The sequence below is a fragment of the Bos grunniens genome, chromosome 11 (assembly GCF_055505025.1).
Source record: "Bos grunniens cultivar Pamir isolate PY7600 chromosome 11, Bosgru_T2T1.0, whole genome shotgun sequence".
Classification (NCBI taxonomy): Eukaryota; Metazoa; Chordata; class Mammalia; order Artiodactyla; family Bovidae; genus Bos; species Bos grunniens.
This window is the reverse complement of record NC_141175.1, coordinates 105,694,268-105,832,129: the sequence shown is the minus strand read 5'-3', so window position 1 is coordinate 105,832,129 and position 137,862 is coordinate 105,694,268. Positions and strand designations below refer to the sequence as shown.

General features: G+C 45.9%; 3 protein-coding genes across 15 annotated transcripts; all 3 read left to right on the top strand.

The window, feature by feature from the left end:
* Positions 1-17,134: 17,134 nt before the first annotated feature.
* MTLN (mitoregulin) lies at positions 17,135-18,143 on the top strand. The gene is made up of 2 exons (XM_086328286.1): positions 17,135-17,451; positions 18,051-18,143. The coding sequence occupies exon 1, from the start codon at positions 17,144-17,146 to the stop codon at positions 17,312-17,314; it is 171 nt and encodes a 56-aa protein (XP_086184412.1). The 5' UTR covers positions 17,135-17,143; the 3' UTR covers positions 17,315-17,451; positions 18,051-18,143.
* Positions 18,144-22,256: 4,113 nt separating this feature from the next.
* NPHP1 (nephrocystin 1) lies at positions 22,257-86,829 on the top strand. Of its 12 annotated transcripts, none has more exons than XM_086328277.1 (20): positions 22,257-22,340; positions 28,275-28,348; positions 32,097-32,157; positions 33,242-33,366; positions 40,219-40,444; positions 40,771-40,872; positions 43,936-44,036; positions 44,362-44,404; positions 45,515-45,599; positions 47,393-47,487; positions 47,580-47,651; positions 62,697-62,771; positions 65,534-65,644; positions 67,005-67,087; positions 69,294-69,370; positions 70,475-70,574; positions 80,842-80,954; positions 83,106-83,179; positions 84,302-84,346; positions 86,410-86,829. In XM_086328277.1, exons 1-20 carry the CDS (start codon positions 22,272-22,274, stop codon positions 86,680-86,682), a joined length of 2,004 nt encoding a protein of 667 aa, XP_086184403.1. In that variant the 5' UTR covers positions 22,257-22,271; the 3' UTR covers positions 86,683-86,829. The 12 variants fall into 12 exon arrangements, 9 of the variants coding, with proteins under 9 accessions (XP_086184403.1, XP_086184401.1, XP_086184402.1 ...); XM_086328275.1 differs by having other exon boundaries at positions 47,580-47,708; XM_086328276.1 differs by having other exon boundaries at positions 45,512-45,599.
* A 12,785-nt stretch (positions 86,830-99,614) lies between these two features.
* On the top strand, positions 99,615-132,598 carry MALL (mal, T cell differentiation protein like). Of its 2 annotated transcripts, none has more exons than XM_086328283.1 (4): positions 99,615-99,752; positions 122,698-122,865; positions 128,205-128,322; positions 131,054-132,598. In XM_086328283.1, the coding sequence occupies exons 1-4, from the start codon at positions 99,648-99,650 to the stop codon at positions 131,263-131,265; spliced, it is 603 nt and encodes a 200-aa protein (XP_086184409.1). In that variant the 5' UTR covers positions 99,615-99,647; the 3' UTR covers positions 131,266-132,598. The 2 variants fall into 2 exon arrangements, with proteins under 2 accessions (XP_086184409.1, XP_086184411.1); XM_086328285.1 differs by having other exon boundaries at positions 128,200-128,322.
* Positions 132,599-137,862: the final 5,264 nt, after the last annotated feature.

The following is a 137,862-nucleotide window of genomic DNA, read 5'->3' as shown; positions in this document are numbered from 1 at the left end:
TCACCTAGCAAGAGGCACAGTGTTCCTTTGGGCTCATCAGGACTACTCTGTGCTTGGTACTGATGGATGCCAAGGTCCAGGTAGGGTACTGTGGTGGGCAGAATTATCACCCACCCACCCCAAGATTCCAGATCCTAATGCCTAGGACTGCGAATCTGTCACTTTACTCCTCTAAAGCAGGAGTCCCCAACCTTCCAGATCTCATGCCTGATGATCTGAAATGGAGTTGATGTAATAATAATAGAAATGAAGTCGCAATAAATGTGTCCCCACACCATCCCACCACCCCATCTGTGGAAAAGTTGTCTTCCATGAAATTGGTCCCTGGTGCCAAAAAGTTTGAGGACAAATGCTCTAAAAAGACTTCACAGTACTGTTACTAATCAGTTGATCTTAAAACACAGATTGTCCTGGATTATCTAAAGTCACTCAGTGCAATCACAGGAGCCCTTAGAAACAGAGGAGGAACGCAGAACGAGAGGTGAGAGATGGTGGTCCTGGAAGGACTCGGTGTGCCTGATGGGAATGCTGCTGTCCTGAAGATGAAAGGGAGCTACAAGGAACCGAATCTGCCATCAATTTAAATGAGCCTGAATGGGAATTCTCCCCAGAATCTCCAGGAAAGAACACACCAACTTTGTTTCAGTGGCTTGAGACTCAGAGCGTAGAATCCAGCCATGCCTTCCTGGACTTCTGACCACAGACTGCGCTAATACGTCGATGTTCATTTAAGCCCCTGAGTTTGTGGCACTTGGTTACATGCAAGAGAAAATGAATATAGGACCCTAGACTGCTTTTCAATGCCAGAGTCAAATTCTTGCGGTGAGGCTGGCCTGCAGTGAGAAGGGCAGGTGGCCCCAGATCCTTAGTAGGCATGCTGGGCACTGCATTTGCCACCATCCACCTCTTCTGGTTTTCCCCCCCTCAATTCAAGCTTTACACCCTCTGGGAGGCCCTTCCTCAACTTCTCCCAGCAATGGATCACTTCCTCTCTGTGGTCCCATGCTCTTCATGAAAACAGCCATGTGGTACCTCAGTTCTTCTATTTGTATACGTTGTCACACACCACCGGGCCACCAGCACCTGGTGGAGGAGGGACTGGGAACCGTGATGTCTGAATCTCCAGTGCCTGGCACAGAGCAGGCACGTGGCAGGTAAGTGAAATGCAAAAACGGAATTCATAGCAGCTTGTGGCCAGTGGTTCTTGTTTATAGGGTGTCTGCAATAATGAGTTCTTGTCACTGTTTATTGTGTGGATTACCCTAAAACTCTCTACATGTTCTTGAGAAAAGACAGTGATTCTATTTCTATCCAAAATCATGAGTATGGAATGGTTGTTTTATGGTGGGGTCTTTTAAAATGGCTTTTCATCAGTACAGTGTAAATGCGCGCATTGTAAAGCAGAAGAGTGAAAGTGAGCTCTCTCAGTCGTGTCCGACTCTTTGTGACCCCGTGGACCGTAACCTACCAGGCTCTTCTGTCCATGGGATTTTCCAGGCAAGAATACTGGAGTGGGTTGCCATTTCCTTCTCCAGGGGATCTTCCCGACCCAGCAATCGAACCCGGGTCTCCTGCTTTGCGGGCAGACGCTTTACCATCTGAGCCACCAGGGAAGCCCTTTTAAAGTAAAAACAACTCATCAAAGATAACCATGGTTAGTGCATTTCGGCGAGCAGCCTTCTCCGCGTCTCTCTACGTGTGCACACAAACATACATGTATGCGGTTCTGTGTACATGAGGTTATATTCTACCCTGAAGATGCTGTTGATCTTCTATCTACATCCTTCCTACCCAGGAACCCAGAATCAGGCCAGACTTCTACCCTCACTAGAGGAGAATCCTTAATGAGGATTCTCACTAAGAGAATCTATACAGGCTAATCTATACAAGGTGTTTCCTGCCAACAGTTACCAAGGGAAGAATGTAACTTAAGGTAGCTCAACCCATGATCCAGCAATCCCACTGCTGGGCATACACACTGAGGAAACCAGAAGGGAAAGAGACACGTGTACCCCAATGTTCATCGCAGCACTGTTTATAATAGCCAGGACATGGAAGCAACCTAGATGTCCATCAGCAGATGAATGGATAAGAAAGCTGTGGTACATATACACAATGGAGTATTACTCAGCCATTAAAAAGAATACATTTGAATCAGTTCTAATGAGGTGGATGAAACTGGAGCCTATTATACAGAGTGAAGTAAGCCAGAAGGAAAAACATAAATACAGTATACTAACGCATATATATAGAATTTAGAAAGATGGTAACAATAACCCGGTGTACGAGATAGCAAAAGAGACACCGATGTAAAGAACAGTCTTATGGACTCTGTGGGAGAGGGAGAGGGTGGGAAGATTTGGGAGAATGACATTGAAACATGTAAAATATCATGTAAGAAACAAGTTGCCAGTCCAGGTTCGATGCACGATACTGGATGCTTGGGGCTAGTGCACTGGGACGACCCAGAGGGATGGTATGGGGAGGGAGGAGGGAGGAGGTTTCAGGATGGGGAACACATGTATACCTGTGGCGGATTCATTTCGATATTTGGCAAAACTAATACAATTATGTAAAGTTTAAAAATAAAATTAAAAAAAAAAAAAAAGGCATGGGCTGGGCTTCCCTGGTGGTTAAGAACCCGCCTCTCAATGCAGGGGACACTGGTTTGATCCCTGGTCTGGGAAAATCTCACATGCTGCCGAGCAGCTAAGCCCATGTGCCACAACTGCTGAGCCTGTGCTCCGGAGCTCAGGAGTCACAGCTTCAGGAGCCTGCCCACCTGAGATCCCATGCTCCACCGCAAGAGAAGCACCAAAACTGGAGAGAAGCCTCTGCTCGCCACACCTAGAGAAAGCCCACTCTCAGCAATGAAGAACCCCACACACAGCCTGAAAATACTTTTAAAAAAGCTATTGGCTTGAGAGCAAAGACTTTTTCTCTCTCTTCCCTCCCTTTCTATAAGTGTAAATTTTTAAAACTCAAGAAACACATTTTCCTAATGGCCACTGACAACCGTCTTCCAGCCAGCCTTGGGTAAGGATGATGCTGTGGATGGTAGAGCAGAGAGATATATACAGGCATCCAGGTCTCTGAGGACCTTGTGGAGAGACTGCTTTTTGGTACCTCCCTCCTTACAACTGTCTAACTGTTGTAGGAAGGGGGACCCCTTCCAGGGCCCGAAACTGGGCTCTTGTCTAACACTCGGAAATGCATTGTCCGAGGAGACGCATGTGCTGACAAAGCAAGAGATTTTATTGGGAAAGGGCACCTGGGTGGAGGGCAGTAGGGAAAGGGAACCCAGGAGGACTGCTCTGCCGCGTGGCTCGCAGTCTCGGGTTTTATGGTGATGGGATTAGTTTCCGGGTTGTCTTTAGCCAGTTATCTGACTCAGAGTCCTTCCTGGTGGTGCACACCTTGTTCAGCCAAGATGGATGCCAGAGAGGATTCTGGGAGGTGGTCTGACATGTGGTGTCCTCTTTTGAACCTTCCTGAACTCTTCTGGTTGATGGTGGCTTATTAGTCCCGTGTTCCTTACCAGGACCTCCTGTCATAAAACGCATGCAATGGTTACTATGGTGCCTGGCCAGGGTGGGCAGTTTCCATCAGTGTGCCTCCCCTAACATAAGCTTTGCCCTTAGAATGGTGTGTGTGTGTTAGTTGCTCAGTCGTGTCCAACTCTTTGTGACCCATGGACTGTATCCCGCCAGGCTCCTCTGTCCATGGGATTCTCCAGGCAAGAATACTGGAGCGGGTTGCTATTCCCTTCTCCAGGGGATCTTCCTGACCCAGAGGTCGAACGTGGGTCTTTCTCCTGAACTGCAGGCAGATTCTTTACCAACTGGGCCACCAGGGAAGCCCAGGCCCTGAGAATTATGTGAGCTATATCATAGGACTCAGGAGACAAAATGTGGTAGACCTCTATGGCTGATGTGGCGGGGGTTCGGGGGGGAGGCAGTGGAAGCAAGATAGTTAAGGGTGGTAGTATCCTGCAAGGAGTTTGATCTCTTTTGTATACAATTTTAAAAGGATGCATATACCTCTATTTTCTGATAAATGCATAAAGTATTTTCCTGAAAGGATACATCAGGAAACTGTAATCGGTTTGCCTTTGAGCACAAAACTGAAACAACAGGGAAAATAGAAACATGAAGTGAGAAGAACTTTTTTTCCTCTCATTTTACACTTTTCAGTAAGGTTTCATTTTCACTCTATTACTATCACGTGTTTGCACATCATAAAATTCACAAGGATGAGGGATGGAACTTAAGTGGCAATTTTGGATGTTTAATGAAAGAATATTTTCTGTAATGGAAAAGATTAACATTGATGATTATGTCTGAAAATGCCTGTTCCTGGCAGCATCTCTGCTAGTAGGGAGAATATACATTTGCAGGGTAAGAAGGAATTCAGTTTAGAAAGCACTGCTTTTAGAGGCCAGCTGAAACAAAGCATTCACCGTGTTACAGCCTTTTGGAGTACTGAATTGGTTTACCAGAGTGACCATAGAAGTGCCGCAGACTGGGGAGGTGGGGGACTTCAACAATAGAAATTTGTTTTCCCACTGTCCTAGAGGCTAGAACTTCAAGTTCAAGGTGTTGGCAGGTTGGTCTCTTCTGAGGCTTCTCCCTTTGGCTTGTAGATGGCCATCTTCTCCTCCTTGTGTCTTGACATGGGTTCCCGCTCTGCCCGTCCATGCCCAAATTTCCCTCTCTTATAAGAACAATGATTACTTGCAAGCTGTTGATGGAAACCACCCCACCCCACTTCCAGAAATTTCCATTCAACAAATACTTACTGAAAACCTTTTATTTTTCAGACATTGTATGAGAAGCTTGGCAAATATCCGCCCAAAATGATTTCATTTTAACTTAATTACCTTTGTAAAAAACAAAAACAACCCTAACTCTGAAACTTCCCTGGTGGTTTAGTGGTTAAGAATCTGCCTCCAAATGCAGCAGATGTGAGTTCCACCCCAGGTTAGAGAACTAAGATCTCATATGCTGTAGGGCAACTAAGCCTGTGTGCCTCAACTAGAGAGAAGTTCATATGCTGCAAAAGATAATGCGGCAAAAAAATAAACTTCACATTTTGAGGTGCTGGGGGGTTAGCTCTTCAGTACATGAATTTGGAGTGGTGGAGGACATAATTAGGCCCATACAGATGTTGATTACACTTCCCTGGTGGCTCAGTGGTAAAGAATTCGCCTGCCAATGCCCAAGACGTGAGTTCGATCCCTCGGTCAGGAAGACCGCGTGGAGAAGAGAATACCAACCCACTCCTGTATTTTTACCTGGAGAATCCCATGGAAAGAGGAGCCTGGCGGGCTGCAGTCCATGGGATCACAGAGAGTTGGACACAACCAAGCGACCAAGCATGCCGGCACCCCACTTTAGAATTAAGAAAAAAGAAGCTCAGAGAGGAGAATCAAGCTGTCCTAGGTCACACAGCTTGGAAGTGTAGCACCAGGATTACAAACCCAGAGCTACGGGCATTGTGGAATTTCCACTCCACTCACTCTGCTCTGTCCAGAAAGAGCTCCTGGGGACTTTCAGTTGAGAAAATGAAAAAAGTTCATATTTTACCAAAGAAGTCTGCCTAATTCTGCCTAACCAAAGCATCTGCCAATTATCCCCTAGAATCCCATGAGATTTGTAGAAGTATTTTGAACACTGCAAGGCAGCCAGTTAGGACACATGGTTGACAGGTGGTCATGGGTGATAGACAGGTGGTGGTGGTTTAGCTGCTAAGTCGTATCCAACTCTTTGCGACCCCAGGGACTGTAGCCCACCAGGCTTCTCTGTCCTTGGGACTTCCAGGCAAGAATACTGGAGTGGGTTGCCATTTTCTTCTCCAGGGGATCTCCCCGATCAGGGATCCAACCCACGTCTCCTGCATTGGCAGGCGAATTCTTTACTGACTGAGCCACGAGGGACGGTAAGGGGCAAACCTCAAACAGGACTCCCCTGCTGGTCCAGTGGCTGAGACTTTGCACTTCCAATGCAGGGGCTGTGTGTTCGATCCCTGGTCCTGGGAACTAATGTTCCACATGCTATGCAGCCAAAGTGAATAAATACATTGTAAAAGAACAACAACAACAAAAACCCTTCTCAAACGTATTTCTCTGGCAGCACAACCCAACTGCCATCCTGCTGTCTTTGACTCCGTCCACCACCCCCTTCTCACACGCTCTGCTCCAGCCTCGCTGGCTTCCATTCCGTTTCTCCAACACTCCTCAGGGTCTTTGCTCCAGCCACGCCTTCAGCCCAGATGGCTGGTTCCCCCGCACCCAGCTGCCCAGCTCCCTGCCCCTCCAGTGTTTGCTCAGCCCCCACCTTCTCGGGGGCCCTGACTGTCCCACTTGATTCTCCTGCCCACTCCCGTCCTTCTGACCCCTCTCCTCGTCTCTTACTTTCTTGCATTGCCCTTATCACCTTCAACCCTACAATTTCTCATCTCACATTTATTGTTTATTATCTATGCTGTGATGTACTGTCCACAAGGGTAGAAATCTTGATCTTGTCCACAGACAGTTCTCAAAGCATCTGATACAGTATCTGGAAAATAAAAGGTTTTCAGTAAGTGTGTGTTGAATGGAAATTTCTGGAAGTACTGTGGAATGGCTTCCATGAAGACCTTCCAATTAACCACAGAAAAGAGGATGTAGGAGGTTATTCTGTGCTTTCGGTTCCCAGAGGACACAGTTTTCTCAGGGCTCCCTGGCCCCCTCCCCCGTGCCCCGTGGGAACCCACACCTACGTTTGGCATCTTGCCTGTGTTCTCACTGGGGGTGATGGCTTGTTTCCCCCTCCCCTGCCCCTGGCTGAAGGCTCAGGGCCAGAACTCCAATCTGAACTACCTAGGTATTCTTTGAAGCCACATGAGAGTCCAAAAATAGTTCTCAGCCTAAAGTGCTGATCTATTCCAAGTTGAAAATTTTATAAACAAAACTGAGTTATTAAAGCAAAGGATGAAATGAAGCATCACTGTGGATGATTTCACATAAAAGCTGTTTATAGTTCTATTTTGTTGGAGTCATTTCTTCTTTTGTGAAGTCTCTGCTTTTGAAAAAAGCAGTTCTCTAAGGGCTTCCCTGGTGGTCCAGCAGTTAAGACTCTGAGCTTCCACTGCGGGTGGGGTGTGGGTTTAATCTCTGGCCAGGGAACTATGATCCCACATGCCGCATGGCCACAATAAATAAATAAATTGTAAAAAAGAAAAGCAACAAAGAACAACTTCTTTATATTAAAAAAAAAAAGGAGTTCTCGCCTTAGTTTCTTGGTATGAGAAGTGAGCCAAATTGCCAAGTCTAGGAAGCAGTCCCCAGAAGACTGCCATCACTTCCGACATCAATCACAAATTTGGGGCGTTCCCAAGGCCACCAATAATTTGCTGTAAAGACTCACAGAACTCATTGAAAGCTGTTATGCTCATAGCTGAGGTTTATTACAAGGAAGGATACAAATGAAAACCAGCCAAGGGCAGAGTGCATAGGACAGAGTCCATGGAATAGAGTGCTCTGCAACACAGAGCTTCCTTCCAGTCATCTGATCTGCTGGAGTCCTGGACAGTGGCCTCCTGGCTGTGACGCGTGGCAGTGAGCACAGATGACTCAAGAGTTTCCACTGGCCGACAATGGAATGATCTGAACACTAGTGAGGAATACAATGCAATAGATAGAAACATATTATGTGTGTTAAAATCTCTGCGTTTCTAATGATCCTTTTAAAAGATAGCTACAGAATGCTAGGAAACTAAATCGTTATTTGGAAAACTGGTAAACAGAGGGGAAGATGCGAGCACCTGTCTCACCTTTCTCCGTCAAATGATACTCAGAGTAATTAAGAGTGAATGACAGGGACTTCCCTGGTGGTCCAGTGGTTAAGAATCTGCCTGCCGATGCAGGGGATGCAGGTTCAATCCCTGGCCCAGGAAGATCCCACACGCTGTGGAACAGCTAAGCCTGTGTGCCACAGCTGCTGAAGTTCGCGTGCCTAGAAGCCCTGCTCCACAAGAGAAGCCACCGCAATGAGAAGCCCTTGCGCCACAACTAGAGAGAGCCCACATGCGGCAACAAAGACCCACACAACCAAAAATAATTTTTTTTTAAGAGTGGCTGATGGGAAGTTTCTCTTTATTGAAGTATTCCAGCTGAATAATGAAGAACTGTGGAATTAAAATATGACCATTTGCAATCCATGATGAGTCAATGAATTCAGGCAATGATTATCCATGACTTCTAATGTAAAGAGAGAGAGAGAAGAGATGTCTTTTGCATCCTTATAGGAGAACATACCCCTGCCTATGGCATACTCTTGCCCCAAACTGGAACCTAATATGATCAAAACTCTAGATCAAACGATCAGTTTTGAGGACTACAGGCATAGTTCGATACTGCAGGTTTGGTTCCAGACCCCTCAATAAAGTGAATATTGCAACAAAGCAAGTCACATGAATTTTTTGGTTTCTCAGTTATGTTTATACTGTAGTCTATTAAGTGTGCAATAGCACTATTTCTTTAAAAAATGTACATACCTTCATTTTAAAATGTGATATTGCTAAAAAAAAATACCAACCATCATCTGTCAATGCAGGGTTGCCACAAACCTTCAACTTGTAAAAAATGCAATTTCTGCAAAGCAAAATAAAGCAAAATACAATAAAACACATTATGCCTGCATAAAGAACTAAGGAATGTGTTTAATGACAGCAAAGGGATGTGACTAATAAAATTCTGATTTTATTAATATTTCTGTATTAATATCAGGATATTTCCATAAATCACCTGATTTCTTTAACAAATACAATGGAAAAAGAAATTTGAACTGACTATATATTTAGTAATATAAAGGCATTATTAAATTTTTAGATGTGACAATGGTGTTTAGATTATTTTTCAGAGTCCTTATACCAAAATGTTGATGGATAAAGTAACAGGAGGTCTGAGATTGCGTTAAACTGATCTAGGCTGATGGCAAGCAAGTAGGCATATGCTAAGCTTCCAAGGTGGCGCAGTGGTAAAGAATCTGCCTGCCGATGCAGTAGACGTGAGTTCAATCCCTGGGTCAGGGAGATCCCCTGGAGAAGAGAATACCAACCCACTCCAGTATTCTTGCCTGAAAAATGCCAGGGACAGAGGAGTCTGGTGGGTGACTGAGCAAAATATAATACATATATATACAATATAATATATATATTATTTGTTCTATGCTAACAAATATAATTTACAGAATGAGTACATATAACTCATTCTGGAAGTGAGTTTGGAAATTATATTTGGAAATACATATTTGTTAGAATATACTGAAAATTTTTTGAAAATTATATTTGTTAGAATACATTTATTACAGGAAATTAAATGTATTCACCTATCATGTAGCAGCACCTGCTGCTGCTGTTCAATCCCTAAGCTGTATCTGACTCTTTTCGACCCCATAGACTGTAGTCCACCAGGCTCCTCTGTCCATGGGATTCTCCAGGCAAGAATACTGGAGTGGGTTGCCATTTCCTCCAGGGGATCTTCTCAATCCAGGGATTGAACACGTGTCTTCTGCATTGGCAGGTGGGCTACAGAATCACCAGGGAAGCCCCATTTATGGGGGACATAGGAACAAATTACGTATAAGCATAAAAATACATATTGGAATAAGATAAAATCTGGGAAGACACTGTTACCGAAGGGCTTGTTCACATAGTTTTTGAATGGATGATAGATGGTAGTATTTGAATTCCAATGAATCTCTCTGAGAGAGGGATTGGTATCGTAATTTGATTTTAATATGTCAAATTTTAATATGTCACTTTGCTTCTGGCCATAGTTTGTTTCAGGCAGACTTCCCACTGAGAATAACTAGAAAATCCTGGCAAAAAAAATTTTTTTAAATCTAAGGCAGCAAGGAGCCGCAGGGAACCTCAGGGAGCCAGCATCCTGGAAAAAAGGAACCTAGAGAGTGAGCTTGAACTTGGCTTGACTTCTCCTTTCAAGGCATTTGCCAGTTGGCAAGTGGGGACTGACAGGCTGAGCCAAGAGCAGCAGATGAGATGCTGAGATGCTGAAGGGAGAGCTGGTGATGTGTCAGAGCTGGGAGGACAAACACTCGGGGGCTTCCCAGGTGGCGCTGGTGGTAAAGAACCCGCCTGCCAATGCAGGAGACGTAAGAGACAAGGGTTTGATCCCTGGATTGGGAAGATCGCCTGGAGCAGGGCATGGCAACCCACTCCAGTATTCTTGCCTGGAGAATCCCATGGACAGAGGGCCTGGCAGACTACAGTCCATGGGGTCACAAAGAGTCGGACACGACTGAGGCGACTAAGAACATGTGCACCAACAAACACTCGGGTTCAGGACCAAACGAAGAACACCTCAGGCTTTCAGGATGGACCCTAAAGGTATACAGTCTATAACCAAGTATGAAGTAGAAGTAGATCCACCTTTATAAGGACTGAAGCCTACCTTCTAATTCACTCAGTCCCTAATGGGACACAGTTATGTTAGTCTCTAGTAAGTCAAAGATGAATGTCGTAAGGTCTAGGGAAAATATCAAAAGTAAAAGAATGCATAATTAATGAACTAATAAAGACGGAAAAGGGAATAATAAGTTCTGCCCTGGAAGCAAGATAAATTCTCTCTGGATTACGATATTGTCCAAAGATTCAAATTATCAAGAATTTCTTTTAGGGAATTCCCTGGTGGTGCAGGGGTTAGGACTCAGTGCTTTCATTGCCAGGAGTCCTGGTTCAATCCGTAGTAGGGAACTATGATCCTGTAAGCTGTGTGGTACTGCCAGAACAAGACAAAAGACAAGTCACAGATCCAAGAAACTATGAACACAAGATGGATCAATACAAACAAAAACTCACTTAAAAACCGCACATCAAATTACCAAAACTTAAAGGAGAAAATGCTAAAATTGGCCAGAAGAAAGGTATAAATTCATGCTACCATGAAAGACACAAAAGCAAAGCTTATGATTGACTTCTCAGCCCGAAGAAAAGGTAATGATACCTTCAAAGCAACAAAGAAAAATAACCGATAACCTAGAATTCTATACCCTGAAAATTATCCTTCCAAAGCAAAAGTGAAATAAGGATAATTAGGCAAATTACAATGGAGAAATTTCTTTAGCAGCAGACTTGCTACAGAATATATTAAGTGGATTTTTTAGGTAGAAGGAAAATAATTCTACATGGAAGCACAGAGACATGAGGAGGTATGAAGAGCAATAAAAAGCAACTTATTCACCCAATAAACATGTGGGTGAATCTTAATGATTATTGGCTGTGTAAAACAACAATAATAACTGTTTGTAGGATTAAAATATATACAGAGAATTTACATAAAAGTAACCAGGACTATGAACAAAGCTAGTGGAGGTGATGGAATTCCAGCTGAGCTATTTCAAACCTGAAAGATGATGCTGTGAAAATGCTGCACTCAATATGCCAGCAAATTCGGAAAACTCAGCAGTGGCCACAGGACTGGAAAAGGTCAGTTTTCATTCCAATCCCAAAGAAAGGCAATGCCAAAGAATGCTCAAACTACTGCACAATTGCAGTCATCTCACACGCTAGTAAAGTAATGCTCAAAATTCTCCAAGCCAGGCTTCAGCAATATGTGAACCGTGAACTTCCAGATGTTCAAGATGGTTTTAGAAAAGGCAGAGGAACCAGAGATCAAATTGCCAATATCCACTGGATCATGGAAAAAGCAAGAGAGTTCTAGAAAAATATCTATTTCTGCTTTAATGACTATGCCAAAGCCTTTGACTGTGTGGATCACAATAAACTGTGGAAAATTCTGAAAGAGATGGGAATGCCAGACCACCTGACCTGCCTCTTGAGAAACTTACATACAGTCAGGAAGCAACAGAACTGGACATGGAACAACAGACTGGTTCCAAATAGGAAAAGGAGTACTTCAAGGCTGTATATTGTCACCCTGCTTATTTAACTTATATGCAGAGTACATCATGAGAAACGCTGGGCTGGAAGAACCACAAGCTGGAATCAAGATTGCCGGGAGAAGTATCAATAACCTCAGATATGCAGATGACACCACCCTTATGGCAGAAAGTGAAGAGGAACTAAAAAGCCTCTTGATGAAAGTGAAAGAGGAGAGCGGAAAAAAAAGCTCAACATTCAGAAAACTAAGATCATGGCATCTGGTCCCATCACTTCATGGGAAATAGATGGGGAAACAGTGGAAACAGTGTCAGACTTTATTTTTTTGGGCTCCAAAATCACTGCAGATGGTGATTGCAGCCATGAAATTAAAAGACGCTTACTCCTTGGAAGGAAAGTTATGACCAACCTAGACAGCACATTAAAAAGCATAGACATTACTTTGCCAACAAAGGTCTGTCTAGTCAAGGCTATGGTTTTTCCAGTGGTCATGTATGGACTGTGAAGAAAGCTGAGCACCAAAGAATTGATGCTTTTGAACTGTGGTATTGAAGAAGACTCTTGAGAGTCCCTTGGACTGCAAAGAGATCCAACCAGTCTATTCTAAAGGAGATCAGTCCTTGGTGTTCTTTAGAAGGACTGATGCTAAAGCTGAAACTCCAATACTTTGGCCATCTCATGTGAAGAGTTGAATCATTGGAAAAGACTCTGATGCTGGGAGGGATTGGGGGCAGGAGGAGAAGGGGACGACAGAGGATGAGATTGCTGGATGGCATCACCGACTCAATGGACAAGAGTTTGGGTGAACTCCGGGAGTTGGTGGTGGACAGGGAGGCCTGGCGTGCTGCAATTCATGGGGTCGCAAAGTGTCGGACATGACTGAGCGACTGAACTGAACTGAACTGAACCAGGGCACAAAGCGACCCAGTTATAAAGTGGGGAAATGACACTTCTCCAAGAAGACATACTAGGGACAAGTAAACACATGAAAAGATATTCAACATCACTCATCATTAGGAAAAAGCAATTTGAAAATCACAGTGACACACCACTTCACACGGGGCTTCCCTGGTGGCTCTGTTGATAAAGAATCTGCCTGCAGTGCAGGAGCACGGCAGCTACATTCCATGGGGTCGGAAGAGTCAGGCACAACTTAGCAACTAAACCACTACTTCACATGAGAATGTTTGTGATAAAACAAAATTTAAAAAAATAGCAAAGAACAAAGTTGGAGGACTCATACTTCTGATTACTAAACTTACTACAAAACCACAGTAATGAAACAGTGTGGTGCTGGCATAAGAACAGACACATAGATCAATGGAATAGAATAGACGGCCTAGAAATAAACCCTAACATATACCATCAATTGATTTTCAGCAAGGATGGCAAGGCCATTCAGTGGGGAAAAGACAAGTCTCCTCAACAGATGATGTTGGGACAACTGAACATCCACATGAATGAGGTTGAAACTTTACCTTATACAATATACAAAAAGTAACTCGAAAATGAATCAAAGACCTGAATGTAAGAGCTAAAACTATACAATTCTTAGAGGAAAACATAGGGAAACACTTTCACGACATGGGATTTGCAATGATTTCTTGGTATGATACCGAACGCACAGGTAACGACAAAAAGAGTTGTAGAGGAAACCAATTCTATTTGCATACATACATTAAATGAACTTACAACAAATGTAAGTCTAATACTGTAAATGGCAATATCTTTTGCTTGGCAAGCACTTTGAAATGCAAACTCAACAGTGGTAGTTAATGTATCATTCAAAAGACACTCTTGTAATCCTTTAACTCATTACACTTGACTATTCAGCCTGTAAATCCCCAGTAATCATCACCTCAAAGCCAGTTGACCATTATCAAGTCTACTAAAATGCCCCACTGAAACAATGTACCCAGGAGAAAAATACAAAATCTCAAGTCAGGGGCACACTAGCTTTTTAAGAGGGATTTAAATCTTATACCTCTGAACTCCTTCCCATCAGCTCTATTCATCCTTCTGGCCCGAGTTACCTCCTGCTAAAACAAGAGGATGTGGGGACTTCCCTACTGGTCCAGCGGCTAAGACTCTGCATTCCCAATGCAGGGAGCCTGGTCAGGGAACTAAACCCCACATGCTGTAACTGAGATTCCACATGCCTCAATGAAGACCAAGGATCCCACGTGCCACACTAAAACCCTGCACGGCCAAATAAAAAAAAATAAATATTTTTTAAAATGAAAATAAAACAAGGGCAATTTTCTATGGTTTCTGCCAGGTCTATGTGTCTAAGGTTCTCCCATATTCAAGGCTCCCGTGTACATGATCTGGCTTATTTTTAACCCAAGGGCCACTGAGGGATGAGACATGGATTCCACGTGAAGTTCAAACTGCAGTATCAGCAGTGGTGCAAGTACAGCACGTCAGGCTGCCAAAACTGGCTTTTAAACATGCCTCAGAGCTATTGAATGGTACCAAACTCCTCAGTTTACAACTGAGAAAACGAAGATTCAGGGAAATTAAGTTTTTTCTTTGGATTATCCTACTTATCTATTCCACTTAAGATTTAGTTCAGTCACCCACAAATAAGCCTCTTGTAACCACTCCCCGCCTGTCACTCAACACCAAATGTTCACTGAGTGTCTGTTACTGTGCAAACCTCAGAGGCTAAAAAATCCACTGGCAATGACAGAGACCCAGGCTTGATCCCTGGGTCAGGAAGATCTCCTGGAGAAGAGAATGACTACCCACTCCAGTATACTTGCCTGAAGAATCCCATGGATGGAGGAGCCTGGCGGGCTACAGCCTATGGGTCACACAGAGTCAGACATGAATGAGCAACTAACAGCATGTACCAGCCATTATTGTAGGCACTTGGGACTCATCAATATACAACTGAAACAAACAAACAAAACAAAAAGAAAATCCACCCTCAAGTAGCTTACATAGAAGCAGGGGAGCTGGAGATAAACAGTTTTTGTATTCGATAAGTATTGGGTTGGCCAAAATGTTTGTTTGGATTTTTGGTAACATATTATGGAAACCCTGGATGAATTTTTTTGCCAGCCCAATAAATTCTACAGCATGTGGAGGGCGGTAAGGATGGAGTAGGGGAACAAAGCAGGAAAACAGAGCAGAAGTACCAGAGAGCGGGGATTTGCTGGGCTTGTGACTTTTAAATAGGTCCCACTGAGAAAGTGGCAGTTGACAAAACCTAAAGGCGGTGAAGGAGTCAGTCCTGAAGGTGTCTAGGGGGAAAGTATACCAAGCAGGAAGACTGCACCTGGAAACGTTCTCAGGCAGCACCCTGCCTAGTGAGCTCAGTAAACAATGAGCATACGTCTGCTTGAATTACGGTTTTCTCAGACCCTTGCACTGCAAGGAGATCAAAGCAGTCAATCAGAAAGGAAATCAACCCTGAATACCCATTGGAAGGACTGATGCTGGAGCTGCAGTTCCAATACTTTGGCCACCTGATGTGAAGAGCTGACTCACAGGAAAAGACCCTGATGCTGGGAAAGACTGAGGGCAGGAGGAGAAGGGGACGGCAGAAGACGAGATGGTTACTGACTGACTCAGTGGACGTGAGTTTGAGCAAGCTCTGGGAAACAGGGAAGGACACCGGAGTGCTGCAGTCCACGGGGTCCCAGAGCGTTGGACACAACCAGCGACTGAACAACAAAGCCGCCTATGTGATTAGCGTGACTGAAGAACCAGGTTTTGAATTTTTTAAAACAATTTAGGGACTTTCCTGGTGGTCCAGGGGCTAAGATTCCAAACTCCCAGGGCAGGGAACCCAAGTCTGATACCTGGTCAGGGAACTAGATCGCACACGATGCAATTAAGAGCTCAAATGCCACACCTAAAACCTCACAGGTGAAAGTGAAAGTCACTCAGTGGTGTCTGACTCTTTGCAACCCATGGACTATACAGTCCACGTAATTCTCCAGGCCAGAGACCCTGCCAATGCAGAGCAGGGCCTCCTGCATTGCAGGCAGATTCTTTACCAGCTGAGCTGCCAGGAAAGGCCAAAGGCTCCCATGCCACACCTGAAAAGATCTTGTGTGCTGCAAGCAAGACTTGCTGCAGCCAAATAAAATAAATCTATAAAAACAATTTAATGAATTTTAATATAAAAACCAATATTCAACTCAGTCATTGCAGAAATTTTTACACGTATTTGGAACGATGTGGGTATATGAATCTAACTTTTCAACTAACTTCTACATATTCTAGAAACTGATCAAATATCTGCACCAAAAATTTACTGTTCAAATTGAGATGTTCGGTTAATTATAACATCTACACCAGATTTCATAGACTTTCAATATAAAAAAGAATTTAAAAACTTCATAATAACTTCCTCTATGTAAACTAAGGGAGAAGGCAATGGCACCCCACTCCAGTACTCTTGCCTGGAAAATCCCATGGACGGAAGAGCCTGGTAGGCTGCAGTCCATGGGGTCGCTAAGAGTCAGACACGACTGAGCGACTTCACTTTCACTTTCCACTTTCATGCATTGGAGAAGGAAATGGCAACCCACTCCAGTGTTCTTGCCTGGAGAATCCCAGGGACGGGGGAGCCTGGTGGTCTGCCGTCTATGGGGTTGCACAGAGTCGGACACGACTGAAGCGACGCAGCAACAAATGTAAACTAAATAAAATACATTATTAACAACAATTTCATCTGTTTGCATTTTTAATAAGTTACCGGAAAATTAAAAAAAAAATTTTTTTTTTTCAGAAAATTTAAAGTCACATATTTGGTTCACATTCTACTGCTTCGAGAAAATATAAAGAGGTTGAACTGCCCATGGGCTTAGAAAGAGGCACCACTGAAGTTAGGTAATAATGCAAGGAAATATCTGATGAACGCCAAACAACATTGGCAGTAAGGGCTCTGAGGAGGGAAAGATGGGGATGTAGGCGAGCCAAGCAAGTCTTCAACAGGTGGTGGTGGTTTAGTCGCTATGTCTCTGTCTGACTCTTGCGACTCCATGGACTGTAGCCCACCAGGCTCCTCTGTCAGTGGGCTTTCCCAGGCAAGAATACTTGCCATTTCCTTCTCCAGGGGATCTTGCTGACCCCGGGATCGAACTCGGGTCTCTTGCATTGCAGGCGTATTCTCTACCAACCCGCGAGATTCAAGAGAGGCGCCGCAGGATGTGCCCCGCCCCTGAACGCGTTGGGTCGTTTGACCCCGCCGCCCCGCCGTAGCCGCGCTGCACGCCCTGGGTTCGCGATGGCGGACGTGTCCGAGAGGACGCTGCAGTTGTCTGTACTGGTGGCATTCGCCTCCGGAGTGCTCGTGGGCTGGCAGGCAAACCGGCTGCGGCGGCGCTATCTGGACTGGAGGAAGAAGAGGCTGCAAGATAAGCTAGCGGCGACGCAGAAGAAGCTGGATCTGGCCTGAGATCCCCGCCCTGTTGGTCCCCGCCGACTCCCGCGCGACCACCTCGAGGGCATCTACCCTGTCCCGTGCGGGGCCTCGGCCATAGCTAGGCCCGTCTCACGCCCTGCGCCCGCAGTGCCAGGCTTGTCTTGGAGTTGGTGAGCAGTATTTATAGCAGCGCTTTAAGGGGAGATTTTGGGGATAGACCAATATCTTGCGGCAAGAGGGTTTCAAGAGCCCCAGAAAGAGGAGAAAGTTCTGTTTTCCGTGGTAACGCACACTTTCGTTCCATAGTTTAGTTCCCTGCGCGTGTTTAACGGGACTGCCTTAACCACGTGCAAAGTCATTGCACCTTGACAACATTAAGCTTCAAAATGGAAAACACTCGAAAGAATAGAAAGAAAGAAGACGGACCGTGGAGGTGTTCTTACCATCCTTTTCTCTCCCTGATCAGTTTATATTTAAAAATATCTTTGATAGCATCATAGTACATCTTTGCATTCATGCTTTGTCATCTCCAGTCTAAATTCTTAGCTTTTTGGCAGGCTGGGAAAGTGGAAAGAACAGTGGCTTGTAAGTCAGGAGCTTTGAACCTAGTCTTGGCTTTTTCATTAGAGCTCTGTAAACTTTCAGGGTCTCAGTTTTCTTATCTGTAACACCAGATCTTGTTGGTCATGGTTTAACTAAACAGTAAAAATAATTGGAAGTTATCCATTACGTATTTCTAATTTTTATTTTTCTTTTATGTTTCCAACAGCTCACTGAAGATGGATATGGAGAACTGGAGAGAAATAATTCTCCTTGCACTTTATGAATCAATTTTATTTTTAAAATAAAAAATGTAAACGTATTTGAACCTTTTATTAAAAGGGAAAGGAGTATCAGTATCCTTGCATAAAGAGAGCTGGAGCCTCAAAACTGATAATTACTGTTTTTGATCACATACCTTGTTTTCTAAGGAATCTGTGCTAGTTCGTTGGTACAACTGCAAAGCAAAGTTGGTCTAGGAACCATTACCAGTCCCTTTGCTCAGCAGATTTGCTGGAGCCATTCTGGAAACCAAACAATTGTGTAAAAATACCTGAGGTTAGGGAATATATGTAAGACCTTTACGCTTCTGAGGGTGACAGCATACTCCAAGCACAAAGTATAAATTTTTATTGACAGAAATTTCTTTTGTATCGTTAACAGAACATACATGTAAAGGAGAAAACTCATTGAATAGAGCTTAGTGATAAATCCCAAATACAGTTGACCCTTGAACAACATGGGTTTGAATTGCAGAGATCCACTTACATGTAGATTTCTTTTTCAATAAATCTACATGTAAGTGAACCACTATCCATGGTTGGTTGAGTCCATGCATGTGGAAACATGGACAGCAATGATCAACTATGCCACTTGAGCATCCTTAGATTTTGGTGTCCGTGGCAACTCCTGGAAGCAGTCCTCCAATGGTACCAAGGGACAGCTGTGTCTAAAAATCAGGAGTGAGTGACCAGGTCCCTGTGTGCCAAGTTGCTTCAGTCATGTCTGACTCTTTGGGACCCCATGGATTGCAGCCCACCAGGCTCCTCCATCCATGGGATTTTCCAGGCAAGAGTACTGGAGTGGGGTGCCATTGCCTTCTCCGTGTTAGCCACTAGTTCTTCACTATGAGTGTCTCTCAAGCTGTTAAATTCTTTTTCATCTTTTTAAAAGTGAGCTCAGATCATTGGCGTAGGGGGAAGAGTTTGGGAATTGCATTTATAGGAATGACCCCCACGTGGGGAAATGTTATTACAAACCTCCATAAGAGATGTAAAAATGTAAAATTTTAACAGTTTCAGAGACTCGTAGTGGACTAGTTCTCCACTACAAGCCTCTCCCAAAGCTGTTAAATTCTTTTTCAGTAGCTCCTATGAGGAAGCCATACAAGGTCGATGTTCACTGTAACACTGTTACTCTTGGTTTTCATAAGGGCATTAAGGGATAACAATGGAGAAGCAATGACTAGCATTAAAGTGACTGCTGAGGGTTACAAGTAAAACAATGTAAGTTAAAAAAGAACATAGCTGAGTAATCGCATTCCTTACAGCATGGTGAATACTGAAGTGGTATTTCTCAAACTTGAATATGTGCATAAAGCCATGGAGTATTATTACAGTACACATTCTGATCTTGTAGTTCTGGGCTGAGGCCTGAGAAGAGGCATTTCTAACAGACTTACAGGTGGTGATGATGCCAATCCGAGACTCATAGGAAATGTTTGTCACTCTGAATAGGGTACAAAAGTGTATAAAATCTGTCATCTTTCCAGTGGAGGTAAACAAGAGTAATAAACTTTTTTTCATCCTTCCTCATTCCCCATACATGTACACATATATAAGCTGTTTATTTGTTTATTTTTACCAACATAGAACTGTACCATCTCAAAGGACCTGGCTTTTCAAGAGCCTTGTAGATGTAAGTGGAGAAGGTGATGGCACCCTACTCCAGTACTCTTGCCTGGAAAAATCCCATGGATGGAGGAGCCTGGTAGGCTGCAGTCCATGGGGTCGCTAAGAGTCGGACATGACTGAGCGACTTCACTTTCCACTTTCATGCATTGGAGAAGGAAATGGCAACCCACTCCAGTGTTCTTGCCTGGAGAATCCCAGGGACGGGGGAGCCTGGTGGGCTGCTGTCTCGAGTCGCACAGAGTCGGACACGACTGAAGCGACTTAGCAGAAGCAGAAATGACTCTGTAATTTTTCATTTTAAATATGGAGCTCCCTATAAAATAGAAAGTTGTCCTAATTTATTTAGAGACATATACGTAAAATAAATAAGGATTTCCTAAATGACAGATTGTTTTTAGTGCAGTTTTTTTTCTTTCTTACCTCTTACAAGATCATTAGAAGTACTGATTTGTCAGTCCATCTGAAAATACTTTATAACACTACCTCAGTTGTTGGATTTTTAATGGAAAAACTGGCTATTTAAGTGAATTTTAAGTATCAGGAGCCATCATGAAGAAGTTAATTAAAAATAAAGACAGGAGCTATAAATAAAGCAGAGCAACAGTAGGATAGTTGAGTCTACTAGAGTATGCCATACAATGAAATGTCAGAGAGCAATGAGGGAACAACCTACATGATGATACAGATGCATTGCACAAACAGGTTGAGTGAAAGAATCCATTATTCGTTCAAAAGGAAGACAAATTTTTACAGTTAGAAGTTGGGGTAGAGTTTACTTTTAGTGTAGGAGTGGAGGTGGACGAGGACTAGAAAAAAGGGAAGACTATTAGGATGTTGGATACCATCAGTATCCAAAACTGCTTGATGTTACATGGAGCTGTGTTCAACGTGAACATTAAGTGAGGTGGTTCTTGTCACTTTTCTGTTGAAGAAAGAACGCAAATAGCATGGCTCTTGGCCTGTGGGATTAACTTGTAAACCTGTATCAATGTGGTTCACCTTTTAAAAAGTGAGCTTCCATGTAGTGGGAAAAGTGAGCTTCCATGTAGTGGGAAGAGTTTGGGAATTGGATTTATAGGAATGAGTCCCACTTGGGGAAATGTTATTACAACCTCCCTGAGAGATGTAAAATGCAGCGCATAATCACGGTTTATAGACTTCCTGTAGAATGAACATCCCTAGACCATAGAACTCAGGATGCAAAAACTGCAATTAAGTGATACTCCAGCAATATCCCAAATAGCAAAGAATTAAATACTGCCTTTGTGAAGTGAGAGTATGCAGCAGCACGTATCCCGTATAAGCCATGTAAGAAAACTGTACAGTTCATTTAAGATTAAGAAGCTTCAAGTACCCTGGTGGCTCAGACAGCACAGAGTCCGCCTGCAATGCAGGAGGCCTGGGTTTGATCCCTGGGTGGGTAAGATCTGGAGAAGGGAATGGCAACTCTCCGGTATTCTTGCTTAGAGAATTTCATGGACAGAGAGGAGCCATGGGATCGCAAGAGTCCGACGCGACTGACTGATCGACTAACACAAGATTAGTTTAGCAAAACTGGTGCGTGCAGGCTCAGTCGCTTCAGTCGTAACCGACTCCGACCCTATGGACTGTAGCCCGCCAGGCTCCTCTGTCCAATGGATTCTCTAGGAAAGAATACTGGAGTGGGTTGCCGTACCCTCGTCCAGGAGATCTTCCCCACCCTGCTGGCTTCTGCATTGCCGGCGTTTTTTTTTTTTTTTTTAATGGCATTTTAAAATATTTTATTAATTTCTGCTTTATCTTTATTATTTCCTACTACTACTTTGTTTTTTCAATTTCATTTTATTTTTAAACTTTACAATATTGTATTAGTTTTGCCAAATATCGAAATGAATCCGCCACAGGTATACCCGCGTTCCCCATCCTGAACCCTCCTCCCTCCTCCCTCCCCTACCCTCCCTCTGGGTCGTCCCAGTGCACCAGCCCCAAGCATCCAGTACCATGCATCGAACCTGGACTGGCGACTCGTTTCACACATGATATTATACATGTTTCAATGCTATTCTCCCAAATCTCCCCACCCTCTCCCTCTCCCACAGAGTCCATAAGACTGTTCTATACATCGGTGTCTCTTTTGCTGTCTCGTACACAGGGTTATTGTTACCATCTTTCTAAATTCCATATATATGCGTTGGCGTGTTCTTTACCGCTGAGCCACTGGGGACTCCGAGCAACCCTGCAGGAATGTGGTATACTGAGTATTATGGGACTTGTAGTTTCGGACGTAGCGGCAAATTCTACCCCACCTCCACCCTAATCCTTTGGGACCGGCCAGGAAAAAATGACTTGCTGGGCAGTGAACCTGAGAAGCGAGCTCCGGCCCTGCGGGTTGAAGGAGCCGCTTCCTTAAGAAAGGACCAACCCCACACTCCTCCAGAATCAGCTTCCCAGCGGGCTGCAGGGCGCCGAGGCGGACGCGTAGTGATGGCGTCACGTCCCGGTGCAGCCGCCATGGTTTCCCTGGCGACCGGTGTGCTCTCCGCGCCTAGGCGACGGAGATGCTGGCGAGGCGGCAGCGCGACCCACTCCAGTCCTTGCAGCGCCGCAATCAGGAGCTGAAGCAACAGGTACCGTCTGGTGAGAGACCTGGGCTCTAGTGGCGGGCGAGCTCTGGGGCGCACCCTAACTCTGAGAGTCAACCCCAACGCAACCTTTCCAAGTTGTAACCTCCCCCACCCGCAACGTCCCGGGACCAAACCCTGATTCTACCCGCTCAACCCAACCCTGGGGAAGCTAGAAAATGGGGTCCTCGACTAAGTGCTGTCCTCCTCTCCCTCCACCCCACCTAACAGCTCCATCTGCAACCTAACAACTTTTCTATCCCATCTCACCTCCAAATCTAAACGAATAATAATTCCAACCATCTCTGCACTCAACATCACTTTCCTCCATTCTCCATGCTTCCTTGCCTTTATCTCTCATCCAGTGGAGGCTCTTGGGTGTTTTTACTTCCCATGAAGCCAAGCCAAATATGCATCAAGGAATAATATATAAGAAAAATATTCAGTTCAGTTCAGTCCGACTCTTTGCGACCCCATGAATCGCAGCACGCCAGGCCTCCCTGTCCATCACCAGCTCCCGGAGTTCACTCAGACTCACGTCCATTGAGTCAGTGATGCCATCCAGCCATCTCATCCTCTGTCGTCCCCTTCTCCTCCTGCCCCCAATCCCTCCCAGCATCAGAGTCTTTTCCAATGAGTCAACTCTTCACATGAGGTGGCCAAAGTACTGGAGTTTCAGCTTTAGCATCATTCCTTCCAAAGGAATCCCAGGCCTGATCTCCTTCAGAATGGACTGGTTGGATCTCCTTGCAGTCCAAGGGACTCTCAAGAGTCTTCTCCAACACCACAGTTCAAAAGCATCAATTCTTTGGCGCTCAGCTTTCTTCATAGACCAGCTCTCACATCCATACATGACCACTGGAAAAGCCATAGCCTTGACTAGACGGACCTTTGTTGGCAAAGTAGTGTCTCTGCTTTTGAATATGCTATCTAGGTTGGTCATAACTTTCCTTCCAAGAAGTAAGCGTCTTTTAATTTCATGGCTGCAGTCACCATCTGCAGTGATTTTGGAGCCCCCCAAAATAAAGTCTGACACTGTTTCCACTGTTTCCCCAACTATTTCCCATGAAGTGATGGGACCAGATGCCATGATCTTCGTTTTCTGAATGTTGAGCTTTAAGCCAACTTTTTCACTCTCCTCTTTCACTTTCATCAAGAGGCTTTTTAGTTCCTCTTCACTTTCTGCCATAAGGGTGGTGTCATCTGCATATCTGAGGTTATTGATACTTCTCCTGGCAATCTTGACTCCAGCTTGTGCTTCTTCCAGTCCAGCATTTCTCATGATGTACTCTGCATATAAGTTAAATAAGCAAGGTGACAATATACAGCCTTGACGTACTCCTTTTCCTATTTGGAACCAGTTTGTTGTTCCATGTCCAGTTCTAACTGTTGCTTCCTGACCTGCATACAGGTTTCTCAAGAGGCAATTCAGGTGGTCTGGTATTCCCATCTCTTTCAGAATTTTCCACAGTTTATTGTGACCCACACTGTCAAAGGCTTTGGCATAGTCAATAAAGCAGACATAGGTGTTTTTCTGGAACTCTCTTGCTTTTTCAGTGATTCAGCGGATGTTGGCAATTTGATCTCTGGTTCCTCTGCCTTTTCTAAAACCAGCTTGAACATCTGGAAGTTCACGGTTCACGTATTGCTGAAGCCTGGCTTGGAGAATTTTGAGCATTACTTTACTAGCGTGTGAGATGAGTGCAATTGTGCGGTAGTTTGAACATTGTTTGGCATTGCCTTTCTTTGGGATTGGAATGAAAACTGACCTTTTCCAGTCCTGCAGCCACTGCTGAGTTTTCCAAATTTGCTGGCATATTGAGTGCAGCAGTTTCACAGCATCATCTTCCAGGATTTGAAATAGCTCAACTGGAATTCCATCACCTCCACTAGCTTTGTTCGTAGTGATGCCTTCTAAGGCCCACTTGACTTCACATTCCAGGATGTCTGGCTCTAGCTGAGTGATCACACCATTGTGATGATCTTGGTCGTGAAGATCAAAGCCTTCCTCAGCGATCAATGCAAAGAAATAGAGGAAAACAACAGAATGGGAAAGACTAGACATCTCTTCAAGAAAATTAGAGATACCAAAGGAACATTTCATGCAAAGATGGGCTCAATAAAGGACAGAAATGGTATGGACCTAACAGAAGCAGAAGATATTAAGAAGAGGTGGCAGGAATACACAGAAGAAAAATGTTAAGACCTGACAAATGAGCAAAGGACATGAACTGAAGAAGAAATACTGGTCACATAAACATGAGAAAAGTTGACTTCTAAGATGAGCAATTGCAAAGGAAATAAGATACCACAAACACTTAAAAAATCTTGATGCTGAGTACTGGGGAGGCTGTGATGAAACAGGCACTTTTACTGCTCCAGGGTATAAGGCACAGCATTTCTGGAAAGCACCTTGACAAGATGTAGAAGATATTTATGCTCCTAGGCTGTGTAATTGCATTTCCAGGAGGAAGCACAAGCTGGAATCAAGATTTCTGGGAGAAATATCCATAATCTCAGATATGCAGATGACACCACCCTTATGGCAGACAGTGAAGAAGAACTAAAGAGCCTCTTGATAAAAGTGAAAGAGGAGAGTGAAAACGTTGGCTTAAAGCTCAACATTCAGAAAACTAAGATCATGGCATCCGGTCCCATCACTTCATGGCAGATAGATGGGGGAACAGTGGAAACAGTGGCTGACTTTATTTTTCTGGGCTCCAAAATCACTGCAGATGGTGACTGCAAGCCATGAAATTAAAAGACGCCTACTCCTTGGAAGGAAAGTTATGACCAACCTAGACAGCATATTAAAAAGCATAGACATTACTTTGCCAACAAAGGTCTGTCTAATCAAGGCTATGGTTTTTCCAGTGATCACGTATGGATGTGAGAGTTGGACTGTGAAGAAAGCTGAGCACCGAAGAATTGATGCTTTTGAACTGTGGTGTTGGAGAAGACTCTTGAGAGTCCCTTAGACTGCAAGGAGATCCAACCAGTCCATCCTAAAGGAGATCAGTCCCGGGTGTTCATTGGAAGGACTGATGTTGAAGCTGAATCTCCAATACTTTGGCTACCTGATGCGAAGAGCTGAGTCATTTAAAAGACCCTGATGCTGGGAAAGATTGAGAGCAGGAGGAGAAGGGGATGACAGAGGATGATATGGTTGGATGGCATCATCGACTTGCTGGACATAGGTTTGGGTGGACTCCGGGAGTTGGTGATGCACAAGGAGGCCTGGCGTGCTGCAGTTCATGGGATCCCAAAGAGTCAGACATGACTGAGCGACTGAAGTGATCTGTTAATATTACCAAGTATTATTTCCATTAAATAAAATGATTTTATAATCTTTAGCAGACAAAAGACGGAGAAGGCAGTGGCACCCCACTCCAGTACTCTTGCCTGGAAAATCCCATGGACGGAGGAGCCTGGTGGGCTGCAGTCCATGGGGTCGCTGAGGGTCAGACATGACTGCGTGACTTCACTTTCACTTTTCACTTTCATGCATTGGAGTAGGAAATGGCAAACCACTCCAGTGTTCTTGCCTTGAGAATCCCAGGGACAGGGGAGCCTGGTGGGCTGCCGTCTATGGGGTCGCACAGAGTCGGACACGACTGAAGCAACTTAGCAGCAGCAGCAGCAGACAAAGGATGTACTGAATGTTCATATTTTATCCAGTTTTGGACTTGCATTTAAAAAGTGCAAAAGATTGGGTGGATAAATATTTCTTAAGGAACTCTATTGGAATTATAGTGGTACAACAAAATAGAATACTTTTCTGGTGGAAATAAAAATAAAAGCTGATGAGACACTGACTTAAGCTGAGCTTTGGCCAGATGCTTTATATTGTATTGAATTTTAAATTTAGTGGGATATTAACAGAACCAGGAAAAGTTGTAGAAGGAAGCCACAACAATTGTTACTGATACAAAGATGAAACAAAACAATCACCAGGGTTATTGAAGCTGGAACCCAGTTGGCTCCTGAGCCTTTTGATACCCTGTGTGTCTGGGAAGGGCTCTGTGATATTGTGGGGTCCTTCTTCCCTGACCCCATAAAGGATGTGCTGCTGCTCATGCTCAGTTGTGTCTGACTTTTCGGGACCCCATGGACTGTAGCCCACCAGGCTCCTCTGTCCGTGGAATTCTCCAGGCAAGAGTACTAGAGTGTTTTGCCATTTCCTTCTCCAGAGGATCTTCCCAACCCAGGGATCGAATCCATGTCTCCTACATTGGCAGGCAGATTCTTTACTGTCTGAGCCACCAGGGAAGCCTCCACAGAGGACACGTGAAGCAAAAAATGGCACAGACTTCCACCCTGTTGTCCATGGGACAAGTTACGAAGGACCCGTCTGGGTTATGCCTGTGATGACTGACTGTCACTATGTGTGTAAATGGTGTAAATAACAGATGCAGAATGGCAAGAGTAGAGAATTTTTATTTTTGTCAGTCACTTTATCTTTTCCACATCTATAGAACCCAAAAGATGTATGTGCCTCTTTTGTGGGTATGTTGGCAAAGTTACAGGTAGTATTTGGAAATTGCTAAGTCACAGTATAAGATATAAGAATGAGGATAAGAGAGAAAAAAACTTTTGGTTTATTCATACAGGGAGTATTACTCAGCAATAAGAAAGAATAAACTGACGATACACACAGCAGTGTATATGGAAGTATACTTCTGATATGGAAGTATCTCAGAAACATGCTGTGTGAAATGATCACACAAAAGAGTACATTCTGGGAACTTTCTGGAGTAATAGTAATTTTCTGTAGGTTGGTAGGGGTTTGGATTACATGTCACTTGCCAGAACTTAGCAAATACAGTCTTAAGATGAAATGTGTATTTCATTGTATGTAAAACTCACACCAAATACTGAAGTCTAGTTAGTGATACCCATGACGTATTGTTTAAGGGAAAATATACTGATGATTGTAATTTTCTTTGTAATATGTAAAAAATTAGATGGGTTGATGAATAGATGGATCAAAAAAGTATAGTAAAATACTAATGGTCGAATCCAGGTGGTGGGTGTATGGATGTTCACTGTACGATTCTTTCAGCTTTACTGTGTGTTTCAAAGTGTTCATTATAAAATATTTGCGGAAAAATTACAATTTTATGTCCTAAGGTTATATGTGAAGAGGAACTAAAAAGCCTCTTGATGAAAGTGAAAGTGGAGAGTGAAAAAGTTGGCTTAAAGCTCAACATTCAGAAAACGATGATCATGGTATACGGTCCCATCACTTCATGGGAAATAGATGGGGAAACAGTGGAAACAGTGTCAGACTTTATTTTTTTGGGCTCCAAAATCACTGCAGATGGTGACTGCAGCCATGAAATTAAAAAATGCTTACTCCTTGGAAGGAAAGTTATGACCAACCTAGATAGCATATTCAAAAGCAGAGACATTACTTTGCCAACAAAGGTCCGTCTAGTAAATGCTATGGTTTTTCCTGTGGTCATTTATGGATGTGAGAGTTGGACTGTGAAGAAGGCTGAGTGCCGAAGAATTGATGCTTTTGAACTGTGGTGTTCAGAAGACTCTTGAGAGTCCCTTGGACTGCAAGGAGATCCAACCAGTCCATTCTGAAGGAGATCAGCCCTGGGATTCCTTTGGAAGGAATGATGCTAAAGCTGAAACTCCAGTACTTTGGCCACCTCATGTGAAGAGTTGACTCATTGGAAAAGACTCTGATGCTGGGAGGGATTGGGGGCAGGAGGAGAAGGGGACGACAGAGGATGAGATGGCTGGATGGCATCACTGACTCGATGGCTGTGAGTCTGAGTGAACTCCGGGAGCTGGTGATGGACAGGGAGGCCTGGCGTGCTGCAATTCATGGGGTCGCAAAGAGTCGGGCACAACTGAGCGACTGAACTGAACTGGAGGTTATATGGTATTTAACAATGTGATATTTTAGACAGTCTCCATTTATTGTAGGTCGATGGGTTGCTTTTTGAGAGTCGACTGAAAGGAGCTCTAGAAGCAGGTAAAAGGAGAGATATGTACCAAAGGTAAAGTATACTAAGTTATGTAAGCTTTGTAGAGGCTGTACTTAGATTTCAATGAGCAGTATTTACAGCATAGAAATTGAGGCACTATATTTTTTAAATTAATACAATTTCTGAAAAGACAGTAATAATAGGAAATAATATTGAGGTAAAAATGAATGAAATTTTTCAAAAGTATTTTGGAATATTTCTTACAGTTATCTATGTCAACCAAGCCTAAATATTGGAATAAGGTTAAATAGAGGATGACAAATGTTAAAAAGAAGTATCTTACATTTATTTTGTACTTTTGTACATACCAGACAGTGTGGTCCGCATTCTAAGAATTTTTTCTTAATTAACTTTCATAATAACATCTGAAAGTTGCTGAAAGTTAGTGAGCTACTCATTAATATAGATGAGAAAATTAAGGTTTACAGTGATTAATTAATATGTCTAATATTACTCAGCTGTAAAACATCAAAGTGGGAAGGCAATAAAAATGTTTTAAAGCCAACAAGAAATGCATAATTTATTTATTGAAGTACAGTTGATTCATTAATATGATGTGTTAGTTTCTGGCCTAAGGCAGTGATTCAGTTATAAATATATATATATTCTTTTCAACTCTTTTCCGTTATAGTTTATCACAGGATATTGGATAGAGTTCCCTGTGCTGCACCATAGGACCTTGTTTATCCATCTGCTATCTAATAGCTTTCGTCTGCTAATCCCACAGTCCCAATCCGCCCTCTCCTCCCCTCCCCGCTCTTGGCAGCCGCCAGTCTGCTGTCTTCGTTTGTGATTCTGCCTCTGTTTCCTAGAGAGGTTTATTTGTGTCATATTTTAGATTTTACACGTAAGTGATACCACATCAGGCAGTGTTTGTCTTTCTCTTTCTGACTTACCTCAGTTACTGTGATAATCCAGGGCCGTACATGTTGCTGCAAATGGCCTTCTTTTATTCTTTTGAGCGGCTGAGTCGTATTTCGTTATATTAACACGCGTGTGCCGCACCTGCTGTATCCAGTCACCTTTTAATGGATGTTTAGGTTGTGTCCACGTCTTGGCTGTTGCAGACAGTGCCGCTGTGAGCATGCGGTGTATCTTTCCGAGTTCGAGTTCTCTTCAGATGCATACCCAGGAGTAGGATTGCTGGATCAATAGGCCAGCTCTACTTTTAGTTTTTTTGAGGAACCTCCATACTGTTTTCCTCCGTGGCTTCACCAATGTATATTCCTACCAACAGTGTCGGAGGCTCCGCCTTTGCCCCACACCCTCTCCCGCGTTTGTTTTCTTACAGACTTTTTGATGATGCCCATTCCGACCCGTGTGAGGTGATACCTCATTGTATTTTTGATTTGCATTTCTCTAGTAATTAGCCATGTTGAGCATCTTTTCACGTGCCTGCTGGCGATCTGTGTGTCGTTTTTGGAGGAATGTCTGCTTATGTCTTCTGCCCAGTTTTTGACTGAGTGGTTGTGGTTTTGTTGCAGTTGTTGTTGTTGAGTTGTGTGAGCTGTGTGTATATTTTGGAAATTAAGCCCTTTTGGTCGCATTGTTTGCAAATATTTTCTCCCAGTTCATATGTTATCTTTTCACTTTGTTTATGGTTTCCTTTGCTGTGCAAAAGCTTATAAGTTTGATTGGGTTCCATTTGTTTATTTTCGCTTTTATTTTCTATTGCCTTGGTGTTATTAGACTGACCTAAGAAAACATTGGTATGGTTTATGTCAGAGAATGTTTTGCCTGTATTCTTTTCTAGGAGTTTTATGGTGTCGTGTCATATTTAAGTCTTTAAGCCATTTTGAGTTTATGTCTGTGTTTGGTGTGAGGGTGAGTTCCAACTTCATTGATTTACATGTGCTGTCCAGCTTTCCCAGCACCACTTGCTGAAGAGACTGTCTTTTCTTCATTGTATATTCTTGCCTTCTTTGTCAAAGGTTAAGTGACTTCAGGTGTGTGGGTTTATGTCTCGGTTCTCTATTCTGTTGCACTGATCTCTGCCTGTTTTTGTGCCAGTACCATGCTGTTTTGATTATTGTAGTTTTGTACTATTGTCTGAAATCTGGAAGGGCTATGCCTCTATCTTTGTTCTTTTTCCTCAGGGTTGCTTTGGCAATTGTGATTCTGTATAAATTTTAAGATTATTGGTTCTAGTTCTGTGAAAAATACCATGGGTAATTTGATAGGGATTACATGAAATCTGTAGATTGCTTTGGATAGTATGGCCACTTTAATAATAATAATCCTTCCAATTCAAGAACCTGGAATTTCCAGGTGGCTCAGTGGTAAAGAATCCACCTGCCAGTGCAGGAGTCACAGGAGACGCAGATTCCATCCTTGGGTCAGGAAGGTCCCCTGGAAGAAGAAATGGCAACCCACTCCGGTGTTTTTGCTGAAAAAATCTCATGGGTCCTGGCAGGCTACAGTCCATGGGGTTGCAAAGAGTTGGGCATAACTGAGCAGCCAAGCGTGTACACACTCCAAGAACATGGATCATCTTCCCATTTCTCTGAATTATCTTTAGTTTCCTTTATCATTGTTTTATAGTTCTCGGCATATGTCTTTCACCTCCTTAGTCATTTATTCCTAAGTATTTTATTTTTTTAATTTTATTGAAGTATAGTTGATTTACACTGTTGTGTTCATTTCTTCTCACAGCAAAGTGACTCAGTGTCACACACACACACACACACACACACTCTTTTTCACATTCTTTTCTGTTACAGTCTGCCACTGGGCATTGACTGCAGCTCTCTCTGCTGTACAGTAGAACCTTATTGTTCATCCATCCTATGTATAATAGTTTGCCAAACCCCCAGTCCTTCCCTCCCCTCATCCCTTGTCAGCCACAAGTCTGTTTTCTATATCTGTGAGTCTGTTTCTGTATCATAGATATGTTGACTTGTATTGTAGATTACACAGAGTATTTTATTTTATTTTTTGATGCAATTTTTAAAGGAATTATTATTTTTACTTTCTGATATTTCATTTTTAGGATAAAGAAATGCAACCAATTTCTGCCTGTGAATCTTGTATCCTGCTACTTTGCTGAATTTATCAGTTATAGTAGTTTTTGTGTGGAGTCTTTAGGGTTTTCTATATATAGTATCATGTAATTTGCATACTCTTCTCTTCCAAGTTGAATACCTTTTATTTCTTTTTATTACCTGATTGCTATGACTAGGACTTCCAGTACTATGTTGGAGTGGTGAGAGTGGGCATCCTTGTCTTGTTCCAGATTTTAGCAGGATGGCTTTCAGCTTTTCAGCGTTGAGTATTATATTGGCTATGGGTTTGTCATAAGTAGCTTTTATTATGTTGAGATGTGTTCCCTCTACACCTGCTTTGGTAAACATTTTTATAATGAATGGATGTTGAATTTTATCAAATGCTTTTTCTGCATTTGTTGAGATGATCACATAGTTTTTGTCTCTTCTTTCTTTGATGAGGCGTATCATATTGTCTTCTGGGCTGAATCGTGGGTTTATGGAATTTTAGAGCTATGGAAGCAGTTAAAAGTCCAGTGCTTTCCTTGTTTTAGAATTAGGAGACTGAAGCCCAGAGTCACTTGTCTTCTGAGTTTTGATTATCTGAGGATCATCCAAGCTAATGAGTGGAAAGACACTTACATATGAGTTTTTAAACATCATTCATACAATAGAAATTTCCTTGCCTGCTTAAAGATTGAACATATGATTTTATAAAATAGCTTTTTTGGTTATGACAATTAAAAAATCAACATTTTTCTTTCTTTTTGAAAATTTAGATGTATCCAGTTAAAACAGGCAATAGATGAAAATAAAAATGCTCTTCAAAAATTAAAAAAAGTAAGTATTATAGTTGATCACATTATTTTTTAAAAAAATATCTGTTTTTACCTGAATATTTTATTACGTGGGAGTTCCTACCCCTAGAGTGGGTAGGTTCCTGGGTTCATATAAGTGTTGAAGTGTGAACCAGGGCCCCAAATACTGATAAAAGTTCAGCTGTGATGAACTCACCCAGCACTGAGGACTCAGAAGAACTTGGAAGAAGCTCTTTTTATTATTGCATTGTGTAAGTTTTATGTTTTACAGTTTAAATTTGTTTTCATTTTAATCACACTGTGGGGAAGTAGATTATCTGGCCCAGAGGGTACGAGGTAGAGAAGCTTCCTGAATCACAGCAGCTGTTCTGAGATCGGTGACTCTGCAGAAATGGGGGGAACTAGAAATTTCTCTTGGCAATTCCATCAGGATCTCCTCTTTTAATATGAGCCTGAACTTGAGCAAAGTGTTCAGGGCCAGAGACTCAGAGAACATGTAGGGTGGGAGGCGTGTAGAGGTGGTCGCCCTGCCAGTGTGTGAGTCTCCTCTACTCAGACAGCACTTAGGGTGGAAGCTGCGCAGGAGTCGTCGCCTTGCCTGTGAGTGAGTCTCCTTTACTGCATTGGAGACAGGTGGTTTCTAAGCATCTCTTCCGAATTTCTCCAGTGATGAAACACTGTAATTCAGGAGACTGACCGACCCTAAATTGGAAAACCTAACTACTGGGGCTTGCAAAGGTGAAGCAGTTTTCCCAGTGTCTCACTGCCAGGAGGCGACTGAGCCTGGACTTGGCACCTGTCCTTTTAACTCCAAAGCCAGTCCTCCGTCTGGAACTGTCCCTTACTGGCTGTAGAGGGTCTGCAATACCTAGCAACAAAACAAAACAAAAATAATTGGAGGCATAACTTTATTATGCCATTTGATTCACGTTCCAGCATAATCTACATTTCTTTTAAACTTCTTTATCTAAGATAGGCATAGTCTCATATTGATATTTGCTTTGTCTTATATCACTTATTGAAGTTTTTTTTTTCTATTACAATAAATGTAATAAAAACGGAATTTTTTTTTTTTTTTAGTGAAGTAGACTTATATTCTCTCATAGGCTGATGAACCTGCACCTGTGGGAAATTATTATCAGAAGAAAGAAGAGGAGCACAATCTTTTGGATAAGCTTACCCACCAACTGCAGGAGCTTGCTGTGTCCATAAGCAGAGAAAATGTCACTGAGTATGAGCCCTTTCTTTCTTTCTTCCTTTCAAATATTATATCACCAACAGTTTAAATGTTTTATTCTATTAATTTGCATATAGATAAAACTGTAACAGTATCATCTGTCAACAGTTACTTATTGTATATAGAAGAAAGTGTGAACTTCCAGGAGACATGTAAAGCAGTAGAAGCCATAATCTCTCAAGTAATTCATAAGCTAGTTGGGGGAGCAAAACAGAGATGTGAAAAGCTCAATCAACAGACGTTAGAAAGTAAGGGTCATGCCTTTAATGTCAGGGTTAATGTGTAGAAACAAAATTATCTGAATTATCTATTTGCTTATTTCCTTCTTTTATAAATATTCTTTTAAAAATGGAAGCAGAAACATGCATTCTTTTCCTGATGGAGTGTATGTTAGTAATAGGCTTTGTAAAGTGGAAAGAAAACTTGACGGTATAAACAAACTCAATTCATAGGGAGATAAAAAGGGAAAAGTCAACTATTTAGACTCTTCAAATGCTGTTCCCATACTTTTACACTGTATTCTGTGGGAAAAAACACTAAAGAATATATTATTAGAAGGTTTCTAGAATTTCCATTGATGTCCAGTGCTGAGAATGACTAAGTGGCTGGCATTGGACTTAACCTTCCTACCAAAAAAACGCTGCGGAATCTGGACAAAATGTACAAAATGGCTGTCTGAACTCACTGAACATCCGCTGAGCAGTGCTGATATCCTTAATACAGAGAGACGCAAGAGGTGACTCCTGTATTCACCCAGACCCTCTCCCTGGCGATAGTTTACGGGCTGTGTGTAATGCAGGAAGGTAGATCCCAGACAGGAAGCAGCAGTCTCTCTGGGTTCCAGAGATCAAATTCTGGAGTTGCTGGGACCTAGTGGTCCAGTGGTTAAGACTTTACCTTCCAGTGCAGGAAGCTGAGATCCCACATGCCTTGGGCCCAAAACATAAAACATAAACAATATTGTAACAGTTTCAATAAAAACTTTAAAAATGATCCCCATAAAAAAAGAAAAGGTCTTAAAAGTTCTGGAGTTGCTGAGGCTCCTGGGACATGTAGGGAGAGGGAAAAGACTTGCAGAGAGACAACTCCAGAAATCTGAGGGGACTCCTGGGCTACACAGAGCTTGAATCCAGAAGGCCTGGCAGAAAGCACCTGCTGGGAGACTGAGAGCTTAAAAGATTCTGGAGGTCACAGAATCCTAGAAAAATGTAGGGGTTTATACAACCCAGCTAGAGTAGAGAGACCTTGGTGAGTGTTGCATGCATCTGGCTAGAGAGCACGTAAGACCCATGTGTAGGAGTGAGGAGTACAGAGTACACCCTAATATTCAAAACTGATCATGGAATACAGACAAAACTGAAGGAAATCTTTCCCAACCAAACCTAAAACCAGACCTTAACAGGAAAAAGACAACAGGACAAAATTAACTACTCATTAAAGGATGACAGCATAATCCAGAGTCTCTAATTATGTTGTCCACAATGTGCAGTAATTATTAAAAATAATGACTAGAAATGCAAAAAAAAGTAGGGGAAAATAAATAATAGATAATTAAGCAGTGACAGTCAATAAAAACAGACCCAGATCCAAACTAGGTAGTAGAGTAGTCTGACTAGGATTTTTAAACAATATGATTAATATGTTAAAGAAAATAGAAGAAAAGATGGATGAAATGGGGGGAAAAAAGAATATTTTAAGAGAATTCAAGTGTAGAAAATAATCAAATGAACATTCTACAACTGTAAAATATAATACCTGATAGAATAATGGCTGAGAGCTTTCTAAGTCTGATTCAATATATAGCTTCAAAAAGGTAGAAAATGTCTTATAATAAAGAGAAAAAATAATCAGTGGAAACCTAGGTGACCTAGATGTGAAAATTAGCACATCAGAACTATCAAAGAACTATGTTCAGTGTGTTAAGGAATTTGTTGGAGAGATAGGCAGATTGGTTGATGAGAGAGGATCTTAAGGAGAGAAATGAAAACTAATACAGACCAACATGGAAACTCTGAACCTAAAAAACACAGTATATAATTTTTTTTTAACTTGGTGGTTTGACAGATAGCTAGATACAGTAGAGGAAAAGATTAGCAAACCCAAACACTGAGCAATGAAAAACTCTCAAACTCGTGCACAAAAAGGAAAAAAGAATGGGAAGAACGGAACACAGGAATGGTTAAGGACATGGCCAAAAGCTGCAACCCATGTGCAGCTGAAGTTCCAGAAGGCGCGGGGAGAGAGGATGGGGCACAGGAAATCTGTAAATAAAATTTTAGTTGAGAATTTTTTTTAAATTATTGATTCAGTGATCCAAGAACCTCAGACAACCCCAAACAATAAATATATAGAAAGTACACATAGGTGTGTCAGTGAAACTGCTGAAAAGTAAACATAATGGAAAATCATAAAAGCAGCCAGGGGAATAAACATGTACAGGCAAACAATTCAAATTAAAGTTGACATCTTGTGAGGAAAAAATACAGGTCAGAGGATAATGCAGGGATATCATAAAAGAATTGAAAGGAAAAAAAAATCTGTCAACCCAGAATTCTGTGTAGAGCAAAAATATCTTTTAGAAATTAAAGTGGAATGAAGACATTTTCAGACAAACAAAAGCTGAGGAAATCTGTCAGACAAGAACTGAGGAATTTGCTATAGGAAGTCCTTCAGGCTAGAAGGAAATAATCCCATGTGAAAACTTGGATCGGCAAAAAGGAGTGAAAAGCCCTGGTATGTGGGTAAACAGAAAAGACTATTTTTCTTCTCTAAATGTCTTTTTAAAAAACACTTGATTGTGTAAAGCAAAATGTAAATTTGAGAATTGATAATATACAGTCAGTTTTCATTATTTGCAGTAGTTATACCCCACAAAATTGCTGCAGACCCTGAATAGTGAATACTGCCCTGTAGCTTCTAGGAGAAGGTAGGTTCCTATGAAGCAGTGAACAAAATGTTTTTTGTCAACTGAGTAATATACGTCCTTGTTTTTTGTGTGTTTTGGTGTAAAGATACCTTATTTAATATATATTATTGATTCATTAATATTGAACTCAGCGAACAGCCCTGTAATTTATGCCTGAAGAAATCTAATAATAACACACTAATTTTCTCCATTAGGCACATCACAGCTTTCTTCTGCTTGGGACCACTACATAGCATTTCAGCACTGTGTTTGGGGGCCATTTAAGATAGCATAAATGGGTTGCAAGTAAAAGATTGGAAAAAGATATTCCATGCTTACCCTAACCAAAACAAAGGTGATGCAGGTACAGTAATATCAGGTGAAATAGACTTTAAGGTCAAAACTAATTTAATAGATTAAGACATTTTATAGTAATAAAAGGACCGATTCACTAGGAAGAAATTACCCTTAATGTGTAGGTTCCTAATAGCTGCTTTACAACATAGAAAGCAAAAATTGCCAGCACTACAGGGAAGCTGACAATATAATCCACAAACCTTAACCCCCTAATTAAAAATGTATTTGTAGAACACTGTATCCCACTAGGTAATACATGTCTCTTCCAAGTGCATATACAACATTAACCAAAATGAATCATAATGGACCATAAAGCAATTGTCAACAAATGTCAAAGGATTGAAATCATGCAGCAATTTTGGTGACTTGGAATTACATTAAAACTCAATGACAATCCAAAACTAATACAATGGTGAATGTCAATTATATCTCAGTTAAAGAAAAAAAAACTCAAATGACAGAGAAATAAATAAAAATCTCCAAATGTTTGCAAATTAAATCACATACTTCTGGGACTTCCCTGGTAGCTCAGTGGTTAAGAATCTGCCGTGCAACACAGGGGATGTGGGATTAATTCCTGGTCAGGGAACTAAGGTTTCATATGTAACTACTGAGCTCCAGAGCCCATGTGCCTCAACAAAAGGTCCTGTGTAGCATGACAAAGTATTCCATGTGCCTAAACTAAGACCCAGTACAGCCAAATAAATAGATAATTTAAAAAGAATCACATACTTCTATATAACCTAAAGATCAAAGAAAATATTACAGTGGACAGCTAAATATTTTGAATGATAATCAAAATGCAGTTGTGGGCTGCCGCTAGAGCAGCGCTTAGAGGGGAATTCATGGCTCTCAGTGCAACAGTTAGAAAAGAAGAAAAGTTGAAAATCATCTACTAGAACTTCACTGCAAACCCCGGAAAGCGGAAGCTGCAGCCCGGCTGCACCGTGGTCTGCGGAGCTGCTGCTTCCCAGGTCTGGGTCGGCTGAGTCACGGCCCGGCCCGGCCTTTATTTAAAAAAAAAAAAAAAAAAAAAAAAGAAAATCATCTACTAAAGTTTCCAACTGAAGAAGCCAGAAAAAGAACAGCAAATGAAACCCAAGGAAAATAGAAATAAGGAAATACTAAAAATAAGAGAGAAAACTGGATAATAAACTGACATATAGTAGATAAAATCAATAAGTGAAAAGTTAGTTCTTTAGAAAAAGTAATTAAATGAGTAAATTCCTAGCAAGACTGATCAAGAAAAGAGAAAGAGGGAAAACACTAGCAAAAAACAAGGATGAAAACTCACCACTCAGAGCCGACAGAAATTTGAAAGATACTGTGAAGATGCTATGAAAAACTTTATGCCGATAAATTTGAAAATACAGATGAAATAAGTTCCTTGAAAAATAAAATATACTCAAATTGACAGAAGATGAATAGAAAATCTTAATAATCCTACCGAAATGTCTACTAAAGAAGTTGAATGTATAATTAAAACCCTTTCCACAGAATAAATCCTCAGGTTGTTTCACTGACACAAACTTCTGCAATGATTGAGTAAGACGTAGCACAAGTATTATGAAATCTTTCCAGAGACTAGAAAAAGAAACATTTCCAAATCATTTTATGAGCATTATGAAAAGTGAAAGTGTCAGTCGCTCAGTTGTGTCCAACTCTTTGTGACCCCTTGGACAGTAGCCCGTCAGGCTTCTCTGTCCATGGGATTTCCCAGGCAAGAATACTGGAGTGGGGTGCCATTTCCTTCTCCAGGGGATCTTCCCGACCCAGGGATTGAACCCTGGTCTCCCGCATTGCAGGCAGACGCTTTAACCTCTGAGCCACCAGGGAAGCCCACATCACGACTAAGTGGGATTCATTCTAGAATGCAAGGTTAATTCAGTGTTTACTTTTACTCATTTGGCTGTGCCGGGGCTTATTACGGCACTCAGGGAGCTCTGATCTTCCCTGTGGTGTGCTCTTAGTGCAGCATGTGATATCTATTAATAGTTCCCCCAACTGGGATCAAACCTCAGCACCCTGCATTGGGAACATCAGGCAAGTCCCTGCAAGATTAGATTAACATTGAAAAAATCAGTAATTGAAATTTACTGTATTAGCATAATAAAAAAGAGTCATTTGGCTAGTTTTATGGTTAGCACTGTCTATTTGCTTCAAAGTATTGTTAGTCACTCTCCTGTCCATTGTGTCCGTCTTGTCCAGACTCTTTGAGACCCCACGAACTGTATCCCACCAGGCTTCTCTGTCCATGGAATTCTCCAGGCAAGAATACTGGAGTGGTTGCCATGCCCTCCTCCAAGGGATCTTCCTGACCCAGGGATTGAACCCAAGTCTCCTATGTCTCCTGTACTGGCAAGCGGGTGGGTTCTTTACCACTGGTGCCACCTGGGAAACCCTGTCCTTTTCTACTTCGCCCAAAACTCTGTCTCCAGGATTCCGTTTGGCACGGATACACAGAGAAGCTGAGCTTCAGGCTTCCTTAGTTTATACTATTTCATGCCTCACTTTTAATAACCATCTTTGTGTTTAGCCTTTCTTTCAGTCTCCATGGAGCGTGATCATCTTTCTCAGAGCAGGTCAGATCACACCCTTCCCTGCCTTCATTTTTAGGGAGCACCTTCAAGATAAAGCTCACATGGGCTGCATTTTGCTCATCTCTTTTCCACCTCATCTCTTGCTCATTTCTCCCAGACCTCTTCCTACCATTCATGAGCTACCTGAGGTTCCCTCTTTTCCAGCCTTCTTCCTCCACTCTTTTCCCTACCTCTTTACCCACCCCGCCCTTTACCTGATTAATTTCAGCTCATCCATCAAGTCCTAATTCTGAGCCTTTCCTGATCTCCACCCGTGCAGTCTTGGTTGGGTGCCCATCTTGTGTATTTCCTTAGCACGCTGTGTTTACCTCTACTGCAGTATCTGTTGAACTATCTTGTAAGTATCCATCTGCTAGATTGCCTCATTGTTCTCCTGGAGGACAGAGGATTGTCTGATTTACCTTTGTTTCTACTGTGTCTGACATGGAAACTGACAGGTGACGTCATGAGTATCATCACTGCCAACTTTTGTTGAGAACTTGCTGTGGTCAGACACCGTTGTAAACACTTGGCAAGTCTGTAACTCCTCTAGTCTTCATGAGGACCTTATGAAGCAGGTTCTGTTATTATCTCTACTTCACCAATGAGAAATGGAGAATCTAAAAGAAATGTACCTAAGACCAATCAGCGAAGAGGAGACAGAACCAGAACTTCATCTCAGAATCCATGCTCTAACCACTGTGCAATAACGCTCAAGCAGCATTTGCTGAATGGATGAATCCAGGACTTAAATTCAAGTCTCCTGGCCTCAAGACCAGCACTTGCTCCACCATGTCAATACATTCCTCAGATATTTTAACTCCTTCATTACTCTCAGGTCACGTATTCTTCGCTAGATGGTAAAACTGTTAGTTGTACTTGCCCTTTATTTATTTTTTTAATTTGCCTGTTATAGATATGGGCCAGTTCTGCTGTATGTAGAAGTTATACCTGATCTGTTCTTCTGCGTTACTTCTAGTGATCCTCATCAATTATTTTCTGCAGAACTGGGGCACTTGCTGAAAGAGAGGAAGAGGAGGACTCTGCTGAAGAAGATGAGGAAGAAGACGACGACGAAGAAGAAAGTGAAGAAAGTGGGGGTGAGGACGAAGAAACAGAAGAGGAAGAGGAAGAGAAACAGGAAGGTGAATCTCAGCCAGAGGCCACGAGTGGAGAATACATTGCTCTTGGAGATTTTACGGCTCAGCAAGTGGGAGACCTAACATTTAAAGTAAGCAGAAACAAACCGGAAGCAAACCTAAGGATAAATTTGCATACCTAACAGAGCAAGAAGGCTACCTGTACATCTGGATTACAGAGTCCTGATACTCACTTTTTAAAGACTCAGTCTGTTTAAATAAAATAGGTGATAATTACCATTTACAAGCAGTAGTCGTAAAATTCTGTTATCAAAGTTACCTGCTAGTAAAATGGTAAGGAGAAAAAAAAGAGTAGATGTTCCTCTGGTTTTGAAAATACAAATAGTTTTAATGTTGATAATTCTGAGCTTAGGGGTAAATTCTAATTAAAACATTTTTACTTTTATTTTGCCTTAAGAAAGGGGAAATTCTCTGTATAATCAAAAAAAACTCTGATGGTTGGTGGATGGCTAAGAACACCAAAGGAAACGAAGGCCTTATTCCTAAAACCTACTTGGAGGTTAGTCTTTTTTGTTTATTCTTTCCTTTTTCTCCTTTAAGACTTTTTTTTTTTTCATTTATAACAAAACACTAAGTTGTATTCTTTGATCAATTGGCTAGTAAATGACTTAAGATATACAATTTGCTTCAATTTTAGAGGATTAGAGCATGAGAAAAATTTGGGGCTTCCCTGGTGACTCAGTGGTAAAAGAATCTGCCTGCCAATGCAGAAGACACGGGTTTGATCCTTGGGTTGGGAAGATTCCTTAAAGAAGGAAATGGCAACTCACTCCAGTGTCCTTGCCTGGGAAACCCCATGGACAGAGGAGCCTGGCGGGCTACAGTCCATGGGGTCACCAAGAGTCGGACATGACTTAGTGACTAAACAGTGATTATAGTGTTCTGCTCTCATGCAGGTGAGCTCTAGAATGTCGTCGCACGGTGAAGATGCTCTGTGGGTTCGTGTTGATCATAAAAATTAATAGACATTTATTTTTTGTTGTGAAAGAAAACTGCAGTTAACTTTGTCTTACCTTCCACAAATACATGATCCTTTACTAAGACGTGAACATAGTATATAAGCATGTTGATTGCCCAGTTCTTTCATATTTCATAATATGGCATGGTCATTTGCTGTCCAGTATATATAGATCAGTGCTGTTCAGTAGAAGTATAATGCAAACCACAAATGTAATTTAAAATTTTCTAGTAACCACGCTGAGACATCTTGTTTTTCCTCATACCACTTCTGACACTAGCTGTGTGAGGGGTTTTTTTGACACCAAATACATGTTGTTTTTCACACTGTTTCTTTGAAGCCGACCAGGTGTCCAACAGTGCAGTTCAATTCTAGCACTAACTCCTGGACTTAGCATAGACCCCACAAGATAAGGGCGCAGTCCCGCAAGACTGCCCCACTTTGGGGACTTCCCTGGTGGTCCAGCGGTTAAGAGTCAGCCTACCAATGCAGGGGATGCAGGTTCAAGCTAAGCCTCAACTTATATTTCAGTTATATATAACTTATATGTAAAGTATACCACAACTACTTAACCCACACTCATGAACCTGAAAACCGAACTTACTGAGTGTCCGTACTCTGCAACGAGAGAACCCACCAGTGAGAAGCCCACACACTGCAAGTAGAGATTAACCCCCGCTCACAATGAAGATACAGCACAGCCAAAATTCAGTCAATCAATGAATCAAGCAGTAAATAAAATTTAAAAAGCAATTTTAAAATTGCTTGGACAGAGGAGCCTGGCAGCCTCCTTCATGAGGTCGCAAAGAGTTAGACGCAACTGAGCAAAGCAGCAGCAGCAATCCATACCTAGAAGTGACATTCATGGGAGCTTGGGTTAACTTCCATTACGAGCTAAAGATCTCTGAAATCGTGTCCCAAATAAGGTAGACGCACATTTCTCTTGCGTGTGGAGAAAGTGTGGAGATGGGCAGTCAAGGCATGGCAAGGCCCTACCTCATATTTTACTTGGGGCTTCCCTGGTGGCCTAGTGGTAAAGAATCCCCCTGCCAATGCAGGAGACACAGGTTCGATCCCTGGGTCGGGAAGACTCCCTGGAGAAGGAAATGGCCACTCACTCTGTCCATGGGATTTTCTTACCTGGAAAATCCCATGGACAGAGGAGCTGGGTGGGCTACAGTCCATAGCGTAGCAAAACACTCTTGACATGACAGCGATTAAACAACAGCAAAAGCAATATTTTACTCTGTGGTTAGGTGCCATCAGCTCTCCCTAGGGTTGTCATCTCTTTAGGTTGGCAGCTATATCTTTTAACAATTCCAAGCAGAGAGAGAAGAAAAGTGAGGAAGAAGTCGAAAGGCAAGAGCTGCAGTCTTGTATAGAAGGTTTCCTGGAAGTTACACAAAAAGCTTCCAATTATATCTCCTGGACCAGCATTCAGTTTCTTGACAACACCTAGCTGTGAGGAGGGCTTGGAAAATGTAGTTTTCTTAGGTTGCGTGCGTGCTCAGTTATGTCCGAATCTTTGCAACTCCATGGACTGTAACTTATCAAGCTCCCCATCTGTGGGCTTTCCCAAGGCAAGGATACTGGAGTGGGTTGCCATTTCCTTCTCCAGGGGATCTTGCCTACCCAGGGATCGAACCCACGTCTCCCCTGCATTGGCAGGAGGATTCTTTACCACTGAGCCACCTGGGAAGCCCCTTTTAGCTTGATTCATTGCTATAATCAGGGACTCTTGGAAAAGAAGAACCTGCGTTGTGATCAGTTTGCACACAACCTTGTCCCATTATTCCCCTTAAATAAATTCCTAGATGCTCATTGCTGCTGAAAGGCATGAGCCTTGGTATTTTGGTCGAGTTTGCCATTTTGCAAATTAGGAGAGTTATTCTTACTTGGACTCCCGTGCCCAGCAGCTGAGAATGTTTGTCTGTCTGCACACTTGCCACTGATGGTTGGCACCAGTCTTTTGCCAAAGTGATGACCAAAAAAAGAGGGGCTCATTGTTGTTTTTTGCTTGCATTTATTGTATTGCTAGTGAGGTTGAGTGTCATTTCATTTGCTTTATTTATTTCTATTTCTATTTATTCTTTGAAAATTGCCTTTTTAACTCATTTTTCAAAGGGGTTTTTGAAAACTGTATTGCTATGGAAGAGTTTTTGTATTATCTTAATAATAAGGATATTAAGCCTTGGAAACTTGAGGCAGATATTGTCTTTGTTGACTTTCAACCAGATTTACTTTTAGGTAGTTAAATCTGTCAGTGTTCCATTTATGAGTTTTGGTTTTGCTATCATGAGTGGAAAGGATTCCCCCATCTCAAGATTATTTTCTTCTAACACTTCTGTAGTTCTTTTATTTATATCTTTTCTTCTTTTTTTACATTTGAGTCAGTTCCATCTGGCACTTATGTTGATTAAACTTGTTCTCTACCTTTATCCTTGTACTTTTTTTGAATAATGACATCGTTATTTGAGCTTTTATCCACTGATTTTTGATATGTCTGTCATATACTAAACCCCTACCTACACTCACATCTTTCTGAAAGTACATTTATTGGTTGATTTTCCCATTAGGTAAAAGGCACTTCATATTATTTTTCAGCCCTATAATAAAGAAGGAGGTCAAGAATCCGGTGAAGAAGGCAGTGAAGAAGATACAGAGGTAGGGGATGGAACAGTGGACGGAGCCGAAGTCAAGCAAAGGTAAGTTGGTGCGAGGGGACCTAAAAGTAGGTTCAGGAAATGTTGTATTTGTTCATCTTTACTGTTATAAATACTGGAAGAATTTCTTGAAATGGAGACAACTTATGGTCTGGGGGCTTTTCTCATCACCATCTGCTTAAAGGTCATCACAGCTTTACCTTTGTGGTTGCTTTTAGCAGGTGACATTATTCTTAGTTTCATGTAGGCAGTGTTAGATTGTCAGAAGGTACAATGATGTACCCTGTTCTTTGATTAATGAAGTTCTCTGATTGAGTGAACACGCATAAACTTGCCGAGCACTCACCTAGCTACCCTGTCTCCCTAGAACTGATTCTCACTGGAGTGCTGTACGGAAGGCCATCTCAGAGGTTGGTATCTCCTGTCTTATTAATAATGGGGCTTTCCTGTGGCTCAGTGGTAATCTGCCTGCAATGTAGGAGACATGTGTTCTATCCCTGGGTTGGGATGATCCTCTGGAGAAGGGCATGGCAACCCACTCCAGTATTCTTGCCTGGAGAATCCCGTGGATGGAGGAGCCTGGTGGGCTACAGTCCATAGGGTGATAAAGAGTCAGACACAACCGAGCGACTAACACTTGCCCTTTTCACTTCATCTTATTAATAATGTCTCATTTTGTTACCTAATAGTTCTGATTAGAGTTCAGATTCAAAACAACTTTAAATGAAAGCATTGGGTCTTAAGCGGGTACAGGGCCTGGAATGCACAGGACATTAAAACGTACCTCTGGTTTAGTAAGTCTGTACTCCGAGTCACATTTCCCATTAGGTCTTTTCTGTTCAGAAGAGTAGATTTGAGGGCTTGGAAATGTCTCACTTTGAGTCTGCTTGAATTTTCTGTCATTTGGGTAAAGACAATTGTTAAATTTTAGTTTTGTAACATGTAAAAATTCCAAAAAGCTCAAAAAAGTAAGAAACTACCCATAATCCTATCATTTAAAAAGTTACATAATGAAATGAAACTCCACTCCTTCCGTAAGTAATCACCACTAACCGTTTAGTAAATGCATCCTTTGTGGGATTTTTACCTCATTTATTGTTTATGGACATGGGTGCACGTGCACGTCTGTGTATGTTACACACACACATGCAAAGCCATTCAGTCTTCAGTGCACGTCGGTTCATGGTGTCAGCTCATCTGTGACATGGCACACTCCCTGGTGGGGCAGGACAGGCCGTTTTGACAGGGACCACACAGAAGCAGCCGGTCTAAAGTGCAGAGCTCGGTGCCTGGAGAGCTGCATGGGGCTTGGGAAAGGCCATCCTTGGGAAAGGCCAGGTATCAGCGATAGCATCTTCTCATAATTGGGGGCTAAACTGCTGTATTCTTCCATTAAAGTCTGGACATTTGTATTTTTGTTTGGGGAGTTGTAGTTGCTATAGTGATAAAGAGAGTATTCTAGAGGTGAGAAAACCTGAACAAAAGCAAGCAAGTTAATTTTGTTTTACTCTCTTCAGCAGATAAACACCGTCGACGTGCTGACCGCGATGGGAGCGATTCCTGCCGGGTTCAGGCCTTCCACGCTCTTCCAGCTCCTGGAGGAAGGTACCAGGTGCCCATCAGCCAGCATAGACTTTCAGTGAAGCCGTCATGGTTTACATCTAACTTTGCTGGCACAGCCAGAGAAGGTTGTTGATAAAGATGTTGGATCTCACGTCTCTTGGACGCTCATCTTGCCCCTCGTCTTGCCTGTGACAGGAGGAGGGAGCCCTGATCCTGTCAGACGCCAAGCCCACTTTCATTTATTTCGGGAGCAGGGCTCTCGGCTTCCACCCCTTTCCTGTGCTGCTGTCCCCTGCCCCGCCGGCTGGTTGCCTCATAGTAGTCCTAGCACCAGCCCCGCTCAGCCCTGTCACACGCCAGCTGAGGCCTCCCTTTCTCTGCTTTTCTTCACATCAAGACTTTTCCCAAGAGTTCTCTCTCCTCACTGTTTCTGTTTTCTTATTCGTTCTTGGATTGCCCTGTACTTGGCACCATTTGTTCATAAGCTCATTTTATTTTATTTTTAATATTTATTCATTTATTTGGCTGTACCATGTCTTAGTTGCAGCATACAGGATCTTTGATCTTCATTACAACATGCAAGATCTTTTTCGTTTCGACACGTGAGACGTTCAAGTAGCAGCATGCAGGGTCTAGTTCCCTGACCAGGGATTGAATGCAGACTCCCCGCATCGGGAGTTTGGAGTCTTAGCTCATTTTAAAGAGCAGCGATTTTGGAGAGAGGCTCACCTGGATTCTCTGAGTTGTTATCTATGTAGGGACTGCTTTGAGGCTCCTCTGTTGGGAGGCTCTTCTCAGCAACCCCTAAACACCCACCTCCTTCTCATGCTTCTGTCTCAGGATAAAACGCCACCTTCCCAGAGACACCTTCCTTGTAGGTTCTCCCGCTCTCGTCCATGTCAGCACCCTTTATAGGTCTAAGTCAGCTTATAATTATTTTATTTAGTCTTTTGTCTCCTTATTTTTCTTAATTATTTTCGCCCACTGAGCTGTAAGCTCATGGGGGCAGGGGATGTATTTCTCTGATTCTTGTTTGTGTTTCCAGTTCCTAGCAGATTTGTTGTTGTTGTTTGGCTACTAAGTCATGTCTGACTCTTTGCAACCCCCTGGACTACAGCATGCCAAGGCTCTCCTGTCCTTCACTATCTCCTGGAATTTGCTCAGATTTATTTCCATTGAGTCGGTGGGTAATGCTATCCAACCATCTCATCCTCTGTCACTCCCTCCTCTTGCCTTCAATCTTTCCCAGCATCAGGGTCTTTTTCAGTGAATCAGCTCTTCGTGTCAGTTGGCCAATGTACTGGGGATTCAGCTTCAGCATCAGTTCTTCCAATGAATATTCAGGGTTGATTTCCTTTAGGATGGACTGGTTTGATCTCCTTGCTGTTAAGGGACTCTCTGTGGAATAGATTTTGTAATAAGTATTCATGACTAAATTATGGAAAAACAGCATTAAAATACTTTTATGTAAAGAAGTAAAATTAATGATGATACACTTTTTCTAGAATGTCCAAAAAGTGGTTACATATTTTCTGCATTTTACAAAAATATTTGAATGGGTCATCTTCATTAGGGGGCATGTTACCAGCCTGAGAGTCTTTAAGGTCTTTCCTAAAGCTGCTTAAGATCAGCTCTTATGTGCTTCCATCTTTTCGTTTCCTCCTGTTGTTCTTATCTCTGTTGGTATGTCTGTCTTAGGAAGCAAGTTTCTAGCAAACAGTATGCATGGTATTTTCGACGTCTGTTTCCTAAGTGTGAACCGTAACATCATGGATTTGGGGTTTTGAATTTCGTTCATTCTTTGTAAGAATATAAAGGAAAAATTATTTTTGCAGGGAATCAATTCCGAGCAAGTTACTTCTTACAGCCAGAGCTCACACCTTCCCAACTGGCCTTCAGAGATCTGATGTGGGATGCAAAAACCGGCTCTGTAAGTATGGTTACTCTTTAAGGTGCTCAGAAAGTGAATTTGTCTCATAAGTCATACAAGCAGACCTTCCTCGTAACTGATTGTTCTTGCAGATCAGGTCAAGACCGAGCCGTGTCTCCTTGATTCTGACTCTCTGGAGCTGCAAGATGATTCCTCTTCCAGGGGTGAGCATCCAAGTTCTGAGCAGACACGTGCGCCTCTGTCTGTTTGACGGCAGTGAGGTGAGCTTGCTGGGGAGTCCAACTAGTTCCCGCCACATGCATTTTTTTAATTTAATTTTTTTTAAACACCAAAAACATTTTGTAGTGGAATATAGCTGATTAACAATGTTGTGATGGTTTCAGATGAACAGAGAAAGGACTCAGCCATGCATATACATGTACCCATTCTCCTCCAAACCCCCCTCCCTCCCAACCACCTATTAAACGCATGCTGCATAGGATCTGTCTGTCTCTTTCTCTCTCTCTCAATCTCTCTGTGTGTGTATAAGTATCTAGATAAAATAATGTATTGTGTTAGTGTTAGTCGCTCAGCTGTGTCTAACTCTTTGCGACTTCAGGGACTGTAGCCTGCCAGGCTCCTCTGTCCTTGGGATTTCCCAGGCAAGAATATTAGAGTGGGTTGCCATTGCTTTCTCCAGGGGATCTTCCCAACTCAGGAATCAGACCCAGGTCTCCTGCACTGTAGGTGGATTCTTTATCATCTGAGCTACCGGGGAAGCCCCAGATATTGTATGGTAGCATGCAAACAGCAAGGGTTCTGATGATACAGGTTTATTAACTCCAGACTCTCTCACTGGCTAAATGTATGACATTTATATATCACAGTTAGCTCGCGTGAGCCATAGGTTTTTCGCTTACAAAAAGGTACTGATGCCTGCCTCCTAGTACTATGTACACTTCAGGTTTTGAGTATAGAGTATTGCGTTTTAAAACGCTGATTCATTTATGGCTGTGCTGGGCCTTCGTTGCTGCGTGGGCTTTCTCTAGCTGTGGGAGCGGGGGCTGCTCTCCAGCTGCGGTGCGCAGGCTTCTCCTTGCAGCGGCTTCTCCTGTTGCAGAGCGTGGGCTCTAGAGCCCAAGGGCTCCGTGGTTGTGGCCCTCTGGCTCAGCTGCTCTGCAGCACGTAGAGTCTTCCTGCAGCAGGGATCAAAGTTGTGTCCCCTGTAGTGGCAGGTGGATTCTTAACCACTGGACCAGCAGGGAGGGCGAGCATTGCGTTTCTGACAGGTGTACACACCTGTGTAACCGACATTCCCGTCAACCTGCGGGGCACGGCCATCACCTGGCAGAGTTGCCTTGCGTCCTTTTCCACCCCTTCCTCTCTCATTCCTAAGAGAGTATTTTCCACCCACTACCAACCAAAGAATTTGAATGACTCTTAGTTAATTGATTTGTTTAGGAGATACAGCTAAAACAGTGCTGAGATGGAAATTTATGACTGAATATACTAGGCAAGAAGAAAGATTTTAAATCAGTGATCTAAGCTGGAACTCAAGAGTCTAGAAAAGAAGAGTGAGTGAAACCTGAAGAAAGTAGAATGGAGGAGCTAGTAAAGAGAAGAAACGAATGAAATAGAAAGCAAAAGAGAAAGTCAGAAAAGGCAAAGTTTATTCTTTAACAAGATTAATAAAATTGAGAGATGCCTAGTGAGACTGATCAAGACGTTTTAGAAAGAGAGACTTCCCTGGTGGGCCATTGGTTAAGGCTTCACCTTCCAATGTGGGGGGGCAGAGGTTTGATCTCTAGTTGGGGAGCCAGGATCCCACATGCCTTAGTGGGGCCAAAAATAAGTAAAATAATTTTAAAAAATAAATTTTAAAAAGAGAGAAAGAAAGAAAACAAATGATTGTTGCCAAAACTCAGCCTCTGTTCACTAGTGCCCAACAGAAACATGGAGACAGAGTTTTGGGTGAAGTAGAAAAGAGTAGCTTTTATTGCTTTGCAAGGCAAAGGGCTCCACAGCTGGTGAAGGCCCTCAGAACTGTGTGTCCCACCCTGGAGGTGAGGTGGTGAGGAGGGGCAGTGAGAAGTCTTACAGTGTTAAAGGAGCACGGCGTGGCCAGCTCATGGGCTGCAGCCCGCCAGACCCTTCTGTCCATGGGATTCTCCAGGCAAGAACACTGAAGCAGGTTGCCATGCCCTCCTCCAGGGGATCTTACCCACCCAGGGATCAGACCCATGTCCCTTGTGTCTCCTGCATTGGCAAGTGGGTTCTTTACCACCAGTGCTACCTGGGAAGCCTGAAAGAAGAGAAGGGCGATATTATAAATAATTTCAGGGCAATAGATTTGATAAAATCACTAAACAGAGGAATTCTTCAAAAACCACGACTTAATGAAACTGGCCTAAGAAGAACTAGAACAATTTGAATAACCCCTGTTAAAGATATTAAACCTGAAATGAAAGCTGTTCCAGTTGAGGAAGCTCCAGAACCCAGATGGTTTCACTGGTGGTTTCCGCTGAACATTTAAGGAAGAAATAATACCACTAGTACACAAACCCTTCCAGAGAACAGATGAAGAGGGAATGCTTCCCGTCGTGTTTCAGGAGGCCAGGAAAAACATGCTACCAAAATAAGACAGCACATTACAAAAGAGAAAAATTACAAGACCAGTACTCCTCACGAATATAATGAACTAAAATCCTAAACAAAATGTGAGTGAATTGAACCTGATTGATGATTATCCAGCTCAAATCTATACTACTGTTAACTTACCTGCTCCTCTGTTGACATTGGTTAGCACTGTTAGCACGCAGCTCTCCCTTGAAGTACAGGCGCATGTGTGTCCTCAGTCATGTGAGACTCTTAGCGACCCCAAGGACTGTACCTGCCAGGCTTTTCTGTCCATGGGATTTTCCAGGCAAGAATACTGGAATGGCTCCCCTACTCCAGGGGAGCTCCCCAGCCCAGGGATCGAACATGTGTCTCTTGCACCTCCTGCAATGGCAGGAGGATTCCTAACCACTGCACCACCTGGGAACATAAAAAAGGACAATGTATCATGATTAATTGGGATTATTCCAGGAATTCAAAGGTACCCTCCTGTGTAGCCAAGAATAGATCATTGTAATTTGCCATATTAACATAACTAAAGAAGAAAAAAAAATGTGATCATTCAATAGACGCGGAAAAAGCATTTGACAAACATTAACACCCATTTACGATTCTTTAAAAAGTTCTCATCAAATTAAGAACAGAAGGGAACTTCACGTTGGTAAAGGGCAACAATTCAGTTCAGTTGCTCAGTTGTGTCCGACTCTTTGCGACCCCATGGACTGCAGCACACCAGGCCTCCCTTTTCATCACCAATTCCCAGAGCTTCCTCAAACTCATGTCCATTGAGTCAGTGGTGCCATCCAACCATCTTATCCTCTGTCGTCCCCTTATCCTCCCACCTTCAATCTTTCCCAGCATCAAGGTCTTTTCAAATGACTCAGTTCTTCACATCAGGTGGCCAAAGTATTGGAGTTTCAGCTTCAACATCACTCCTGTCAATGAATATTCAGGACTGATTTCCTTTAGAATGGACTGGTTGGATCTCCTTGCAGTCCAAGGGACTCTCAAGAGTCTTCTCCAACACCACAGTTCAAAAGCATCAATTCTTTGGCACTAAGCCTTCTTTATAATCCAAATCTCACATCCATACATGACTACTGGAAAAACCATAACCTTGACTAGACGGACCTTTGTTGGCAAAGTAATGTCTCTGCTTTTTAATATGCTGTCTAGCTTTGTCATAGCTTTTATTCGAAGGAGCAAGGGTCTTTTAATTTCATAGCTACAGTCACCATCTGCAGTGATTTTGGAGCCCAAGAAAATAAGGTGTCTCATGTTTCCACTGTTTCCCAATCTACTGGCCATGAAGTGATGGGACCAGATGCCATGATCTTCGTTTTCTGAATGTTGAGCTTTAAGCCAACTTTTTCACTGTCCTCTTTAACTTTCATCAAGATGTTCTTTAGTTCTTCTTCATTTTCTGCCATAAGAGTGGTGTCATCTGCGTATCTGAGGTTATTGATATTTCTCCTGGTAGTCTTGATTCCAGCTTGTGCTTCTTCCAGTCCAGCGTTTCTCATGATGTACTCTGCATGTAAGTTAAATAAGCAGGGTGACAATATACAGCATTTCCAAATACAGATTTGGAACCAGTCTGTTGTTCTATGTCCAGTTCTAACTGTTGCTTTTTGACCTGCATACAGATTTTTCAGGAGGCAGGTCAGGTGGTCTGGTATTCCCATCTCTTTAAGAATTTTCCACAGTTTGTTGTCCACACAATCACAGGCTTTGACATAGTCAATAAAGCAGAAGTAAATATTTTTCTGGAACTCTCTTGCTTTTTCCATGATCCAACAGATGTTGGCAATTTGATTTCTGGCTCCTCTGCCTTTTCTAAATCCAGCTTGAATACGTGGAAATTCACGGTTCATGTCCTGTTGAAGCCTGGCTTGGAGAATTTTGAGCATTACTTTGCTAGCGTGTGAAATGAGTGCAATTGTGTGATAGTTTGAACATTCTTTGGCATTGCCTTTCTTTGGGATTGGAATGAAAACTGACCTTTTCCAGTCCTGCAGCCACTGCTGAGTTTTCCAAATGTGTTGGCATATTGAGTGCAACACTTTCACAGCATCATCTTTTAGATTTGAAATAGCTCAACTGGAATTCCATCTCCTCCACTAGCTTTGTTTACAGTGATGCTTCCTAAGGCCACTTAACATTGCATTCCAGGATGTCTGGTTCTAGTTGAGTGATCACACCATTATGGTTATCTGGGTCATAAAGATTTTTTTTTTATAGTTCTCCTGTGTATTCTTGCCACCTCTTCTTAATATCTTCTGCTTCTGTTAGGTCCATACCATTTCTGACCTTTATTGAGCCCATCTTTGCATGAAATGTTCCCTTGTTATCTCTAATTTTCTTGAAGAGATCTCTAGTCTTTCCCATTCTATTGTTTTCCTCTATTGCTTTGCATTGATCACTGAGGAAGGCTTTCTCATCTCTCTTTGCTATTCTTTGGAACTTTGCATTCAAATGGGTGTATCTTTCCTTTTCTCCTTTGTATTTCATTTCTTTTCTTTTCTCAGCTATTTGTAATGCCTCCTGAGACAACCATTTTGCCTTTTTGCATTTCTTCTTCTTGGGGATGGTCTTGATCCCTGCCTCCTGTACAGTGTCACGAACCTCATTCCATAGTTCTTCAGTCACTCTGTCTATCAGATCTAATCCCTTGAATCTGTCACTTCCACTGTATAATCATAAGGGATTTGATTTAGGTCATACCTGAATGGCCTAGTGGTTTTTCCTACTTTCTTCAATTTAATTCTGAATTTGGCAATAAGGAGTTCATGATATAAGCCGCAGTCAGCTCCTGGTCTTGTTTTTGCTGACTGTATAGAGCTTCTCCATCTTCAGCTGCAAAGAATATAATCAATCTGATTTCGGTGTTGACCACCTGGTGATGTCCATGTGTAGAGATTTTTCTTGTGTTGTTGGAAGAGGGTGTTTGCTATGACCAGTGCGTTCTCTTGGCAAAACTCTATTAGCCTTTGCCCTGCTTCATTCTGTTCTCTAAGGCCAAATTTGCCTGTTACTCCAGGTGTTTCTTGACTTCCTACTTTTGCATTCCAGTCCCCTATAATGAAAAGGATATCTTGTTTGGGTGTTAGTTCTAAAAGGTCTTGTAGGTCTTCATAGAACTGTTCAACTTCAGTTTCTTCAGCGTTACTGGTTGGGGCATAGACTTGGATTACTGTGATATTGAATGGTTTGCCTTGGAAACGAACAAATATCATTCTGTTATTTTTGAGATTGCATCCAAGTACTGCATTTTGGACTCTTTTCTTGACTATGGGGACTACTCCATTTCTTCTAAGGGATTCTTGCCCACAGTAGTAGATATAAAGGTCATGCGAGTTGAAGGGCAACAAGAGAAAACTAAAGCAAAGCTAGTATCATCATACTTAATGTAAAGTACTGAACACTATCCACTACGGTCAGTAACGATTCAAAGATACCCAAGAAATAAGAAGATAGCTTAGGTTTTTTTTTTTTTTTTTTAATTGACAAAAGACTTGAGCAGGCACTTAAAAAAAGAAAATATGACAGGCCAACAGGCATATAAAAAGATACTGAGCACATAATGAGTCATCTGTGAAATGCAAATGAAAACCAGAGTGAAAGAGATCCAACTATAGACTAAAAGACCACCCTAAACATAATAATACAGGCAGGTTAAAAGTTGAAGAGTAGAGAAAGATACACCATTCAAAAGATATTAATATCAGACAAAGTATACTTCGGAACAAGGAACATTATTGGGAATAAAGGGGTACATTACACGATAGGATGGACCATTCAGCAAGAAGATGTAACAGTCCTCAATGTGTATACACCCAGCATCAGAGCATCAGAGCTTCAAAAGACATGCAGTAGAAATGGATCGAACTGAAGGGAGAAATGGGCAAAGCCATACTTATAATTACAGACTTTAATACTTCTCTCTACAATACTGTAGAACAGAGAAAAGATTAGTAAGATTATGAAAGAACAGAATAACACCGTGAACAAACTGGATCTAATTAACATTTGTAAAACACTTCACCCCCCACTTGCATTCTTTTTAGTGAATGTGGAACATTCACCAAAACAGTTGGTCCTGAACAGATTTTGAAATCGTGCAGTGTAGGGTTTTGATCACATGGAATTGAATTAGAAACCAAAACCAGAAAGAGAACAGGAAAAAAATCCTTGGAAATTATGCAACTGATTTCTAAATAATCAATGAGTTAAGAAAAGCATTGCTTAGAGGGAAGTTTGTCACACTAGAAAAGAATTCTCACTTCCATAATCTAAACTCTCGAGGGGGTGAGGCTTGCCATGAGATCTGAGGGGTGAATAGACCATAAGGAGACGGCAGTGTGTTCCTGACTGAACAGGAGCACAGGCAGGGCCTTGAGAGGAAAGGTGTGGGGAGGGGCACGGGCGTGGCTGAGCAGAGGAAGTGCAGGGTGGGGCGAGGTGGGGCACGCTGTGTAAGAGCTTATTGTAAGCCGCAAGCTTTTGTCTTTGTCCTAAAAACAGGAAAGAGAGTGACATGACTTAGATGTACATCTGAGGGTGATTTCTGGCTACCCACTGGAGATGGATTGGAGGGGTGGTCAGAGGGACCCCAGTAGACCATTTGGAAGCTGTGTCACGATGTGGTGGTCAAAAGGCAGCAAGTGTCCACGCCTCCAAGAAAATGAAATCTGAAATCTGGAGCCATTCCGCCTGGAATTAAACCCAGGCTCCACCAGCTGAATGTGGGATGCCGACCAAATGACCCTACCTTGCTCTCTCTGGTGTACCTTCCTTAGGGTCAATGTGAAGACTAGGTAAGTTAGTATAAGTAAAGCACTTAAAGCTAGACATCCTGGAGCGTGAAGTTAAGTGCTAAGCTAGTGGAAGGTGATGAAATTCCAGCTGAGCCATTTCAAATCCTAAAAGATGATGCTGTTAAAGTGTTGCACTCAGTATGCCAGCACATTTGGAAAACTCAGCAGTGGCCACAGGACTGGAAAAGGTCAGTTTTCATTCCATTCCCAAAGAAGGGCAACGCTGAAGAATGTTCAGACTACCGCAGAATTGTGCTCATTTCATGTGCTAGCAAGGTTATGCTCAAAGTCCTTCAAGGTAGGCTTCAGCAGTACATGAATCAAGAACTTCCAGATGTACAAGCTGGACTTAGAGAAGGCAGAGGAACCACAGATCAAATTTCCAACATTCATTGGATCATAGAGAAAGCAAGGGAATTCCAGAAAAACATCTGCTTCATTGACTATGCTAAAGCCTTTGATTGTGTGGATCACAACAAACTGTGGAAAATTGTTAAAGAGATGGGAGTACCAGACCACCTTACCTCTCCTGAGAATCCTGTGTGCGGTCAACAAGCAACAGTTAGAACCAGACATGGAACAGCAGACTGGTTCCAAATTGGGAAAGGAGTATGTCCAGGTTGTATATTGTCACCCTGCTTATTTAACTTATATGCAGAGTACATCATGAGAAAGGCTGGGCTGGTCGACTAACAGGTTGGAATCAAGATTGCCAGGAGAAATATCAACAACCTCAGATATACACATGATACCACTCTAAAGGTAGAAAGTGAAGAGGAGCTAAAGAACTCTTGATGGAGGTGAAAGAGGAGGGTGAAAAAGCTGGCTTAAAACTCAGCATTTAAACAACTAAGATCATGGCATCTGGTCCCCTCATTTCATGGCAAGTAGAAGGAGAAAAAGTGGAAGCAGTGGCAGATCTCATTTTCTTGGGCTCCAAAATCACTGCAGACAGTGACTGCAGTCATGAAATTAAGACGCTTGCTCCTTGGAAGAAAGCCTATGACAAACCTAGATAGCATATTGAAAAACAGAGGCATCACTTTGCTGATAAAGGTCTGTTTAGTCAAAGCTATGGTTTTTCCAGTAGTCGTGTATGGATGTGAGAGTTGGACTATAAAGAAAGCTGAGCACCAAAGAACTGATGCTTTTGAACTGTGGTGTTGGAGAAGACTGTTGAGAGTCCCTTGGACTGCAAGGAGATCCAACCAGTCCATCCTAAAGGACATCAGTCCTGGGTGTTCATTGGAGGGACTGATGCTGAGGCTCCAATACTTTGGCCACCTAGTGCAAAGAGCCGACTCATTGGAAAAAACGTGATGCTGGGAAAGATTGAAGGCAAAAGAAGGGGACGGCAGAGGATGAGATGGTTAGATAGCATCACCGACTCGATGGACATGAATCTGAGCAAACTCTGGGAGATAGTGATGGACAGGGAAGGCTGGCGTGCTGCAGACCATGGGGTCGCAAAGAGTGACTGAACAACACAACAACAAAGCACTTACACCAATCCACGCAACATCGTGAGATCACCAGAGGAGGGAGATGACAGCGACTTGATGAGAGACGTGGAGACGAGGGCTGTGGCTTGAGGGACATTCAGGAGGCTTGGTGGGTCATGGGCTGAGTGTGGGGCGTGTGGGAGCATGGGGCGTCAGGCGTGAAGCTGGATCTCTGACTCCCACGTCTGGGTGGATGGCGGGGACCTGCCCTGAGGCAGAGAGCACTGATAGCAGCCCAGGTGTGGAGGAGTTCTTGGGTTTATCTTGGTCCCCGCTGAGTATACTTATTTTAAAAAAAATAACTTTTAAATTTTGTGTTGGGGTATAGCCAATTAACACACAATGCTGTGAATAGTTTTAGGTGAACAGCGAAAGGACTCAGCCATACACAGACATGCGTCCATTCTCCCCCAGACCCCCTTCCCATCCGGGCTGCCGTATGACACTGAGCAGAGCTCCCTGTGCTGTACAGCAGGTCCTTGTCGGTGACCCATTCTAAACACAGCAGTGTGCACACGTCCATTCCAAGCTCCCTAACTATCCCCTCCCCCGCCCTTCCCCCCAGCAGCCATAGCTCGTTCTCGAAGTCTGTGGGTCTGTTTCTGTTTTGTAAGTTCATTTGTGTGAGTCTTTTCAGATCCCACATAGGATGGATGGCATACAACGTTTCTCCTCCTGTCTGACTCACTTCACTCAGTGTGACACTCTGTAGGTCCTTCGTGCTGTGGCAAATGGCATTATTTCACTCTTTTATGATGGTTGAGTAATATTCTGTTTTCTATATGTATCACATCTTCTTTATCCATTCCTCTGTTGGTGGGGCTTTCCCTGTGGCTCACCGGTAAATAATCTGCCCGCAATACAGGAAATGCAGGAGGACTGGGTTCAATCCCTGGGTTGGGAAGATCCCCTGGAGGAGGGCATGGCCACCCACTCCAGTATTCTTGCCAGGAAATCCCATGGACAGAGGAGCCTGGTGGGCCCCAGTCCACGGGGCTGCAGAGTCAGACACAAGCACACACACCGCAGCTAAGAGTATACCTCTCTCTCACAGCACGAGGGAACCGCACAAAACCACTGCCATGAGGAACCACTAGGTGGCACCAGTGTTCAAGAAGAGATGAACCGCCTTCTACCATCTGGTTCCATACTTTTTGCTCTCTCGCTGTTCTTATACATGACAACATAAAATAAAGATTGGAATTTTATTTTGACTAATATATCAAAATCATAGAAGTTATTTTATATAAAAATAATAGAGGTTAGTTTATGAAGCAAATTTATGTCAAATTTTCCAAATCATGGAGTTATAGAACGTATTTAATAGTTACATGCTCATTCTATTTATTTGGGCTTCCCTGGCAGCTGGTAAAGAATTTGCCTCCAATGTGGGAGACCCAGATTTGATCCCTGAGTTGGGAAGATCCCCTGGGGAAGGGAATGGCTACTCACTTCAGTATTCTTGCCTGGAGAATCTATTTACTTAAGAATACTTTAGTAAATTTAAGCCAAATCACAAACAGAAAGCATTATTACTAAAACTGATTAATAAGACACTGCTTCCAATAATGACTGAATAAGCTCCTCTTCAAATCACTAACGCAGTGGTAACAGCTGTAAATTTTGGGCAATATACAAAAAGCCACTCCCTCAAGTCCCTGACAAGCATCCCAAAGCAGGTGGATCCTGGAGGGAAATCTTACCTCTGGAGTCTGCTGTTTTATTTTTTCCCTTCCTTCCCTCTATTTTTCATTCCTCTATTTTCTTTTTTCTGTCTTCCTGTGTGTTACTTAAAACATTTTTTTAAGAACTCCATTCTGAAGTGCCTGCCGTGTTATTGAGTGGCTCTCTTTGTACAGCTTTTTCAGTAGTTGAAATACTGAAAATAAAATAAGTAGGTATTATTTTATACATGCATAACTTTCCCCCAGTCTGCTTGTCAACATCCCAGTTCAAGTGATCAGTAGAAACTTTAATCCTCTCACTGCTTTGTAATTATCTTAAGAATTTCCTCTGCATACATTGAGAACCACATCACACAGTGTGATAATTTTGCCTCAACCATTAAGCTTTTCTCCAGTTACAGAGAGCAGGGGCTACTCTAGTTGCCGTGTGTGGGCTTCTCATCACAGTGGCTTCTCATTGCAGAGCACAGACTCTCGGCTGCGGGGGCCTCAGCAGTTTCCGCACGTGGGCTCAGTAGTCTCAGCCCCCGGCCTCTAAAGCTCGGGCTTGGTAGTTGTGACACATGGGCTTAGTCACTCCAGGGCATGTGGGATCTTCCGGGATCAGGGATTGAACCCACGTCTCCTGCATCGGCAGGCAGATTCTTTACTACTGAGCCACTAGGGAAGCCCTACCCTTGTTTTTACTCTTTCCATTGTTCTTTCTTCCTTCCTTCCTGATATTCAGAGATTTCTTCTTTTATCGTGTTCTTTTCTATTTAGAGAACTTCCTTTAACCATTCTTTTAGGGTAGGTCTGCTGGCTATAGATTCTCTTAGTTTTTCTTTATCTGAGAGTGCCTGCTTTCCCTTTATTCATGGTGGATATTTTCACTAGATATAGAACTCTGGGTTGGCAGTTCTTTTCTTTAAGCACTTAAAAAATATTGTTCCGCTTCACTGGAATTGGTTTTACCCTAGGGGTGAATCTAGGTGGTTCCTCTCTCACTGCTTTAAGGATATTGTGTTTATTTTTAGAAGTTTGTATACTTTGTCATGGGTTTCTTGGATTTTATGTTGTTTAGGGTTTTTTCAGCTTCTTAAACTGTAGGCTTATGTCTTTTGCCAGATTTGGGGATTTTTCAGCCATTATTTTCTCAAATACTTTTCCAACTCTAAACTCCCTTCCCTTCTGGGACTCAGATAGCATGAACATTAGATCTTTTGTTATAATCTCATAGGTTCCTGAGGCTGTGACCATCATCTTTCCATCTATTCAGTTGTTCAGACTGTGTAGTTTCTGTTTGCCTGTCTTCAAGCTCACTGATTCTTTTCTCTCTTTTCTGTTCTGTGGTTGAGTCTATTCAGTGACTTGTGTAGGTGTGTGTATGTGTCTGTTTTCAAACTTGGGGTTCTCTGGTGGCTCAGATGGTTAAGAATCTACCTGCAATACAGGAGAGCCAGGTTGAATCCCTGGGTCAGGAAGATCCCCTGGAGAAGGAAATGGCAACGCAGTCCAGTATTCTTGTCTGGGAAATCCCGTGGACGGAGGAGCCTGGCTGGCTGAGTGACTAACACCTTCACTTTCATTGTATTTTTCAGTTCTAGAATTTCCATTAGGGTCCTGTTTCTTTTTCTTTTTTTGTTAAAATTTCCTTATTTCTTTCTTGAAACCCCATATTTCTTTCTGTTTTTTTTTTTTTAATTTATTTTAAGCATCTCCATAGTTGTTTATTGAAGCATTTTTAGATGACTGCTTTAAAATGCTTTTCAAATAATTCCAACATCAGTCATCTTCGTGTTGGGATCTTTTTTTTTTTTAACTTTTAACTTTATATTGGAATACAGCTGATTAACCATGTTGTGATGGTTTCAGGTGGACAGCAGAGGGACTCAGCCATACATACACAGGTATCCATTCTCCCCCAAACGCCCCTCCCATGCAGGCTGCCGCAAGACATTGAGCAGAGTTAGTGTTGTTATCTTTTGATTCTTTTCTCACTTAAGTTGCGATTTTCCTGGTATTTGGTATAATGAATGATTTTTTCTTTAAAAATGGTATCCTAGACATCTGAGAGCTGGGAGTCTGGATCTTGATAAGCTTTGCTCCTACTGTGGCACACACATTGGCGCCGTTCCTGCCAGGCGAGAGCGAGCCCGCCTCCTGGCCTCTGCACACACCTCTGGGGAAAGGCGTGTCTCCTTGCACTGGGACCCTGATGAGGCTCAGGCTCCTCTGTAGGCCCCCAGTGACAGCACTTGCCGTGTCATTCCTTAGGGCCTATGGTCCCTAGCCAGCCCACGTTCCTTTCCCCACTCTGGACATTACAAGACGATAAAAATAAGGTTTCCGAATTTCATTATATTAAATTTTCCATCAAAAAGAGAACTGTGAACAAATAATGAACTCTATGCTATGCATGTTAACATATTTAGAGAAAAATTTACTTATGTCTGCAAGTTTGTCGTGTATCAAAAAATAAGATGAACTGATGGATGGCTAGATGGGATATGTGATAAAGCAAGTGAAGTAAAATGTTGATGGCAGAATCTAGGTGATAAGCTTAGGGTGTGCTGTAAGTTTCTTTTAACTTGTCTGGTATATTTGACACATTTTATAATCAACCATCGTTGTATGTTTCATCCTTAAAGAGTGATGGAAAAGCCTTAAGAACTCAGTAAGAAATAATACATCAACAAACTATATACCTATTTTGCCAATAATAAGAGAAATAGAAAACAAATCTAAATCTCACATTTAGACTCTTATCTTTGAACATTATAATCTTCCAATTTGCTTATTCTTTTTCATTTTACATGTATTTTACACTACAATCTGACTTTTATTGAAATTAGCAATATTTGTTAAATTAGGAACTATTTCAAATGTATAAAAACATGCAGAAAAAAAAATAATAGCCATCCATGGCCTTGTCACCTGGTTCTTTTGAAGCCTCTCAGTTTGCAGTATGTAAATTTCTAGGCTTCCTACTTAGCTGTAGATTATTCTCATAAATCTAAAATCACTCTGTATTTCTATATTCCTCCTTAACACACCAAGATACTCACATGTAACTCCCCACTGCCCCCATCTTGTTATCATTGCACATAAAATGCTCCTGGGGGCCATATTTCTTGAAAGGTCAGTTATACCTAAGATTTCTCCTAATTTTCTGGTTAATCTCTCTCAGATATTAAGTATTTCACTTAGTACAGTTTATTATTAGTGCAGAAATCTGAGTCTGAATTCACTTGCCAGCTCTTTTGTTGTTTTATAAGTGCTATAACACTTGGCTTTGTTAATCACTGTTCCCCTACCCCCGAGCACACTTCTTACCCTCCTCCTCAGCTTTTACTTTGCGGTGCTCATCAGCGCCAGGCAGATTTGTTCACTTTTTGTGAGTCTGTTTGGTTATTCTCTTGCCAATTCCATGAACAAGGGATATTTGTCTGTTGTGTTCACTGCTGTGTATTTCCAGTGCCTAGAACAGTACTGGTTTACAAAAATATCTCAATTGTATGTTACATGAACAAACAAATGGGTATTTCAGAGGGATAATGAAGTGCCCAAGGATTATAGCGAAGCTTGGAGCAGACAGGGGACCGCTCACAAGGCTGCTTATATATGTTTATGTATAAGGATATGTTTGAAATAGCACTATTAACGTAATGAGGCGTGTAGAGGATCAGTATGATTTACTGTTGGCTTAGTTCATTCAGCTGTTAAAGAATCTGCCTGCAATGCAGGAGACCCCGGTTCAATTCCTGGGTCGGGAGGATCCGCTGGAGAACGGATAGGCTACCCACTCTAGTATTCTCGGGCCTCCCTGGTGGCTCAGATGGTGAAGAAGCTGCCTGCAGTGAGGGAGACCTGGGTTTGATCCCTGGGTTGGGAAGATCCCCTGGAGAAGGGAACGGCTACCCTCTCCAGTATTCTGGCCTGGAGAATTCCGTGGACTGTATGGTCCATGGGGTCGCAAAGAGTCAGACGTGACTGAGCGACTTTCACTTTCACTTTAGTTTGTTCCTCAAGGGCTTCCCTGGTGGCTCAGACAGTAAAGAATCCGCCTGCAATATAGGAGACGTGGGTTCCATCCCTGGGTCAGGAAGATCCCCTGGAGAAGGAAACGGTAACCCACTCCAGTGTTCTTGCCTGAAGAATCCCATGGATAGAGGAGCCTCCTGGGCTACAGTCCATGGGGTTGCGAAGAGTCAGACATGACTGAGTGACTAACACAAGTTTGCTCCTCAGGGAAGCCCTGCCAGGCTCACCTTCTCCCATCCTTCTCCCCTGTTTCCCTCCATTGGGCCCCTGCCCCACCCAGTCACCCAGCTCTTCAGCCCAACATATTCCTTTTCGTGAAGATGCGGGATGGTCTCAGCGATGGGACACTTAGGGCACAGCCCATGGGGCCACACTTCAGCTTGCCGGTTACCCAAGGCCCCGTGGACCCACCCACACCCCATCCCATTCCAAGAGCATTCACATGTTCCCTTTTGTTAATCATTTTAAAAGTTATGTATGTAGTTGATGTAAAAAGAAAAAAAAGAAATACAGAACCGCCCAAAGAAGAAAGATACCCTCTTTCCCTCTGATCCGCTGTTCACTGTTTGGAGCATGGAGGTGCTGATGTTCCAACAGTGATTCCAAATGGGAAAATCTCATTTCAGGTTCTGAGCAACATTCACACAGTCAGGGCCACGTGGCAACCTAAGAAGCCCAAAACATGGACCTTTTCTCCCCAGGTAAGGCATCTGCTGAGTGAATTGAGTGAAACATGAGTTTATTTTACCCATTAAGTATTATGCAATTAGTTTCTAAGGTAAGATTATCAAAATGTATTTGGTAATACACTTTGGTGTATTTGGTGTTGCTGGAGAAGACTCTTAAGAGTCCCTTGTTCAGCAAGGAGATCAAACCAGTCAATCCTAAAGGAAATCAACCCTGAATATTCACTGGAAGGACTGATGCTGAAATTGAAGCTCTAGTGCTTTAGCCACCTGATGCAAAGAGCTGACTCTTTGGAAAAGACCCTGATGCTGAGGGCAGGAGGAAAAGGAGGTGACAGAGGATAAGATGGTTGCATGGCATCACTGACTTAATGGACATGAGTTTGAGCAAACTCCGGGAGATAGTGAAGGACAGGGAAGCCTGGCGTGCTGCCTTTCATGGGGTTGCAAAGAGTAGGACACAACTGAGTGACTGAACAGGAACAACAAATTCCTGAAATAACGTATTTTTATCTAACACAGACTATATGGTGCCAGGTTTGAACCTTTACATTATTTAATGTTCTCTGAGAACTTTAATAAAAATCACTCGTTTCTGCTTCACCAAAGTTACCATGCCTATGAATCATCTCATTCAATGAATCACAAGGTTCAATTTTAGAAAGTTCTGTCTGATGGAAAATGAAAACAAAAAGAGAAACCTTAAAAGAGACTCTTAGCATCTCTTAAGAAGTGGTGTTTTTTTTTTTGTTTTTTTTTTAATGCGGTCTCCAGCTGTGCTCAGGAGAGCTGTGCTTTCTTCAGATAAACTCATGGGTGACAGCTAGGGAACCGATCATCCCTTGACATCCAGGGACTGTCAAGATTGAGACAAACAAAGACAGGAATGAGGTTAAGTGGCTTCAAGCCACTGAGTCAGTGTCGTATAGATGCCGGGGAGATGAAGATGTCTTTCCTTTAATAACATTACTTGTCTATAGTTCTGTTTACTTTTTCCACCTCCAGTTTCATTGCCTCCTTCCCACGGTTCACTCCCTTGTGTCACTGACCCCAGGAACCCTTCATTAAACTTTTCCTGTTGCATCAAGAGATCTCACAGCAAGGTAGAGGCTCACCATGTGGGCACAGCACGGGGAGGAGCCCGGCCACCTCGCCTGTGGGCTGCACAGGTCCACACTTGTCCACAGCACCACCCCTCCAAGTCCAGTGTGATCTTTTTTTTTTTAATGTGAACCATTTTTAAAGTCTTTATTGAATTTGTGACAACATTGCTTCTGTTTTTTGTTTTGTTTTCCCATCGAGAGGTACGTGGATCTGAGCTCCCCGACCAAGGATTAAACCCACACCCCCTGCATGGGAAGGTGAAGTCTTAACCCTCTGGGCCACCAGAGAAGTCCTCCAGTTTGGTCTTTTAAGCATCCTCTGCTTTCATTTTGGCCCAACAACTTTTCTAATGTTCTCCTGGATATAAAGATGAACTGATGGAAGGGATAACTAGTACGTATAGGCTCCTTTGTGAGTGAAATTAACCGTCCATCCTTTAGGTGTGAGGCATGCTTCCTAGATGCTGTGGGAGCGTCTGTGTTGGTGCAGAAGAGGCAGACATGTGTACAGCACCGATATCCTCTGTGTGTGGAGCTCTGACCGCGTGCTGGGCACCGAGGCAGCCGCTAGGGTGTCTTCTCACTGAATCCTGAGAGTCACTCCGTGCAGTGGGTGCTATTGGCAGCTGTGACGTAGGCAGAGTGTAATTGTTGCGGGGCTCCTGGTACTGTGGAACATAGAGAAACAGGTTTTATAGAAGAGAAACTGATCTTGAAGGGTGTGTGGGATTTTATAGGCAAGGAAGAGGGATGTTGTGGTGCAGGAAGAGTGAGAGGAAAGGAAAATTTCCAAGGCCTGCCTCAGGGAAGCTGGGCAAGTGTGTATGCAGGTTATAATTTTAGTCCTGTCTGCAAAGGACAGTGGTTAATATAAATATCTCATCAGGAACTTGCCTGGTGGTCCAGTGGTTAGAACTCCAAGCTTCCACTGCAAGGTTTGACCCCTGGTCGGGGGTCTAAGATCCCGTGTGCCATGCAGTATCCCCCCTGCCCTCCAAAAATCTTATCCTATATCAAACTATGTTTGTAATACCTCCGAAGACCTTGGTACAGTGCTTGTTTTGCATTAGCTTCCTCTCTAAGCAAAGAGTAAGTGAACGTAAAGGTAGTTTTCTTTAGCACAAAAATTACATTTTAAAATTTCACACCATTGGTATAGATGAGTCCAATCCATCTGCTTTTTGTTTCCTTTAAAAGACCTTGACGACTTGGCTGATGGTCCAGTGGTTGAGACTTGACCTTACAATGTGGGGGCTGTGGGTTCACTCCCTGGTCGGGGAGTTAGGATCCCACAGGTCTCACAACCAGAAAAGCAAAACATGAAACAGAAGCTATATCGTGACAAAATCAATAAAGACTTTAGAAGTGGTCTACATATTTTAAAAATCTTAAAAAAGACCTTTATTATGATGCAGATGATACAGCTGAACTGTCCTGCCATTTTAAAAGCGTTTATTGTATTGAAGTGTAGTTGATTTACAGCATGTACTCGTCACTGCTGTACAACAAAGCGATTAGGTTACCGTGTATATTCGGTCTTTCTCGTACCCTTTCCCATTATGGTCTGTCACAGGGCAGTGACTATTGCTCCCTGCCCAACAGCGGGACCTCGCTGTTTTTCCTCCCTCTGTTCTCCGTGCTTCTTAGTAACCTCCGTTTTCTGCCTTGTTTCAGGTTACTGGCATCTTGCCCTGCCTGCTTGATGGCGACTGTTTCATCAGATCCAACTCTTCCTCTCCAGATCTTGGAATATTATTTGAACTTGGAATTTCTTATATTCGCAATGTATGTCAGTTGAAAGATAAAGCTTTCTGATTATCAGTTAAAAGGGAAGTTTTTTTCTAAATGTCTGTTCTTAGTAACAATAATTGAGATTTTTCTGTGTAATAGAATATTAACCTCTTGAGGAATGGGAATGGCAGTGATTCTAATTTTTTTTTTTTTTATGATGCTGCTTTTTTCAGCAGCGTTTAAAGCAAATCTTTTTCTTTGTATTTATAGCTGGAATGAACTCCAGTGCTTTATAAGAATGAAGATTTGAAAAAGATGGGACTTTACAGAAAGTGATAGATGTATAGTGGCTTTCCAGCACAGAGTGGTACCTCTGTCCTTGAGGGTCAGTGTGCCCTTAACCTTGTAAATGGGGGTTCTAATAAAGGGACCTGGCAGAGTGGTCATTTTTATTCAGGGAACATCAGAAACTTGGATTAACTTACATCATATAAACTCTTGAATCAGCGGATGTGGGTCTGTGGTAATATATGTTTCCATATTTAATAACCGCTTCCCGGGTGTGGTGTGTGTGCTTGGCTTCATGGTAACCCAGAGAGCCGGCTGTTAAATCCCATTAATGGAGTTATGCTGGCCTTCCATTTCTTTTTTTAAAACTTCCTCCTTCATCGTTGATTTCTGGCTGCGCTGGGGCTCCGGTGCTGCGGGCAGGCTTCCTGCAGTCGTGGCGGGCGGGTCTCTCACTGCGGCGGCGCCTCTTGTTGCGGAGCGCGGGCTCAGCGTGGGGGCGCACGGGCTCAGTTGCTCCGTGGCACATAGAATCTTCCCGGAGCAGGGATCAAACCCATGTCCCCCACGTTGGCAGACGGGTTCTCACTGCGCCACCAGGGAAGTCCTGCCCTTGCATTCCTTTAAGGCGCATTCATCCGTGCGTGTTGCTGTGTAGGACAGGAGCGAGGAGCAGGACCCCCAGGTGAATGCACTGGCCTCTGACGATTGACGGGGGCTGGGGGTGAAGCTCTGAGCAGGGCGCCCCTTCAGTGACTTAAGTGACTCATTCCATTTCTCACTGAGACCCAAAGCCTCCTGCTTGCACGTAGCATTGATGTGACCTGGGATCACTTCCCAGCATATTTATATCACTCAAAAAACAACAGCAGCGGTAGTCCTAGCATCAGGCTTAGGGTTTTTTCAGGAGCGACTTAACAAGGTCAGATTTTCACTTGACATCCTGCCTTTACCATCTGCCCTGCAAGTCCAGTAGGCCTCCCCTGGCTTTCACTTTGTTTTCTTGTGAAGAACTTTTTCGTTCTAAAGGCAAATACTTGTTTTATTCCTTTTATAAGAACTTGGTATATGCTGATAGATTTGACTGATTCAGACACGAAGGTTCACACCCAGTTTTATTTTCTAGTCCACTGGGGAAAGAGGAGAGTTGAGCTGTGGCTGGGTGTTTCTGAAACTTTTTGATGCCACTGGAATTCCTATTCCAGCAAAGTAAGTTGGGTTTATATATTCCCTCCAAGTGGGTAATTTTGTGGAAATTCATTTTTTAGAATCTAGACACCTCAGGTTTCCAGAGGTTTCACATTTCAGTAACTTGAGGGGAGAGGGCTTTTTAATGTTCTTTGGGGGCTTCCCTGGTGGCTTAAATGGTAAAGAATCTACCTGCAATGAAGGAGACGCAGATTCAATCCCTGGACTGGGAAGATCCACTGGAGGAGGGCATGGCTACCCGCTCCAGTATTCTTGCCTGGGAGATCTCCTGAAGGAGGAGCCTGGCGGGCTGCGGTCCATGGTGCTGCAAAAGAGTCAAACACGACTGAGCAAACTAAGACTTTCAGTTTCACGTTAATACTCTGTTAAGGTAGTATATGAAAACAGCATACGCGATCTCATCCTAGTGGGGAGACGCGACACAGGTCGCAAAGTATTTTAAACGATGTTTGCACCAGTTGTCTGCTGAGAATATTCTTTCAGTAACTTCCTGTGGTGTTAGCACACTTCATAGTGCCGGGACAGAGCCTGTGTGTTCATGTGCTCAGTCCACTTCAGTCCTGTCCGACTCCACGACCCCATGGGCTATGGCCCACCAGGGTCCTCTGTCCAGGGAGTTCTCCAGGCAGGAACACTGGAGTGGGTTACCATGCCCTCCTCCAGGGCCTCTTCCTGACTGAGGGTTTGAACCCAAGTCTCCTTCATTGCAGGTGAATTCTTTACCACTGAGCCACCAGGGAAGCCCAAAATAGAGCCTAATTCTCACCAAAGAGTGGGAAAGCTAGGTCAATGGTCCCCGTAGCAGCAGCCACTGTAAACAAATTTAAAATTTAAGACCAAAAGCAAATGTTTGTAATGTATTTCCAATATATCCAGTATCTAACAGTCACAAGATTATTATCTTTAATATAAGAAGAGCTCTCAAAAACTAAGAAGAGAATCCGAATTTGAAAGTGGGTGCACACACAAATCTAAGTTTCGGATATAAACAAGAAACTCACAGAAGGGATGCAGAGGGGCAGTCAGTAGGATGATGATGGAGACCCTAGGTTTGGAATGATAGAATTCAGGGCCATAGCCTGGGCTCTGTTTGTGTAACTGTCAATGGGTTCTGTAATGTCTCCAAGCCTCAATTTCCCCCAGCTTTAAAATGGGATTATAATAGTTCCTATCCCCAGGGTTTAATTCCGATAATGCTGCCCCCTTCCTCCTCTACTGACACCACGGGTGGGCATGACCTTACCACAGAACAGAGGTGAAAGTCCTCCTGATGGCACTCTGGTGGGAGGGGCGGGCACCTATCACCCCTCAGCCCTAACCCAATACCGCCTGTAGATGTAGAAGCCCAGGCTCCTTGTGGGTTTTTTGTTTTTCTGTTTTTAATAATGTTCACGGTTTTTAGTTGTGCTTACTAGGAGGGAAAAGTGTGTCTATCCAATCTTTCTTAAAGTCCTAAACTATTTTTTAAAATGAGACGGAGGCCTGTGTATTGATGCAGAGACATCTCCAGCGTGTGTTCTAAGCTGAAACCGGCAAGGTGCAGGGCCACGAGCGTGCTAATGCCCCTTCTTTGCACAGAGTGCTGTGCTCGTGTGCCTGTGGAAACTGTTCCTGGAGGTCATCTCTGGGGAGCAGAGTTGGGGAGGCCATGCCACGGGTTAAAGAGGCAACTTTAGAAGGAAATGTGTGTGTCAGTTTGAGATTTATTGTGTGTATGAACTTGTTTCAAAATAATTTGTACAGAAAAAAGATAGGACAGGGGGCTTACCAAACTAGGTGGGAAAGGACAAGGAGGGAGTTTTCGGGTTTTTATTGATCATTTCTATGTCATTTGAAGTTTTTACAACAATCTACATGTTACTTTTGCATTTTAAAAGTAGTATAAATTCATGATAGCTTTATTTCCAATGATGATTCAAAACTTTTGAAAAAGACATTTAAATGGCACAAGTCATTAAAGTCTCAAAATGACATCAGTTAATCTTTCTCACTTTAATGTGGAAAATGTATTTTCTATTGTTCACAGTTAAGAAGGAGACTCAGTTTACTGAGAGGATAACCCTAGGGAAGGATAACAACTTTCACTCTCATTTACCAGTGAATGAGGCATGAATAAAATGTCTGTGAACGTGCTTGTGCTAAAATCATGTTCCGCTGCTGGCTCCACTGTGGGTGTCACGTGCACACTGGTGCTTTTCTTTTGTAGGACTTACAAGCTCTTCTTGAACGGAGGCACCCCTTATGAAAAAGGTGTTGAAGTGGACCCTTCAGTATCCAGAAGAGGTACCACTTTCTTTCTGTTGCTTTCTTCCCTTTCCTTAAAGATTAAACAAGCAGAAGATGCACCAAAGAAGACAGCTATAGTCTAAAAAGCCTAACACTTTTCACCTGGATTCACATTTTTAAAAGCATGTCATTTGATATTAAAATCTTAATCATTTTCATCTAAGTGAATATTTCCTTGGTGGCACATGTGAGACTTTAACATAGGCAATTAGGAAGCGTAAGGGCTCTGTATTGGCTCCTTTTCATTGAGCACAGGGCCTCAGAACTGACAGAACAGGCCAATTCAGTGCTTTCCTATTGCTTGGTCACTGGCATACATGCCAGGCTGCCCTCTAGAAACACTGAGCATCTTTCGATGTGTCCATTGACCAGGCGCTGTGCTAGATAATGGGAACATGGAGAGTCAGGCAAATATTTATGGCACTTGCCTCTTGGATTTAGAGCCTGACAGATCTAAAACTCCCCTCTGGCTCCTCAGACAGCCGTCTCCTTGTTTCATGATTTAGGACACGCAGCAATGCCAGCCCCACCATCTTGGAACAGGAAGGTCCTGGGGTCTGGGATACGGTTAGTTCCACTTGAAGTCAGGGATGCTTTTTAAACTCCCCTTCCGTCTAATCTAGCAGCAATCATGCTGTCTAAGAATCTGCCGGAGTGGCAGCTCCTGGGGTGGGTCAGTTGGGAACCTTTGAGGGTCTTTGAAAATGAAAGTGAAAGTCGCTCAGTCATTTCCCACTCTTTGCAACCCCATGGACTATACAGTCCATGGAATTCTCCAGGTCAGGATACTGGAGAGGGTAGCTGTTCCCTTCTCCAGGGGATCTTCCCCACCCAGAGATCAAACCCAGGTCTCCCACATTGCAGGCAGATTCTTTACCAGCTGAGCTATCAGGTAAGACCTCTGAAGGTCTTTAGGGCAGATGGTACTTGATTAGTTCATTTAGGGTGTATGGGCAGCTGCTGCCTTTCATACAATTCAGCACCCCTGGTGCTGAAGAAACTTTGTCTTATTTTTATTATAAAATTTTATGTAAAATACTGTTGTATCACGTTCACTGCCTAAGCACTAAGTTTTGATATTTACTTTTTCTTTTTTGAAAGCACATGGTAGTGTTTTCCATCAGTTGATGACAATGAGGAGGCAGCCTCAACTTCTAGTGAAACTGAGGTCTTTGAACAGAAGATCCAGGAGCACACTAAGGTTAGTACCCTAAGGCTTGTACCCGCCGTTACCTGTCTGGCCAACTTGGGCTCAGTCAGCATTTATGGCCCGTCTCTGCTTCCAGCTTCTCTTCCTGCTCAGTCACCATTTGTTAGTTTGGTTTTTTTTTTCCCTCACTGATTCTTCAGCCAAGGATCAGTAGGGAAATGGAATAATGATACATTTCAGATTAACTTACTCTTCAGTTTACCAGTTGGTACAAATGACAGATGTGGTCAAAAGTAGTATAGCCGCTTTTGACTAAGCAGGGCTTATCATCCGTGATCTTTCCCTTAGGGAACTTTGGGGAGCTTTTTTTAAAAAATCATCATGAATTTCTTTTTTTTTTTTTTTGGCCACAGCACATGGCTTGTGGGATCGTAGTTCCCAGACCAGGGATTGAACTCGCAGCCTCAGCAGTGAGAGCTCAGAGTCCTCATGACTGGATTGCCAGGAAATTCCCTGGGGAGCTTTTTAAAATGTCAGGTTTGTTGAGGTATAATTTACACACAAGTAAAATTTACCCCTTTTACTTTAAGTTCTTTGAGTTTTGACAAGTGTATACAGTCATGTAGCTACCACACAGTCGAGATAAAGAATATTTCTGTCACTCTGAAGATGATCTCATGCCCCTTTGTAATCAAATCTCTGGCTCTGGTCTCAGGCAACAGTTGGTCCGTTTTCTTCTCCCAGTTCTACCGTTTCCAGAATGGTCTCCAAATGGAGTCACACGGTGTACAGCCTTTCGCATCTGGCTTCCTTCATTTAGCGTAACATAACTGAGATGTATCCATGAAATTGCGTGTGTCAGTGCATGCCTGCGTGCATGCTCAGTCGCTAAGTCGTGTCTGACTCTTTGTGACCCCATGGACTGTAGCCCGCCCGGCTCCTCTGTCCATGGGATTTTCCAGGCGAGAATACTGGAGTGGGCTGCCACTGCCTTCTCCAAGGGATCTTCCCAACCTAGGGATCAAACCCAAGGCTGCTGCGTCTCCTGCACTGACAGGAGGATTCTTTACCACTGAGCCACCTGGGAAGCCCCATATGTTAGTGGCTTGTTCCTTTTTGTTCTAACTAGTATTCCATTTGGTGGATATACACCATATGTGTTTATTTATTCACCAGTTCAGAGACATTTGAGTTGTTTCTAGGTTTGGGCAATCATGAATAAAGCTACTCTAAATATTTGCATAGCAGTTTTTTGTGTGTGTGTGGACTTATATCTTCCTTTCTTGTGAGATTACTGGATCATCTGGCCTTTGCTTAACTTTATAAGAAATTGCCAAACTGTTTTGGCAATTTGGCCAGGCTGTTCTATATTCTCTCCAGTAACATATGAGAGTTCCAGTTACTCCAGTATTCTTGACAGCATTTGATATGATCGATTTTTTCCTGTTTTGCCCGTTTTAGTAAGTGATTAGTGGTATCTCATGGTGGTTCTAGTTTTCGTCTTCTTCCAGGAGCTTCTACATGGGAGGCATCCCGGGTGTATCCATGTCCGACTCAGGACTCTCTTAGACAAGCCATTGACCATCTTTCTCAGGGTCTCAAGGTCTGTGTCTTTAAAATGGACATAATAATATCAAGCCCATCAAGCTCTAATGAGGTTTAAGGAAATGAGAATATATATAGCATTTGCCTAGTATTTATGTGCATGCTTCACAGTAATACACAATAAGTATCACAGTAATTATTACTATTATCATATGTGTGCATGTGTACTCAGTGGATCAGTCACTCTTTGTGACCCTGTGAACTGTATAGCCCGCCAGGCTCCTCTGTCCATGGGATTTCCCAAGCAAGAATACTGGGGTGGGCTGCCACTGCCTTCTCCAGGGGATCTTCCTGAGCCAGGAATCGAACCCGAGTCTCCTGCATTGCTTTACTGTGTGAGCCACCAGGGAAGCCCTGGTATTGTCATATGTGTAAGTAAATGTAAATGTCATATGTGTAGATAAATGTAAATATAATAGCAGATAGCAGTGCTGTCATAAAGTTTGTTCAAGTGAGGATGTGCTATGTAGCTGGTAAGATCAGAGAAATTCAAATCGGGCTTTGAAGTTTGGAAGGAGGTGCCATGCGACGATGTGGGGCTGTGTAGAACACATGGCACAGGAGGTGGATGGGAGCGCACGGCTTACGAACAGGCGGAGGCGGCGGGGCAGCCCTGCCGGGACGCTGACTGCTGGCGGATGCTCAGGCTCAGGGAGACTTGGAGCACTCTGTGAGTGGTTGCTTTCCTCAGTTGGGATCATGCTCCCAGTTTAAATATCCCTGGCTCTTATCACTAGTACTGAAATGTGTTTTATAATGATAGTGTTAACAGTTCAATCTTTCAACAGCCATTAATTGTGTACTCGTGGGTAGTATTCACTCTTGGCTGCCCCCGCCCTGCCCACCACCCCGGATGTCCATGGAGCCTATAAACTCCCCCTTTCTGGCCAGTCTTTTCTTGGACAATTTATATTTTTCCAGATAAAAAAAGAAGCAGCAGCACAGGAGCGGTCTTTGTAAAAGGAAAGCTAGAATCCTGTTCAGCCTCATTCTTCCTACTTCTTCAACCACCTGCTGCTTCTCTGGTTGATAAGCTTTCCAGAGTCTAAAGCACTTCCAAGCATATCTTTCAAGTACAGCTTTTAATAGTGTTTCTTTGGCTTCAAATACTGGCTTGGAGATATGCTTTACAATCTAGAGATCAATCTGACTGGGTGAGCAGTGGTCAGATCGCCGGGCCCATTCTCCCAAAGCCGCAAATGTTCTTCTGTGTACTGGGTTCTCAAAGAAGGGCCCCCAGCCCTCAGCCCCGACCTCAGGAATAGAGGCCCTTGTTGGTTACAGCACATAGTAGGCACCCGAAAAATGTTTGTGAAGTGATTTCAAGGTAGAGCTCTTCCTGCCGGTGTAAAAGCTCTGCCCTGCCACCTGTGATCCCTGGCCTCCCTCGTCTCGTCTCTGCGTGCACGCAACTCTCCTCCCAGAGCCCAGAGAGAGCCCTGAGGGCCATCGTGAAATTGGGCTCCACTCTGAGGATCCACGGGACACCAAGGGATCAGAGAGACCGAGGGAACACTTCATGCAAAGACGGGCTCAATAAAGGACAGAAATGGTATGGACCTAACAGAGCAGAAGATATTAAGAAGAGGTGGCAAGAATACACAGAACTATACAAAAAAGATCTTCTCGACCCAGATAATCACAATGGTGTGATCACTCACCTAGAGCCAGACATCCTGGAATGTGAAGTCAAGTGGGCCTTACGAAGCATCACTACAAACAAAGATAGTAGAGGTGATGGAATTCCAGTTGAGCTATTTCAAATCCTGAAAGATGATGCTGTGAAAGTGCTGCACTCAACATGCCAGCAAATTTGGAAAACTCAGCAGTGGCCACAGGACTGGCAAAGGTCAGTTTTCATTCCAATCCCAAAGACAGGCAATGCCAAAGAATGCTCAAACTACAACACAATTGCACTCATCTCACATGCTAGTAAAGTAATGCTCAAAATTCTCCAAGCCAGGCTTCAGCGGTACGTGAACCGTGAACTTCCAGATGTTCAAGCTGGTTTTAGAAAAGGCAGAAAAATGGGAGATCAAATTGCCAACATCCGCTGGATCATCAAAAAAGCAAAAGAGTTTCAGAAAAACATCTATTTCTGCTTCATTGACTATGCCAAAGCCTTGGATTGTGTGGATCATGATAAACTGTGGAAAATTCTGAAAGAAATGGGAATATCAGACCCCCTGACCTGCCTCTTGAGCAACCTGTAGCTCAGGAAGCAACAGTTAGAACTGGACATGGAACAACAGACTGGTTCCAAATAGGAAAAGGAGTACATCAAGGCTGTATATTGTCACCCTACTTATTTAACTTATATGCAGAGTACATCATGAGAAATGCTGGGCTGGAGGAAGCTGGAGGAAGCTTAAGCTGGAATCAAGATTGCTGGGAGAAATACCATTAACCTCAGATATGCAGATGATACCACCCTTATGGCAGAAAGCAAAGAAGAACTAAAGAGCCTCTTGATGAAGGTGAAAGAGAAGAGTGAAAAAGTTGGCTTAAAACTCAACATCCAGAAAACAAAGATCATGGCATCTGGTCCTATCACTTCATGGCAAATAGATGGAGAAACAATGGAAACAATGTCAGACTTTACTTTTTTGGGCTCCAAAATTACTGCAGATGATGACTGCAGCCATGAAATTAAAAGATGCTTACTCCTTGGAAGGAAAGTTATGACCAACCTAGACAGCATATTAAAAAGCAGAGACATTACTTTGCCAACAAAGGTCTGTCTAGTCAAGGCTATGGTTTTTCCAGTGGTCATGTATGGATGTGAGAGCTGGACTATAAAGAAGACTGAGCACCGAAGAATTGATGCTTTTGAACTGTGGTGTTGGAGAAGACTCTTGAGAGTCCCTTGGACTACAAGGAGATCCAACGAGTCCATCCTAAAGGAAATCAGTCCTGAATGTTCATTGGAAGGACTGATGCTGAAGCTGAAATCCAATACTTTGGCCATCTGATGTGAAGAGCTGACTCATTTGAAAAGACCCTGATGCTGGGAAAGATTGAGGGCAGGAGGAGAAGGGGATGACAGAGGATGAGATGGTTGGATGGCATCACCAGCTCAATGGACATGAGTTTAAGTAAACTCCGGGAGTTGGTGATGGACAGGGAGGGCTGGTGTGCTGTGGTTCATGGGGTCACAAAGAGTCGGACACGACTGACTGACTGACTTGCAGGATCCAGAAATGTGCACTCCTTGTAGTGTCCACTGTGGGCCTTGGGACCTACCAGTAGGACTGTGGCCTCAGGCAGGCTGTCCCAGAGACAGGCTGTGGGCACGGAGAAGCCAGACGCCCGGGCCTTGCTGCAGAGCCGTGGGCTATGGTGCAAGGGCAGTGCTGTGGGTTCAAGGTGAGAGACTGGGTTCAGGTGCGCCCTGGAGGAGGACCTTGAAGTGGGGCTAACTGTGCTCAGGCTCCTCTCCCTGACCTGCCTCTCATAGTGGGTGGAAAAAGAAGGCATTAATGCTACCGATGGGGCTTCCCCAGTGGTTCAGCAGTGAAGAATCCGCCTGCCATGCAGGAGATACTGGAGATTTGGATTCTATCCCTAGGTCGGGAAGATACCCTGGAGGAGGGCATGGCAACCCGCTCCAGTATTCTTGCCTGGAAAATTCCATAAACAGAGGAACCTGACGGAGTCCATGGGTTTGCAAAGAGTCAAACATGACTGAGCGTGCACACACACACACACACACACACACACACACAATTCTACCAGCCTCCTTCTCTGCTCCAAAAGTCTACCCCACCTCTGTCCGCACTGCCCAGTATTTAAGAACTTCATCTTTTGAGACTTCCCTGGCAGTCCTGTGGTTAAGACACCACACTTCCACTGCAGGAGGCACAGGTTTGATCTTTGGTCAGGGAACTAGTCCCACATGCTGCAAAAACAAAAACAAAAACCCCTTCATCTTTGTTTAGCCAAATTTCTCTGCCTGAAACAGAAAGGACAGGGGCTCTTTTTTGTCACGCCAAGCCATACACCAGTGTGGGCAGAGCCGAGGGCAGGAAGCCCAGTTGCAATCTGTATCAGTGCCCAGTTTCCCCAGCATCCTTCTGGCCAGCTTCATCCTGCCCTCTCATAAGCCAGCCGCGTGCCCTGTGTCAGGAGCAGGTGGATTAGTGTGGACTCGTCTTCTTTTTATTTATGTATTTTTGGCTGCACTGGCTCTTCGTTGCTGCACACAGGCTTTCTCTTCTCTAGTTGCAGTGCATGGGCTTCTCATTGCTATGGCTTTTCTTGTTGAAGAGCAAGGGCTCTGGAGTGTGGGCTCAACAGATGTGGTTCCCGGGCTCTAGAGCACAGGCTCAGTAGTGGCGTCCAGGCTTAGTTGCCCCACTGCACTTGGGATCCTCCCAGAACCCACGTCACCTGCATTGGCAGGCGGATTCTTCACCACTGAGCCGCCGGAGAAGCCCTGGGCTCGTTTTCTTGACCAGAGAAGTGGCCTGGATCTCCTTTTACAGAGACAACTGTGATTGTGTGCGCCCTCAGCTGAGACAAAACAGGGAGCAAACGGATCCTTGCCTTTCACCAAGACTTGGTTTTCTGATTCTGGAGCTGTTTTTTGATGGGATGTAACTTGATGCAATTTGACCAAATGCATGCTTTTTCTCTCTCTCTCTGCTTTATGACTTTTAATTTTTTTAATTATTTTTTAAATTTTTTTTTACAGTAAGTCCTTCTTGGTTATCCATTTTAAACATAGCCATGTATACGTGTCAACTCCTAAACCAAAGGCATGTTTTTAAACTCCTGATGAGGGAAAGCCCTAAATTTAGACCCAGGCTCCCAGTGCAAACCCTGGTCTATGGGAGTAGACTATATGCCTGGGTATAAATTTGCTATAAATTTATTTTCCTTTGCCTTTTGATGTATCTCATCTTTTTTTCTCCTTTACTTCCATTGTATTGTTGCTAAAAATAAAGGAAATAGTAGTGTTACTTGTGTGTGTTAGTTGCTCAGTCGTGTCCAACTATTTGCAACCCAATGGACTGTAGCCCGCCAGGCTCCTCAGTCCATGGGCTTCTCCAGGCAAGAATACTGGAGTGGGTTGCCATTCCCTGCTCCAGCAGATCTTCCTGACGCAGGGATCGAACCCAGGTCTCCTGCATTGCAGGCAGGTTCTTTACCATCTGAGCCCCCAGGGAAGCACCAGAAGTTACTTGCCTGGGGCCTGTTATCATGTTTATTGTACTTCTGCTGGTCTGTCTGTGAGGTCAGAAAGGTATATCTTTACTTCTTCAGCTTAGAGCTTTCTGGCCATCTTGGGTTTGGGAAAATCAAAAAATTTCCCTAAAGGAAACTCTGATAAAGAGCCAGCAGCATTGCTTTGTGTTATGGTGAGGTGCCAGAAGGAAAGGAGTGCCCACACAGTGGGCGCTGAAGGCCTCTCCTACAGGCTGGCCACAGCGCTTGCCAGATGGAGCAGGTTGGTCTGGGAGAGAAGGGGAGGGGAGAATGGAAGGAAGGTTCCACCCCTTCCCCTCGCAGAATTAATGGCTGTTTTTCAGCGTGAGACGAGTTTGGGCATGCATCTGAAACACTGCCCACATGAGCCGCAGAGCAGAGGGTGGGGGGTAGGACAAGCCTTGGGAATCACAGCGTGAAAACAGGAAGGCCTGTGGTGGCATCAAGGCAGCTGCCATGTTCCTCTGCAGCCAGTCCTTGAAATCTAGGTCAGGTATATACAAGATCAGAATTTTAGCAGGGTTGGAAAAAGATGATTTCTGACTCTGTGTACCAAATGTGGTATATGAATTTAAGTGTGGTAAGAGAATCTATCTTGTACTTTTGACATTTCTAGAAATGCAAGAGTTATAGAGTGGTCAAGGTTTCTTATCTAAATTATGTGAAACTCCCCGTGGGGGTCACATTCATTCTGTTCTCTTCCAGCTGGCTGGAAGGCTGGGTGTTACCTGTGTGATTAACTTTGCCTTCTAAAATTCTCATCCTAGAAATTAGAATAAAGGATTAATTTCTGAAATTAAGATCTGCTCTGTAACGTGAGGTGGTTTTTCTTAGCTCAAAGACGTCTTCCCCTTTGATGAGAGCACACTGTTTGCCAGATTTTTGAGGTTCTTCATGCTTAGTGACAGAGTTCATGTGTTTCTAAAAATAACCCTCAGAAAATGTATGTCTAGAATGATTGAGGATGTTTTCCCGAGTGTCTGCTAAGGTTAACTCCAGTGCTCAATGTCCCCACTGAGTGCCTAGCGTGCACCAGGTGTCTGGCTTTTAGATCATTCCTCCGGCTGTGTCATGTCTTGCTGCAGCATGCAGCATCTTCATTGTCATTTGGGATCTCTGTGGACTCTCCAGTTGTGGCACAGGCTTCAATAATTGTGGCATGTAGGCTTAGTTGCTCCTCGGCATGTGGGGGTCTTAGTTCCCCAACCAGGGATTGAACCCACATTCCCTACATTGCAAGACAGACTCTCAATCACTGGACCACCAGAGAAGCCCCAGGCTTCAGGTTTAATATCCACATAGCTGTGAATTTTCCAGTTTTCCTTCTGCTGTTGATTTCTAGCTTCATTCCATTGCGATCAGAAAAGATACTTTGGGGGAAAAAAAGAAAGCATGCTTTATATAATTTGTCTTTTAAATTGTTAGGACTTGTTTTGTGCCCAGCATATGGCTATCTTGGAGAATGTTCCTTGATCACTTGAGAAAAATGTATATTCTGCTACTGAGCATGTTCTGCGTATGTCTGTCGGTTACAGTTGGTCTACCGCGTAGTTCAGGTTCCCTTTCCTTACTGATCTGTCTGGTTGTCCTCCAGGCAGGAGAAGCTTGGTGGGCTGCAGTCCCCAAGGTCTCACAGAGTCAGACGCGACTGCAGTGACGCAGCACTGTGTGCTGGCTGTTCTGCCCCTTATTGGAGGTGGAGTACTGAGGTCTCCTCTATGACTGTGGACATATGGTTCAGACGGTAAAGCGTCTGCCTGCAATGCAGGAGACCCGGGTTCAATTCCTGGGTCCGGAAGATCCCCTGGAGGAGGCAATGGCAACCCACTCCAGCACTCTTGCCTGGAAAATCCCATGGACGGAGGAGCCTGATAGGCTACAGTCCATGGGGTCACAGAGTCGGACAGGACTGAGCGATTTCACTTTCATTTTCACTTTCTTTCTATGACTGTAGATCTTTTTCTCTCTTCACTTCTGTCAGTGTTCACTTCCTATATCTAGGAGCTCTGATGTTTATTGTATATGTTTATAATTGTTATGTTTTCTTAATGAATGGGCCCTCTTATCATTACATAACATCTTTAGTCTGTTTTATCTGATATCAGTATATCTGAGCAGTATATCTTCTTTCTTTGTTTACTATTTGCATGGAGTATCTTTAACTATCCTTTTATTTACAACCGATGAATGTCCTTACATCTAAAGTGGGTCTCTTGTAGGTAGAATACAGTTGGATCCTGCTTTTAAAAAAATCTGTTCTGCCAATCTATGTCTTTGGACTGAGGGGTCTAACCCACTTACATTTAAGGTAACTGCTAATGGGGAAGGTCTGTATTTTGTCATCCATTTTCTGTACATCTTTTTTTTCCTTGCCCCTCATTTCCTCCCTTACTCCCACCTTTTGTTTTTAATTGACTTTTTCACCGCGATCCATTTTGATTCCCTTTTCATTACCTTTTGTGTATAGATTTTTTTTCTTTGTGGTTACCATGAAAATTACATACAACATCCTAAAGTTCTTACGGTCTATTTTAAACTGATATCAATTTACCTTCAATATTGAAAGTTTCTTGTTCTCGAACACTTACTATGCACCAGGCATTCCCTTAAGCTTTCCACATTTACCTCATTTTAATCTTTTTAGTAACCTGAAATGCAGGTATGACTATCTGTATTCTACAAATGAAGAAACCAAAACTCAAGGATAAAATTAACTCCAGAGCACATAGCTTGGAAGTAGCTAAGTCAGAATTCAGTCTGATCTGTCACACCCTCCCATGTTCCACCCAGCACTGTAAAAAGCTTGAACTCATGTTTCCTCTGCATTCATCACATCGCGTGGGGGTGGCAACATGGCTTTGTTAAAACTTGCAGCTGACTAGTCCCGTTCTTTGTAACTGATGACTTTTATTTTTTATTTGACATTTGACATGGATGTATATGCAAACGTGGAACAGAAAGTGTAACTCAAAGTTGTGACTTGAAAGTATATACATAAAAATAAAAGATTTTTGAAGTTTAACATGGCCAACTTATAGTTAATGTTATAGTTAACTTATATAACATTAACTTATACTTACCATTAAGGAAATTTTCCTTAACATTCTTTTCAATAATTAAGCAAAACTCAGAACTCTTCATTAGAGTGGTGAGTATACATTTAAAAAGCACAATCAGTTCAGTTCAGTCATGCCCAGTCGCTCAGTCATGTCCGAGTCTCTGTGACCCCATGGACTGCAGTACACCCGGCTTCCCTGTCCATCACCAACTCTGAGACCCTGCTCAAATTCATGTCCATCGACCTGGTGATGCCTCCAACCATCTCATCCTCTGTCTTCCCCTTCTCCTGCCTTCAACCTTTCCCAGCATCAGGGTCTTTTCCAGTGAGTCAGTTCTTTGCGTCAGGTGGCCAAAGTATTGGCGCTCCAGCTTCAGCACCATAGGTTGGATCATAGGGGATTGTTTAATGAATACATTGAACAATGTGTTCTTTCTTCTTTAATAGTCTACTACCAGAAACATTAATCGGAAGCATGTGCTGCGTTCATTTGCTGATATTCTATCGCCAGATTCTTGGAGACGTTCTCCTGAAAGACAGGATGAGCCTGAACAGTGCAGGTGAGACGTCTCTGTAGTCCCCTTACTTGTAACAGTGCCATGCTCTGAGTACATGTGGCCTCTGCCGGCCTGTGTCTTCTGCTTCTCATGGTGACAGCTGGAGTGAAGTATTCAGAAGAGCATCAGTGGCTCCCACTGGCTTCATATGCAAAGTCTTGTGCTCAGCGTGCGTCCTATGAGTTCAGTGTGGGTTCTGTTCTTTACCATATGCACTTTTCACATCTTAAATTCTGGAGACTTGAGATCCAAATTTCATATATAATCATATCTTTCCCTTAATGTCTTTAATAATGTTTTTACTGTGTGTTTGGTATACATATCTGCTTTTTGGGAAGAGAACAAATTACCCCCAGATGACTGGTTTTAATGCAAGAAGTTTAAACATCAGTAAAATTGGTGAGACCAAGTGAGAGGTATTCAGGGGTTCTACATTGCAACTTTTTCATCAGCTTGAAACTTTTCCCCAGTAAAATGTTAAAAAGTAACTTTAAAAAAATCAGTGAGTTGTCACACATGATTGTTCTTGGCCAGAGATTGGCGTGTGTTGTAAGAATTGCCTCTACAAAAGTTTCGTTTTATTGGATATTCTTTATTGAGTGGGTACTACACGCCAGGGCCCTGCCACGAATGAGACAGGCACTGTCATCCTTATCCTGGTGGAGCCACAAACTTGAAACACAAAATTATGTGAATAATCCTTTTTAACCTTAAATGTTTTGAAGGGAAATACACAACAAGAGCGTACACTAGGAAAACCTGAATTAATGTGAAGGATGAAGGAAGGCTTTTCCAAGCAAGGAATATGTAAGACTAGACCTGAGACAGGAGTGAGACATAAGGGGCGATGGGTGGGCTTGGATCCCTTCTGGCCAGAAGGACCAGCATGTCTGAAGACCCAAGGCCAGAAGGTGCTGAGTGCACTGGAGGAGTTGAAGTTGAAAGCAGGCAGTGTGCCCGGAATAGAGTAAGGAGAGAGAACCCCAGGGTGGCGTAGCGCTCGTGGACAAACGAAGCTCGCGCTTAGACACGAGCTCTCTCCCGGGGACGCACTACCTGGGTGGGCAAGGAGAAATGGACCTCAGAGGAGCACCAGCCTTCCTCAGGAGTAACTGTAACTCTGGAGAAGCACCAGCCTTCCTCAGGAATAACTGTGACTCTAGAGGAGCACCAGCATTCCTCAGGAGTAACTGTGACTCTAGAGGAGCACCAGCCTTCCTCAGGAGTAACTGTGACTCTAGAGGAGCACCGGCCTTCCTCAGGAGTAACTGCAACTCTGAAGGAGGCACAGTTTAAGCCTTTCAGTCATCACATGCCTTTGAATTTGTTTCGGTGCCTCTAGAAAAACTTCCTGAATGACATGACGCCTTAAAGAGGATACGGCTTATTAGGTTTTTATAGGTAAGAAGGCTACTCAGAATTGTTGACTTTATTTGGATCTGAGCATCCAAATAAGCCTGGTAAGACCTAGAGGAAGGGTTTTTCTCAACTGAGAACGCAGGACCGTAGAAGCCGCTGCCTTGCCATTGTGGAGTGCCCTTCCTGGTGTGCGTCTTGGCACGCACCCTTGTTGACTGTGAAATGTGAGTATTCTCCTGCATAGCATGTAGGCACATGGCCATCTCCCGAGTCCTTTCAGCGTCACCACCACCGTCTGTTGGCCCCAGGCTGAGGTCCTTCCCGATCAGCGGGGAACTAGAGCCAGGCCTGACCTGCCCGCCCTCTGCCGCCTTTACTTTGGTGCCTCCTGGTTCCCGCTCAGCCTTCCGAGAGCATGGGTGCCTTGTAATTGGAAGACTCCTCTTACCACACCACACTTCAGTCATGAGGAGGGAAGGGAGGTAGGAAAAAAACACAGAAAGAAAAATCAGAATTTTCCGGTCTTACTCTGTTCAGAGCCATCTTACTCCCATCCTGAAGGCTCTACTTGATACCAGACTCATTTCAGAACCCCAGGGGTGTGGATGTGGAGACAGGTGGGGATGGGGGGGTCAGGTTCCAGCCCCCTAAGAGGTTGAAGTGGGTAGAGTGTGTCATCAGCAAATCATCTGGCACAGTAATTTCAATCTGAATGAATATTTGTATTCATTCTATTGCCATAAGTTACGTTGGATGAAGCTTATATAAAATCCTTCCTGTTCTTTTGATTTTCAGACTTAATTAGTAATCCAGTGCTGGCCACCTTCCCCAAGCTCTTGGAGGAGTCGGACATAATGGATGCACTCAGGGTGGGTAGTGTGCGTCATGATGGAGGCCTGCTGGGCCCCAGAAGGTCTTCATTTCATACTTTCGTGGAGCTAATTGAACTCTGGGTGTTTTATTTCTTTAAAGAAGCTTTTCTGAAACCTTGTGCATAGATTAGAAATATTTACTTGCAAATGAAAGTGAAAGTGTTAGTCACTCAGCCGTGTCTGACTCTTTGCGACCCCGTGGACTGTAGCCCGCCAGGCTCCTCTGTCCATGGAATTCTCCAGGCAAGAATACTGGAATGGGTAGCCATTCCCTTCTCCAGGGGATCTTTCTGACCCAGGGATCGAACCCTGGTCTCCTGCATTGCAGGGGATTCTTTACTGTCTGAGCCACCAGGGAAGCCTGCACTTCATTCTGTCTCTCCCTGACCATTTCCTCACCTCAGCAGATACAATTGTACAGAAGTATGGTATTTGGCAGAGTTTTCTGTTTTCATGACTGTCTTACCTTAAAAGCTTAATGATATCTTACTGTTCAAGTGCTGTGTTGGTGCAGTTTGTATGGATATGTTAGTGTTTCACTGATTCTGTTCTTAGTTTTTTTTTAATTTTATGTATTTATTATTTTTGGTTGGGCGGGGTGCTTGCATGGGCTTTTCTCTGGTTACAGTGAGCAGGGGCTCTTCTCTAACTGCAGAATTCTCTAGTACCTGAGCTTCTCATGGCAGTGGCTTCTCTTGCTGCAGAGCACAGGCCCTGGTGTGCATGGGTTTCCATAGCTGTGCTCCTGGGCTCTAGAGCACAGGCTCAGTAGATGTGGTGCACAGGCGTAGTTGATCCATGGCATGTGGCATCCTCCCGGAACAGGGATTGAACCCGTGTCTCCTGCACTCCTGTGTTGGCGGGCGTGCTGTTTATCACGGAGCCACCAGGGAAACGTGTTAGCTCAGTTCTGACTTGTGGCTTGTGAAGGGTCGCTTGCTGACACATCCCGCCGGCTCCGTCTGGTTCTGGGTCCTTAGACTTGATGCCTAATAGAGACCCACTTGCTCCGTGAGCCACTCCTATACCTCGTGTTGAACCCTGATGGAAGCTTACTTAGAGACGTGGCAAAGACTTGCGAATACTCAGGTTAATCTAGTGTTTCTGTTTGCTTTTTAGAGTTCCTGGGCTGAGAAAGAGAGTACATTAAAAAGATCAGAGAAGGTAACGTGACGGTCCGCCCCGAACTCCACAGTTCTGTGCTCAGCATTCGCTACACGTCCTAATCACACGTCTTCTTTAGCTGGAGTAGCCACACTCATAATCCCTGTTGACAGTTCAACCATGTTATTATGGTTCCAAAGACTCCTTCCAAGAAGGGCATGGGTGATCGATTCTAAGCATTTAAAAAAATACTTGATCAACACAGTCATTTCAGACACATTTTTTTTTTCCTTTCAATTTTTAGTGTCTTTATCTTCTCCCATGTTCCTTGGGGAGATTTTTTTTTTCTGTTTCTTTTTTATTTTTTAAATTATGAAAGTATGATAACACATTTACTGGAAACTTGGAAATATAGAGCAAAGTTACATACAATTTCACTGTATATTACAGTTATTTTTTTAAGTAGACAAATTAAGATTTTTAGTTGGTGTTTCAATATCAAGCTCTCAAAAATTAACAGAATGAATATGCAGGAAAGTAGAAGGATATAGTAGACCTGAAAAACACCATTAACCAGTTCAACATAATTAAGTATATATAGTTTTCCCAGAACAGTAGGCTACAAGTTCTACTCAGCTTCCCATAGACTATAGGAGACACTGGAACATATCCAGAGACACAAAACAAGTACAAAAATGTCATGGTCTAAAGGTACTGAAATCATACAGACTCTGTTCTCTTGTGTTTCTAACTGTGGAATTATGTTAGAAATCAATACCAAAAATCTTTGAAAATAACCCACGTATCAAGTGCAACGTGACATTTACCGAGTCAGACCACTGAGTTTTATTGAACTGAGGGGAAGTTTCTAAGCCAAAATGTTCCAGCTACCTATCAAATTTCTCTCATTAAAAAAAAAAAAAAAAATCCCTAGCTCTCAAAGTCCATATCAGGCCCAGAGAAGTAAGAGTTAAATTGGCATAAGCTGCACCTCACATTGCGAGCACGCGTGACTGCATCCGTGGCCCAGCGCGTGTCGTTGCCAAGCAGACTCGCAGCGATCAGTGTGCAGCGGCTGACTCCTCTAGTCCAAGACTGACAAACTTTTTTGGTAAAGGGCCAGAGAGTAAATATTTTTGGCTTTGCAGGCCACATGCTCTGTGTCTCAGATACCCAGCTCTGCCTTTGTAATGCAAGGCAGCTACAGGCGGTATAAACACCTGAGTAGGGCCGGTTCTGTGAGACTATTTACAAAAAGAGATGGAGGTGGCTGCATGGGGCCCACGGCCCATGCTTTTTGGACTTTATCTCAGGGAACATGGGAGAACAAAGAAAGGCACTAAAAATTGAAAGGAAAAAAAAGGTGTATATATTGTATCCTTATTTGAGCTTCCATTCGACCCAAATTGGCAGGTTTAATGCTGTTCTCGGTCAGTAGTGGACAGGTGCTGGGCCTCAGGCCTGTAGAAGTGGCCTCTCCAGCTCCCCCTGGAGGGGTCGTATCTCAGTGCACCCCGCCTGCACCCCTGCAATGCCCACCTGAGCTGTGGAGCTGGGCTGCCTGCCCTTGGGATGTCACCTGGCTCCTGTTCTGGGGGAGGTGGGCTTGACAGCACCTCTTTTACTCCTTGGGCTCTTTCTCTGGATTTCAGGCAGGGCCCTTGCTGTCCTCCTGTAACACCTTGAGCTAATTCAGTGATCCAGCTGGCTGCGCACTGTCTTCTTAGTTCCATTTACCTGGACCCGCACCCTTGTCCCCAGAATTAGACTCCAGTGCCCCAGTCTCCTTGATGGAATGCGTGAGATCCTCAGTGTAGCTCAGTGGGCACCCTGGCTTCAAGGAGTCCCTCTTAGACTCTCAGAGAGAACCTCTGAGGAGGTTCTATCAGGTTCAGCGGGGAGCTGATAGAACACCTCGTTTGTCCCCGAGGTGACTCCTGCTGTGTCCACGTCCTGACTGAACAGCTGGTTCAGAGCCCATTACCTGCCAGGCATCCCTGGCCCCTCCATCCCACCCCCTCCCTCGACGGCTTCTAGTTCGCAGAGTCCCTGGAATGTGGCGCTTGAGAAGTAACGCTGTCTGGGTCCGCTCGCAGTGACTGTTGTTGCGGGTGTTTTCCCAGGGAGACAGGGAGCTCCTGAAGGCGGTGTTCCTGCTGGTTTACCACGACTGCGCGCTCCCCCTGCTGCACTCTGCACTCCTGCCCCCATCTAGATGGGCAGAGGAGGAGACTGAGGCTGCCCGGTGGAAGGGCATCGCCGACTTCCTCAAACAAAACCAGGAAAATGAGGGCGCCCTCCAGGTTCTGCTGTCGCCAGAGGGGGTCCACGAACCTTTCGACATTTCCGAGCAGACCTATGACTTCTTGGGTGAAAGAAGAAAGAACGTAGCCTGACAGCAGTGGCCTTTGACCCTCAGCTCCCCGCTGAACTTAACCGGAACTAACGTCCCATCACTTTTCCGTACAGCCACATTCTATAGGAAACATTTATCTGATAATTTGAATATGTGTCAGTACAGTAAAACAAATTTTTATAAGTAATATTGTATACGTTTAAAGACAATTTTTTTTTTCAAAAAACAACTGCTGCATTTCTTTTAAAATTGAGTATAGTTGAGTACAATGTATTGAGGATGAGATTGTCAGATAGCATCAGTGACTGAATGGACATGAGTCTGAGCAAACTCTGGGGGACAGTGACAGACAGGGAAGCCTGGCATGCTGCCATCCGTGGGATCATAAAGCGTCGAACACGACTTAGTGGTGGAACAACAGCAGCGTGGGTGATGTGAAATATGAGAGCTTCAGGTATACAACGCAGTGGTTAACAGTTTTTAAAACTTATGTTCTATTTAAAGCTTTATACAATACTGGCTATATTCCCTGTGTTGTACAAGATTTGCTTGCACTGTTTACTTTATACTTAATAGCTTTATCTCTTAATCCCCTACGCCTATCTTTCCCATCCCCATTTTCCTCTCCCCACAGGTAACACGTTTGTTCTCTGTGTCTGCTTCTTTTTTTAAATGGAAGTACAATTGATTTCAATGTTGCATTAATTTCTCCTGTAGAGCAAAGTGACTCGGTTACACATACATATATACATTCTTTTTTAATATTCTTTCCCCTTACAGTTTATCACAGGATATTGGATATAGCTCCTTGTGCTATATTGTAGGACCTGTTGTCCATCCATTCTATATGTAATTTGTTGTTATTTACTCACTAAGTCATGTCTGACTTTTTGCGACCCCACAAACTGAAACTCCAATACTTTGGCCACCTCGTGTGAAGAGTTGACTCATTGGAAAACAGCCTGATGCTGGGAGGGATTGGGGGCAGGAGGAGAAGGGGACGACAGAGGATGAGATGGCTGGATGGCATCACCAACTCGATGGACAAGAGTTTGAGTGAACTCCGGGAGTTGGTGATGGACGGGGAGGCCTGGCGTGCTGCGGTTCATGGGGTCGAGAAGAGTTGGACACGACTGAGCGACTGAACTGAACTGAAGTGACAGACTGTAGCCCACCAGGCTCCTCCGTCCATGGGACTCTCCAGGCAAGAATACTGGAGTGGTTGCCATTAGCCCCCCAGGCTCCTCTGTCCATGGGACTCTCCAGGCAAGAACACTGGAGTGGTTGCCATTAGCCCCCCAGGCTCCTCTGTCCATGGGACTCTCCAGGCAAGAATACTGGAGTGGTTGCCATTAGCCCACCAGGCTCCTCCGTCCATGGTACTCTCCAGGCAAGAACACTGGAGTGGTTGCCATTTCCTTCTCCAGGGGATCTTCCTGACCCAGGGATTGAACCTGCATCTCCTGCATTGGCAGGCAGGTTCTTTACCACTGAGCCAGCAGGGAAGCCCTTCTATATGTAACACCAACTAACATTTAAGTTGACTATATCTATACATTTGTATAAAAGCAAGATTGTATCAAAAGTCAAATTTATGACTATTCAAGAAAGTGAAAATACAACCCACAGAATAGGAGAAGATATTTACAAATAATATATCTGATAAGTGTCTAGAATCCAGAATGGGGATTCCCCGGTGGCTCAGTGATAAAAGAATCCACCTGCAATGCAGGAGACCCCTGAATTGGGAAGATCCCCCGGAGGAGGGCATGGCAACTCACTCTAGTATTCTTGCTTTAAAAATCCCACGGACAGAGGAGCCTGGAAGGCTGCAGTCCACAGAGTTGCAGAGTTGGACACGACAGAAGTGACTGAGCACGCACACACGCATGATTTTTGCTAATAAAATTTATGTTGTGAAATGAAGAGGAAATCAGGATAATATATTTGAGAAAGCTGTGTTATTGATCACTCACTCCAGTCTAACATTTGAACATGCTCTCTCTTTTGCTCAGTTTCTCAGACATGTCTGACTCTTTTCCGACCCTCTGGTCTGTAACCCACCAGGCACCTCTGTTTACGAGATTTTTCAGTCAAGAATACTGGAGTGGGTTGCCATTTCCTTCTCCAGGGGATCTTCCCCACCCAGGGATCAAACCTGAATCTCCTGCATTGGCAGGCGGATTCTTTACCCCTGAGCCACCTGGGAAGCCATAAAAACAAAATCCAGTTTTCCTTTTTCAAGCCCGTATAATTAGCGCTCATTAAAGAACAAACAAACAAAAACACTTCCAGGCTCTGGACAGTGTGTTGACCTACCTCTGTGTCAAAGAACAAAGATTTTGTTGCCTTTCAAACAATCCTGTGACTGCTTTTGAGTCGTCCCAAGCCTTTCGTGTTAATGGTAATAGTTCAGCTAGCATTTGTTGGGCGCCTGCTGTGGCGTCCTCTTTTACGAGGTTACCGCTCACAGGTGCTGTAGGAGGCCAGCACTGGGTTTTCCAGTGTCATCAATACTGCTGCTGAAGACACAGGCCAAGCACACTTGGTAATGTGCCTAAGGTCAGAGGTAGTAAGTGGCACAGCTAATACGCTGCATAGAGACATCAAGTATGACTTTCTACAACCGAAGACGTTCCCCTCCTCAGTGGAGACATTTAAAAATTGTACATGCTGTGGCGGATTCATTTCGATATTTGGCAAAACTAATACAATTATGTAAAGTTTAAAAATAAAATAAAATAAAAATTGTACATGAAATATAACATGAGAAGTCTGTTGGATGAAAAATACAATCAAATCAGAGTTTAATCTAAATTATCAGAGTGCTGACTGAGGAACTTGTCTTGAAACGTACTGCCTTAAAGGAGGCATTTACTTTTTTTATTTTATTTTATTTGGCTGCACCACGCAACATGTGAGACCTTAGTTCCCTGGCCAGGGATCGAACTCAGGTCCCCTGCATCGGTCTTAACCACTGAACCACCAGGGCAGTGTTCTAGGAGGGGGTTACTTTTAGAGCTCCATTGTATGACGAAACTCCAGGGCTACATCTCACTTCAGTTCAGTTGCTCAGTCGTGTCCGACTCTTTGTGACCCCATGGACTGCAGCATGCCAGGCCTCCCCATCCATCACCAACTGCTGGAGTCTACCTAAACCCAAGTCCATGGAGTTGGTGATACCATCCAACCATCTCATCCTCTGTCGTCCCCTTCTCCTCCCACCTTCAGTCTTTCCCAGCATCAGGGTCTTTTCCAATGAGTCAGTTCTTCCCATCAGGTGGCCAAAGTACTGGAGCTTCAGCTTCAGCATCAGTCCTTCCAATGAATATTCAGGGTTGGTTTCCTTTACAATTGACCTGTTTGATCTACTTGCAGTCCAAGGGACTCTCAAGAGTGTTCTCCAACACCACAGTTCCAAAGCATCAATTCAACTTTCTTTATGGTCCAACTCTCACATCCATACGTGACTAGCTTTGACTGCTAAGTCACGGCAGTCATGTCTGACTCTGTGTGACCCCATAGACGGCAGCCCACCAGGCTCCTCTGTCCCTGGGATTCTCCAGGCAAGAATACTGGAGTGGGTTGCCATTTCCTTCTCCAATGCATGAAAAGTGAAAACTGAAAGTGAAGTTGGGCAGTTGTGTCCGACTCTTCTCGACCCCATGGACTGCAGCCTACCAGGCTCCTCCGTCCATGGGATTTTCCAGGCAAGAGTACTGGAGTGGGTGCCATTGCCTTCTCCACTTTGACTAGACGGACCTTTGTTGGGAAAGTAATGTCTCTGCTTTTTAATATGTCTAGATTGGTCATAGCTTTTCTTCCGGGAGCAAGGGTCTTTTCATTTCATGGCTGCAGTCACCATCTGCAGTGATTTCGGAAGCTAACATCTCAGTTAGCTTCTGCTAAACCCTTAAGGGAAACAATCTGGGCCTTCATCTCAGACGTTCACGTGTGAAAGGGGCACAGATGTCACGAGAATGTGGCCTTGGAAAAGAGATTTCACTATGTCTCCACCCCCCAACCCCACCCTGGTGTGTGGGAAGCAGCGTGTCCAGGCACCACTCATCTGTCTAACATAACAAGCTGCCTCTCCAGTTCCCTAGGCTATGCCTGCCCCGCTCTGAGACTATGACCCTCCCCAGCTCCTGTGACAAGAAGGGGCTCCCACCTTTGCAAATGGAGGTGGTGTACAGAGTTTTCCCATCCTTTCGGGTCGTCTCAGCTTAGGCCCCTGTTGTATTATATGCAAGAACATGAAACCCCGTCACTCCCCACCATGGAGGTCATTTTTCTATAGAATCTTTCATTCCTAATGGCCACATTTTCATCTTTCTAATCATTTAGGTTATTCTTAGCATCCAGTCAAAGGTGGGGCGTTTTATGAAAGAAATGATGGCCGGTGAATTCCTTTCAATGAATGCACAGCATAGAGAGAGGGAGCTTTCTTTAGAGGGTGTTTTCACAAACTGTCTTCTGTATTCATTTGAAATGTGTCATGACTGACGAATGTAGCCAACTTTAGTGTTTCTGACACATAAGAAAAACAGAGGAGAGCAAACAGTTTCAGTAAGGCTTGGGCCCAGAAGCGAGACTCAAAGGAGGTCAGCCTGCACGGAGGTGCCGGTTCCGCAGGGGCGAGGGCGGCTGTGCCAGCGAAAGACAAGTTCTCGCTTCAGTCGGCGGAGGATTTTTTTAAAAAAGAGAACAAAACAATGAAACCTCTCTGGCTTTTCACTGCCACTTTTTAGCTTCCAAAACAGGAAGAGGTTGTCAAGGAGCCAAAAACATCCTGGAAGCCAACCCTGGGGCAGGGGGTTGTGTCCAGGAGTGTGACTCGGCAACAAAGCGACTTAACTGTGAACCCAGATTGGGGAACGGTGGAGGGACACCCAGTGCCGGGTGCCCCTGTGAGGGGAGTCCCCACGTCAGAACCGTTGTGGGGGAGCAGGGCTCTGAACTGTAAATGATGCGACCCACCGCCCCCACCTCCAGCCTCATACGGTAGGTGGAGCGTCACATCCAACGGGTCTGCTGGAGGTGGTGGGAAATACTGCAATTCCCTCGCCTGGGCTGCACGGTGATGGGTGGGGCACCTCAGAGCAGGTACCACCTCAGTCCCAGTGGATTTTGTGGTCTAAGATGGAGGCCAGGACACCCCACAAGGGGCTGGATGAAATGCGTTACCCACATACAAATGGAGTGGCTTTGACTTGCCAGTGCAGTCAGCATCTGGGTAGCCCCGAGGGAACCGGGGGCGCTGGAGGTGCCAGCTGCCAGCCCAGGGCTTTGTCAGTTCACAGTGCTACAGGACATCCCTCACCGTGGACTCGCTCACTTCCTCTGGTATGAAGCATTCCAAGTTGGGAGGTTTATTCGGGGCATGGAGGTGACTAGAGCTGGCTGTCACCTAGCTGCTTTGTGTTCTGTTTCTTCAAAGTAGAGAATCCAAGGCAGAACCCTACTGACTCAAGACACCTCGTGTCTGAGGTTTACAATCTTCCGTTTGCTCATTTGTTCATTCATTCATTCACTCCGTGTTTGCTGAGCAGCTACTAGCTGCCTGCAATGCAGGAGACCTGGGTTCGATCCCTGGGTCTGGAAGATCCCCTAGAGAAGAGACTGGCAACCCACTCGAGTATTCTTGCCTGGAGAATCCCATGGACAGAGGAGCCTGGGGGTCTGCAGTGCATGGGTTGCAGAGAGTCGGACGTGACTGAAATGACTCAGCACACACTACCATCCAGGCACAGCATTTGGCTTTGAGGATGTGGTGGGAGCAGCCCCCACTGGGATCCCTGTCCTGACTTGACGATGCAGTGTGGAAGTGATCGTGTGTGAGAAGTGAAGAAGGGCACAGGCTGCCAGAGGGCCTCCCTCCGTGTCTTTCTGTTGTTCCGGACGCATCCAAATCCCAACGGTCCTGTAGCTGGGGTATTAAGAGCCCTGCAACAGGCACTAAGTAAGGGTCAGCATAGGTGATCCTTCTAAACTTAGTCTCGCTCTCCAAACACCACCATCCCATGTTGGGGACCACCATCTGCTCAGTTTGAATGAAACCCTCGCTCTGTGAACTCCCACCATTCGCTGTCTGAAATTCAGGAATACGTGGATTAAATAACATGTGGCTCCTTCAGGAGCCAGGCTTGCTGGCTGAAATTCTCTGATTGTTGTTGTTTGCGTCACTAAGTCGTATCTGACCCTGCAACCCCGTGGACTGCAGCAGCACATCAGGCTTCCCTGTCCTTCACTCTCTCCCTGAGTTTGCTCAGACTCATTTCCGTTGAGTTGGTGATGCCATCCAGACATCTCATCCTCTGAAATTCTGATATTTGAAGGCAATAGTTGAGTAATCATTCAGATTTGGACGGGGAGGAGTGGGAGAAGTGATAAATGAACGGTGAGTGAAGGGCGGTGCTGTGTCGGGTAGGACAACGGAAGCCTCGGATTTTACGCCTCGGCGGCTGACGCTGAATGAGAGCACGTTGGGGTGTAGGCAGTGTGCGAGGTGGGGGTCAGAAATCACGGGGGAAGACAGTTTGAACTCGGGACTTCGGAAACACAGCTAACGTGCAGTCCATTTCTCATGCTCTGGAGACAGACTGAACCTTAATCTCATTTGCGCCTGACTTTGCCAACGAAGATTAACTTTGCAGAACTTTGTCCTTTTGAAGAGGCCACTTGGGGCAATAACAAAAAGGACTCAAGGCTTTCTGAGCTCTTCACCGGGCAGAGCTCTCTGGGTGACCCCAAAATTGTCCCATGAGTCTATCCTCTTCCTGCCAGCTGCCCTCTGACCTTGAAGAATTCTGTGCCTGCCCAGATTGCAAGGGCACTGGGAACCAGATGGCCCCAGACACAGCATTAACCACAGCCTCCTCCCAAGCCTGGTCCTTTGGGCATGTGTATTCTAACTCCCTCATTTGAAGGTTGAAGTGACCTTGATTGGTTGAGAGAGTAATTGCAATGCACCTGTGTCTGAGTGAACAGGCCAGAGCCTGTGGGACATGAGTGTCCCTGTAGCAGTTTCACTTCCAGAAATCCAGAGCCTAGAGCTATGTGCGTGGGAGGTGTGCTGAGTGAGGTTAAGAAAAAAGCCAACAGTGTGACAGCAACAGGCAGGGTTGACAAACGGAGACGATCTAGGTCCTTTGTAGCGTTGTTTAGCCACTGGATCAAGCCTCACCTGAAGCCAACATTTCCTCAACTTCTCACCTACCCAAGGTAATATGTCTCCTTGGTTGTTAAAACCAATTGGGATAGGTTATTCTAACATTTGTAGTAGGAGGAATGGGTACAATGTCTGTTCGTTCCCCGAGCATCTCTGGCTTTCTCCTGACCTGCCCCTTATCTGTTGGGTAACCAATAAATCTTTTCTGAAAAATGTATAAGGTAACTTACTCACAAGGAGTCAGTTAAGGAAGAAGAGACAAAAAAGAGAGAGAGAAGCAGTAGTCTTCAAAGTCTTTCTGACCAAGAGGGTAGAGTCAGTCATTTGAAAGCCTTTATTGAGTGCTTACTTTGTGCCCAGAAATATTCAATATGAATAAAGTCACAGCTGCTCTGAAGCTAACATCTTAGGAAGGGGCAGGATGGGGGACAAGCAATAGGCAAACGAATCAATAAACAAAAATATGAGGGAGTGGGACTTCCCTGGTTGTCCAGGGGCTAAGACTCTGAGCCCCCAGTGCAGGCGGCTCGGGTTCTATCCCTGATCAGGGAACTAGATTCTCCATGCTGCAACGATGCAGCCAAATAAATAAAGACATAAATTTTAAAAAAATTTTTGAGTAAGTGCTATGCAGAGAATCAAAACAGGTTGGTGGAGCTTGGGTTCTGGTCAAATAGAGATGGGTATTTCAGCATTTTCTTCCCACTGAATGTGACAGAAGTCCTAGACACAATGCAAGGAACAGTTTTCTAAGGACTCTGAAAATAAGTAGAAGTGGGAACATTTGGGAAGGAAAACAGAACTCCAAATACTACCAAACTAGTGGTAGGTAGTATCCCCTTTTTTTCCCCCTGTAGTATCTCCAGGCCTGGGCTCAGAGCAACATGAAGTCCAGAATGTGCGTGGGATACAGACAAAACACATCTCCAAAAAAGTGCTCCATTTCTGGGCTGAGGACTGGGAAAGAGAGCCTGTACTGGTTATACGGGGGCTTCCCTGTGGCTCATCGGTGAAGAATCTGCTTGCAGTGCAAGAGACCCAGGTTCGATCCCTGAGTCAGGAAGATCCCCTGGAGAAGGAAATGGAAACCCACTCCAGTATTCTTGCCTGGGAAATTCCATGGGCAGAGAAGCCGTGGGGTCGCAAAGAGTCAGACGTGACTTAGCCACTAAACCACCACCACCACTGGTCAGAGTATAGAAAACCTCTGTTTATTTATATTTTTTTCCCTGTTCTCTTCTGCCCTCAAGCCTAGGCAGTCTAGTGACTGTTGGGCAGTGGCAGCCAGACAGGTGTCTAAACTTTGAGGAGGAGAGCCCTTCTCTCTGACCAAAGGGACCGTGGTCCTAATAGCATGGTGGCAAATCCCTCTTTCTCTCACTCTCGATTTCTCTCTGTATAAATATATCTTATTGCATTTTGGCCTGCATTGCAGGCAAATTGTTAATGAGCTGAGCAACCAGGGAAGCATAGCTGCCCCTAAACAACACAGCAGAGGACTTTATAACTGAGCAGCCCGGTCCCAGACTGATCCCAGGTCCAAGACTAGCACACACACCAAATGGATCTGAAAAGCGCTGCACAACTTTAAAAGATGAGCTGACATTGTTCAGGAGATTTCATACCAGAGAAGGTAGGCAGGAACTTGCAGCCTGCATCTAATCAGGCCCGTTGCTGCTAAAACAAACAAAACAATATATTTAAAATTAATTAATTTTTGGCTGCACTGGGTCTTCATTGACGCGCACAGGCTTTTTCTAGTTGCGGCGAGTGGGGGCTGTTCTCCAGTTGCAGTGCGAGAGCTGCTCACTGTGGCGTCTTTTCTCCTTGAGGAGCGCAGGCTCAGAAGTTGTGACACATGAACTTAGCCACCCTGTGGCATGTGGGATCTTCCCATTCCAGGGATCAAACCCACGTCCCCTGCATTGGCAGGTGGATTCTTAAGCACTGGACCACCAGGGAAGTCCCAACATTTGCTACAGGATTTAAAGAAGCCCCGTAATCCTATAGCGTAATATTCAAATTTTCCAGGATACAATCCACAGTGACTTGATATTTGAAGACCTAGGAAAATCTCAATATCTTTCAAAGGGAAGCAACAAAAAGGAAGAGACAACAACTCTGAGATGACACAGTCGAATTGAGACACTGAAGTAGCTACTTACAATCGTGCACCAAGAAGTCAGAGCAAAACCCCAAAATGAACAGATGGATAGACAGTCTCATTGGAGAACCATTTGATACGAAAAGAACCAAACTGAAGTTTTAGAAATAAAAAATAGAACCAAAGTGAAAAAATCAATTTGGATGGGCTCAACCACAGAATGGAGATGATAAAAAAAAAAAAATTCAGTAAACTTATAGTTCAATGGATCAATATAAATCAGTATAGATAGATCAATACAAATTGTCCAATTGAACAAAAGAAAGGAAATAGACTGAAAAAATAAACAGATCTTTAAGTATCTGTGGGACAATTCCAAAAGGTCTAACATTCTCATCACCAGAGTCTCGGTAGAAGGACAGAAAGAGTGTGCTGCAGAAAAAAAAATTTTTTTGAAGAAATAAGGAAAACTTTTAAAATTTGGTAAAGACTTAAGAGTTATGGATTAAGGAAGGTTGCTGTTAAGTCGCTTCAGTCATGTCCGACTCTGTGCAACCCCAAAGACAGCAGCCCACCAGGCTCCCCCGTCCCTGGGATTCTCCAGGCAGGAACACTGGAGTGGGTTGCCATTTCCTTCTCCAATGCATGAAAGTGAAAAGTGAAAGGGAAGTCGCTCAGTCGTGTCCAACCCTCAGCAACCCCATGGACTGCAGCCTACCAGGCTCCTCTGTCCATGGGATTTTCCAGGCAAGAGTACTGGAGTGGGGTGCCATTGCCTTCTCCGTTAAGGAAGGTTAGTGAACACCGAAACAAGATAAACTCAGAGAAAGCCATGCCCAGCCACAACAGAATCAAAGCATAAAATGAAAGACAAAGGAAAAACAGTCTTGAAAGCAACCAAAGGAAAACAGTGCTTTCAATATAGGGAACAACAGTTTGAATTACTGAGAATTTTGCATCAGAAACCAGAAGTCAGAAGGTGGTAGAACATATTTTAAGTGCCGAAAGAAAACATGAATCTGACGCCCCAGAATTCCATACTCTACAATAATACTGTTCAGGAAGAAAGATGCAATCAAGGCATTTTCAGATGAAGGAAAACTAAGGGAATTTATTGTTAGCAGACTTGCTCTGAAAGAAATGCTATTAATAAATAAAATTCTTTGGGCAGAAGGGGAAAGACACCAGAGGAAAGCTTGGGACATCTGGAATGAAGGACAGCAGCAGAAATGGTAAATATCTGCTGCTGCTAAGTCGCTTCAGTCGTGTCCGACTCTGTGCGACCCCATAGACGGCAGCCCACCAGGCTCCCCCGTCCCTGGGATTCTCCAGGCAAGAACACTGGAGTGGGTTGCCATTTCCTTCTCCAGTGCATGAAAGTGAAAAGTGAAAGTGAAGTCGCTCAGTCGTGTTTGACCCTCAGTGACCCCATGGATTCCAGGCTCCTCCATCCATGGGATTTTTCAGGCAAGAGTACTGGAGTGGGGTGCCATTCCCTTCTCCGGGTAAATATCTAGGTAAACATAATAATTTTTTTCTCTTAAAATATGTATGATGGTTGAAAGCAAAAATCATAACGTTATCTGATGTGATTTTCAACATATGCATCTATAATACATATAATCCCAGGGAGTATGCCATACTTTGTTGCATATAATAAAACATGACTTGGCTAAATATAAAATGTTTGTGGGTGGTGGTTTAGTTGCTAAGTCGTGTTCAACTCCTTGAAACCACATGGACTGTAGCCTGCCAGGTTCCTCTGTCCATGGGGATTCTCCAGGCAAGAATACTGGAGTGGGTTGCCATTTCCTTCTCCAGGGGATCTTCCCGACCCCAGGCTCTAACCTTCGTCTCCCTCATTGGCAGGCAGATTCTGTACCACTGAGCCACCTGGAAAGCACTACAGAATATTTAAAATATGCCATTTTTTTTTTACAACTTTACATTGTCACATCTTCACTTCTTAACATACGAATTGTGTCAGAAGGTAGAAGTGGCTCAAGCTCTGTCAATCTCTCAGGAGCTCCAGCCTCAGATATTAGCTTCACTTTGCAGATGTGAAATGAGCCGGAGAAAGATTCTTATCCTGCTTGCCTTCCCTGAGCTGTTCCCATGAACACTGCATTGTCGGTGGCCAAGTACAAGGTATCCTACGGCTCAAGACAGTGGCCACGGTGAGTTACAGCAGTCGGGAGAGGTGGCAAGAGGTGGGAGTCCTAGGCAGCACCTGCGTGCTGCGTCCATCCTGCAGAAGAGCTGGGGCTGGAAGGCCGGTGGGACCAGAGCCTCACTCCCCTCGCCAGATCCCGCAGGCCTGGAGGAGGGCACAGCCAGGCTGGTTCGACGTTTGCTCCATGAACACTTTGCCTGTCTTTGCTGTGCCTTTGCTGTAGGCTCATTCGTCCATCTCCCTTGTTCCCTGGCTCTTTCCCAGCTCTCCCCACAGAAGGGGAGGTGGCAGGAGGCAGGCCCCGGCAGGCACTGTCCTTGCTCAGGAACTGGCCTTTCGTGGTGGACGCCTCCTGACCCAGCACGCAGGGTGGCCTTCTTGCAACCCCTCCACTCCAGTGGGAAGGAACCCCCACCCCAACCCGGAGCATCCCCATCGGACTCTGGGGTGCTAGGCCACTCTCCAGGGTGGCCGAGAGGAAGGCAGGCAAAGGGCCCACATCTCCAGGCCCTGTCTTTAGCGGGAAAGGAGCCTCTTGGCTGCTGGGTCACAGCCCTGGAGGCAGGCAGGCAGGCAGAAGACAGGAAGGATCTGACCTGGCTCCAAGCCCGGCTCCCAGGCACCAGCCCAGTGAGGGGGCCGGGACAGGGAGGGGAGGAGGGCTCTGGTGCCCACTGGGGTAGATTCATCCCAGAGACAGAGACCTCCATCTGCTGGGTGAGAACACTAGGAGAGACTGACGGTGACAAAGAGTGCAGACAGAGAAGGAAGTGTCGCATTGCCAGGGCCGGGCAGGAGCCCGACCGGCGTGGGGTCCTCAAGGATGAGCAGCGGTAAGCAGAGCAAGCTGTGACCTTGACTTGACAGGGCACAATCTGGGTCTCCTTGCTTGGAAAAGAAGCAAAGCAGCCACGAGTCGGGCTGTAGCTCCCAGAGGTGTCTGAACTTTTCGTGGTTCCTAGGAGGTCCTCAGGGCTTCCCTGGTGGCTCAGACAATAAAGAATCTGCCTACAATGCGGGAGACCTGGTTCGATCCCTGGGTTGGGAAGATCTCCTGGAGGAGGGCATGGTAACCCACTGCAGTATACTTGCCTGGGAAATTCCATGGACAGAGGAGCCTGGCGGGCTAGATCCGTGGGGTCGCAGAGTCGGACAGGACTGAGCACAGCGCACAGTAGGCCCTCAGTAAACAGTCCTTGTCACAGGGGCAGCTCAGTCCTGTCCTGGGCACCAGGTGGAAGCAGCTACTGCAGCTGGCCTCCCCTGGAATAGCATGCCTGGGATTCAGAACTTCCTTGGAGGAAAAAGTCTAGGAAGAGGCTCCTGCTCGCCTTCCTGAGCGGCTCTGCCACAGCTGGTGGAAGGCCTGTCTGATACACAAACCGCATTTCACTGAGCATTCTCTTGGCTGAAGCCAGTGGAAGGACCTGCTTGGCTGGAACTTTTTTTTTTTTTCCCTTCCAGGCGACGTCTGATGGGTGTGTCGGGCAGGAGGTGATATTTGAAGGGCTGCGGGCACGGGCTGCCAAGCCAGGGCGCCAGGCAGAGGGTGAGAGCATGGCCTCCCGGGACCCGCCCGCCACCAGCCATGCTCCCCCTGACGTGCCCTCCGGGGTCTCGCTGTTTCTCACCATCCCCTACGCCTTCTTCTTGCCCGAGCTGGTGAGTGCAGCCACGGGGTCCACTGCACAGAGTGTGGCCGGGTGAGGGGTGGGAGGGAGCAAGGAGGGGCTGGCCTGGAGCTGGAAGCAGGCCCCTGGGGAAGGAGCACCGGGTCCAGAGCTGCCGTGGCCTCTGGTCTCCTGTGGAGCTCAGGGCCCGGGGTTCCCTAGTCCCTCCCAGAGCGCCTCTGGGCTTCTGCAGAGTGAGTGGGTCTCCTCCTCCCAAAACGAAACCAGCTGGGGTAGTGGGCAGGCCACCTGGTGATCGGAGGCCTGGAGGAATCGCTAAAGCGTCCTGGATCCTCAAGAGGATGTTAGGAATGGACTTCTATTTTGTGGTCTCTTTCCTCCAACTACCTGCCTTCTGTACTTTCTTAAAGTTCAAATCAGGGAGGCGCACTCTGTCTTTCCTGCTGAGAGTAACCCTTCCAGTATTTTCCTAATTGATCCTGAACTTTGACTTGCGTGGACTCCCCAGGGGAGGTTGCTTATGACAACATGGGCCATAAAACAGTGAGACACTTGGGTGCTCTCTGCGACCTCTCACTGCCTTCCTTTCCTTCACTGTTTTTATGGCTGAATTGGCCCCACGCCTGCCGAGTGCAGAGGGGACATCAGAACCTGAGTCCACTCTGAGCCGGTTGTCACCACGTCCTTTTCACTGACGGGGACACGAGCCTGGTGAGCGACTTAGGGCAGAGTTTATTTCGGTCTTTGAACACCTTCTGAAATATCTAGCTTGTGGCAGGTATTTTCTCTTTCTTTTTTTAAAGTTTATTTAAGAATAATTGCTTTACAGTATTGTGTTGGTTTCTACCAAACATCAACACGAATCAGTCACAGGTTTACCCATGTCCCTTCTCACGTGAACATCCTTCCCACCTGCCTCTGCATCCTACCCCGTAGGTTGTTACTGATTTGAGCTCCCATTGGCTGTCTACTTTACATGTGGTAATGTATGTTGCCATGTTACTCTCTCCATACCTCTGTGGTGCTGCTCTGAGTTGGCAGCACTGGCCTCAGACAGGGAGGAAAAGACAAAGCGTGGTTCCAGCGTCCAACTGGGCGGGAAGGTCCTCTCATCCTGTCGTCTGCCCAGAAGGCCAGCCTGATTGAGCACCTTTTGACATAAACTGGCTAAAGGATGCCCATTGGTGGCAATAAGAAAGGGAAGCCAGGCGGGGTGGGTCCGGCGTTTGGGTGGCTCCAGCTGAAACCCCAGCCAAGAATAGGTTTCTGCCAGGCCTGGCTGTACAAGGGAGGGCGTCCCACCAGACTAATGCATCTTTGTGCTCCCGAGAGTTCTCTGGACCAGGTGTGCCCCTCGCCTTGGAACAACCACAAGAATGGCTGTGGTGGGGCTGGACTCCCCCACTTATTTGGAGCATGTGTTCCATGTCAGCCGCACCAGCCACTGGTGACAGGACCACTACCCTGCAGGTTCCCCATCTGCCCAGGAAGGCCCCTGAGCGCTTCCACGATACAGTCAGCCGATGTGTGGGGGGGTGGCCACTGCTGGGCCGGGTACAAGCAAGAAGAGGCCACCCAACCTTGTCAAGGCAGGGAGGAGCCCCAGCCTATCCCCTGGGAGGCAACTTTGCAGTTAGACCTCAAAGGACAGGCTGAATCTCCAGGTTGGGGGGCAGGAGGGGGAAGGGTCTGGACTCCAGGAGAGGCCAGCTGGCAGAAGGCTGGAGGGTTGGGATTTCCAGAGTAAGGAATGCAGGGCCATCTGGTCAGTCACCCCCAGGATACTGGGCTCCTCAGATGGAATTTCTGGGGAGAGAAAAGTGCATGATTGTGCTGGGCTCTAGGGCTTTAGGTATCTCATGGGGTGGGGGACTGTCACTTAGCATTTCATTCATTTATTTTTCTTTTGAAATAATTTTAGATTTATAGCAACGCTGGCAATAATAGTACGAGTGCTCCCAGGTACTCCCTACGCAGCTTCCCTTCAGGACCACATCTTACATAGTACAACTGTCAAAATCAGGGAATTAGCATCAATATTAGACTATCAATTGTTCAGACTGTCCTGAACTCCCCACAGATGTCTTCCTCCTGATCCAGGATCCAGCTCAGAATTCCGAGTGGCATTTGGTGGCCATAATTCCTTCATCTACTCTTTTTTTTTTTAATTAAGTAGATTTAATTTTAACTTGATTTTCTGATTACATTTCATTTAAAAAAAAAAAAACTTTTTATTTTGTATTGGGGTATAGCCATATACAAGCTATAAGGGACTCAGCCTTACGCGTACATGTATCCATTCTCCCCCAAGCCCCCTTGCCACCCAGGCTGCCATATAACGCTGAGCAGAGCTGCGTGTGCTAAAGAATAGGTCCTTGTGGTTGTTGTTTTTAACATAGCCATGTGTACATGACCATTTCAGTACTTTTTTTTTTAAGATTTTTTTTTTTGATGTGGAGCATTTTTAAAGTCTTTATTGAATTTGTTACAATATTGCTTCTGTTCTATGTTTTGGCTTTTTGGCCACGAGTCATGTGGAATCAATCTCCCTGGGATTGAACCTGCACCCCCTGCATTGGAAGGTGAAGTCTTAACCACTGGACCACCAGGAGAGTCCATCATCTACTTTAATCTGGGCCAATTCCCACCATCTTTGTCTTGAGTATTTTGAAGAATACTGATCAATTATTGTGTACCATCTCGCTCCATTCAGCCTTGTCTGATGTTTCCTCATCACAAATTTAGTTTTAATTCTCAAGGAATCCTTATTCATTATTGAACACTTAGAAGATTACAGAAAGAAATATAATCCATATATATGCATGTATGCAGGCGTCCTCAGTCATGTCTGACTCTTTGTGACCCCATGGACTGTAGCTGACCAGACTCTTCTGTCCATGGAATTCTCCAGGCAAGAATACTGGAGTGGGTTGCTATGCCCTCCTCCAGGGGATCTTCCCAACCCAGGGATTGAACCCACGTTTCCCACATTGCTAGTTGGATACTTTACCATCCGAGCTACCAGGGAAGTCCAAGAATACTGGAGTGGGTACCCTCCTTCAGGGGATCTTCCTGAACCAGGGTCTCCTGCATTGCAGGCAGATTCTTTACCAGCTGAGCTACCAGGGAAGCCCATTTATACACATATGTGTGTGTTCAATGGATTTATTCTGTACATGCTCTTTTGCATCTGCTTGCTCCTTAAATGAGTGCTTCTAGAATCCCAGGGGCGGGGGAGCCTGGTGGGCTGCCGTCTATGGGGTCGCACAGAGTTGGACATGACTGAAGCGACTTAGCAGCAGCAGCAGCAGCATGGAATGTAAGACCAAGCCTGCATCCTATCTGGGGCGTGGATGGAGACGTAAACAGGAGGGGAGAATTCCAGTTGGTGATTGATGCTGTTCTGTTTTGTTTGGGTCATGCCAAGCAGCTCGAAGTATCTTAGTTCCCCGACCAGGGATCGAACCTGAGCCCCCCTGTAGTGGAAGCTTGGAATCTTAACCACTGGATGATCAGGAAAGTCCTTGGTGGTTGATTCTGATCGCCATGAGCAGATGTGCTGGGCTAGAGAGGAGAGAGCAGGGCCAGCCTCGCAGAAGTTCCTCTGTCCTGGGCCTCCTGAGTATGCTGACCACTTCTACCCACAGAGCTGACCCCTGAGCCCCAGGCCCTGGGGGTCCCAGATTCTCAGTCTGTGGACCTAAGGCATCACAGACAGGCATGTGCTTTTCTAAGGCAGAGAGCAGATTTTTCCAGAGAGTGGATTCTAAAACTGGGAGCTCAGGACAGCAAAAAGGGGCAGAGAAGGCAAAATTCGTGACGTGGACTCGCAGGTGGTCCATAATGGGGTGGCCAGAGTGTACACTTGTGGTGACCGCAGGCGTACTTCCATCCAGCCACTGTTCCCCAAGACAGCGAGGGCCTTCCCATGGAGCGAGGGGCCAAAACCTCCAGGCGTGCAGAATTCAACAAGGGGCCTTGAGTCCTCGCACCACCTCTGTTGCCAAGAATCTCGGGCTCTTTTGTATCAGTGATGGCGACAGACTGGGACAGCATGGACGCAGGGGGTCTGCGTGTTCCCGGCTAGCTCTGCTCCCCGAAGACTGCTCTTACAGATCTTTGCCCAGATAAGTTTATTTTAGAGTCTTTCACACTAAAATGCACGTTTTAAAACTTCTGTCATGATTATAGATTAATAGGCAGATGCAAAGACATTTCAGAGAGGTCTCCCACACAGTAGTCACAGCTTTCATAATAACTCTCTACTATTTAATACAATATCGACCAGGTAACTAATGTTCGTAGGCTATGTCTATATTCCATGCCATTTTCTCACGTGTAGATTGATGTAATCACTACCATCAAGACACAGAACCATTCCATCACCGTGAAGACCTCCCTCCTGCTTCTGTTTTAAATTTTGTTGGCCACGCTGGGTGGCATGCAGGATCTTAGTTACCTGCCCGGGGATTGAACCCGTGCCCCCTGAAGTGGAAGCGTGGAGTCTTAACCACTGGGCCAACAGGGAAACCCTTGCTTCCATATTATGGTCACCCTACCTTATCCTCTCTCACCACCCTTCCTCACCCTTGGAAACCACTAATTCCGTCTTTGTAATTTTCTTATTTCAAGAAAGTCACAGAAGCGAATAGCATCATACAGTACCTGGTCTTTAACGATTAGCTTCTTCCACTCACCATAATGCCTGCATGAATGCTTCAGTTGCCCAGTTGTGTCCAGCCCTTTGTGACCCCATAGACAGCAGCCCACCAGGCTCCCCCATCCCTGGGATTCTCCAGGCAAGAACACTGGAGTGGGTTGCCATTTCCTTCTCCAGTGCATGAAAGTGAAAAGTGAAAGTGAAGCTGCTCAGTCGTGTTTGACTCTTCATGACCCCATAGACTGCAGCCCACCAGGCTCCTCCGTCCATGGGATTTTCCAGGCAAGAGTACTGGAGTGGGGTGCCATTGCCTTCTCCGTAATGCCTCTGAGGTCCATCCAAATCAGGTGCATTTCAGTAGTGTGTCCCTTTTCATCGCCGTGTAATATTCCACAGTGTGGCTTTACCACAGTTTGTTTAACCACTGATACAGTAAGAAACATTTTGGTCTTTTGCGATTTTTAGCTATTCTGATAAAGCTCCTGTGAGCGTTCACATATAGGCTTTTGGGTGGATGTAATTTTCACTTTTCTGGGTAAATGCCAGAGTGAGTATGATTTCTGTAAGTGTCTGCTTCATTTTTTATTAAGAAATGGACAATCTGTTTTCCAGAGTGGCTGGACCATTTTACATTTCCACAGGCAACGGATGAGCCTTTAGAGAGTTTAATGTTTAAGTTTGCATTTTGTTTGGTTTACAGTTGAATTCAGATTTCTCATCTGAAAACAGTATTAATTTCAAAACCTAAGTTCCAAGCTTGAGGAGGCTTTGAATCCGTGCATTTTAAGGTGAGAGCAGACGTTGTTTATTTCCTCTCTCCATCTCTCTGTTAGCATGGGAGTCTTCTGGTGCCAGCGCTGGGTGGGCAGGGGCCCAGGTGACTCACAGTCTCGCTGCCTGGCTCTTGAGAGCAAACACTGTGCGGGTGTCCGGCCTGGGGCAGGGAGCACGTGGCCCCCTGAGGCCCTGGCTGCTCTAAGCTGGCTCATCGGCTTTTTTTTAACAAGATGAAAGCGTGAACAGCGACTACAACTGAGGGAGAGTTTTAGGAAGTCGTTCAACCTTTTCAGTAGTTCACTTATTAATGAGATACTTGACTAATTATAAAGAAACAGCTGAGAAGGTTTCTAGAGTCAGCTGATTAAAAGGAAAGATGAACACTCTGTTCGGTGTTCAATGTTTTCAGCTTTTTAACTTGCCTGCACAACGGTCAGAAGGAAATATTCTGACACCCCCACCCCCTCTCCCAACCCACACTCCCCCACCCGCTCCCCCAGAAGCTCGTTCCAGAACCTTCCAGCTGGGAAGCTCACATTGCTTCCCACATCCCCAGTTTCACCTGCAGTTCAGCCGGTTTCTTTTTCTGCTCTGTCTGTATGTAAATGGGCTTCCCTGGTGGCTCACTCAGTGGTCGAGAATCCACCTGCCATGCAGGAGATGCGGTTGGATCCCTGGGTTGGGAAGAACCCTGGAGGAGGAAATGGCAACCCACTCCAGTATTCTTGCTTGGGAAATCCCAAGGACAGAGGAGCCTGGAGGGCTACAGTTCGTGGGGTCACAAAGAGCTGGACACGACAGAGCACACACGTAAGGCAAGGCTGTATGTGAAAGCGCTGTTTGGGAACTTTCTGGACCCTGGAGCCATCTGTCAACTGCGTGGGGCAGAGAGAGAGGGAGGCAGGGCTCCGCTCAGGCCTGGCTCAGGACAAGCAGGTTCCTTCCTCTTTGTTGCAAAACTTCTTTAGAAGCTGAGTTTTCCAAAAGGAAAAGTCGTACCTCTTGCTCCCTTCTGCCCCGCTTTCAGTTCTCTATGCTTCTGGGAAGCAGCAAAGCAAACTCAGTTTGCCCCAGCTTTTCTTCATTGTCGGGGCATCTGTCCTTCCCTTCATTCCATGCCTGGTCCCTGGCCTCGCCCCCTCTGACCTCGCCCAGCCCCTGCAGGACCAGGGGACCAAAGGCCTCCATGGCCAGGGTACCACTGAGACACAACAAAATGATGCCCATGGAGGCCCTGGGAAGCTGCAGCAGGAAGAGAGAACAGGGAGGGAAAAGTGTGAGGCTGGGGGAGAGCGAGGCTCCCGAGAAGGACGGCAGAGGAGCAGAGCAGGAGCAGAGAGGGGCCATGTAAGAAGGACCCAGATTCCAACCTCCCCAGGGCCTGGGCCCTCTTTGACTTCCTGGCCCCAAGCCCAGCCCTTACCCTCGGAGGCTCCTGATGTGCTCAGGTTCAGTCACACAGAGTCAGTTGAGAGGGATAAGCCTGGCTCTGTTGCCCAGTGGCTGTGGGACCGTGGGCAGGTGACTGAACCACTCTGAGCCTCAACGGCAGGGCAGCATCAGCAAAGATCTCCTCAGACAACTCTGGGTTTGCAGTAAGGACTTTCCTGGGAGCATCCACACAAGAAATGTGAGCCCACACCACATTATTGTTGGTGGTATGTTTAAACCTCTTACTAAAAAGTGCGGGTCTTTGGGATTCCCTGGTGGTCCAGTGGCTAAGACTCCTCACTTCCAGTGTAGGGGGCCCAGGTTCAATCTCCAGTCAGGGAGCTAGATCCCACACGCCACAGCTGAGAGTTTGTACGCCACAGCTAAAGACCTGGCACAGCTAAATAAATAAATACAGTTTTATAGAAAGTGTGAGTCTCTCATGAACGAATTTCAGTTGCAAACCAAGAAATATTTACTGAGGTGTTACTATTATTCTAGACCCATGCTTTGCTCTCAGGGGGTTACAAGAATAAAAAGACAATAATAAAAAGGATATGGTAAGTCATGGATCCTGTCTTAAAGGGGTGATGCATGAACATTAAAGAGCACCCTGAGACAGGGAAAAAGTAAGGGTGCACAGCCTCACTTGTTAAAGGCTCCTGGAGTTTAGGGATGCTGTCAGGACAAGCTTGCTCAGGGTGAGAATTTGGTTTCTTTCCAGGGTTTGGATTAAGGGATTAGATATTCGCTTGTTCAGACCAGGGCTTCCCAGGACTCAGAGGAGTGTATACACTCAGACTGTAAGGAAATGTATACAAACCTGTACACTCAGACTGCAAGGAAAGAGGAAGACAATCCCACTTAAATCCCATGTATTCACTCAACAAATATTCATTGAGCCCCTACCCCATGGCAACCACAGGACTGTGAAGAGGCAGAAGATAGACATGGCCCCCGCCTTGGGGAGTCTGATGCCTGACGGGGGCAGATGGAGACTAGGTGGGAAGGACAGCAAGTGGTGCCCGTCGTGTTTGGGAGAGAACGGAATGCCCAGGAAGGTCTGCCCACAGATAGGATGCAGCACAGGGGATTGTTTGCACCACTAATGCAAGGCTGAAAGGGCAGAGAGAAGAAGCTGAAGCCCCAGACGCTGATGAGTACACCAAACGACTGCCACGCACCCAGGAGTCCCGTGAGAGGGGGCCCTGCCCAGTGGGCTGTGGGCCTTGTGGGGACAGGGTGTGCTGAGCCCACTGGTCTCCCCAGAGCAGAGGCACAGGGACCTTAAGGTTGGAGACCCAAGGAGTGATGGTGACAGGAACCCACTCAAGTCCTCCCAGTGCCAGAACCTTGCAAGAATCCAGGTTCCAGACTTGCCTGATGGTCAGTGGCTGACTCCATGCTCCCAGTGCAGGGGGCCCAGGTTCGATCCCTGGTCAGGGAGTTAGATCCCAAATGCCGCAACTAAGGACCGAGTCAAATTGTGTGCGTGCATGCTCAGTCGTGACCGACTCTTCGTGGCCCCATGGACTGTAAGTTGCCAGGCTCCTCTGTCCGTGGGATTTCCCGGACAACAGTACTGGTGCAGGTTGCCACTTCCTACTCCAGGGGATCTTCCTGACCCAGGGATTGAACCAGCCTCTCTTTCATCTCCTGCATTGGCCAGCAGATTCTTTACCCCTGTGCCACCTGGGAAGCCCCTAGCTATGACCTGGTGCAGGTAAATAAATAAATATTTTTTAAAAAAACTGAAAAAGAATCCAGCTTTGGAGGGAGCTGGGAGCTGTGGCTGGCAGAGTCCCGCCCGCTTGGCAGAGCAGACCACAGCAGGACAGGTTTGAGCTGAGGGACCCTCGGAACTAACAGCCCACATCGTCAGTTTTGCATGCTCCCCTCCTTCAAGAATTCAGCTTGTTCTTCCTCCAAGAATTCAGCTGAACCACATGCAACCTTCCCTGAGCTGGTGGCCTCTCTCAGTTCAGACAAGACAGGCCACCAAGCCTTGCTGCTGGAAGGCCAGTCCCCAGGAGAATTCCTCTCACAGCAGGTGCCCTGAAGGAAACAGCCGGGTGCCCTGACCGTGGAGCCCCAGATAAGAAGTCTCAGTGATAAGCAGGCCCCACCTGCAGCCAGCGCCCTACCAGGGGTGCTCTGCCTGGAGAACTTTCCCCGGGGCGAGGAGAGGTTTCTAGAGTGTTGTCCGGACTGGCAGGGGCAGGGAGTAGACCAGAGTGGGTGGGATAGAGGAGCCCCACGCAGGTTCCCTGGCCTTGACTGCTCTCACCAGCCCTTCCCTGCTTCCTCCCCTACTGTGAGCTGACCGTGCCCTCAGCTGCCTACCTAGTCAGATGTTCTCTGTCTTGGCCAGCTCTGCTGCAGCAGACCACAGGCCCACGGCTCCTCAGGTGCCCAGCTCTGTCACTCCTGCCACAGGCTGGACCCAGAGTGCAGCCCAGGGTGGGGTCTCCATGGATTCCCCCCAGCCCGGGGGTCCAGATAACACAGGTGTGGGGCTCCAGAGTCCTCTGATCTATTTCAAAGACGTGGCACACACCCCCTCCCCCAGCCCCTTCCCTTGGAGGGATTCTCTGCCCCTACTTGCCCTTCTGACTCTCTCTCTCTGCCCACATGACGCTGGGTGGGAGGAATGGTGTGTTTATTTGAACATCCTCCCCGCTTTTTTAAAATTTATTTGGCTGCGCTGGGTCTTAGTTGCAGCATGTTGGATCTAGTTCCCTGACCGGGGAGCAGACCCAGGTGCCCTGCATTGGAAGCTCAGAGTCTTAGCCACTGGACCACCAAGAAATTCCCTGAACACTGTCCTCTTTGACAGCATGTTCCTGGCTAGTCCTTCCTGTGTGTGAAGGTATGGGTGAGGATAAAACAGATGGGTGTTTGTTCCCACTTGGTCCCAGCTCCTGGCAGAAATGGGCAGGAGACTCAGGTTCCACCCTTGGGTCAGGAAGATCCCCTGGAGGAGGAAATGGCAACCCACTCCAGTATTCTTGCCTGGGAAAGCCCACTGACAGAGGAGCCTGGTGGGCTACAGTCCATGGGGTCGCAAGAGTCAGACACGACTTAGGGACTAAACAACAGCAACCTGGCAGAAATGCCCGTCCGTGTCTGGGCCAGCCACTGGCCCAGAGGCGTCAGGGGCGGCCAGCTGGGTGGGCATCAGGCCCGCAAAGGCGAGCCTGAGCTGCCAGTGAGCGGAGAGTCCAGCAGGCTGCCTCCTGCCTCCTGCTCAAGGCGATCAACAGCACACGCTGGGCACCTGTGCGCCGTGCCAGGCTCCCTGCCCCACACCAAGGACTCGAAGACCACAGGGCAGAGTCCTCCATCCAGGACCTAGGAAGGAGTAAACAAGAGCAGCTTCCTGGAGGAGGTGACATTGGTCCAGTACCTGTTTTCGAGGATCTGGTCTTAGACTAGCAGGGAAGGAGCAAGCTGGGCAGGAGTCCCAGGGACTAGAGTGCATGGTGACATCCTTGGGTCCTCGGTGCCCGACTGAGGGCAGGAACACGGCACTGGTCACAAGATGTCTGCGGTTCCTGTGGGAAGGAGGAGGTGGGGACCTCCCCTGAGCCCAGGGGCTCATCGGGGGACCTTCTGGGGACAATGGGAAGGGTCACAAGGTTAATAAGCATAGTGGAGCCAAGAAGGGAGGTGGTGGGGCTGGGGAATGGGGAAGTCTGTCTGTGAGGCCACTGTGGGGAGCAGGATGCATTCATACTGCTTCTTTACATCTTTCCCATACTTTCTAACTTTTCTAAGGTACACAAGCTTTTTTAAAAATGTGGGGGAGAATGTGTTCCCCAAAATGCTTAGTTTTTTTTGTTTTTTTTGAGACTGGAAGGAAAAGCCCTTTAGACTTTGGAGGAATAAGAATGTTTTTATTATCCTAGTTTATGTCACATTGTAAATCTGTGCTGTTGAGTCAATGAGAAGTTGGGCCAGTGGGAAGGGGGGCGGGGGGGTCTGAATGGGTGGGTGCGGTCCTAGGGGAGGAAGCCATGGAGGGAGGGGAGGAAAGCAGAGGAGGCGGGGCCACTGACTCACCAGCCCCTCCCGACGGCATCCTGCCTCTCCCGGGCTCACACCCCAGGGCAGGCACCGATTTCCCTGGCGCAGGGCCAGCCCAGGCCTGAGAGCCCTTGAGGGTACCAGGAGCTCCTAATATGGCTTGTTCTGCAGGGGGTGGGTGGACGGAGCTTTGGCCCGCACCATTGTTTCTGGAGTGGACCGGATAAGACAGGGGTCCTCGTGGTATTCAAGGGGCCTGGGCAGGCAATTTCCTGTTACCCTTAAAGCCACAGAGAGAAAATTCTCACTGCAAGAGTCAGTACGCAGTGACTGGTCTTTGGAAGGATCCTGGGTTGAATTATGGCGCCTAGAGCTTCCTCATAAAGCCAGTGGTTTGGGAGTCCCGGCTTGCAGCCCAGGCCTGCCACATGCCCCCTGCTCATGGGTACTTGGGGGAAGTAGCTTGATCTCTCAGAACCGGCTTCCTCCCCCATCAAAGGAGGTGGCATGCCAGCCCAAAGAGCTTCACAGGCTGCAGAGATGGTGGTAATCAGAACCCACATGGGCGCTGGGGTTCCTGCGCCGCCCACAGGGAGGGCCGCAGCTAGGTGAGGACTTCAGGGGTGCCTGCCCCAACCCCTGGGAGGGCCTGAAAGAGGCTGGGCCCCTACCCCCCAGCTGTGCAGGCCCTGGTGCCTTTATGCCAAGTTCCATCACCGCAGACGGAAGACATTCCAGGAACTCCTCTGAGTGTCTGACAGCCCCTCATCCCTTCTCGCTTCCTCTCAGAGGCTCAGCTTCCCGCAGACCTCAGCGTGATCCCCCAGGACCAGGGCTGAGGCTCCTGCTGCCGTAGCCACCGCAGCTGGGAGCTGACGCCGGGGAGGGCACGGGGGGCTGTGGGGGGCAGGGCACCCGCACCAGCCTGGACTGAGGCTCTCAGACAGAAAGAGGAAGACTGGAGCTAGGGGTCCACTCCTGGCTGTGATGCACGGAAAAAATGTGTTTCCGTGGCAACTTTGTGTGTGTGTGTGTCTGTGTGTGACTAATTAAAACAGAAGATTCAGGAAACAGTATTTCCCTTTCCTATGAACAATGCACTGTATTTTCTTCAGTGGTCTACTTACCTGTTTTTTCAAAACAAACTACTTTTTATTGAAGTAAGGTTGATTTACTATGTTGTGTTAGCCTCAGATGTAGAGCAAAGTGATTCATATATATTCTTTCAGATTCTTTTCCATTATGTTTTTTTTTTAGATGGATTTACTCATTTATCTTTGGCTGAGCAGGGTGTTCGGCGCTCTGGTGGGCTTTCTCTGGTTGCAGCGAGCAGTGGCTCCTCTTGCTGTAGGACACAGGCTCTTAGCGAGAGGGCTTCAGTAGCTGTGAGCACTGGCTCAGCTGCTCAAGGCACGTGGGATCTTCCTGGACAAGGGATTGAATCCATGTCCTCTGTATTGAGTAGCCACTAGACCACCAGGGAAGTCCCCCTCCGTCATAGGTTTTCACAAGATACTGAATATGGTTTTTCCCTGTGCTATACAGTAGGTATATCTTGTTGTTTATCTTTTTCATATATAGTGCTGTGTATCTGTTAATCCCAAACTCCAGATGGATCCCTCCCAACCCCTTTCTCCTTTGGCAACCGTGAGTTTGCTTTCTATATGAGTCTGCTTTGTAATAAACTCATTTGCATCTTTATAAGATTCTACGTGTACGTGCTATCATAAGACATTTGTCTTTGACGTTCTTCACTTGGGAGGACCATCTCTAGGTCCATTCATGTTGCTGCTAGTCTATTTAACTTTTTTAAGAAATATGTATTTGTTTATTTATTTGGCTGCTCCAGGTCTTGGCTGTGGCATGGGTCTTCTGTCTTCATCACGGCACGCAGGATCTTTACCTCCCTGACCAGGAGTTGAACCCGGGCCCCCTGCCACTGGACCACCGGGGAAGTCCCTGCCTAACCTTTTAATGCCGGTAGTGAGCAGGGGGATTTCATCAGCCACGCACAGATCTCAGCTGCCGTTTGGAAGGCTGGGCACTGGGGGCACTGCACAGGCTCGGGAGACTGCTGGGTGCTGGCCGAGTTTGGCCTGGGGATTCCGGGAAGCCAGCTGGGGTGGGGTTCTAAGAGGTGGTGAAGGGCATAGGTCATGTGAGCAGACTCTCATCCCAGGTCCTTAGCAGTGCCGTGGCGAGGGCTGCCACTGGCTCAGAACGGCTGGAACAGAAGGGAAGTGAAGACCTCACATCCCCGGAAGCCCGGAGGAGCTGGCAGGCTCTGCCCAGGCTGGTTCTTTGGCAGCACAGTTGTGTCATCCAACCCAGCCTCTTCCCGTCTCTCTCCTCTTCCTCATCATAGCTCCAGGCCTAAACCCAGACAAGCCACGGCCAGAGCAAGGACAGAACTGTCTCATCCCCGAGGCAGGAAGAAACCCTTCCCAGGACCCAGAAGCCTTGCATCTCATTGTCCAGGGTGGTCACATATGTGTCCCAGCCAAGAGATATGTTGAGCCTAACGGATGCTGGAAAGTCACCTGCTACATCTCCTATCCCCATCCCACCCCACTGCCCACCAGTACACCCAGTTGGGCAGTTTATTCCATAGGAAGAATTTATTTATTTATCTTATCGCTCTTCGGGCTTTTCTCTAGTTGCAGCAAGCAGGGCTACCCTCTCGTTACAGTGCTCAGGCTGCTCTTTGCAGGGGCTTCTTTTGCTGCGGAGTGTGGGCTCCAGGGCGGCGGGCTGTGGCGGTTGCAGCACGTGAGCTCAGCAGTTGCGGGGCTCCCGGGCTCTGGAGCGCAGGCTCAGTAGTGGTGCACGGGCTTGGATGCTCTGCAGCATGTGGGATCTTCCCAGATCAGGGATCAAACCCGTGTCTCCTGCATTGGCAGGCAGATTCTTTACTACTGAGCCACCAGGGAAGCCCCATGGAAAGAATTAAAAAAAAAAAGACAACTCTCTTTGCAACGTTACCTACTGTGGCATCATCTATAACAGGGAAAATCCACAAACATCCACCCTCTTTGCCCTGGGGCCTCACTGACTAAGTGAAGTTTTACCAACGTGATGGAACGTAATGGTGCCGTTGAAAGTACAGGCGGGCCTCATTACTCACGGATTCTGCACTTCCAAGTTCCCTTTGCTCACTAAACTTTATTTGTAACCCCGCAATCCATACTTGAGGTGTTGTCACGCAGATTCGAGGACGTGTCATTCAAGGCAGTGCAGAAAAAAATTCGAGTCACAAATCTGAGACACATACATTTCAACCTGAGGTCAATACCTGCCTTCTTAAATGCATGCTTGGTTCTTCAGTCATGTCCAGCTCTTTTTGACCGTTTGGACTACAGCCTACCAGGCTCCTCTGTCCATGGGATTTTGCAGGCAAGAATACTAGAGTGGGTTGTCATTTCCTCCTCCAGCGAATCTTCCAAACCCAGGGATCGAATCCGTAGCTCCTACGTCTCCTGCATCACAGGTGGATTCTTTACCCACTGAGCCAGTGGGGAAGCCCTTGCCTTCTTACAGCTCAGAGTGTTAACAGGGTCCTTTCCCAAGTCTGTTTAGTGCCCCATCTTGCTCATTTTTGTGCTTGGCTTTTTGTTGATTTTAGTATTCAAAATAGTGCAAGTACACTGCTGAAGTTATGTCTAGTGTTCCTAAGTTTGGCAAGGCAGTGACTTGCCTTACACAGTAAGTGTTAGGTAGGCACATAGTTATAGAGCTGTTGGTGACAGCTCGATATTAATGGATTAACATTACATATTAACTATATTGAATAATGTGTCTTTAAACAGAAAGATACATAAAACAAAGTTATTTGTTGATCAGTTGATGACGCTATTTTGACCACAAGCTTGTAGGAATGTAGTCTGTATTTCCCAAGGAGCGATGATTCACGATTCACAGCTAAACATGCCAGCGTTCAGGGCAACTTGACAGAACTACCAAGAATCGACGATATCATTAAGCCACGTAGCACAATGGAAAAATGCAAAAAAACCTGAATACAAAATGTATGTTCCCCGCAGTTTGCAACCAGCACTCGGCCCCGAAAGGAACATAACATAGAAGAATTCCTCTGCTGATAACATTAACCTTAATTTTACAAGCGATTTAAAATCTTAGGATTGAAAAAATGATTAACAGATCTAGGGACTTCCCCGGTGGTCCAGTGGTTAAGACTCCACGCTTCCATTAAAGCGGACACGGGTTTGATCCCTGCTCTAGGAGTTAAGACTCCACATGCCACATGTTCAGAAAATAAAACACAGATCTGATTCCTGTTGTATCATTTAAACCGTTAAATCACCCTGGGGTTGAGGCATGCTGAGTGGGCGGTACCAAAGTCCTGAGGGACGCCTGTGCTGGCCTCGGTGACACGAACGGGGTGCTCTGTTTGAAGGGGCTGTGACTCTCTGGGCGTTTGGTACCAGAACTGCCAGATGGGCTCCAAACAGCAGCTCCTGCATGGGGCTTGTCTTCTTTTTCCCTTCTAAAGGATGTGCGTCAAACATACAGCTGTACATTCATGTTCCCAGCAGCACTACCCCCAGCAGCTGAAAGGCGGAAGCAGCCCATGTGTCCGTCAAAGGATGAGTAAATAAAATAGACATGAGGGGACTTCTCTGGTGGGCCCGTGGCTCCATCCCCGGTTCGGGAACTAAGCTCCCACATACCGTGGGACAACTGAGCCTACACTCCAGAGCCCGAATGCCAATACTAAGGCCTGGCCCAGCCAAAAATAAGTAAGTAAATACATATTTTGCAAATGAAATAAAATAGATATGTGGTATATTCGTATAATGGAATGTTGTCATGCTCAGTCACTGAGTTCTGTCTGACTCTGTGACCTGATGGGCTGTAGCCTGCCAGACTCTTCTGTCCATGGACTTTTCCAGGCAAAAAGAGTGGAGTGGGTTGCCATTTCCTTCTCCAGGGAATCTTCCCGACCCAGGGATGGAACCCACGTCTCCTGTGTTTCCTGCATCAGCAGGCAGATGTATATATGTGTATATTTATATATATATTTATATATTTTACCACTGAGCCATCAGTGGTAAAGCCCTCATAATGGAATATTATTCAGCTTTTAAAAGGAAGGAAATTCTGACAGCATGATTGAAGCTTGAGGATAATAGTCTGAGTGCAATAAGCCAGAAACAAAAGAACAAATACTCTATGATTCCATTCGTACAAAGTCGAGTAGTCAAACTTTTAGGGACAGAGGAATGCTGATTGTCAAGGGCTGGAGGAGGGGGTATGGTGAGTTCGTGTTGAATGGGACAGAGTTTCAGTTTTGCCAGATGAAAAGTGTCCTGGAGATGGATGGGTGGTGGAGATGGTACACAGCCTTGTGGATGCTCTTAATACCACTGAGTAAGGTGAGTGTTAGCCGCTCAGTTGTGTCCAAGTCTTTTCGACCACATGGACTGTAGCCTGCCAGGGTCCTTTGTCCAAGGAATTCTCCAGACAAGAACACTGGAGTGGGTAGCCATTCCCCTCTTCAGGGGATCTTCCAGACCCAGGTATCGAACCTAGGTCTCCCGCATTGCAGGCAGATTCTTTCCAGTGTGAGCCCCTAGGGAAGCCACTGAACTGTACATTTAAAAGCAGTTAAAATGGCACACTTTGTTCAGTGCATTTTATCACAATTTGGGGAAGGTAAACAATGGCCAAGGGGCTTGGACTCACACAATGTGGGCCGTGGCTACTTGAACGTGTGGGACGATAGTTTTCTTCATCTTGAAACATCTCAGCATCAGAAGGGGCCCCGAAATGGTCCTGGTTCCCATCGTGGACAAGCCAGACCTTGTTCTTCATTCAGCTCATTCTTCCCGGGCCATCAGAGGGAGCAGGAGCCCCCAGTTCACTTGGCCCCACTGCCCTCCCGGGCCTCCCTGTCTCGAGTCTGGCCTTTTCTTTTTTGCTTCTTGAATGTTTATTTCTTTATTTGACCTCGTTGGGTCTTCCGTTGCAGCACACAGGTTCAATAGTTGCAGTGTGGGCTTACTTGCTCCACGGCATGTGGGATCTTAGTTCCTTGGCCAGGGATTGAACCCTCGTCCCCTGCATTGCAAGGTGGATTCTTAACAACTGGACTGCCAGGGAAGTCCCAGGAAGTCCCAGAAAAAGAGTCTCGCCTTTTTCCTGCAGCTTGTGTTCACCTAAGTACCAGTGAAGGGGAGGAGGGGCCACCAACGCTTTGTGAAGATTAAGCCAAGTGGTAAGGAAAGGAATGCAGTGTCAGTGGTGAATGGACCAGCCAGGCTGAAATAACACCCAGCTATGCAGAAAAACCTGCCACTGGTATCGCCCAGAGTATCGTATGGCCAGCATCTCCTCCTACTCCCAACCCCATGGCTGGCCCCACCGGGACCACGCCTCCCAGCAGCGGCCAGGAACCCAGGCTCGGCCCTGAGCCTGGTGTCTTTCAGCCCCTCCTCCCCCTTCACATGGGGTCATTGCAAGGGCAGCTCTGTCCTCACGGGCGATCAGAGTGAAGTTCCCGGCCTGTGGCAGTGCACCCAGGCCCTGCCCCTAGCCCCTCGGAGGCCCCTGGCTCCCCTCCTGCTCGGTCCTCTTAGGACGGATCCACTCCCCCAAAGGAAAGGCAATCCTCTTCTTCATTCAAAATCTTTTCAAAAATGCTTGTTGAAGTATAGCTGATTTTCAATGTTGCCTTAGCCAAGTGTATCAGTTGTACACAGCATATCCACTCTTGTCAGATTGTTTTCCCATATAGGTCATTACAGAGTATTGAGTAGAGCTCCCTGTACTCAGTCACTCAGTCGTGTCCGACTCTGCGACCCTGTGGACTGTAGCCCGCCAGGCTAGCTGTCCGTATACGGTAGTACGTATGTGTCAACCCCAATCTCCCGATTTATTTCTCCCTCTCCCCCTTCTCCCTTGGTAACCATAGGTTTCTTTTCTACATCTGCGACTCTATTTCTATTTTGTAAATAAGTTGTACCATTTTTAAGAGTCCACATGTAAGTGCTATCATATGATATTTGCGTTTCTCTTTCTGACTTACCTCACTCAGTGTGCCAGTCTTCTAGGCCCATTCATCTTGCTGCAAAATCTTTTGACTTTTGAAGTGAGCCCCCATCATCCAGCCCAGTGTCTTTCTTCTTTCTTTTTCAATGTGTATGTTGGTGATTTGGATTCATTATAAGATCTTGTCTCTGAGCCAAGAAATTCTCCTCCCGGGAGGTGAGGGCGATTGGTTTATTGGGTCTCATTCCAATGCACATATATACATACATACGCTCATACGTTCTCTTCTTCTACGTAAATCATAGCACGCTGGGCACGCTGCTCTCTGCCTTGTACAATTCTAGGGTTTGTTCTATTCTGATATACAGAGTTTTTCATTCTCTTTGAAGGCTGCTGAGTTTTCCACTGTATGACATAATTGCTTTCGCGACACCCCCTCACACCAGATGAAACATTTGGGATGCTTCTTTATCTTCCCGTAACCAGCAGGCTTCAATAAACAACACTGTACATTCACCATCTTGTGCATATGCGTTGTCTATAGGACAAATTCCCAACGTGAAATTCCTGGGTCAAAGAGCATATGCATTTAATGTCTTGATCAACAGCGTCAAAATAGTAGACTGGCTGACGGCACCATCATCTATCCTGGAAATGGTAACGGACTTCAACCTGGGGGCTGCAGGTGGGCTTGGAGGGACTGTGAGTCCCCGCATCTGTAGATAAAATCACGCATGTATGCAGGTACATTTTTCTAGGTGACCAAAGCTTTCATCAACTCCTTAGAAGGGTCTGTGGCCCTCAGTGCTATCTCATCTCCTTGCTGATTGGTGTCCCAGCTCTTCCAGAAGTGAACCTCCTATCCCTCAGGAAGACTGGCCTTGGACTTTCCCTCTCCTGGGTCTTTCTTGGGGAAGATTCCCTCCCGTGTCCTTATAGCCAATAACACGGCCAACAGTGGCTGCTCAACACTCACCCCGTGCGTGAGAGACTCATCTAATGCTCACAGGAACCAGGAAAGAGGAGTCCTCCCCGCCTCCTCTGTTTGATGAACTGGACATGGATGCAGAAATGAGTTAAATAATCTGCCCCTTTAGCAGAGCTAGGATTTGAACCCGGAAGCATCAGAACTGCTTGTGCGTGAACTGGAGTGGAAGAGCCTGGAAGCAGCAAGATGGGCCCTGGGGCTTCTCAGTCTTCACTGCGTCACCTGGGACATTTTTAACAATGCAGCCTCCCTCACCACCTCTGGGGCAACATCCAGACCATGGGGCTTCCTCGAAGTCCCCGGATGGTCCCAGGACTAGCAGGACTCAGGGTGTGGCTCTGAGGGTTCAGGCTCAGGAAATTATGTGTTTTAGAAGCGCCTTACCCTTATGCCACGCTTTGGTATGATTATTTTCCTTTATTAAGCATTTTTCAAAAGAATAATTATTGGCGGTATAGTGGTGAACTGCCTTCCAAAATAATAAGCATCCTCCAAAAATGACCCAAGTAGACCTTTTAAAAAGCATCATTTTCAACTCATGGATTTCAACTTGGTTGATACAGTCCAATCCACTGGTGGTGCAGTGGTAAAGAACCCGCCTGCCAATGCAAGAGACACAGGTTCGATCCCTGAGTCAGGAAGATCCCCTGGAGAAGGATATGGCAACCCACTCGAGTATTCTTGCCTGGGGAATCCCATGGACAGAGGAGCCTGGCGGGCTACAGTCTATGAGGTCACAAAGAGTCGGACAAGACTGAGCGACTAGGCGCAATCACAGTCGTTATTATATTTATTTGAAGGTCAAATTGCCCCATCTTTAGTCAGCAGCAGCCTTCTGAATCCTTCTGACCTAAGCCCAAGAGCCTTTGAAAATATTTTGCGGTCTGCTCTGATGATATGTCAGCTTCCCCAGCCCCGATCTGGAATTGGCCATTGCTCCTGACTGCATCTGGGTGCTGTTACCCCAGTTCTCATCCTCTAGCTCTTTAACCAGCTCTGTAAATGTGAGGGGCCTATTCTCCATGTTGTAGAGAAGAATGAGTAATAAATAAACTTATTAAGTTCTACCCTCCCTTAAGTGATCCCTTCCAGTTTCAGTTCAACCTTTAGAAAATGCACAGGTGAGTAATCTGTTTGTTCTTAAGAAACAGACCGCCAAAATCGTACTTGAAATACACTTGCTTGAAACACACTTGGCTTTAATACAATCTTCTTCCACGTTGAAGGCCAGCCCCCAACATCTAAAAATATCTCTAGCTCTTGAGATATCAAAAACCGAGTGTTAAAAGGAGAGAATGATTTAGGTTGCCAAGCAAATTTGGAAAGCTAAATATAAATTTAGAAAAAAAAGTCAAGATAAATAGTCAAAACTGTTTTCCCTGTAATGAATTCAACCAAGGCTGCTTGAGACAGAAACAGGATAGCAAACTCCACTAGTTTTAAATTCACCTGGAGATTGGCCTTGGCCTTGGTTTCCTTATAATGTTCAGAAGATAGAGGGTGTGGAAATAAAAAGTGAATAACATTCCTCTGCGTAAAGCTGATTGTGCAAACTTTATGCCCAGAAGAAGGGGCAATTTGAGTAGATTCTCCCAAATGCTCAGGGCCCCGCCTTGCGGCGTGAAATCTGGTGAGGTGGAGAGCCCCACCAGTGCCCCGTTCTATGTCCCACGTGGCCTCAGACCTCAGTCCCTCCTTCCATTTCCTCCAGATGCTCCCCAGGAGGGCAGCGTCTCACACACTTTGAGAATGAAGTGTGGACACATAGATGGGGCGCGTGTGGCAGTGTCTGCCCAGGGTGGCCTCTGATGGCAGGAGCCGGGGTGGGGAGACCCTTTGCCAGCACTGATGGGCCTGGTAGGGCTGAGGCAGGGAAGCTGGCAGTAAGAGGCAGCAGGTATCAAGTGGCCGCTCTCTGTAGAAAGCCCATGGGAGTTTGAATTCCTGTACAGATGAAATGAGGCCATCTGAGTGAATGCATTTTATTTATAGATTTATTTTTTTGGTGCTGGGTCTTCATTGCTGTGTGTGGGCTTCCTCTAGTTTCAGCAAGTGGGGGCTACACTTGTTGCAGAGTGCGGGCTCTAAAGATCGGGCTCAGTAGTCGAGGTACACAGACATGTGGGTGGGGTCTTCCTGGGCCGGGGATGGAACCCATGTCCCCTGAATGTCCAGCTGGACTCTTAGCCGCTGGACCACCAGTGTGAATGCACCTCTGTGAATGCGCTTTATAAACTCTAAAGCCCCTAGTGAACGAGAGGTCGTGGTGGCGGGTTTATCATCGCGGTGCTTTAGTTGCTAAGTTGTGTCCGACTCTTTGCAGCCCCGTGGACTGTAGTCCACTAGGCTTCTGTGTCCATGGAATTCTCCAGGCAAGAATACTGGAGTGGGTTTCCATTTCCTTCTCCAGGGGATCTTCCCACTCGGGGACTGAACCTGGGTCTTCTGCATCACGTGCACTCTTTACCAGCAGGAAGCCCATGGGTTTATCACTGAGTCATTCCAAAGAATGCTATTTGACACCCTCCCTACCTGCTTTTCTCCAGGCCCTGGGCTGGGCACCAGGAATCATCGGTGAATGGCACAGACCATTCTCTGCCCTCAGAGGTCTCATGTGAGTGTAAAATTTTATAGGTTCCACAGTCACTAAGTCCTGAATGCCATTGCCACTAACAACCAGCATTGTTTGGGTACTGGCAGTGGGCCAGCATCTTCAGGCATTTCTCATGGCTTGGTGGGGAAGGTGCTTGGCAGGTGCCCCCAAGCCATGCTCTGGCACCTCCCTCGGCATCGGCCACCTGGTCACTGCAATCAACACGCAAGAGCCCAGCTCAGAAGGACAGCGGCTCTTGTTCCTCTCTTCCTGCTTGGAACGAGGCGGCCCCAGCTCGCTCATGGGCAGTCCCGGGTCCAGCTTAGGGCTTCCACAATTCACCTGGAGATTGTTGAGGCCTGGGGCAGTGTGCTGTGAGAGGCAGCCAGGCTCCCGGGGGTCTTCCCAACCCTGCAAGAGGCTGGGAAGCTCTGCCTCGTGGTCCACTCCCTGGTCTCTTCTGGCTTCTCCTCCTGTTGCCTTTCGCTTCGGAAAGCCTGAGAATTCTCCACAAATTCAAAAGTGCTTTTGCCTCTAGGACAACAGCAGTGGGAGCCCCATAAGGGATGGGGTGACTTACTTATGTCTGAAAGTGAAAGTGTTAGTCGCTCAGTCAAGTCCCACTCTTTTGCAACCCATGAACTGTAGCCTGCCAGGCTCCTCTGTCCGTGAGATTTCCCAAGCAAGAATACTGGAGTCGTTAGTTATTCCCTTTTCTAGGGAATCTTCCTGACCCAGGAATCAAACCCAGGTCTCCTGCATCACGGGCAGGTTCTTTACCATCTGAGCCACCCGGGAAGCCTGTATCTGCGTCTATGTCATTTATCTGTAAGATGAGAGCTGCTAGTCCCAGGACCTGAAAGCTGTGTGTCTTTCATCCGAGCCAGACAGAAGTAAGTGGAGCCCTTTATACAGAAAGTCTCTAAGAGAATCATTTAGAACTGAGCTAAGCCTACAGTCATGATCACAATCAACCTTCAACAAATATAGGAGGGAAAAGGTGAACAGGAATGAACATTAACAGAAGCCACAAACCACAGAATCAGGCTCTCAAGACCAAGACAAAGGGATCCTCGGATTGAATATAAAATGAAGACAAGCATATTTAATAAAAAGATGTCCATACCTTAACACACTGTATCCCCATTGCACAAACTGTAGAAGACCAAAAATGAAAGTGAAAGTGTTACTCAGTCCTGCTCCAGTCTTAGTGACCCCACGGACTGTAGCCCTCAGCTCCTCTGTCCATAAGATTCTCCAGGCAAGAATACTGGAGTGGGTAGCCAGTCCCTCCTCCAAGGGATCATCCTGATCCAGGGATCGAACCCGGGTCTCCCAAATTGCAGGCAGATTCTTCACCATCTGAGCCACCAGGGAAGCCCCTGAAGAGTGCTTAACCAAATCCAGAGGAGGACAGAGGTGGGAAATATGCAAAGAGCATCACACTCAGTGCCAGCCATTAAAGCGCCTTCTTCTGTGCTTTTCTCTTACAGATATTTGGGGTCTGGGTCTGGATCCTGGTGGCAGCCACGCAGGTAGCAAGCCCGCTGCTACAAGGATGGGTGATGTACGTCTCGCTCACCTCTTTCCTCATCTCCCTGATGCTCCTGTTGTCTTATGTGTTTGGATTTTACAAAAGATATGAGTCCTGGAAAATTCTGGTAAGAATCTGGGAGAGAGTCCCAGGGCCTGAGGCTCCTCCCAGACCTACGTCCTGGGCGTGGTTGAGTACAAACCTGGGTGGGAGGAGGAACCAGAGCCGCTTCCTGGGCTGGGCCCCTAGGGAATCTCAACCTTTCTTCTGAAAGTGTTTACTATCAGATCATGATGCTGGGAAAGACTGGGGTCAGGAGGAGAAGGGGGCAACAGAGGATGAAAAAGTAGGATGGCATCATCGACTCAATGTGCTGTAGCCACCCGTTCCAGGAAACAAACTCACTCAGAAGGACAATGCAGATAGTTGAGAGCAGTTTATTACACCGGCTCGCCCAGGGCAGAGTCTCCTCTTAGCCAAGGACCCCGACCAGTTTCTGTAAACCCACCTCCCCAAATTCCCTGAAACTAGTCTGGACAAGGTAAAAGAGAGTACGATCAAAGTTAACCCATGATTCATGTGTCATAAGCCTAGATAGTTAAACAGTGGACTTTTATCAATAGGCCTGTGGCGATACCCCATAAGCATAATGGGATTTACGACTTTGTTCTGTTACAGAGATAATTACCATACTCTTTTAGGTGGCAGAGAGTCTAGGTGAGAGTCCAGAGGCTCCTTCATCCGGGGGTCTGGTTTTCCACTGGTATGTCGTTTCCATAGATACTAGGCCTAGAGCTCAAAGTCCACAGTCCGGCCCATCATGGAGTCCTGCTTTCAAGGTGGAGCCGGTTCTGTCTGTTTCCTCCTTCATGGACATGAGTTTGAGCAGACTCCAAGTGATAGTGAGGTACAGAGGAGCCTGGCATGCTGCAGTCCAAGGAGGCGGACATGACTTAGCAACTGAACAACACCTATTAGAGAGGGCTTCAGTGGTAAAGAATCCATCTGCCAATGCAGGAGACGCAGGAGACAAGGGGTTCGATCCCTGGGTTGAGGAGATCCCCTGGAGAGGGAAAAGGCAACCCACTCCAGGATTCCTGCCTGGGAAATCCCATGGACAGAGGAGCCTGGCGGAGTACAGTCCATGGGGTTGCAGCGTTAGACACGACTTAGCTACTAAACAGCAACAACTATTAGATGGGAATAAAAGCATTCCTCTGCCGGAATCCTCCTGCTTTGTATTCCCCTCCACTGCCTCCCTTTGTAGGTAATATACGCACAGCCCAGCTCCTCCCATAGCAAGCACACCCTGACGTATTTCCCCTCTAATTTTAATTTATGGTAAAATAATTTGAGCGGTATTGAAAGAAATACAGTAGGAAAAGAATAACCCCGATCTCAAGGTCTAACCACAATCACCTATCACGATTCATTCTTCCCTATTCCTGGCAAATTTTATGCACAATGTATAAATCTCACTGAAGCAATCATTTTAGATGTAGAGTCTTTCATTTATTATTATGCCATCCATTAAATGTTTTTCATGTCATCACACCATCCTGATAACCATTGGAAATATTTCTCTATTGAACAATTCAAAACAGAAGTAGGGAGGATTGTATTGATATTATGGATCCTCATGTAACCATAACCCAGATTCCAGCATTTTCAAGACTTTATCACATTTGCTTCACCTAGCTTTTTTTTCCCCTAAAGAATCTTAAAGTAAATCCCCAACACCATGTCATTCCATCCTACACACTTCACTGCAGAATGCCTCCAAAAACTACACAAGCTTTCTTACATTATCAAACTTACATAAAGTTAATGATAATTCCTCATTATCATCAAAGGCACAGGTCACAGTTCTGGAAAATTATAACTGTCCCCCATTATAACACAGCCACTTCCCTGGTGGCTCAGACAGTAAAAGCATCTGCCTACAATGCTGGAGACCCCAGGTGGATCCCTGGGTCAGGAAGATTCCCTGGAGAAGGAAATGGCAACACACTCCAGTACTCTTGCCTGGGAAAATCCCATGGACGGAGGAGCCTGGTAGGCTATAGTCCATGGAGTTGCAAAGAGTTGGACACAAGTGAGTGACTTCAGTTTCTTTCCCATTATAACTGAAATATGTTTTTGCAGTTTGAATCAGGGTCCTCACCAGGCCTGTTTGATCAGGGTCCTCACAGGCCTGTTTGAATCAGGGTCCTCACAGGCCTGTTTGATTCAGGGTCCTCACAGGCCTGTTTGATCAGGGTCCTCACAGGCCTGTTTGATTCAGGGTCCTCACAGGCCTGTTTGAATCAGGGTCCTCACAGGCCTGTTTGATCAGGGTCCTCACAGGCCTGTTTGATTCAGGGTCCTCACAGGCCTGTTTGATCAGGGTCCTCACAGGCCTGTTTGAATCAGGGTCCTCACAGGCCTGTTTGAATCAGGGTCCTCACAGGCCTGTTTGATCAGGGTCCTCACAGGCCTGTTTGATTCAGGGTCCTCACAGGCCTGTTTGAATCAGGGTCCTCACAGGCCTGTTTGAATCAGGGTCCTCACAGGCCTGTTTGAATCAGGGTCCTCACAGGCCTGTTTGATCAGGGTCCTCACAGGCCTGTTTGATCAGGGTCCTCACAGGCCTGTTTGATTCAGGGTCCTCACAAGGCCTGTTTGATTCAGGGTCCTCACAAGGCCTGTTTGATTCAGGGTCCTCACAGGCCTGTTTGATTCAGGGTCCTCACCAGGCCTGTTTGATTCAGGGTCCTCACCAGGCCTGTTTGATCAGGGTCCTCACAGGCCTGTTTGATTCAGGGTCCTCACAGGCCTGTTTGATTCAGGGTCCTCACAGGCCTGTTTGATCAGGGTCCTCACAGGCCTGTTTGATTCAGGGTCCTCACAGGCCTGTTTGATCAGGGTCCTCACAGGCCCACTTGCACTTGGTAGTGGTGACTCTTGAGTACCTTTAATCTATTTTTCAGTAGGTGGTTGCCAAACCATGAAACACACCAGGATTCTTGGCCTTCGGGGGAGAAGAATTCAATCTGGGGCCAGTGACGAGGCTTGATCGCTCAGAACTTTTGTGTAATAAAGCTTTGCTGCTGCTGCTGCTAAGTTGCTTCAGTCGTGTCTGACTCTGTGCGACCCCCTAGACGGCAGCCCACCAGGCTCCCCCGTCCCTGGGATTCTCCAGGCAAGAACACTGGAGTGGGTTGCCATTTCCTTCTCCAATGCATGAAAGTGAAAAGTGAAAGGGAAGTCGCTCAGTCGTGTCTGACTCTTAGCCACCCCATGGACTGCAGCCTACCAGGCTCCTCCATCCATGGGATTTTCCGGGCAAGTGTACTGGAGTGGGCCTTCTCCGGTAATAAAGCTTTATTAAAGTATAAAAGAGATAGAGAACGCTTCTGACATAGACATCAGAAGGGGGCAGAAAGAGTGCCCCCCTGCTAGCCTTTAAGTGGTATGTTATATACCTATCAGCAGAAAGAAATTAGAGAAAGGAGATGTCTCAAAACTCAGAGACTGGCACCAGGCCCCTCACCCACAACATGCATTTTGAGATAACATTGGCCCAAGGTGAGTTGTCCCAGGCCGTAAAATGATTGACAGGACTCTTGAAGAAAGGCAGGTTTCCAAGCAAAAACAGTCTCATTAACATAGCTTAAGAGAACATTTGCATGAGTAAAACATTCTGGTTTGTCAAGTTGGTTCTGAGTCTTAGGCAGAACCGACTTGAAGACAGAGTCTAGGGTAAATACATAGCTCATTAACATAGCTCATTAACATAGCTTAAGACAAACATTTCCAGGAGAAACACGCAATGCTTAGCTCCAGGTTTGAGAAAAGTTAAGTTCAGGTGGAGCCTGGTGTCTTCATGGCAGCAGAGAATTTTAAGAGAAACCTCTTTTTAAATTTGTATAGAGAAGGGGGAAAAAATCTAACACTTGTTTGTTTCCTCCTGCCGCTTACTGCTGCTGCACCAGGCTCCCCCATCCCTGGGATTCTTCAGGCAAGAACACTGGAGTGGGTTGCCATTTCCTTCTCCAATGCATGAAAGTGAAAAGTGAAAGTGAAGTCACTCAGTCAGGTCCGACTCTTAGCGACCCCGTGGACTGCAGCCTACCAGGCTCCTCGGTCCATGGGATTTTCCAGGCAAGAGTACTGGAGTGGGGTGCCATTGCTTTCAACTGTCTGACACTTACAGCTTATTTCCTCCATTTGGAGACCCCTGGCCTTCCTGCCTATTACCCTCTCACTATCATGGTTCTCCCTGCTGATGAAAAAACTGGGTGGTCAGCTTTCCTGTAGACCAGGGGTCCCCCACCTCTGGGATCTAATGTCTGATGATCTGAGGTGGAGCTGATGTAATAATAATAGAGATAAATTGCACAGTTAATATAATGTACTTGAATTATCTTGAAACCAACCCCACCCACAGTCCATGAAAAGAAATTGTCTTTCACAAAACCGGTCCCTGGTGCCGAAAAGGCTGGGGACCGCTGCTGTAGAAGGGCCCACATTTTGATTTGTTTGCTTCTTCCTGGTGTGATTTGCTCCTCTGGTCCCTGAATTTTCTGTAAGCCAGAAGTTCGCATCTAAAGGCTAAACTGAAATGGGTTAAACCTTTCTGGCAAGGATGCTTCGTAAGCGTCTCCAAGTCACGTCACACATGGTGACTGGGGGTCCTTCTTTCACTGTGACAACCTTACCCCATCACTCTTTTCTCCATTGTCCTCTTTCATCTTCTGATGAATATTCTTTAGGGGTTGCAAAATGCCAATTTGCTTTACGACATTCCTTCCAGAGTAGTGTGGTATTCTTATGATGTTAAAGGACACTGCTGAGAGTTTAGCACAAAGGTTCAAAGATGGATGGAATCTAGAGTCAGATTAGCCCGACTCTGCCATGTGTCAGCTAAGCCTCGGTTTTCTCATCTTTAAAGTGGGCATGTTAATAGTAGCTGCCTTATGAAATCAGCTGTGAAGATTTAATGACACAAGTATATACAGTTAGGAAAACACCCAGCAAACAGCAGGCCTTCATAGCACTAACAGCTGGGGAGCACAGGCTTGGTGGTAATGTGGCCTGGTTTCAAATCCTGGCTCAGCCTGTCGTCATTGACTTTAACCTTAGACTTCTATTTCCTCAAAATAGCATTAACGATAAATAGAACCGACCTCATAGTTCACAAGGTTAAATGAGATAAACGAGGAAAAGATTTAGCCTACACTTTGACCGGGAAGAAGCACTCAATAAATCTTGGTTCATACTGGTATTGCCATTTATTTAATCCACTACTGCTCACGACATAGAAATTTCACTCGAAACACTGCGAAAGGAAAAAGCAGGAGTTTCGGGAGCAGGCTTGTCTCTTTGGCCCCCTCTGCCCAGCGGCTGAGTCAGAGGAGAAGGCGTTACCTGCTTGCGTGCCCGTGTGACAGTGGCCATGGCCTCTGCTGCATCTTTCCAGGACAGCCTGTATCACGGGACCACGGGCATCCTGTACATGAGCGCCGCCGTGTTACAAGTGCACGCCACCATCGTGTCGGAGACCCGGGACCTGAAAAACTACTATGTAAATACTGCGGCCTCGGTGAGTGCGGGGAAAGATCACGGCAGGCGCCACCGGGGGGGAGAGCCAGGGGCTCGGCCTCGGTGAGTGCGGGGAAAGATCACGGCAGGCGCCACCGGGGGGGGGGGGGGGGGGGGGGGAGAGCCAGGGGCTCGGCCTCGGTGAGTGCGGGGAAAGATCACGGCAGGCGCCACCGGGGGGGAGAGCCAGGGGCTCGGCCTCGGTGAGTGCGGGGAAAGATCACGGCAGGCGCCACCGGGGGGGAGAGCCAGGGGCTCGGCCTCGGTGAGCGCTGGGAAAGATCACGGCAGGCGCCACCAGCGGGGGAGAGCCAGGGGCTCGATTCTGTCTCCTCTGGAACAGATGACCCTACATCCTCAGACTGGAGGAGTCTTGCGGGATGGGAGGGGGTGTGTGCGTGTGTGTGAGAGCGCATGCGTGCACGCAGATGTGCTGGCAGTCAGGTGTGCCCAAGCTCACAGGGTGCCAAGCCCTCATGCAGGTGTCGTCTCTCCTCCTGGTGGCTCAGACAGTAAAGAATCTGCCTTCAATGCAATTCAATCCCTGGGTTGGGAAGATCCCCTGGAGAAGGGCATGTCTATCAACTCCAGTATCCTTGCCTGGAGAATTCCAGGACAGAGGAGCCTGGCAGTCCATGGGATCGCAAAGAGTTGATGACCAAGGGACTAACACTTCACTCATACCAACTACGCTGCCCTCAGAATATGTTTTTCCAAAACATAAATTTTCCAAAATGCACATCTCTTATTGAAAATCCTTAGGACTTCCCTGGCAATCCAGTGGCTAAGACTTCACCTTCCAAGGTAGGGGGCGTGGGTTCAATCCCTGGTCGGGGAGCTAAGACCATCATACCTCATGGCCCCAAAACCAGAACATAAACAATAGAAGCAATATTGTAACAAATTAACTAAAGATTTTTCAAAATGGCCCACATAAAAATTTATTTTAAAAATGAAGAAAGAAAATCCTTCAGTGGCTCCCTTTGCTGATGGAATGGAGCTCAATTGCTCATCACGGCTCAAGTTCCTGCGTCCTTCTATTTCAGTGACAGACATCCACGAGGTTACATATTGGCCAATGCAATCCAAGGCAAGGTGGTCCAGACGAGGTGTGGGCCGAGCAGGACTTCTGGACCTCGGGCTCACTGCCTGCCTGCCCGACAGCCTTTCCAGGCCGAGTGTGGCTGCTTCCCTCTCTTGGGGGGATGGCGCCCTCAGGTGGCAGGTGGCTCACATGACCGGCAGTGTGCATCTGTGTGCCCACAAGTGCTCCTAACCCTCCTCACTCCTTCTCAGGAAGATCTAAGGCCCAGGCTGGGTCCCAGCCCATCAGCTCCAGTCTCTGTGCCCAGAAAAGTCCTGTGTCAGTCGGGCTCCCCAGGGATCGGGCAGCAGCAGGAGGGGGTGTGATATGGGGTGCTGCCGTCCTTGTCAGAAAGATACCAGGCCAACGCAGTGACCCTCCAGGATGCCTTTCCTGCTTGTCTGCCTCCTTGCCCCCCAGCCCAGCGCCACTCTGCCTCCCGCCACTCGCCACTCGGGGTGCTGCTCGCCCTGCTCAGGGGCCCCATCACACCAGCCTCCTTGCTGTCCCTGGATGCTCTCACTTGGGCCTCAGCTCCCGGCTCCCTCACCTCCTTCTGTTCTCTTCTCACTTGTCACCTCTCGGTGAGGCCGCCACTCAGCCCCGCTCAGAGTAGAAGCTCCTACTTCTCTCCTGGTTTATCTTGGGTCTTTTATGCATGTGCCACTAAAATGCAAGTTCCATGAGGATAGGAATTTTTGAATTTTTGTTCACCATTAGATCCATGGTTGTGCTTGAAGCATGCATGCTCATGCTAAGTCGCTTCAGTCTTATTCGACTCTTTGCGACCCCATGGACCCTAGCCCGCCAGGCTCCTCTCTCCATGGGATTCTCCAGGCAAGAATACTGGAGGGGGCTTCTATGCCTTCCTCCAGGGGATCTTCCCAACCCAGGGGCTGAACCTGCGTCTTCTGCTTCTCTTGCGTCTCCTGCACTGCAGGCAGATTCTTTACCACCGAGCCACCGAGGAAGCCCATAGCAGATGCTTACAAGATATGTGTTGAATGAATGAATGAAACAGAGTGTGATTGGACAGGGTGGGGCAAAGTGAAGATGGAGTCCTCCGCTGGACTGAGAGATCATTAGACAGTGCAGTGGGGTATCTTTGGACATGGCTGTGGGGTAGGGAGGGGTCGGGGGGAGCACAGGTTTTGGGCTTGACTAGCTGGACGAGATGAGGATCCTGGGATCAACTGGGCTTGTGAGGGAATCTCAGGAGTTCCGTTTGACCAGAGAGCTTGTGGGGCCTCTGAGCCTCTGAAGATCTAAGAGGTGGTACGTAGAATTGAGTTCTGGACCTGTGAGTGCAACTGTCGTTTGAGCACAGACTGTGGCTGAAGGTGGAGGAAGGGGAGAGTGACCAGAAAGAGGCGAGGGCACCCAGGGCGGGCGTGGAGACGGGCCCACTTTTTGACAGGTAGAGGGGCCCAGGTCTGCAGGTGAGAGTCCTGCTGCACAGCCACCGTGGGACGAGGGGGTGGAGGGGCTGCCCCGTGGCTGCTGCCCTCAGGCCAGGCAGGGCTCTAGCAGACAGCGGGTGAAGCAGGGTCAAAACAAGGGCCATCCAGGCTGCCATGGGCCTGTGTGGGGTTGGGAGCAGGTAGTGACTGCCAGCATCTCTAAGGCAGTAACTCCCTGGCCCTTCCAGTTCTTTGCCTTCGTCACCACCTTGCTCTACATCCTGCATGCCTTCAGCATCTATTACCACTGAAGAAGCAGGGGACCAGCCGACGTGGAAGATGCTCTTTCAAAACCAGGAGTGTCAGCTTCCAAAACTGGTGTTCAGCCTTCGCCATCTGGATGATAAACAGCTCACCAACGATGACATCACGGGATCCACAGACCATCTTTTCAGACTGAGCGATGAAATCACACGCTGGCAGATCTGCTTGGACATTTTAATTCATTGTGATGAATATGAAAAGGCTGGTGGGGGGAGGACTTTGTTGCTGTTTCATTTTGTTTTGTTTGGCCCAGGGAAAGTAATTGTCTCTTGGGATTATCTGACAATGACCCTCGCTCTTCTAGAAAACTAACATCTCATGTGGAAAATTCCAGGTCTACCACCATCTTGCCTGTTTGGGGATCTGCCTCGGCAACGAGTGTCCCCACAGCTGACTGATGAGAACCTTCATTATTTTTTTAAAATCAAAATGGTGCTGTCAACGCCTTCGGTTCTGAAGAACCACAGACCTTGCTCCTTCCCGGGATCCTGCTTCTTCAGTGCAGTGGTGTACAAACCCGCTACCCCCTCCCACACTGCCTGACTCCAATTCATGTCCCCTTCCTCTTTCCTCTACAGTTATAGGAGCCAAGGGAAATCTGAGGGTAGATTTGTGGGGAAAATAAGGGACTGACCGCAAAATTGTTATATACCAAGACCAGGGAGGGGAGGAGGGGTCGGACAGGGAAGGCTACAACCCATTTTTCCTATTCTCAGTAAGTCAGGCTGCTCAGAGAACTTCAGGCCTGCGGGACCCACTCCTTGTCCCTCAGAAAAGACCATCAAGGAAGCAAGAAGGACATTATGTGCCAGGATTCTCCTCTGGGCTCCGGTCACACAGAGGATATCAAGGAGGCTGGAAAGGACCCCATCCCAGGGTCCCTTCTCTTTCGCAAGCCTCCTCCCCACAGTGGTCCAGCTGGGTGGGGCCTGGACTGTCCAGCCAGCCTCCTGCAGTGGAGGGCTTCCAGGGGGCCGGGATGTGCAAAGGCATGTGTGCCCCAGGGCATTCTCAAAGAAAGACACAGAGAAACGTAAACCACGGCGCTGGATCCCGCGCTGAACTGTTTTCAAAGGAAGGCTGTGCTATCTGACAGTTCTGGCCCCGTGCTGGGGGTCCAGGCGTCTGTCTGGCTCAGTCTCTGAGAAGAGTCAGTGCTCAGCCCCCAGCTGCGTGGACCTGCTGCCATTTTGAAATGCAATAAGTTATTATGTGGGAGTGATTTGTCTGAGCCGGTTCGAGGGCTTACAGTTTTGGATCAACTTTTTTCTGCTCCTGGGGGAGAGAGGGTCAGGAAGGCGGGGAGATCACCAGAGAGAAAATTGGCTTCATGCCTTGACGGCTCACCTTCTAATCACCCCATAGCTTGAAAAGTCACCATTCATCTGTGACTTTCTGGCCCGTCATCTGTGTGGGATGTTCAGTATTTCCTGAGCAGTCACATCCAAATAAAAGTGGTTTCTACAGTGTGACGCCTGGAGCTCGTCTCTTTTGTGGCCTCACCACTGGGGCTGGACACCACGGCACAGGTCCCAACAGCAGCTGTACTGAGACCCCACGCCCCCAACCCGTGGAGAGTCCAAGGCCCAGCCCACCCAGCCTTGCTTCACGGGCAGCTGCCACAAGATGCCACATCTGGCTCCAGCGTTTGGGTTTGTGGCATCATTTCTACTTCAGTAAGAATGGTTTCCCTGGTGGCTCAGCGGTAAAGAACCCGTCTGCCAATGCAGGAGACACAGGTTCAGTTCCTGGGTGGGGAAGATCCCCTGGAGGAGGGCATGGCAACCCACTCCAGTATTCTTACCTGGGAAGTTCCATGGACAGAGGAGCCTGGTGGGCTAGAGTCCGTGTCGCAAGGAGTCGGACACGACTAACTAACACACACACAGGCGGGCTAAGGTGTAGCTATGCGGAAGTGGGGTAACATTAAGGTGCACCACGTTAAGAAGCAGTTACGCAAGATTAGATATGTCAAGAGGGGTTATGTCAAGGTGCTGATGGATTAAGATGTACTTGGGTTCAGGTGTACTTAGAGCAAGTTATTGCAAGGTGTAGGTCAGCTCTGGGACACCTGTAGACGCAGTGGCGCCAGCAGGATGAAACCTGTGATCCCTGTGAGTAGGATCATTAAAGACTTGCATCATCAAACTCCGCAGGAGCGCACCAGGGCCCCCTTGAGTTAAGGGCCTTTTCTCCAGCAACCATAGGAAATGACTCCACCACCATTAAGGTCGTGAAATTATTTCTCTTCTCAGTGTTAAGACGCCTTTTGCGGTGGTGGTGGTTTATCACTCAGCTGTGTCCCACTCTTGCAGCCTCATGAACTGTGGCCCGCCAGGCTCCTCTGTCCATGGGATTTCCCAGGCAAGAATACTGGAGTGGGTTGCCGTTCCCTTTTCCAGGGGATCTTCCCAACCCACGATCGAACCTGAGTCTCCTGCGCTGCAGGCAGATTCTTTACCAACTGAGCCACCAGGGAAGCTCAAGACGCCTTTTAAGGGGAAATAATTAAGGAGCCAGATAAGAGGTGGAAAACTGAGAGGTCGGTGCAGTTATCCAAGCCCTCCACTGGGTGGCGCGCGGGCTCCACTCCCACGAGGAAACAGAAGGCCTTCCCGGTGGTGGGAAGCGGTCAGGGCGGGAGGCTGCAGAAAATCCCGATCCCCAGTGGCGTCCTTGGGGATTTTGCCAGAGAAGCCTGCCCCTGCCACAGGGGGTGACAGGGATGTTCCCTGTCCTTGGAGCTTCCGTGGAGAAAGAGGCCCGGGGCCCTGCCTTGGCACAGTTTGCCTGTTGGGTTAAGGCTGAAGGTGAGGGGGCAGGTGTGCCCCTCGGTCCATCCACCATCAATGTGGCCAGGTGATGGCTGGACCCGAGCCAGGGGAAAGGTCTGCTCCACCTGAAGGGGTGTAGGGGCGGGGGGAGGGACTTCTGTCTGATATTCTTACAGCCGTCACTCCCCACTGTACCCTCTGTGCCTGGCCAAGTTCACCGGGACACGCAGACTCCTGGGCCCTGGAGTGATGCGCCTGTGCTGGGGAGGGGCCCACGCTGGCCTGAGCTGACCCAAGGCTGCTCCCAGGGACCACTGAGGGAGGTGGGGTAGAGCGTGGGGGATCCCACTAAGGCACAGTGTTAACACCTAACCTTTCCTTTCATCAGCTTCTGCCTATCAGGTATATGCCCAGGTTTCTAGAAGCTTTTAGGGGCACCCCTGACCCTGCCCACCCAGCTCCCCAGCTCCCTCCAGCACCCCAAACCTTTATGTAGGGGTTTTGGGCCCCAATGAGTTTGATCCTTGGGTCAGGAAGATCCCCTGGAGAAGGAAATGGCAACCCACTCCAGTATTCTTGCCTGGAAAATTCCATGGATAGAGGAGCCTGGTGGGCTACAGTCTATGGGTTTGCAAAGGGGTCGGACACGACTGAGTGACTAACACACACACACATCTGCTATGTAGCCCCACCTCTGTTGAAATTCTACAGCTGCATCTGAAGAGGGGCCCCCAGAGTGCACTAACACCCAACAACCCTGAACGTCTGCCTGCTCTCTGGGCCTTGGCCTGCTTCTCTGTGGCAAAGATGCCCTCGAAGGCCCTCTGGGGTCACTGCTTCCTCCTAGAGAGATAGGGAAGGTGGAGGAGAAAATCGAGGGATTCCCCGGGCCACTTGTGTGCAGTGGGAGGGCAGATCACAAAGCCCTCCCCTCTGATTCAGGGTCCTCTGGTGCAGATACAGCAGACACCGGTGGGAGCAGCAGAGAGCCTGGTGCCAGGGCACCTGCCTTCTGTGGGGCAACCTCCATGTTTGCCCAGAGCGCATCTCACAGGTTTGATTCTGTTGCCTGAGTGTTTGCTGAGCATCTGCTCTGTGCCTGGGTGGGGCTCTGCTGTCAAGGACTGGGAGTGGGGTGTGTTGGGGGGAGAGGGCTCATGTCTTAGGGCAATGGGGCACTGACCCAAACTGGAAGAAGCAGGGAGGGATTTACAAAAGGCTTCCCAGGAAATGGGACCTCCAGGAAGTTATCAGAACCATCAGCCACCTGCCCTTCCCCTGCCTGGAGTCACAGGCTGGGGGTCTAAAGGGGAGATGCAGTCTTAGGTGGAGAGGGCAGTCGGGATAGGCAACAGTGTAAGGAAGGGCTCTGAGTCCAACAGCGGCCATGGTTCAGGAGCCAACAGCAGCCGGTCCCGGGTAATATCAGCAAGCCTGGGCTTTCAGATATTAGCTGTGACCTTGGTTCTCCCGCCGAGATGAAGAGCTGGGGGGAGACCTGGGGGTTAAGCAAGGAGTGCAGATCCTTGTGCCCACACTGGCCACCCTCTCAGGAGGTGACCAGAGGATCTTTGGAGACATGTCTTCATTAAGAATCTACATCCTTGAGAATGGAGCTTCCCTGGTGGCTCAGTGGTAAAGAATCTGTCTGCCAGTGCAGGAGACGTGGGTTCGATCCCTGGGTCAGGAAGATCCCCTGGAAAAGGGCATGGCAACCCACTCCAGTGTTCTTACCTGGGAAATCCCATGGACAGAGGAGCCTGGTGGGCTGCAGTCCATGGAGTTGCAGAGCCAGACATGACTTAGCGACTAAACAACAACAACATCCTTGGAAATTCCCTGGCAGTCCAGTGGTTAGGACGTCACACTTTCAGTGCCAAGGGCCTGGGTTCAATCTTGGGCAGGGAACTAAGATCCCACAAGCCGCAAGGTGTGACCAAAACAAAAAAATAATCTGTATCTTTGAATTTTCCAAAAAACAAAACACTACTGCTGAAACTCCAGTACTTTGGCCACCTCATGGGAAGAGTTGACTCATTGGAAAAGACTCTGATGCTGGGAGGGATTGGGGGCAGGAGGAGAAGGGGACGACAGAGGATGAGATGGCTGGATGGCATCACTGACTCAATGGACGTGAGTCTGAGTGAACTCCGGGAGTTGGTGATGGACAGGGAGGCCTGGCGTGCTGCGATTCATGGGGTCGCAAAGAGTTCGGACACAACTGAGCGACTGATCTGATCTGATCTGACTACTACCTTGGATTCCCCATCATGGTACAACTACAAGGAGGATCACACTCTTCATACTAGTAATAAATTGGTCATTTCTATCAGTAATTAAGAATAATGGCCAACACTGTCATAGAAGCTGGTAGACCCAAGCCCTCACACGGCCACCTTTCCCTTGGCCATGGCGGTGTCTACTTGTGAGGAGACCTGACAGGTATTAAGTGCCACCCTCACTGTAAGTGAGTGGGAAATCCCATCTTCTGCCCGGGGCTTCCAGGCAGGGGTGAGGGCTCGCACCACGGCCACACCGTCAAGGCCCCCGCATGCACCCCCACATCGGAGCTCCCAGGAGGCTTCAGCTCAGAAGGGGGTTGGGGATTGCTCCGAATATGGCCCTCTCCCAAGTCCACTTGGAGCCTGAGTCTCCAAGAAGGCTGGGAGGCCTTGGTGCTATTCACTCACTCAATAGTATCTGACTCTTTGTGACCCATGGACCACAGCACATCAGGCATCCCTGTCCTTCACCATCTCCTGGAGTTTGTGCAAATTCATGTCCATTGAGTTGGTGATGCCATCCAACCATCTCATCCTCTGCTGTCCCCTTCTCCTTCTGCCCTCCATCTTTCCCAGCATCAGGGTCTTTTCTAATGAGTCGGCTCTTCACATCAGGCTCTGATTGGAGGTCACTGGAGATGTGAAGGAGCAGAGTGAGAAGAGTTTGAATCTCAGGAAGGTCAAAGCACTGAGTCAGGGCCATCTATGTTCCCACCAACCCAGGACACTGTCTCAGATGCTCTTAGACAATTTGGGGGCACCTACGGCATCCAGTCTGGGCACTGGATGCTGAGATGAATAAGAAATGGCCTCTGCTATTGAGGAGCTCACAGACTCTGAGAAACCAGGGAAAAGACGCTGAGCAAGGAGCTGGGGGTTTGCTCTGAGGAGGGCACCAGGGTGGAAACTTCCCCTGACCAACGTGCTCTGGACCACAGTGAGCCCTGTAACCATTCCAGCCATTTGACCATCGGCCAAGTTTGTCTTTAGCTGGTATCTTTACTGCTGTGGATGTTGGAGTTTCTTAGAAGAGCCCTAATTTCATGGAAGGTAATTTTTTTTTTTTTTTTCAAAGGCAATCCACTGGAACTGTAGCTAAATATGATTTCATTTTTATGCTTCTGTAAAATTTTTTCATCTAAAAGAATGTGCCAAGAGGAAAAAGTCCACTTTAGTTTTGGAAATTACAACCTGCATAGCTCACACGTACCCACACATACACACACCCACCCCTGTACACATACATGTGTATGCATGCATGCTCAGTCACTCAGTTGTGTCTGGTTCTTTGTGACCCCATGGACTATAGCCCGCTGGGCTCCTCTGTCCATGGAATTTTCCAGGTAGGAATACTGCAGTAAATTGGCATTTCCTCCTGCATGGGACCTTCTTGACCCAGGGATCAAATCCACGTCTCTTGTGTCTCCTACATTGGCAGGTGGATTCTTTACCACTGTGCCATCTGGGAAGCCCACACACTTGCACACAAATACACACCTGCACACACACACACACACCCTCAGCATGGAGTGCTGCCCACAGAGAGATCTCTGAGCCTGAACTTGCACTTGTGGACACCAACTGCCTTTCTTCCTCTGTTCAGCCCCCAAGCAAAGAAGAGCTCTCACCCCTTGCTGTGTTGTGGGGACTGGCTGGAACCTGCAGGGGACACCTGCA

Coding starts and splice junctions, on each gene's coding strand:
- NPHP1 (XM_086328274.1), top strand. CDS start 22,272: ATGCTGGCGAGGCGGCAGCGCGACCCACTCCAGTCCTTGCAGCGCCGC. Junction 62,772..65,533: donor CATGGACCTTTTCTCCCCAG/GTAAGGCATCTG, acceptor GCCTTGTTTCAG/GTTACTGGCATCTTGCCCTG. Junction 80,955..83,105: donor GATGAGCCTGAACAGTGCAG/GTGAGACGTCTC, acceptor TTTGATTTTCAG/ACTTAATTAGTAATCCAGTG.
- MTLN (XM_086328286.1), top strand. CDS start 17,144: ATGGCGGACGTGTCCGAGAGGACGCTGCAGTTGTCTGTACTGGTGGCA.
- MALL (XM_086328283.1), top strand. CDS start 99,648: ATGGCCTCCCGGGACCCGCCCGCCACCAGCCATGCTCCCCCTGACGTG. Junction 99,753..122,697: donor CCTTCTTCTTGCCCGAGCTG/GTGAGTGCAGCC, acceptor TTTCTCTTACAG/ATATTTGGGGTCTGGGTCTG. Junction 128,323..131,053: donor ATGTAAATACTGCGGCCTCG/GTGAGTGCGGGG, acceptor TGGCCCTTCCAG/TTCTTTGCCTTCGTCACCAC.